Source organism: Brachyistius frenatus, unplaced genomic scaffold (genome assembly GCF_029030835.1).
Source record: "Brachyistius frenatus isolate BFR_SWC_R1_liver_20210118 unplaced genomic scaffold, ASM2903083v1 Contig_15, whole genome shotgun sequence".
Classification (NCBI taxonomy): Eukaryota; Metazoa; Chordata; class Actinopteri; family Embiotocidae; genus Brachyistius; species Brachyistius frenatus.
The window spans coordinates 1-103317 of NW_027210614.1; the positions used below are offsets into that span (position 1 = coordinate 1).

General features: G+C 40.6%; 4 protein-coding genes and 1 non-coding gene across 8 annotated transcripts; all 5 read right to left on the reverse strand.

Annotated features, from left to right (window-relative positions):
* Window positions 1–20771: 20771 nt before the first annotated feature.
* stk33 (serine/threonine kinase 33) lies at window positions 20772–33027 on the reverse strand. The gene is made up of 14 exons (XM_069693360.1): window positions 32969–33027; window positions 28283–28399; window positions 27629–27742; window positions 27398–27502; window positions 27107–27245; window positions 25267–25349; window positions 24726–24813; window positions 22820–22895; window positions 22623–22735; window positions 22419–22504; window positions 22258–22330; window positions 21722–21879; window positions 21442–21498; window positions 20772–21112 (listed from the first exon to the last, which is right to left on the reverse strand). Exons 2-14 carry the CDS (start codon window positions 28367–28369, stop codon window positions 20876–20878), a joined length of 1416 nt encoding a protein of 471 aa, XP_069549461.1. The 5' UTR covers window positions 28370–28399; window positions 32969–33027; the 3' UTR covers window positions 20772–20875.
* A 1640-nt stretch (window positions 33028–34667) lies between these two features.
* Window positions 34668–37482, reverse strand: rerglb (RERG/RAS-like b). Its single transcript, XM_069693361.1, is given in 7 exon segments — window positions 34668–34954; window positions 35594–35682; window positions 35684–35739; window positions 36174–36206; window positions 36209–36249; window positions 36765–36821; window positions 37384–37482. Coding segments are annotated over 7 exon segments (606 nt in total). The 5' UTR covers window positions 37427–37482.
* Window positions 37483–40134: 2652 nt separating this feature from the next.
* Window positions 40135–59291, reverse strand: trim66 (tripartite motif containing 66). Of its 4 annotated transcripts, none has more exons than XM_069693404.1 (19): window positions 59204–59273; window positions 56442–56594; window positions 55978–56198; window positions 54971–55184; window positions 53033–53162; window positions 52588–52704; window positions 52307–52421; window positions 51879–52025; window positions 50786–50903; window positions 49667–50499; window positions 47012–47218; window positions 45587–45716; window positions 45416–45497; window positions 45147–45321; window positions 43448–44352; window positions 43215–43338; window positions 42994–43068; window positions 41940–42092; window positions 40135–41808 (listed from the first exon to the last, which is right to left on the reverse strand). In XM_069693404.1, exons 3-19 carry the CDS (start codon window positions 55984–55986, stop codon window positions 41572–41574), a joined length of 3771 nt encoding a protein of 1256 aa, XP_069549505.1. In that variant the 5' UTR covers window positions 55987–56198; window positions 56442–56594; window positions 59204–59273; the 3' UTR covers window positions 40135–41571. The 4 variants fall into 4 exon arrangements, with proteins under 4 accessions (XP_069549505.1, XP_069549507.1, XP_069549508.1 ...); XM_069693406.1 differs by having other exon boundaries at window positions 56442–56674; window positions 59204–59244; XM_069693407.1 differs by lacking the exon at window positions 56442–56594 and having other exon boundaries at window positions 59204–59291.
* A 2161-nt stretch (window positions 59292–61452) lies between these two features.
* Window positions 61453–100922, reverse strand: dennd2b (DENN domain containing 2B). Its single transcript, XM_069693408.1, has 20 exons — window positions 100664–100922; window positions 91469–91567; window positions 85136–86419; window positions 83571–83716; window positions 79984–80105; window positions 78484–78699; window positions 77982–78078; window positions 77763–77807; window positions 77210–77394; window positions 76710–76819; window positions 76305–76374; window positions 74328–74405; window positions 73066–73206; window positions 72783–72931; window positions 65891–66068; window positions 64863–64904; window positions 64268–64379; window positions 62826–63065; window positions 62500–62586; window positions 61453–61928 (listed from the first exon to the last, which is right to left on the reverse strand). Exons 2-20 carry the CDS (start codon window positions 91540–91542, stop codon window positions 61894–61896), a joined length of 3411 nt encoding a protein of 1136 aa, XP_069549509.1. The 5' UTR covers window positions 91543–91567; window positions 100664–100922; the 3' UTR covers window positions 61453–61893.
* On the reverse strand, window positions 63868–63939 carry trnae-uuc (transfer RNA glutamic acid (anticodon UUC)). Its single transcript has one exon. It is a non-coding gene; the product is annotated as a tRNA-Glu (tRNA).
* Window positions 100923–103317: the final 2395 nt, after the last annotated feature.

The window sequence follows — 103317 nt, forward strand, 5'->3', positions numbered from 1 at the left end:
AAGCCGCCCACTGATTTAGATTGTCATTATGTGTTTCATAAACGTTCCACTTGAGGTTTTATATTCAAAAAATCTGGAGAGGTGGAGGTGGAATAGACAGTGTAAATGGTCCTTTCATTACCATTCATCCCTCTATATGCAGAGTTTAAACAGGGCAACGTAGATGTGCTCGCTCAATGGCTCTGTTCCACCTGAGATGAAAGGCTATTTACATCCAGCGATGATGATGATGGCTGTGGGAGCTGGCATCGTTTCCAGGCGACCGGGTTTCCCAGCTCACCGTCATTTGACAGGCTTTAAGGAGCAGACCGTTAGAGCTCTGCAGACATTGTGACCATCACGCCTAATTGACCACTGGGGCTGTGCCTTAAGTGAAACAGAAGTATAACAACTGAAGAAATGAATCCCTTCCTCCACAGATGGACGTGACAGCACAGACAAATTACAGGTCACCACTTTATATGTGTGAAGCCATATAATTGTCTAATTTGGGATACAGTGAGCCTGATCTTTAAATGTGAAAACTGGACCAGAAGAATGACTGTGAAGCCAGAAGGAAAGTTTTTTATTTTCTGGTCCTGCTCATTTTTATTTCATGCGGCGCTGATAAGTTGATCGCTGATAAGTGTTATTCATTACAATGAGTAAGCCAATTAAAAAGGGAGTTTTATCTAATTTGATAGTTAGACATAATTTGCCAGAGTTTAGACTGAAAACGCTCAGTTAATAGCACGGTTTAATTTAATTTTACACTTTTTTTTCTGGAGTATTGGATTAAAAGGATTGAAACTTTGTCTTCCAATTGCACAACTCTATTGGGCTATTTAATTAGCCATTTTTACTGCTCAGACATGCATAAAGCAAAATCCCATACCCCAGAAAATAAATGAATAATTAAAATAAATGTATGCTTAAAGGCAATTAAAGCAGTGACTACTTTAGCAGCTACATTAGTACCACTTGTCCTGGAAAGAGCCTGCAAGGAGAGTAAATGTGCACACTGGTGCTGACTTGTGGTCTTGTAGGTGGAAAATGGCTCCGCAGCAAGCTTGAAGTAAGAAAATGGAGCAACTGAAACAGGTTACTCTATTTTTCATGAACAAGGTCACTTATCAGTGAATGTAATGTCACCAAGTTCTCTTCATCAATTCAATAACAGTGTGAAAGTGAAAAAAAAATAGTTGGGTCATTTCTGTGTAATACACCCCTGGGCTTTTTATTATGACTTCATTTCCCGTTGTAATATTGGAACGTCTCTATAATTGTAAAAGTGTAATAGACTCTAATATAATTTCATTTTGAACCCTGAATGGTCTATGCCATCTCTGCTCAATTTGAGTAGAATAATGATTTTTAATGTCCACACATGGCTTCCCGTGACCTTATTCAATCTGTGGGCTGATCAGGAAATATATTGATTCAATTACAATGCTGATGACAAGTGAACAGAGGAGAGGAGGAGAAAAAAGGTCAGCATATATTTGAAAATGTAAATCTTAACAATGTCTTTTGGGTTTGCTGAAAAAAGCCATTATCAAATGCCATTTGGCTCCAGTGGTATGTAGCCCTCTGCCTTTTCTCCCACACCAATGGGAATAGTTAGAATATGTAGGATAGCCATAGTGGATTTTTCCGTCGTCAGCGTTTGAGTTATATTCAGAGCACGCGCCTCTATTTTGCTATTTGCTACGATTGCGTGGAATATAATGGTTCACATTATTTCTTGAGCATTACATGTCCACGACTGGCCTTTTGGAGACTTCCTAATGACCTTGAGGTAATGACTTTACAATGCTTTTGTATATACCACACAGTTCTTTTGCTGCACAAGCTTCTCTATAAGTAAATTAGCCTGTCTGTGCTCAAACACTGAACAAAGCTCTCAAATTCATTTCTTCTCAAATTACATGCACACCACACCAGGCTCCACTAATTATTTGTTTGGTCATTAAAAACTCATTAAATTTAAACTGTTCATTTGCATACCACTGTGTGTTGCATCATAAATTATTAATTGAAGATAAATAAATGAATTCAATTAGAAAAATAAGTAATGTAACATATGCGCCAACAGAGATCTCGTGTTTGTCTTTCTTTTGACATTGAGGTTTTGCTTTGGATAAACAGTGTGCCACCGCTCCTCTCCCGGTAGCCTGAATGAAGAGCTTGCACACAGAAAGGGATCTTTGTTAAAAAAGAATGACGGCACAAAATGGGAATTCCAGACAGCCGATTTGAGGTGGTGATGGTGAGTGCGGATCGCAGCTGCTTGGCAAAGATGAACATACTGCTAAATTCTTTCTACACACAGAAGTGTAAAATATTGTCCACTCTTCTGTTTTACATTTCACTGATTAACTCCCCCTCCCCTGCTGTCACTGTTTGGCTTTGATGAATTTGAATAAATTGACTTTTTTTCTCTTGCTGACAAATATTTAAGCAAACCAGCCAAAGAAATGCAATTTCCCTTAACCCAACTCATTACCTCACATCTGCATGTGTTTTGTGGTTGGATCATCTTGTCTCAGGGCTGGAATAATATTCCATCTCATCGCAAACAATTACACTGCAACCCAACTCTCGTGATTTTACTTAGTGGGTTTTTTTGGCTTGTTTTTTTGATGACTGCGGCTGTCGCTGTTCATGTGGCTCTTGTTGTTTCAGTTACTTTATATGCCCATTATTTTCCAGTTCCAGGGATTGGTAAATGTTCACCCTTTTTCAAATCACTTCATTAATTAAATGGGATTGGGAAAGGTTCTGAGCTAATGGATTAGACTGGGGCTGGCTGGTGCAGGCGTTTTACCAGAGGTCACATTTCATTTGCTGCCTATGTCAAGCGACCAGCAGCAGGGCCTCAGAGGCAATCTAATCAATGTCTGCATGCCGTAGCCCTTGAATGAATCCATTAAAGTTATGTGGATGCATCCTGCACAGAGGAAAAGAAAGTCTCCTGATACCTCTGATAGAAATTAGCCATGAATTAGGAGAGAGGCTGGGCTCATTCTGGATTCCAGCCAAAGCAGAATTAATAGGCCATCAGAGCCTCTTGTGTGTTAAATCCCATTTGTTCGCCCATGGTTTATGAAAGCGCCTCCTCCGTTGCTTCAGGCCTGGTGTGAGACCCCCGAACACCCACCACAGAACTTCACTCATTAAATAAATTTCTGGGAGGAGACAAGGCAGGGAGGGCTGCAGATCGGGGACACGGCTGCAATTTAGGCCTGTGTTGTTGAAGATGATGATTCTGAAGGGCCGGACTGAGCTGGGGTTGTGATTACATTTGGGGTTTGGACGGGCTTAGTCTGTGGCCAGGAATGGAGCTAAGAGGACTTTAGCGGGACACTGGGGGGACGATAGTCATGTGGGCCTCTTCAGCACCAACTTTATCTCAGCAGTGTCCACTAATCCCACAAATTGATCCTCAGTGTTTCTGTGTTTAAGTGGAGGGAAAGCTCTGACCAAATCTCTTTGGAAAAGAACGTCTGAAATGCCTAAACCGATCAGAGGGAGAAGGTTCACCCTGCAATTTTTCAAGCACTTTGTGGCACACAATCATTATTTTCTGTATGCCTGAAAACACGCTGCATCATATGAGCTAATTAGTGGACATATACTTTACTTAAAGAGTAACAGCTTTTGGCATGTCTGACTCACTAACTCAAGAAGTCAGAGCTTGGAGTTTGTTGCTTGGAACAAGATATGTTCTCCTGTATGATTTTCTTCATCACTGTATGTCTGATAATCGGCTCAATGTTTTCTAGTTTTCAGCTTCAGTTGGACCAATTAATCACCATGATTACAATTATAATTATTAATAAATGAACCAAACTGTTTGTCTGCTGTAACGTAACCAGGAAATAGCAGGTCTAGCTGAATGTAGCTTCCTACAGACAGTAGAAACCAAACTTCTAAGTACTTCTAAGCCCAAAGAGGACAACATGTGTTTGTTAGGATACAGATTACTTTTTTTAAAACCCTTGTTTTTAATAGCACATCCACTGTGTTGTCCTTCCCCCACTCAGTGCCATCCGGTCCTGGATGCTTTCAGAGTTTTAAATAAGTGTCGGTGGCCTCGTCTTACTCTTCAATGAAATTGAGAAACTCCGATGTTCCCCAGTTTAACCCTAAACCTTATCGGAACCGTATCTCAGAACAGCTCATGTCATATTAAGTGAATGCAGAGCAGGAATACTTATTTTTCAGGTTATAATTATGCACCATACATACCTGGGGACCATATGACTCCGATCCATGTAGAAGATGTGGGTAAGGTTAATGCTATTTTAAGAAGCAGCATTGTTCTTTTAGAGTAAAGCTGGTGGAGTCATTTTTATGCTCTGCCAGACTATTTTTCACAGCTTCAGTTTTCACTGTGATTATAGTCTGAAACCTCTGTTAGCATTGATGTCGCACAGCGACCAGTGTCAGGGGTTAAGTTCGAAGACGTTGAAGCCCAGCGTTTTTTTCTGAACTCCCAGTTTTGGACTGTTTCGGCACATACCAATTTAGTAAAGCAGCTCCAATAGTTTCAAAATTAACATCAGGTCTAAGCCCAATAAGATGCAACGACGGCAAACGATTCCCTCCGGAGCGTACCCAGACCTATATATTCACACAGTGAACTTACGTCGGGTAACGCCGGGCTCGCTCTATATAGCCCATAATGGGACTCTGCAGCCACTTCATATGACTCGGGCTGTGGTGGTTTATGGTTAGGGTAACTCTTATTTTCTACTGGGCACAGGTCCATCACGTTGTGTGTGTGTGAGAGCAATTTGTTCCGGCTTCATACCCCACCAGAAGCGTTTTGGAAGTGAAACCTTTAGGCTGCCTGTTTTTATTTTTTTTTATTTTCTGAGTTGGACATTTTTCCTCAGGTTTTGTGCTTTTAGCGGGTAAATGTTGCTAAAAGGTAAATACAGTTTGCTGTGTTTTCTTTGTTTAAAAAAAAAACCAACATTCATCCTCATAATTATTTCATAACTATTTCACATACAGTGCCTGTTAGCAGGAGGACAACGCATTTTCTTGTACTGCTTTAAAGACGTTGATGTAGTGATGTGACATAAGATCTGGAGTTTTCCTCTGTCCGACTTTCCAGCTGATGCGATCTCTGTCCGGGAAAAATACACTAGCCAAGGAAAAAAAAAAGTTTCTAGCCATAACCTCAGGGTTTTTCATCAACCTTAACCATGTTTTGTTTTTCTAAACCACGTGACGATAATACGCTTCCCTCTAGTGGACGGGCTTGTGTATTACATGCTTAGCCATGATACCAGGTTGCTACAGTAATTTAATTGTGTGTGTAGCTATTCTGTGGATCCAAGTCACACCCACCAATCGAAGACTCTTGTATCATCTGTTAGCATAGACCTCGCCCATTACATTCACTTTAACTTGCCAGCAAAACGTTTTGAGTCACAAACACCTCAGAAAGAGTCCCCAATATCTACATAGCTTGAGAGCTACCCTCATATTTTTAATGTAACCAAACACTGGCTCTAAAATGGAACTTTCGCGTTTTTAGCAGATCAGTAGATCTTCTTAATGGTTTTGAAGTGGAGCGGGGGGGGGGGCGGGGGTTACTCCTGTAACAAATAAGCACAGGACCTAACAAACACTCATAAACTTGGAGAGTTTCCAAAAGTAGAAAGGGAGGTGGAGCCTCCTGTGGAACCAGACATCCTCTCTACTTTTAAGAGTATTATTAAAACTTTCCTTTTTCATAAAGCTTTTAGTTGGCTGGCTCATGGGACATCGAACCATCCCTCAAGCTGCAGTAGGCATAGGTTGCTAAAAAAAAATTAAATTGATGTTTGATGAGGTTGTTTATTAGTTAACTTGCTTGTATATCATTGCACCTCAAGTGGGATACCATCATCCACTTTTCAATCTCGTTGTCTCTAACAGCACACTGTGGGAACATAAATAAAGGAAAATAAATAAAATAATCAATTAGTGGTATGATTTCTTTTTAGTTTCTCGGTATATTACACAATATTAAGGGCTGAAAACAGGAAAACAAACTCTTTTTTTGGGGTAAATATCGGGGGAAAAAATATTGATTCGTTTTTTATGTTTTGTTTGCCAGATTAAATGGAATATTTGAATTATCGGATGATACACCATTTTTATACTGAGAGTTTGTAGTCAGAAACAAAGCAGAAAACATCAACTTTTCTTCTAGCCTCATTTGAATCCGTGTGTATGCAACAGAAACATACTGACTCACCTTGACAAAGCAGCAATAACCTCCAAATGAACTGGTTCCATACAAATCACGCAGTCAACCAAAATAACGCAAGAGATGTGCAGCTCAGAGGGGAGGCCTCAAACTGCTGCTGCACAGAGAAGTTTGCATACTGAACCCACTGGAGAGCCATTACAGCTCAACCGCTCTTTTCACTGCGCTGATAAACAACAATTCCCAGAGTCCCCTAGTCCTCCACTGTCCAAATTTACATGAGGTTTGGGGGCTTCAGCAAATGTGAGGGATAGAGGTCAGAGCAAGTCTGTATTCACAAACACACGCAACACAAGGAGAATGACAACTTTCCCTAAAATACCTGGACAATTCAACAACCAACTTTTAGAGTGCTTGAATACACAAATACACCTGAATGTACACATACAGTATCCATGCCGATAAATACATGAATGCAATGTGCACATGGTATGTTCGTACGCACATGGACACTCATACCGGCGCGGTTATTTTCATGCTGTTATAGACACACTATATGTAAATGAGATCTAAAATGGCTCTCATGCTTGCCCTCTTCCTCCGGTGCCAGAGTCACGCATCATTGTCAGCAGCCGGCAAAACAAGATGAAATAAAATTCTAAGCCGTCCTGGCAGTCAAGGACACCATTCCCTCACCGTAATAGCCTGTATCGCCTAGCCACTCCATGTGTAGCTTTTCTTCATTGCTCTGGGCTTTTATTCCTGGCAATAAGCTCTTTATCACTCCTCAACACAATTCATTTAAAACCACCGTCAAGAAGCAATCAAACCTTAAGTAAGAGGATTCAAAGTCAGTGTGTTATTGTTAAGCAAAGTAGCATTACTTCATTTACATAATTCACCCAGACAGAGATGCCAAATAGGTAATAATAAAGAACAGGACGAGGGAAAATAAACAGTTAATATTTTTCTCATTTTTTGGATCCCCAAATTTAAATGCAGCACTTTATCCGCCTTTGTTGTTTCCTCTTCTGTCCTTTCTTGCAGTTGCCTCCTTCTCTGCCTCCAGAATGACATTATGTTTGGGTTAGTTGTCTTTCTGCCTCGGACACCTATGATTTAGCAATTCTTGACATATCCATTACACCTCACAGATTGGCTGTTCTCCGTTCCCTGTGTTTCGGAAACCTATAGAAATGACATGTACCCTTCCCATTTTTTTTCTCAGATGTCCTCGATTCACAGGTGGTGCATTTAGAAAGAAGTGGATTCTAATTTCAGGAGTGTTCCCTTACTATTAACTATACCTACAGGAGGGACATCAATCTTGACAAGGTCTTTTTGAACCACGTCTAAAAATGCAATACCGTTGTGTATTTTTCACCTGCTCTCCACAGCCTGACCGTAGATGGGCATTTTGACTGCGGGTTTTATGATTTAGTATCTGCATTATTTTCATCTCTATAACGGTGTTTGTGAAATGGTTCACATGTCATCATTGTGTGCCTTTTATATGTTGATTGCTTAGGTAGAGTGACTTGTCTCTTCTCCTCTACAGCAGAAAGCCAATCAATTGTATAACAGGTCCGATGGTAGATAGAATCAATGGCATCATCACCACAATCATCTTCATCCTCCCCAGCAATGTTTACTTTACTGAGCTGCAGCTTCCACCTCCAGCACCTCAGTCGTCTTTCAGTGATGTTTACTTAAGGATTGATCTTTATCCTCACGTATTTGCTGTTCCACTGAATCTTGATTTTTACATTCTTGACTGTCGACATTAATTGATCCAGTGAAAGAGGAAGTTCATCAGGCAGCAACTGAATCAACCCGCCAATAGATTCTGCAAAACCGCATAGCCAAAAGGTCACAATGTGCCCCTGTAACAATGATGCTAACATCCGTATTAATTATACTTTGATTTCCAATACACAGAAATGTTGTTTCTTTTGATAGGTTTGTTTGAACAGCAAATTTTACACATCAAATTTAACACACTTATTCTGTATAACATTATAAATCTTTTTTTTTTTTCATAAAATATCTCTTTAAGTATAACCTCCCAAAGTTGGACACAATCAATTTAACACCATATTTGTTTCATTAAATCAGCTATAATGAGGTCGTCCTTGGCGTACACATTTTAGAGTGGTTTTTAGTTTCAAGTAATTATTAAACGGCCCAATAAATTCTTGTGTTTGTTAACATAGTTGTACGTGTGATGGTTTAATTCCATGTCCACTGTCCCCTCCCTCCAGTGCTTTCTATTTAATACACCAACTTCATCACCAGGGAGATTAAAGCTAATGCCTAAAGGAGCACAGACCAAAATTGAAAAGAATTAACTGTAATTAGCACGCTAACCAATGGCTAATACGAAAGCAATTGTTCTATTTTTATTATATAACCTGTAATCTTACTCTTGAGAACCTCATTTTCAATCTTAGTGCTGCTAGAGAGTTATTTTAATACACATCATTTCATTTTGGAGCATTTTTTTCTTCCAGCTTTGCTCTCTTCTCGCCAGGGTCTTTACCTTTTATGTTGTGTCCTTTAGCAAATGCAGCACAACACCGAACGATAGGTAAGCCCACATCAAGCTCAGCATCGTTACACCAGCACCACAGCCACAGCAGGCAGTACCGCACATAAAAGAGCCTGCTAACTGTTCCTTCAGCCTGTAAACTCAGCTAATTAACAGTAGCTTCATGCTTTTTGTACATTGCCAGCTCTGTGTGTTTCTTCAAGGCCACAGGATATAAGCCGTGCAACAATCTACAAGCCAATTGTCAGAGACAGGAAAAAAAAAAAAAGTGAGACGGGTAGTAGTGAGCAGGGATTTATTGGCTCCGATAGTTATTGGATGGAGGGTTTTTTTTTTCCACTTTTCTCACCTTCTGCTTGGTGTTTTTGCTGCCCTCAGTAGTGTCTTTCCACACCGACATAATGAAAATAATAATAATGATAAGAATAGCATCACTTCAATCTCACTTTCAGTGATTACATTGTTCCACCCGTTTCCGTTTCTGCTTAAATTATATTTAACTTCATCTGCTGTGGTCCGCAAACAGGATTACTGGTACTTATCTGAAATGAAAGTGCATTTTTAACGCAGTTTAATAACGAGAGTGGAAAATCCAGTCCACAGCAATAAAGCTGAAACTAATTCATTTCAATGGCTGTCGGCACAGAGTGTTTCAATTCTTCCTCACATGCCTATTCCCGCTCTGAAAAACTGTAAAAGAAAGGAGGCAGAAGGCCATTTGTGTAATCTGCTGCTGCCTGACATGAGCATGGTGATTACAGAAACACTGAAGAATCTTCATCCAGCTTTTAAGAGCCTCTTAAAAGAGGCACTAAAAGGCCAACTTAAAAGCAACCAAGATTATCAAACTCTGCAACTTTTCTTAAGAGTCTTGAGCAGAGTGGAGGGTGAAGGGGTGGACTGGTTGGATGGAGGAGAGTGAAACTACCGCATATCCTCATGCATCTAAAGTGGTCAGCAGTTTGAACCCATCCGTGCCTCCTGTTCCATTATGGAATAGTAACACAGGGGCCTGTTTGTTCGCCAAACACAATTAACAAGGTTTCTGCTGCACATCAATACTGCTATTTGCATAGGATATTGATCTGAAGTCCTTATAATCACAAAATGTTAATTGCACCAATTAATTCTCAATCTGTTTGTGCCCTTGTCTGGCCGCCTTGAGCCCTGAAGGTCAGTGTGAAAATGAACTGCTCTTTGATTCTCCTCCAGGAAAAGATTTTTCCCAAGACAACACAGTTTGCTACTCTGAAATCAAAAGGCCCTACCATCCTTTATCATTATTATCATTCCATGTGAGTAGCAGCTAATGGGTTTGAAATCTTGTGATCTGATTTGTCCTTTTAAACAAGGTTTTTCTTGTCTCGTTCATTAACCAGGGCTGCCGCCACTTCTCTTCAGATCCACGGCTATTTACACCTCAAAGACACAGTATCCCCCTCTATACTGACTAATAAGTCATTTTCTGAGACAGTGCGTTGCCCATTTGATTCATAGCCCATACGTATTGCATGTGTGTTTCTCTCTGTCTCTGGTCTTGCTGTTACACCATGTTATTGCATGCTGAAGCGTGACCTCGTGGTTTATTGTCTGTTTGAGATGATCAGAATAATAAGTCAGAACTCTCCTGCCTGTGACATGTAGGTAACCCTCTTCCTTTGTTATGTACTACACTCGTTTTTTTGTTTGTCCAGCCATGACACCACATAGGATATTGCAGTAGTCATAAGAGTCATTGGAGTACATATGATTTTATATATAAACCAATATAAATAATAATCTCTATAAATACAGATATCCATATACTGTAAATGACTTCTTTAAGTGGTGGGAACAAATTACATTTTTGCACCGGCTGTATTTGCCAGTATTGATTGGAGTCTGCATTAATTGCTTTTCCCTCTATCTTGATACGGTCAACAACAAGAATGCAATTATAGGTTTTGCAACGTGTTTCACTCACTGATATCTGTACATAACAGTGCACAAGGACCTCTCTTCCAGTCCCCGTCATCCATGCCTGAACACAGCCAAATGAAAAATGAGCCACCCTGTGTGAAAGATGAATTTCAATCCACTACACCTGTGCCACCCCCTCTCCCCCCAAATGAAAGGACTGATTGCCTCCAATTGCATATTTAAAATGCTTAATTCCTCCATTAAGAAACCTATTTACATGAATTAGGGACAATTAGCATTTTCAGACCCACTTCAACTTTGTTCGCCCCCATCCATTAACATTTGAAAGTGTCGGCTGCCAGACACAAGAAAGCCCCTCCATCTGATTTGTGCTGACCCCTATGACGGCTGCCTGGATGGAGTTTTTTTTGTTTTTTTTATCTGTACCACCTCACTAAGGAGGGAGGAGGGGTGAAGAGGATAAACTGAGGGACTATAGTAAGTCACCTCATTATGGTTAATCAACAAAAGCCAGTGAATGAAAGACAACAGAGTGAAGGGCAAAAGGATATCTAATTGAGAGAAGCTAAGGTGCAGGTCTACAACCTCACACGCCTTTTATCTAATGGATAGTAGATTCATTTTATGTGGCAGAGCCCGTGCGCTGTCTGTTAAACGCTGAACAGTCAAGGGAAAATGAAAGGAAAAATCTATGGTCTCTAAACTGTCAGTAAGTAATGGAAATAATGAAGAAAGAAGTTGATAAAAGAGGGGAGGATGAATTTCAGGGTATGCACCTGTCAGGTTTCTGAAATTATTGGACCTTGTAACCAAATCCAGTCAACACAACGGAAAATGAGGTCTCAGTGAAGACTGTTTGTGCACAGCCTTGAGTATTTTCATCGGTCAGCAATTACAGCGTCTGATTCAAAGCGCTTACACATCCTTAAGATGAGCTTTTTGATGGAGAAAAGCTGTCATCTTCTAATGAAGATGACAGAGGCTATTTCACTCTCCAGAGAATTTATTAGAAAAAGGGGCCTCACATCATGTGAGTCATATGTAATGCTTTTTATTATTGTAGTCACAGGCGAGAGAGGAAGAGAGACCTTGTTTTGATGATTATATTCACTCTTGAAAATATATTAATATCTCTTGGAGTTGCATAAATCCCTATGTGTATGTTTGTACAAGTGTGTGAGTGAGTCTATTTGTAGAACTATCTTTAAGAGGACCAGCTTTCATTTTAGACTATCAGAGTGAGGACAATTTGACAAAGTAAAGACATTGTGTCTGGTCATCACTTTCTCACAGCCTATCAATGGGTTATTGAGGGATTAAGTTTTGATTTTAGGGTTAAGGTTAGATTTAGATTTAGGTCTAGGGTAGGGTAAGGGCAAGGGCCTTTTAGGGTAAGGGACTATTATGTCCTCACAAAGCTGTAAAATGTGTGTGTGTGTGTGTGTGTGTGTGTGTGTGTGTGTGTGTGTGTGTGTGTGTGTGTGTGTGTGTGTGTGTGTGTGTGTGTGTGTGTGTGTGTGTGTGTGTGTGTGTGTGTGTGTGTGTGTGTGTGTGTGTGTGAGAGAGAGAGAGAGAGAGAGAGAGAGAGAGAGTAGCATGAATACATTTGTATGTTCTTTTGGGTTAATAACACTAAAACGCATTTATATACCCCAAATTGTAAATATCATAAATACCTCGTTTAAAAAAAAAAAAAAAAAAAAAAAAGTTTGGTAATTTTGAACTTAAAACCAGCATCTTTTAAGACCCAACCTGACTTAACTTCTCTGCTGAATCAGAGACTTGAAGCTGTACAGTGTTTTTGCTGTATTTTATCCATTACTGACTGGTAACTCATACCCAGCTAATGCATCACATTGGTTATAATCTGTCTCTATCCCTCGTGCCACTGGGCATTTGTATTTTGAATTGCATCACATGACACGGATGGATGCAGACAATTGGTACAGTCAGAGAGAACAGATGAGAAATCTCTTAATAAATTACATTTGAAAATAACAAAACCCGACCGAAGTCTGAAGCTTCGTCAGGCCTTATTGTGTTTGAGTCAGATAACAGCGTTCATGTGCTATATGCAGGAAGCTGTTATTTTGGACATGCAAGGGTGAGCTAATGTCGGAAATGAACTTACTTTATGAATTCATGCTCTGACCCGGTAATGCTGAGAGAGTTTGATTCTGGTGAGAGCTTGCAACCTACGAGAAACATTCAGCAGTGACAGGAAAGTAACTACTTGATGTGAAGCTAAGTTTAAGAACAGAGTCAGGTTTAAAGTATCCAGTCAGCCAAATCATAGAAAACATTTCCCCCACTTACCCCATGTGGTATTAAACCAAGAAGACTGCTCTGAAGTCTCTTATTCACTTTGACCACCTTTAATTCAGACCTCAAACTTGATTAAACATTGGAATTGAATGTAAAGAGGAAATATGCAACAGAAGTGGGCTGAATGTGGCAGCCATTAACTCCAAGCTTTAAATTATAAAGATGAGAAGGGCTGGAAAGAGGGTTGTTTTCCGCTCAGTAACTTCCTTAGAAAAAGGCTTTCTATCTGGCCAGGAGTTTTTGCTAGCTACAGGGCTTTGCTCTTGAACTAAGTTTGAGAAGATGGCTTGAAGTGGCCTCCTCACCAGTTCAAACACCACTTTGTACAACAAGAGGTAACATTGAGATGGTTGACCTTCAAATGTGAAACACTTCTCTGTACTGCTCAACAACAGAACTGTCTTTGCAAACAGCATGAAACAAAATCACACTTCTGGTAAAGAAAGACTGGAAGTGTGTTCATGCTAAACATCACCGTGTGATACGGAAATTACAGCTGGCAGTCTTAAGCCAGCCAACGTGACTGGCGACTAGATTTTTTTTTTTTTTTTTTTTTTTTTCTTCCCTTTATATCTTCCCGAGTTTGTTGAAAGTGGTTATTCACCAAACTCTGCAGGACAGCCACTGAATTTACCGACTAGCTGCAGCTAACTCGGTGAATAATCTCCATCTTTTTGGACGCTCCTCCTCTTGAAATGATCAACATTCAACCTGTTTACCCAAGACAGAGTGAACAGTCCACAGAAAATACTACTACAATACCAGGTCTGGTCTCAGATCAGATTACATGCACTTTATATTTATATGTCCCTTTATTGCAATTCTTCTGTACATTTTTCATTTTCATTCAGTGTTGATATAAACTGTAGTGCAGTATAGTACAGAGCTACCCATGGTCACAACACCACCAATGTCTCAAAGTAGTTGAATAAATATGTTTCCTGGACTGGACGCGTACAATGTCAACGTATGAAAATGATCTTGTGGCATGAGACAAAAATAACTCAGTAACTTGTTGATGAAAATAATCAAATAAATATCAATATAAAGCGTGCCACCATTAATAACTAAATGGACGCCAGTATCAATGCATGGACATCTACACACGATCATGTTGTAATAAACACAATGCAGCCTGTTTGAATGGTCTCATTGTCTGTATTGCAAGGACAAGTCCTTCATACTATCATAATTGTGCTATTGATTATACATAACTCACTTTGTCTGATTATGATTACAATTTAATATTGGCTTTCTGTGTGCGATGAATTTGCTCTCCTGGTGTCAGTCTTGTTGACTTGTATGATCTATGATTCATCAATACCATTGATTCCCCCAAAGTTCATCCATCCATATGTGACTGGCATACCAGCATTTTACATAGAAAAGATTGAGGGGAGGCAATCTGCATGTCAGCAAAATGTCACCATAATTGAGCTTGGCTGATGTTATTGTCCCTTAACGAACTTCTGACTGTTTTATAAACAGGACTGAGACAAGAGACATCAGTCACAAGGGACACTGTTAACATTACCAAGGACAACCTCACATTAAACTGGAGCAGCAGACCCAGATCTATCTATCTATCCTATCTATCTATCCTATCTATCTATCTATCTATCTATCTATCTATCTATCTATCTATCTATCTATCTATCTATCTATCTATCTATCTATCTATCTATCTATCTATCTATCTATCTATCTATCTATCTATCTATCTATCTATCTATCTATCTATCTATCTATCTATCTATCTATCTATCTATCTATCTATCTATCTACCTATCTACCTATATATATATCTCCACAGTGATGACAATAGATGTGTTCAGTTTACAGAACAAAAGGAAACATGTAGTTCTACAATAGCAGAAGAATGACAGCAGACTGAGGCTAATTGGACAGGGCCTGTCACTGATTACAGATGCCCTGTGTGTGTGTGTGTGTGTGTGTGTGTGTGTGTGTGTGTGTGTGTGTGTGTGTGTGTGTGTGTGTGTGTGTGTGTGTGTGTGTGTGTGTGTGTGTGTGTGTGTGTGTGTGTGTGTGTGTGTGTGTGTGTGTGTGTGTGTGTGTGTGTGTGTGTGTGCGCGTGCCCCCCGTCTGTTCCTTGCGTGGGTGCATGGCTATTCAGTCCACACACACCTGTGTGTCTCTGGCAATTGCTCTGCTGGTGGACACCGCTGTGACAGTGGGCTGCCCTCAGAGGTCTCTGGATATCCAGTGTAAATCCAGCCCAGTGGAGCTGTGAAAAAAGCTAATAATATGTTATTGCAGTCTAGGTCCCCCTGTCGCCTCTCCATCAGAGGACCACTGTCACCTTACACATGGACCACGGTGTGATAATGGACAATAATGTGGAGTAGCTGAGAGTGAGAAGTCCAATCTGCCTCCTGAGTGGTAAAAGGGCTGAGAGGAAAGCACACCCCATATGCTGCCTGAGAGCTCCTGACTCTGAGGCCGTGTGTCATCCTATCATGAACCTCTGTGCACCCCGTCCAATAGGTAATCATACCACTGATTATTATCTTATTTCATCAATTGTAAAGGTGCAGTCTTGACAAGAGGGGTCCGGTGTGGCATTTCTCAATGCAAAACTCACTAATTACTTTCTTTTCCACTGATAAGTAATGCTAACTGGTGAATGCTACTCTGCAGCTTTGTTTTTGTGATTATCCTTTTTTAGACATCCAGATCTTGAAGCAGCTACACACAGGACCGTTGCCTAATTGTTTCATCATGATGTGTTTATTCATATTTAATGTGGAAGCATTTTCTCCTGCAAAAACATGGTCATTAGTGGGAGCTACACAAAGAAATAAATAACCAGATTTGTTGTGAGAGTGTTTAAATCTCTCAAAGAGAATCTAAAATCACGTTATCAGCTGTGACTCCGGGCGTGTTTGTGGTTAGTGAAGCACTACTGCACATTAGCCAATGAACTATTGTTAGGATTTCTTTGTTTAGACCCAAAGTTTGATAAAATAACCTTCAGAACAAAAGTAACAATTCCGTTTTCAAACCTAAACATATTAAATATGCTTCCTTTGATCACCCTACATTTCTGTTTTTTTCTCAGTGAAATGTTTCCCTGTTGGGAAAATGTGAGAATACTAAAACTTCCAGCTGGACTGATGCCTCTAGTGGCAGCTGAAGGCAAAACCCTCCCCACTAAAACTTCTCTTAAAACTTCAACACGGTTTGAGGATGGTTGTTGAATTTTATAATCTTCTGAACTATGTTTTATAGTTTGTACATGCGGCACATGTAGGCATGGCAACTTGGTGGGAGCAAAATACAACTGCAGTTTTTTCATGGCTCTGCATAAGACATGTAAGACACAAGACAATCCTTTCCTGTTGTCACACAAGCCTCACAGCAGCTTCTAAATTTATCAAGTTAGAGTACATTCATGACAGCAAATTACAGGCTGCCTTTCTAATTCTAATTATTGTGATGCTGAGAGGGCACAGAGGGCATTTTATTTTCTGTCTGTTGATTGAATTCTTGCCTCTTTTCCTGGGTTGTATTTTGGTGCGTGACCATGGGCTTTGTGGTTTTCTAAGCCTCATGGGACCAATTCCCATTATTTACTTGACTGTGACCCCATATCGTGACCCCTCAAGTCTCTCATTCTCCAGAAGCCTACTTTTAAATTGCTCATCTAATGGCGACCTGCATTTTTACTGAACTGTAATGAATGTTCCAATTACGCTGAAGGTGATGGAGGCGATTTTCCTATGATAGAGGAGGTGATTGGATCTCCCACACTCCATTTCACTATCTCTCTGCTCTCCAGGCATTCCCACAGACCCGTGGTCACCACTGGCTGTTGGGAGGAAGCGAAGCCTCTACTTGTGGTAATGCACCCTCTCAGTGCACTGCCAAGCCGCGCACCAATGAGGTGACTACAGAATTAAGTGCTTGAAATAAATGAATTCATTCTGGCAGAAATGTGTCAAATGACCTTTCCGCTGCTCATTACACATGGTGCACATTACACCAGAGAAATGCTCCTGTTGTCCGGGCTCTTTTGTTTCCCTCCTCTTGTCTGCCTTGTCAAAGGGGAATGGTAATTAATTGAAATCATTTCCATGTGTAAGGTTGTGTAGATCCCTCCTCAAGGTGTGTCAATGGGTCGATAGATATTTGGAGTGCATAGTGGAGTCGGGTGATAAGAACTCCAGTCGTACCGCGCTAAATGACTGCAAAAGCTTCATAAAACCAATTCAAGGGCAGAATGAGTTTGAGGGCAAGAAGTAGCACAAAGAGAGGGGGAAAGGCATTGTCCCCGGCGGACTGTATTCTGACAGCAGTGACGACGGTCACTATCCACAGAAATTGCAGTGTTTTGGATCATTCAAGGCTGGGCACATTTTTCATTTTCCATCCTTTTTTTTTTTTTTCCCTCCCTCTGATTAAAAGGTTGTTTGTGAGAACTGAAGAGTCTCCTTGGAGGTGGCATCCTCCTGCTTGACTGAATGCGGGGCATTTCACCCAGCTCTGTGCACAAGAGAGGAGAGATTATCCTAATGCAGAGGCTGCTTGTCTGCCTGCCAAAGAGAGATGTGGCTTTAAGAGGGCCATACATGGTGTTGATTAGTTTTACTGAGCGGGTATGCAGAGACCAATAAATTAAATATGAATAAATTAAAAATGTACTCTAGCAGAAAATTGCTTGGAAAACAACCACCTCCCCATTAAAATATGTATAGTAATGCCTTTTATGTGAAGTAACTTGGGATTAGATATCACTGTAAATTAACACACCATCCAACCGTAGTCAAGAACTTTTCACTTTTAACAAGGACTTATGAAAGAGGTATTTACTCCAGTGTTCAGTAATTAATTTGATATTCAAATGAGCTTACAGTATGTATTATAATTGCAAATATCCCAAATAAGAGTAGTTTTATAAAAGGGGTAGTGTCAACAAAGATTGATGAGGCTTGCTTTGAAATTGCCATCTGTTTCAAATGTTGACTTGATGCGGGCCCAGCCCCTCCCTCTTCTTCTGTGGAAATAGAGGCATCATGGTTTCCTCCCGCCATTTGGCCATATGTATCTGGTATTTTGTGGTGGGGGTATGCTGTGGTGCAACACACACACACACACACACACACACACACACACACACACACACACACACACACACACACACACACACACACACACACACACACACACACGTGTCTCTGCCGCACAACGCCAACACTGAAGGGGATCAGGAGCATCAGCATGTGTGATGAGCTCCCACAGATAACGTCTCTGCAACATTTCCATGACATTGTAGCTGTGTTACCTCATTACCACAATGTCACAGCAGCAGTGTGAGCATGTTGTGTCGGGGTGAGGGTGGAGGGTGGGCGGGGGGGGTCAGCTGCAGGTATCGGGCCTCTGCAGATGAGCTGATTAATTAAAGGGAGCTCTATTAAGGTTATTAAGATGCAACCCCCCCCCACACACACACTCTCTCTCTCTCTCTCTCTCTCTCTCTGAGCATCTCCCTCCTCCGTGGATGAAGGTGGTCGGAGCAGAGGGGGGCCAAGAGAGGGGAAGCATCCTTGCCTCTTTTGACATTAGCCAGCGTGCGCACACTTCACACGCCCCGTGACTCTCGCCACAAGTGCCTCTCTGCACCCCACCTTCGCAGGAGTGACACTCTCTTCAGGCTCCAAAATGGGGCTGCAGAGTTTTAATCCCTCCAGCCCATCAACCCACCCTTGCTTCCATCTGTCAGGAGCACTGCTGGAGGAAAAGGAGGGGAGGGTTTGGGGACGAGGGAGGGGAGGGGGTGGGGGGGGGGCAGGGGGCGCATCCCTCGTTCCATCCCGACGAATTTTCTAATTTCCTTTGCCTCCGTGCTTTGTCCCAAATTCACGCCCCTAACCTATCCACCATACAGCCTCTCATTCTGTCCCCCGCCTCCTCTAACACCTCTTCTCTCTGTTGTTTTGGCAAAAGAAGTAAAAGTCCAACCGGAGGCTGCTATTTGTTTGCAACAATAAGAACTGACTATTTTACCAACATCTAAACCTCCTGTCAATATTAATGAAGACGTTGATTCTTCCATATTTTCTGGATGTGTTTCAGTTTAAATGTGTTCCACCCAGAGGCAAATACAAGCACTGCAGTCATTTTCCGGAGGTCATAATCTGCTTGGACATCTTGTTTCCCCATTTTTAATTAAAAGTGTATATCCCCTCTTACAAAAATTGTCCAGACGGTTGTCTATTTTGGTAGTCTGAAAGGGTTTAACTAAGCACACAAATCATTGTTGTGTGTTTTGTTTTTTTGTATTTCTCAAATTATCCCCCAGCAACATTACAAGACAGCACCCAAAATCAAGCGTGTCTTGGACCATCAAGATATAAACAGACATCATATTCATTAGTGACACATTACACGGACATCACAGTTTTAATGGGCAGTGGCTCAAGCAATCAATTCTAATTACACATCTTTGTGCACAGAAGTAGGTAGCTTCAGGGACAGCACCCTCCTGTCAGACCGACTTCAGGAACTGAATCCGGCTACTTACTACGGCTCCATCTGCTGTTTATAGCAGTCTCAGTCAACCAGTCGTACACTATGTCAGTAACGTCGCAGCAGTGTCGCAGGTTTAATCAAGCTTTGCAGCTTTAATCAAAGAAAATTCACTGGTCTTTTGTTCACTCTCATGAACTGTCTGTTTTATCAAAAAATAAATATATATAAAAAAATAAAAAAGACAGTTAGGAAACATCACCGATATCATTCCAGTGATCTCTGCCTTCAAGAAAACAAATGCGGACTGCATTTGTTAATACAAGCTGAAACAGAGCCGGTGCATGAACACAAGGCCCCATTGTTGGCACTCATTCACTTCAAGATGCAAATGGGTGGATTTGAAATGCACCCTCTGTGCGTTATGCTTGGATACTTTAATGTTGTATCTATGCTGGGGATTATTCTCTCTACAGCGGGAAAAAAAACCTGTGCTTGAATGGCAGTGCCCTCAAAGTAGCTCCTACTGCTTTCAATGGCCTCCAAACGAGATTAGACCCGTGGCTGCCCTCGGTCTCAATCCTCTGCATTCAGATGGAGCGTAACCGGCCTGTGTGACAGTCTTTCTGTTTTGACACTGAGTGGCTGCAGTCACTGCATATAGGGCGTTTTGGAATTGAGAGGTCAGAACACAAGAAAAGGAAAAATCCCTAATGCTCACTTTGGTGTCTCGAAGTGATACACAGTCAAATCTCCTCTTTTCTTTTTCAGTTCTTTCTCTGCAATTAATAAACAATAAAACATATTTTGTCCGTGAATATAAAATATGCACAATTCTGTCTTCACCTCTGTCTTTTACATTTGGCACATTTAAAGTCTCTTTTACGACTAAATATCTACATCTACCTATTACATTAATAACAAAAAGATATGCTGTTTGCAGTAAGCAGATGACTAAACAGTTCATTAAGGAACGAGCTGTGCTGTGCTCAAATCTCCCAGGTGGCTGTCTTTACTCGCCTAACTAACTAGGTCGTAGCTGTAAGATAAAAGCATCAATAATATCCAACAAACTCACTCGGGCTCTGTGTTTGCTGGCGACTATAAAAAAAAAAAAGTATGTCTATATTTAGGCTTCTTGGTGTTCTCAAACAGTTTGGCTGTGTACAAGAAAGCATTTGTCCAGCAGTTTGGCCCCAACTGGGAAAACGCCTCAGACTGGGTCCTTTCCTTCGGCAGGAGGCAGCGCTAAAGCTGAACCCTCAGGTTCACTGGTTTTGGACTTCTGCATACGAGGCCCATTTCTTTGACACTGACCATCACCATACACCTTTTAACGTTCACTGTAGCTACATTCACATCACTGCTCAAATAAACAGAACTGCAAGAAATAAAACAAGAACCGCCTCTCACGTCTTCTCCTGTGATATGGCTCGCTTTTTGCTTTTATTCTGAGAGGCTATTGGTCTTGGCGCCGGTTGGGGGTTTGCGGGGTCCAGTCCTGCTTTACTGGAGGAACAAAGTCTCTGGTCATCTGCCTTACTGAGGTCAGAGGCCTGTTTCTGTCCTGTGCAGAGGTCCTTCTTGTCCTGACGTTTGCGCTGCTTTGCACTCGGCTGTGTGGGGGTTTTTACACCGGCGTGAGGCTGCAGGGATAAGATTCATATTCATCTTACGTAACAGAATTAACTATGACATTCATGTAAAAACAGCTGCATGGTTACACCTTTATCACCATTTTCTATTAGAGGTAAATCTGGCACCATCTAGTGGTGAATATGAAAGCTGACGTGAAAGCACAAAGGAGGTTGAGGAAGAAAATCGGGGTTTAAAATCCAAAACATATCACAGTACAAATATGTAGTAGAAAAATTTGGATCAAACGTGCTTTATATAAATGTAAAAATACAAATATAAATTTAAGAATGAATGGAAGTTGAACTGAAAAGGCCAAGTTGTTGGAAGGTCAACACACCTGTGCGGTGGGTGGCTGTCCTGGGTTCTCCTGCTGAGAGCTGCTAGCACCAGCATACTACGATGACCCAAAGACAAACACGAGACATCTATACCTGGACTCCATGACCATACATAGTAAATAAGGACTGACCTATAGAGTGATCGTTTACTTTAAAGGAAAACTCAGACTTGTGTTTTCTAGTCTTAAGGAGCCATACAACAATATGGACTCTTAAATTAAAAAAAATACAAATCACACGTGCAGGCGAGGTCCAATTGTTGTGGTGTTAAACACATACCGGTCTTGTGGATGTGGAGGGTGTTTGAGAGCTGCTGTCTCTCTCAGGGCTGAGCTTAGATTGGCTGTCTGCTTGTGTTGAGACTGCCGGAGGGACCGGGACGGTTTCCAAGACGTCCTGAGAGCAGGTGAGGGGCAAAGCCTCCTGAGTCGGTGTTCCTATTGCGGATGATTTTAAATAACATTTACATGAAGTAACCACACCCGGCTTTGGTTTACGTCTCTGTCCATCCTCTGCTTCTCTGTTCCTCAGTACCCTCTGCTGTATGAAAATCAAATGCCTCGCGTTTACATGTTACATATATTGTTTTTGGTAACTCCAAAGTACATTAAACAGCAATTATTCACAGCAGCAGTAATAACTTCATGCTACCGGTTACCTCGGCTCCTTAAATTAAACAGATTACAAACGGATTTTTGTTTACTCTCTCTTTGTCTGTTGTTTTCATATATGTCAACAACTTGCCATATATTATCACTTGCGCGATGTTGTTTATTAAAATGATCCAATCAAGACTTCACTATTTGAATTATTACCCGGTTCCTGTTCCAGGTGGTGACGCATCATCTCCAGTACATTGGACGGTACAGCAGGTACGTTCGTGTCACCCTGTTGGATAAAGCACCCAATCAGAGCTCTTCATGCGACTCGTGTGATAAGGTTCGTGCGTGTGCAGCTGGAAGAATCAGTGCCTTACTGTAATCCAGGGGTTTTCTAGCAGCTGATTAGCAGACATGCGGTATGCAGGATCCACCTTCAGAAGGCAAGTCAATAGATTTTTTGCTGTTGAGACAGACCCGAGGTTAGCGTGTTCGTGACAATCCGACCAGGAAAACTGCACGCGTGCAACGTGTTTGCCGCAATTTAAATTGAATTTACGAATGCGAGAATTCGATGTCACCTGCGTCACTGACGGTGGCCCAGACGGGTTGAGAAAATTTGACTTCTTTGTTCATAATCTCATGAAGCAGTTTAGTCATTGTTTTGGAAACAAATGGCGGTTCCCCACACAGCCTGCAGGGACACACGGCTCAGACATCTGTATTCACAGCATCAGTGTTTACGGATGAAAACAGTTGTGCGTGTGTGTCTACTTACAACATATACATAACGATGCCGATGCTCCACACGTCACACCACTGGGTGTAACCCCGACCGCTCATCATTTCAGGTGCTGAAAACGACACACGTGCACAAATGTTTGGCTTTCTACGTCTGAGATACGAACATCTGGGGGGCATGAACATACCAGTTAAAACTAGCGTTGACCAATAGCGGTGCTGCTGAGCCCCCATTTAATAAGCAAATAAAATAGGAGTGGGGGGGGGGGACCATAAAGGTCCGAGACTGCTCCTGCTGCTGGCAGATGGGGCGCAGCACCATGACGGGTGGAGCAGGGGGGGGGGCTGTAATATTCATTCATATTCCAAGTTAAGCCGCTTCATTAAAAACAGCGTTTGAGTTACAGACATTTTTGCGTGACTGCTGTGAGTCTTACACGTTCCTTTTGTCTACTATCAGTGGAACAGTGTGAAATTAGAGAAATATTATCTCGCACGCGCTACGTATTTTTTGGTGTGTCAGTAATGCCAGTAGAGTACAAGATAGAAACAAAACAGTTACCCATCATCATAGCTCCATAGCACCACTAACGGTCAGAAAATCAAAGGATTGACTTAAAACTTCATATATAATAAGATAAGTATATACAATACTGCGCATAAGTTTCACAACAACATTTGTGTCTGGTTATTTTAGATCTTCCAAATTTGTAAGTCACATTCATTTTGCCACATTGAAATAATCCAGTGAGATATTTATATAATGACAAACTAACAAAATAATTTGTAGGACTACAATCCAGTCCATTATGGAATCATTTTACCAAACGGGTGCTAATGAACCAAATCATTAATTTGGCAAAAACCAAAATCCTTAACAGTAACAGAAAAGGTTGGCTGGATAAAACTGGGTGAGGCATTGATGAAGAAGTCGCAGCTTCATCTAAAAGCCTTACATAATGAAGTAAATAACAGGACAGGAGGTAGCCCCTCCGCGTTAGAAGAGTTTCTAGACGTGCTGTCCAGACGCACGGGGACGGTTGAACACTGGGAACACAGTGGTCAGCCAAGGAAGCTGGACGCAGCAGACCAGAGAAAACATCAAGCTGACTTCCCTTCAAGATGGGAAGATGTCCAGCAGTGCAATCATGGAAGACTCGCAGCCAAAAAGCCATTCATCCGATGTGAAAACAAAGACAATTGGCTCACCAGTGCACGAAAACACAAGAACTGGACGGCAGAAAAAATGTGAGCAGGTGCTCTGGAATAATGAGTCAAAATTTGAAATGTTTGACTCCGACAGAAGGCAGTTTGTTTCACTGAAGGGCTGACGAGTGCTACAAGGACCTGAGAAGTCCAGGCATCAGACAATACCGTTAGAGAGGCATCCGACTGGTCACAGATTCAATCAACGCCGTGAGAACGTCCAAAATAACACAGCCAGAGTCCTGAGGAACTACAGTATCTATGGTGACAAGAAGAACAAGGAGGTATGGTCCCACAGAGCTCTGACCTCAACATCTTGGAGTCAATCTGGGATCATATGAAGAGACGGAAGACACGGAGACCGTCTAAATCCTCAGAAGAACTGGGCCAAGAACATTTGAGTATTTGTGCACGTGTACATGGGAAGGTTATCGCACCAAATATTCATTTAATTTAGGTTGGGTTTTTTTGTCTTTACAATAATTTGTATGAAGATAATTGGTAAACAAAACCAATTCTTGACATTATTTTTGAAAGAATTCTCACTTTACAGTAATTTTTTTCAAAAGCTTATGCACAGTACTGTGTTACGAATTTCAAAATGTCTTCAAAATCCTTCGGCGCCCTCGGTGGTAGAACCAAAAACCTGCGTGTTGCAGAAAGTGATGCTCATCAAACTCAGCCTGTGGTAATCTGCGTGGCCTACTGGCATGCTGCATGAGATACAGGTGTCATACCCATATAGGTAAGAGTCCCACAGGCCTTCGTCATCATGTTCTCAATCCCAACACCACCTGTCTTCACTGATAATCCAAAATCTGTCACCTAGGTGGGGGGAAAAAAAGCACTTCAGAAAAAGATGATACAAATAAACGTGATTTTCAAACAAACATGACTTCTGTCGGGACAAAGCTAGAGCTGGAGCACGAGCAATGATTGCTGACAAGTTACACGAGCAGACACAAAGCTAACCGACTTCTGTAAAATCAAAATAAAACATTGATGTTGCGCCACGACAACCCTTCCTCACTACATGCACAGTAAGAGTGTGTTTGCGTACGTGTTTAAAGACACAGTTCAGTCTCTCTTTGTAAAGGTGTAACATAAAAGAATTGACCATGGGGAGTCCGTCATAACGAGGTAGTATTTAAAGCCTTTACTAACTCTGGAGGAGACGGTGGGCGAGGAAGGAGGGTCCGTCAGAGGTGGAACTCAGTCCGGCACAGAACGGAGAACAAGCAGTGACGGAAAAAGTCTTGGTTTGTGTCACCATTTTACCTTGATGTTGATCCTGCCGTCATCCTCATTGAGAGGACTTTTCACAAGAATGTTCTCAAGCTTCAGGTCGCGGTGCACTATATCTGTAGGATGTGAGCAGGAAAAGATTTACACACATGAAGGCTTATTTTATTTTATTTTTTTATGTATGTTAAATTGCATTTCCAGGATCAGGTGTTGTAATCAATGTTCATATCAATATTCTTATATTAACAGTGGATCAAATGGGTGTAAAGGGTAATTGCTCATAGTGGCAAAACCACGGATCTTATCACTTAACTCTTGATTTCCTAAATTAAACACCAAAAAGATTCAGAGGTAAATCATCAATTATAATCATGATGAGAACAAACTAGTAGTTGTTTGTTTTCCGTGTGTTGCTTCAGCTTTTCTCCCACCCCGGAGACAACCACGTTACTACGGTTAAGACGAGTGAAGCAGGGGACAAATGTCCCCACAGGGATCAATAAAGACTAGTGTAACTAAGCAGCTTCATGCGCTGGAACCGTGGCTTGTGCCCATGTTTTGAAAAGTCATCCGACAAAAATATAGCATCCTTGATCTGCTGAAAACGAAGGTGTTTTTTTGTTTGTTTTTCAAAATGTTTTAGTTGTTTTCATGAACCATATGATAAGAGTTGGAAGAGTTAAACTGCTGAAAAACAATATGCTCCTGATCAGAGTTACGCGTCACTCGGTTTGCTCGGGTCAGTCACCAGAAAGAACTATCTGTGTACACACTAACAGAGTGATCTGTTTACCTTGTTTACAGAAGAACAGACTGAAGGGCCTTGTTAACAAAGGTTGGTGGAGTGAGGGAAAGCAGAAGAAAACAAGTTCGACCGATTGCTGTGCACAAAACAGACGTCTGAAAGGTACTGTTTTTCTTTCTCTGTTTAAAATATTTTTATTCCAGTAATTCCTGTTTTCTCAACTCCATGCCTGCAGCTGACCTCTCAATTTCATTTTCATAAATAATAATAAATATACATACAAGAAATAAGGATTATAATTTTTTTTTAAATGCACAAGTTAGTTTTGCATTTCTTTTGGTTATTTGATAAACCACTAATGAGATTGAAATCACATCATAATTACCAACCATAAAATAATTGTTGGTGCATTTAGTTGCAGTAATTATCCTGTAGGTCACCCACTGTGAAACAGAGATAGTACGATTGGATATGTAGTAATCATAGTTACATGGATAGGCCAAATGTACAGTATTTTTACAGTCATCAGCATTAAAGCTCAAAGCTCAGCTGGGCCAAAGTACAGCTAAGATTAACAGCTGCATGCGACGAAGGGCAGCAAAAACCTGATCATCTCAGAAGATGTGAACAAATTTAAAAGGAGGGTCTTTCGTGATTGGTCATTTCATAACTTATTCAAAGGCAGCGCCTATTAATTAGTATTATTAGTATCTGTAGAGGTGAGGGAAACCACCGCAGAGAGAATCCATATAAAAACACCTGTTAGTCAGTATGAACATGTAATGATGACTAACTGCCAAGCAGCGTCCAAATTACCTTAAACAACAGATTTTACCATTAAAAAAAACCAGTGCTTTCAAATTGTTACTTAGTTTGTTATTTTATCAAAGTAAGCCACATTTCTTCAATAACTCAAAGCAAAGCAAAATAAAGCAAATCCCATGTCACTGAGGGCAACACATTTTCAATATAATACTGGCAGTAAGGCATTATTGTAAATTAACGTAAGCAGGCGTTATTCAAAACATCGGTCTGAACTCTGCTTTAGCCTAAAACATAATCCAGGACTACGTGTTCCACACTACAGTATAATTAGGCAGGATAAAACATGATTGAAAATGATATTACCTCTTTTATGAAGGTAGACAACAGCGTCAGCTAAACTAGAGATTATATTCCTCGTGTCGTCCTCTGTAAAGAACTTTTTTTGCTTCAACAGCTGCTTGAGTTCACCTCCTTTGCAAAGCTCAGTAACCAAATAAATCATCTAAACAAGAAGAGAAATGCATCTTATTATACAGTTAATATGTGTGTGCTCATCAGTAATAGGAGATTATGATATTTTACATGCATTACACTCAACCGCCCACTTAATTATGCTATTTTTGAGTTTGTGGTTTATAGGACAACAATGCTTACCATGGTAGTGTGGTAGACTGCCAGAAGACGTATTATGTGAGCATGATTCACTTGTTTGAGAATGTTTATTTCGTGCCCCAGCATCTCAACTTTCGAACTTCCTGCCTGATGTGTCACAAAGTCACAGCTGCATTTGTTTCTTTCCAAACAGTACCCCCTGTTATTTAGTGCAACTTTTTTATCACATAAAAAATAAAGCAGGCTTCCCAGAGGGATGCCAAAGACACTCACCGCTGGTCTCCAAACCTGCTTAATAGCACATTTTGTCTGTGTCTCAATGTGGGTGGCTTCATAAACAACTCCAAAGCTACCTTGACCCAATTTCCTTCCAAATTCATAAATTTCCTATGGGAATAGAAACAAAAGAAAAAATTAATACATTTGTAATCTACACCTGCTCACTGTCAGTCAGATACAGCAGACGATATCCGTTGAGCTTGTGTTTAAGACGTTACGATCATCTCACTGCTGTTTTTCAAAACTGTCTTAACTCGAGACCTGAGCTCTGACATACATCCTAATTTGGAGCCCTCTGAAAAAAAGTTAAAGTTTTCTGGTCTCTGGAGCTGCAGACTATAGTATTTTTAATCAAGTTACAAATGATTAAGTTGCTGCTGCAGTTAGTTCAATCTCAGGTCTAATTAACTTGATTATTATCTGTGTGCATGCAAGGCTGAGCACTGGCTGCTTTGGATTTGGCAAACAGAGCAGTCAAATTCCCCAATGAAGGGGGGGCTATACAGCAGCAAAGTGGTGTTTGGTCCTCTTCTGCCGCACATAGTGTGCTATTATAGAGGTCACCAGTGACTTTGTGTAACTACTCTAGTGGTAATCCCGTAGCAATACCAGGACTATCTGGGAATCATGTATAAAAACTCTCCATACCCTGAGGTCCTCATCATTCTCCAGGCGTAGAACAGGCACATCCCTCTCCAACGTGTCTCTACTGGTCCGGGCGGACACCAGGTTCATGGCGGGTCCACTAACACCTGCTTGTGTCAGCTACAGATAGAAGGAGAGGGTAGTCATCGCTCTGAAACTGATCAAGCCGCTGAATAATAGGCAAAATAACTCTTAACTGACAAATAACTGAACTTCTTTGGGCAACCAATTTGTTATTCTCATAGATAAAAAATAAAAAAATCAGTGAAATCCTCTTTCAAGTATTCTTGTTATTGCAGATGAATGGAGTCATGGAGAGGGGTTTGTTAAAATCTGCTAATTAAGTGGTAAGTGGTCACCTTATCGGTCTCGATGCGCTTTTTACACTGTTTTCCATTCACCCATTCACACACACTTCAGCTGCCATGCAAGGTGCTCTCCATTAGGAGTACATTCACACACCGATGCTCAACTTAGGACTCAGTGTCTTGCCCAAAGACACTCAGGCATGTTCTCTCATTCTTTCATGACCCAGTTTACTGTCATCCCTAATCATTACAGCCCAATCAATGCTGGACAACCAAGAGTCTAAAGCCCAAAGGCATCACATTTGCATTTACACTGTACAAAACAGAAAATAAGCAGCAAACTCTGACACACACACACCAATATTCACCAATACAAGCGACTATCATCATTGTTAGTTTCAAGAAAGTGCCAAGTGATGAGCAAAATATGTTTTATTGAATCTTAATGTACTAATATTGTGAACATTATTTTTGCTTTATCTTATGAAGTTAATTCCAGACCCCTCAATAAGTGTACAGAATCACTGAAACGTTACCTTTCCTTAGTTAACTTGTCAACTTTTTCTATTCCTGGTTTATAACCAAACTGCTGTCTCTGTCTGAGCCCATATTCACTTTAAGCTAAATTTACACAGCTTGAAAAACAGTCTCTGAAGCCAAATTAAATGTAAAGCAATTATCAAGTGATGACTGGAAGCAATGAAGTGGATCCACCACACGCACAGCAATTAATTATTAACAAGGAAGCGGTGTCTTTAACCTCTTCACTCCGATGCATTATTTTAGCCCTGACAGGGCTCTCATAACAGGCCTGTCTCTCCCATTATGTCCTGTCTATTTTCCAATCAAAACGATTGTGACAGCCTCTGGAAATTCAAATCACCTCAATCACAGCTCATTTGTGGAAGACAGGCATGTGATGAGTGTATCACAGAGGATTTGAGATGACTGGAGGAGGTTTTTGTGCGCCTCAGGTGTCGCCCAGACAGAGGTGCCTGGTCCTTGGCCCCAGATCTCCGACGCAAAGGAAATGGAATCTCAAGGTCAGGTGAGGGTGAGAAGTCTGGCCTTCAAAAGGGTCACTAACAGACACACGTCTTGAATTGCTTTAAGCTTGGGGTGCCTACATCTATAGTTCAAACTGTAGGTCAAAAAACTAAATAGATTACTAATAAAGCCTAATCAAATAAAAGTTGTTACACTTCAGCTTGCATTCAAACAAAAACAAAAACTGGGGCCTTATCGGGCTTAAGATGGAGAACTGGCTCAGAAATGACCAGAATTAGTCCAAAGTGCACTGAGGAATTCCTAGATTAATATAGTATAGACAAACACAATAGCTGTTACTTTTACTATCATTTAAAACACAAATTGCAAATGCATTTTTGAAAAAAAAGTTATGTTCTTTTTTTCTTTCTTTTTTTACCAATTAGAAACTTCTCCACCGGTGGACCACGACGGCCAGGAAGATCCTGCTATTTCTTCCAAATCTCTTTGGTTGATTTGACCCAAATAACACTCAAGAACTGTTAATGGAGTGGCAAAGGTAGGATCATTTAGTGGCTTGCAAAACATGGCCACTTGTGTGTGTTGCATGACTTAATTGCTGAAAATACAATTGGGGTTTAAACCACTCAGCAGACAAGAGTTGTGCCACCTGTGCACCTAAAATGTTTTCCATTAAGGCTCCGTCCTCCTTCCAGTTACTCGTACATCAGTAACTTGAGAAATTTCAAAAACTCCCAGAAGGACCTCTTGGCTGCTCGTTCTCTCTTTCTTGACTTGATTAAGTCAGACCACTACATTTTGTATATGGACCTCTTTTTTTTTTCTTCCTCTCTTTACTCTCAACATATAGGTGGAGGACTGACACCAGAAATAATAACATAATAATTATTAACTAGGTCAAATAATGACAAAAAAAATGAACTATCAGAGCATAATGTTCTTTGTACACCCACAGACACACTGAAAGATAAGCAAACATCGGTACACACCCCGATCCTAAGACGACCAGGCTGAGTCCACCTTGTACATTGAGTCTGCCTCGTCTCCAGTTTCAGAAGGACGTAATTAGAGCCGACAGTTCATCACAGGTCAGGTCCATACTTGCCTCACCTCTCCATCATTCTGGCAGACAGCAATTTCTGCTTATTTACACTAGTATGTGAATAAATACAAATAATATCTAATGACTGGAAGTGTTGGTGGGGCATTGTACAAGAGCAAGGGACGCAATATCAATGTCACTTTGGGACAAAGACTGTGGGGACATACACGGGGTGACCCGGGTCCTTTATAACCTTTCTCCTCTTAAACCTGCTTCATTAACTCAAGGTAATTTACTCTTTCTCACACCCTCAATGTCAACAAGACTGCAGTAAGGACTCTAAACTCTGCCTCAAAACAAGATACCAGAAGACATTATCCTTGTCTTAGGGAAATGATAGACATTTATCACTAGTGTTTGACATTTTATAGACTAAACCATTGATCTATTGATGAATCATCTTCAACTCTAAAAATAAGAGACCAGATGACATAAATTAGAAAATAATCATTGATGAAATAATCGTCGTTGCCCTGCAGCACAACCGTAGTGTAGAGAAAATTAGCGGGACTTTATCCCAGGAAGAAATTAAATATACTGCTGAAAATAAAATGACAAAAAACAGTTACCAGTAGTCAATCTCAACCAGACCATCAACACATGACACATTTCAATTATTGTTCAGGGTCTTCAGAAAATTGCTTTCTTTAATTGCATAAATAGTTGAATAAATTAGGCTTTTACCTTGTAACACTGCCTCTTGCTTTAACAAGCAGCTGCTGAAATATAGTTGGAAATCAAATAAAAACAGAACCTTACTAACTGCAATTAAAACGTACACTGCTATCCGTTTTTCCTGAGCCCCAATATTACATTTTACTCATGTGAAACTTAATCATTTATTGACAGCTTGGCTTTGATGACAAATGATAAACTTCACAGGCCTAATGAAGCGTGGAATTACATTACCTGATGAGGCAGGAAATTGCATGTTTAGAATGCGAATATCCGAACTACTTCACGATGTTATGGAGAGAATCCTAATGTTATGCAGAGAGATTATCAAAGCTTCTGGTCTAACTGTAATATAGCAAGAACATGTCGATATTAAGCCATTAAAGCAGACAAAAGACTTACTGAAAAGCTGTAAAAAATATATATATATATATACCCTACCTGACGGCTGATGGACTACAGCATCGACACAAAAGGGCCCGCAACTTTAAGTTGCTGTTCCTACGCTGCAAAGAAGTGGTGCATGTAGTTTCCCTGTAAACAAATCGTTTAAAGGCCCCTCCAAGAATTCCTCCTGTTTTCACTGGTCATGTTTGATAAGTGTCTGTTGGCAAGAAAACATGCTTTGCCAAAAGGAAGCCAAAGATCAAATTCTGCCACTTGCTCGGGGCACTCCACATGTTGCTAGAAGATAAGGGGCCAACAAATTCAAATTTTTCTCATTGGTTTAATCCTGGTTGGGGCTAATCTCTGCCCTTGCTGGGCTCATCCTTGGGAAGCTGGGAGAGCAGACATCTCAAGAAAAAAAAAATGTAGGCCAGAAACAAGAACGAATCAAATGTATGGCAATGAGAAAACTCAACATGTTAATATCAAATACACAGATGTCAGTAATTACTCATTCACTGCCCTACTGACAAAACTGGTAGCAATTTAAAATATGTAGGATATCTTATCCTTTATGACTGAGACGAGACAGATGTGAGACAGATGTGAAACGACTGCAAATGATGACGGTTTTACCTGAATCAGGATAACTCCACATTCATCATGGACTCACTGGTTTGGTGAAAGGATGTGGTGGTATTTTCACGCCGTGTATGTAGTTGTTGTTGTTTTTTGTCTGTGCTCTTTACACTTAATAAAGCTCACAGCCAAGTCCTTCATGTCTCTATTTGAGCTCACGTCTGAAAACAACTTTCACCGTGTCCTGCAGCTAGGTTAACCGCACGAGCTAGTTAGCGTATTACAAACAGCTAATTAAAGCCTGAGATATTACAGAGTGGACATGACGTATAGACGGTGAACTTCCGTCGAGCTTCTCGTAACGTTACAAGAAATCGCGACTCTCATTAAAATTAAAATTAAATTTAAAAAAAATAAGCGCAGGAAACTTGAATACTGAGTGTAAATTTTAAGGTCGCAATCCCTGATGGCATACGTTGTCATGGCAACGAAACATGAAATTGCATAAACGTTTCCCCCCTTTTAAAGAAAATACCAGCAAGGTGTGTGTGGGGGGGGGGAATAATACGCGTATACCTTGTGTACTGCGTGAAGGCTGCCATTAGAAAACTCAACAAAAAAGTTCCTCACCTCTCTGAACTCCTCATTTTCATTCAGCAGGTTGGTATTTTACCGGATGAAAGTTTTTCGGCGAGAGACTATGGGAAGTGACGAGGGACAAACTTCATGTGACTGAACTGTGGCGTCTCATGCGCTTTTTGTGTTGACCGGACGTGAAACAGAACAGATTTAAGAGATGAACTTGGCCACGACGGGACGTTCATTGCATTCAAACTTGTTATCTTGTATATATTTACAGCATAGAAACTTTTTTTTTTTATTATTATTATTATTTTTTTTTTTTTGTGGCACCCTGGATTTCTCTCGGCCCTCAGTCTCCATCTAGTGGACAGCGAAATGGTTCGTGTGACTTCTGTTGGTCTTTACGTTTACAATTTATTTTAGAACAATTATACTATAGATATCTGCAGATATCAAATCATTATTACCTCGGATAGTCAGCTGTTTGCAGTGTTTTGCAGTTTATCAACTTTGACCACAGACTACCAATTAAGTCAACAGATTTGAAATCATTAGTAAATAATTGGCTATGGGAGCAAACTTTAACATATTTCTTTCCCTTACACTGTGAAATATTTTACCAAGACATGCTGTTAACTCAGCCAGACATCAGCATGCTCAGCCATTTGATATCAATGCCAGCTTTTAACGATTCAAGATCCTTTTTTCTACACTCCAGTTTAGAGTAGCATTTATTGGATTGTCACATCAGAACAACACTAAAGCCGCAATTTAAATTTCTTTGTAAATGATTTCTGCTACAAACTCAGAACAGCAGTCACATTTAATATTTAATTGCTGCTTTGATGTTGTTTGGTTTTCATTTTGTTCATTTAAATATTATTTATCGTGTGTTTGTTTTGGTTTTAACTTTTTCCATTATTATCTTGCTTCTTTTCCAAACAGTTTAAACAGGCTCTATCTTAAAACAGTGCTACTGTTTGCAATTTTAAGTAATCAGTGGAAAAGGTCCGTTGTAAATCTTTAAATCTTTTTTGGGCAGCCTGAAGTTTAAACTTGGCATGAGATTTAACTGCCCCCGAGCAAACTATATCTCAAGTGGGTCTGCGAGACTAACTTGTGCTTTTCAGTTGCTTGACTTTTTCTCTACATTAGCAGCTAGAAGCATATTGTTTATTGTAAGTGAGCTATTAACAGCAAATTGTGAAATCATTTAGTTGTAAGACTGTATCTATTACAACTTTGTCATAAAGTAAAGGGATACAACAAATAGCTGCAAACCCAAATCAACTTTGCTTGCAGCTTTGCAAACTTTTTAGCATAGATTCTGTGGATTTATGTAAATTAGCATACCAGGAAAAGGTAAATATACACATAATTGAATAATGGTGTGTGAAATCTGTTTTATAACCTTAACATCACAGCGAAAGCTGAGCTGTTAAAGCTTTGACCTTTGACCCCACCTGTAGCCATTGTTTTATACTGACATAAGAAATTGTATTTGTTCCAGATGAACTAAAACAGTTAATGTTGACATATTTTTTGAGAGCTTAAATTTGGATTCTTTTTCATGCTGCTGATGTGTACAATCAAATCAGGTCTCATTCTTTTCAAAATGTGAGATGTCATTGAATTTAAGTAAAGCTGGTCATTTGAAATGCTTAGTAAATATTGTTGCTTAATACAAAGTGCCCGAAGTACCCAGTATGTTTAGTTACATGTATTATAAAACCACTGATTTCCTCCGTCAGACAGACTTCCGCCTTTTACCCAAGACATTATTGATGAGTTTGGCCATGGACCTGGAGCCACTGTATCGTCTGTATCGTCTGCGGCCTGCACAGCCCTTAAGGTTATCCATCACAAGACGAATGAGCTTTGTAAAGAGGTTCGATATTTCCAGGTCGTCCTCAGCTGCAGACACTTCCTGGAAGTGGCAACACTCGTCTTGGGCCAAGCATTGTCCCTGCTCCTTGTATACCTGCCAAGCGTTACACAGGTCCTGCTTGTTCCCTACCAAGAAGACTGGCACGGCCACCAGTCAGCCACAGGAGAATGAACAACCAGCGAACCGGGTGCTGTAGGCAGTCCAGATTCAAAATAATTGTGATGCCCACGTGTAAACTGACCAAAACAACAATATCAGGTCTCAAAGATTCACAAAAAATTCATAATGCTCAGTTATCTCTATAGCATTGAACATCTTCAGCTGCTGTACTTATATAGCCAACATAAATGTACAATGTTCTCTTGGTTACCATATTTTGTCTGTTGACATTGTTGTTACAGTATATTTACAGTCGTACAGTCTTTATTGTGTGCAATGCGTTCAGTGGTTGCCAACTTGCAAAACCCTTTAGTGAAATGAAATATATATATCTGCTTTCATTTAAGTTAGCATAAACTGGAAAAGTGAATATAAAGCATTCAAAAGTCAAAAACTAAATGTTCTCACCCCACTGTGCTTCTGCTCACATGGGCCGTCTTTCACTACAAAGTAAAACTTCATACTGGAATACTCCAGTTCAGCATGGTGGATTTTAGACCATAACTCCCAGCTACCACATTGATCCTCACCTTGATAGGCCTTCACACGTTCATCTCAGAGAAGGGGCTCATTAGTTCAAGTAAATCCCTCAGCTCAGCTTCATTACCAACCAACTATGGTCACTCACCCCTTACGGCTTTCCTCTCGGGCCTCTTTGATCTGCCGCAGGACACTTTTGGCGTGGAGGAAGGACGTTCGGTCACTGATGTTGTACCACGAATCCATCTGCCCAGTTCACAGGCTCCTCCAGGATGCAACTGCTGCCTCAACTCTGACACAACAAAGGCGGACGTGGAGATCAAACGCAGTGCGTCGTCCATCAACTGATCCGACTACAGAAGCTATGATCATTTTTAAACGTGGGATACCTGACAACCAACCTACTACAGGAAACTGTGGAAAATGTTATGGTACAACATTTGACAAAATAAACAAGATGTGTGCTGGAAGAGAAAATTACAGCACAGCATGCAGCAGAGACACACTTTGGTAGTAAAGAAAATCATACAGGCTCTATGTAAACATATTCTGCTGTTGTAATAGTCACAGCATAAACCTTTAAAGACTGCTCATCTATACTGCAGGGTAATATCATAAATACCTTCAAGCCCAAACAGAGATCGGTAACGTCTGGTCAATTTTGTGTGGTACTAAAGACAATAACTGCAGTTCATCACCCAAAAGTATGTAACGTATTATTCCTACCTATGAACATGGATCAAATATTTAGTTGTTTGTTCATGTCTCCCATCAATGGAGATCATTTTATTGTATTAAGAATCTGCGGAGAAACAAATACAAAATATGTATGTTTGTTATAGGAAATAACATGAATTAATTGTTAACCAGTGAACATTAATACAGGTGGAGAGCGAAGTCCAGTAAATGAAAATGCACAAAGCTTTCTTAAAGGCAAAGAACGCATCACGGTGCCAGTTCAGAAGAATTATGGAACAATGATTGCTTTTTACTGTGGTGCCCGATTGCTCAGAGGAGGCAAACAAGCTAATTAATTTAGGCCAGAAGTGAAAAAGGACTGAAATGTTATACCTCCCTGCAAACTGTAATTCTATTACAGCCTGTAAGATAAACACTGAGTGATGGTAAAACGTGAACGTTACTGATTCCAAACCCGTATGAAACAGTGAGAGAGAGGTTTTGTTGAGTCACATTAAATTGATATAATGTAATTAGTATGAGGCCGACTGAAACGCTGTGGAAAACCCATGAGACTCATATACATCTATTTTTCTATGATATAACAACATTACAGCTTTAATGAGTATATATACGTACTGGCATTGGAAGCACACTCTCCAATAAAACGTTTTGTCAGGAATTGGAGCAGAACAGCTGGGAAGAATATGAAAGGAAAACATTTTAATTTTGGCATCGTTCAAAGATGTCATCAAATTAATGTATGTGTCCTTATGTTGGCCTCTACTGTGCACAGAAATATATAGCCCTTTGTCACAAAGGTATATGTTGTATTACATTAAGTATCTAAGTGTAAAGGAAAGAAAAATTTAAATCTCAATGCAGATTTAGTGTTGTGTATTTTTTCTTATATAACAATGCAGCAGTTTCATCAGTGATCACAAAAGCAGGATGCACTGAAATGTCTTCTAATTACCTCTAAGCTAAAGAATGGAAATCCTCCCATTAACTTGTGGGGACACATTCATGTCAAACTGACTTCATCAAGAGAAAATCACTTCTTGACCGGAAGCTAATTTGGTTATTTACAAGTCGCTACTATTTTCATAATGGGCAGTATGATATTTTAGATAAACACACACTTTTGTATAGTCCACATTATTCTCTGAATTATGCATGATTTACAGACAAAAACAAAGATCAACAGAGCAGTACTGAACAATAGGCCAGTGTTAAGACTGCGTCAATGTCTGCTCACCTGTTTTCCCAGCACCCAGCAGAGCCAGCTTGATATCATCCATGTTGGTACAAGTGAGAAATGAGCTGTTAAAACGGTCGTTTGTCTTTCGTCTCCCCTCTGCACTACCTACCACTGTACAACTGCACAGATGTGTTGGACGTGTTTGGAAGAGCTGCTTCACCACCACACATCTCCCCTGTGAAAAATGAAGCTGAATCTCTGCCAACAGGAGACGCTTCTAAAGCAGGGTGGCAAAAAAAAAAAGGTCAACCAACAGAATAGAGGCAATAAAACAGAAGATATGATTTACAATAGAATACCACATGTAATTATGTTGATATAAAAGAAAGTGCTGTAAGGATTTGTAAAGTGTATTGTGTGTGATGAGGATATACTTTTAAAAGATATCTTTATTAGCTTTCATTTGAATAAGGTTTCAAAAGCACAACAGTTAAATAAATACCATCACAGCCTTTCTGGACTAAATAGATGCAAGGTCACTGTGACCCGTACAGTGAATTGAACCTTACATGACTTTTATTATTACTATTTGCTTTGAATTTAAAGCTTCTCCTTGAAGAAACAAAGGAAAGCCAGGAAAGGATAGTGAGGATGTTAAGATGCCGAGACACTGGTGATACTACAGTCATGTTACCAAGACTATAAAATGCCAGCAGATGTTTTAAAATGTAACATGCCAGTTGACCTCGGGGAGGGACACGATTCAGCTTCCCCTCTTTGCCCCCTGCAGCACAAACAGACTCCAAACTTGGACCGCTTCACTGGCCAGCTCCCATTTTTCTCTCAGTACTTCTCTGTTGTTCACCAAAAGGTCACACAAGTGTCTCATTATTATCATGTAATGTTTCACTTCAGGTCTGCTGACTGAAAGGTCACAAACCTTGTTCACGAATAACATATGGCAAGATACCCTCTGACCAAAACAGTGTGTACTTAAACAATTTGTGCTGTATGTGTTTGTTAAAAATGAACAGATTTGTATCAAGAAGAAAATGAGCAGTGTAATGTCAGTAAAAATAGTATTTTAGCTTTGTTCTTAAACAATAGGGCATTTTTAAAGCAGGCTACAACAATGACCTGAAGTCAAACTGCCACTTGGACCACATCTGTACTGAGGAGGCCCTCTTAGTTTAACTACAAGACTTTAACGCATCTCCAGGGACGTGTCTTAAAAGTTCTCCGTTCTCCAGAAATCTATTTGCCAATTACAATACATCCCTCCTGCTATTGTCTAACTAAATCGAAAACAGACATCCAGATACACAGAATACAGTAAAAAGGCAATTTGTGCTGTTCTGAACTCTTGAACTATTCCCCTTAAATTAGAGACACAATCTCAGTGTTGCTCTACATGAAATGTATTGTTTTATTCACATTTTGAAAAGCTTTTTTTCCATAGTGTCTTCTGTGAGATGAGAGGCAGGAGCCAGCAGTGTCTCCTGGATGAAAACCCTCAGGGCCAAGCAGGCAAGTGACATCATGTCTGTCTGCCCAGAGAGCTACTTCTCTCTTTCTTTCAAGCTTCACAGACAATTTGATTCAATATTGCATGTTATTATTTATGTTTTAAAGGGACCATGAAAAAGCATCCTGAGAGCATCCTTGTTTTTTAAGCCTGATGTTTGATTGGATCTGCAGCTTCAACCACTACGATGTTCGTGTTTCAAGTTGTAAGCAGAGGTTTTCAAGGTCGGAGAAATCAGAGGAGACAAAACTAAACAGATTAAGATTAATTAAAGATTAAAGAGGACATGGAGTAATTGAGTCGCTGCTGTTGGCTTTTTAAACTTTGGAAAAGCAATTTAATTAAAAAATTTTCCCCTGAATGAAGTCTTTGAGGAGGTGCTGACCTTAGGGTTGAGGGCTTAAATATCTGTCAATCATGGTAGTTTGACGGATGGTTTGGGTTACAATCATGGATAGTCTGATGGGAGGGGCTTCTGTAAAAGGCCAAATTCAGAACAAAAAGAGTTTGTCAATTCTCCTCATTCAGCTCCTTCATCTCTCCTAAAAGTATGAAATCAAACTCAAAAAAGGCCAGTAAAACATTAAAAGGAGGTGTAAAACATTGAAACATGCACATACATGCAGGTTTTAGTTCAGTGTCTACAGTGCATTTTCCAGAAATTACTCTCGTGAGTAAATTCATCTAATTGTTTTCAGAAAAATTTCAGAAATGTTTTACAAGTGATGAGGTCTGAGCCGAATGCTTTGTTCAAGCTAAATGTAGTTTCGTCAATACCTCAGTATGTGCTAACAAGTCTACTTACTGACAAACACTATTAACACACCATGAAGCTGTAACATGTAGGCTGTACTGACTTATTTATGTGTATGACAGATGTTAAGATTATAATTGACATCATGTGAGCATTACTTCATTTTGAATTACTCTGTGATTTAGAAGAAATGATCTGCAGGAAAATTTTATATTTTATCATATTTGAACCGGCTCCCAATAAATAGTTAAAGATTAAATTAAAAGTTTAAAAGATTTGTAGACATTTTATTAAAAGGATTTTTATGTCTGCTCTGTAGCTTTTGGGAGGGAAAAAGAAAAAGTTACTACACCTTTCGTCTATAACTATAAGTCCACCTGTAAATTGTTACAATACATATTAAGTGCTGGTTTCATACAGTAGATAAACATTTCCATTCACTGTGGTTAAATGCTTCAATTTGCCCATCTCCTGTATCATGTAATGATTAATAATGGCAGATTAATCAGAAAAATAATAAGAACATGTATTTTCTCTTCAATGCATTTTATTGATTTGAATAAATGTGCAATTATTATTGACTGTTACAGTAAAAAAAATGAAAAAAACTTAACCTGTTCTCCTGAAACAGCAACAGTAACTATAGTTTATCAGTCTTCCCTCATACAATAGGAAACATTATCACATATACTGATACTTATACTGTACATTCATGACTTTTGTGTGCAGACATTCCCATAAAAGTCAATTAAAATGTATATTTAGCGACAAGAAGCAAGTAAAGTATATTCAAAACAGGAAATGTGCTACAGCATTATTATAAAATTACATATTTCCTTTCAACATAATGGCTCTACAAATAGCAAAGACATTTTTTTATAGTATTCAATACTGAATGATATCAATACCATAGACTTGTATTATGCCTGAGATATTTAGATAAAAGAGTAAAAGATTGTATGCACAATGTATACAGAAACTTAAATTTATGGTGAAATGTAAATTAAAATGTTTTTGTGGATTGTTTAATATTAAATCCTACAACCAAACAGATGTCCTGTTGAGCTCTAAAACTGATTATAGTGCACGCAATAATTCACATTGTGTCCCAACGACAAAGTAGAGAAGATGTGTTGCTGCTTTTCAAAGAAAGCTACTGAGACACACAATTATATCAATAATCAAACCTAATGTAATTGCCTGCAATCATTTAGTAATTAAAATAACATATAGTAAAATAAAGTTCTATACAGTTACACATGTATAAATATGTCTAACATTTATGAATATGGTAAATATTGAGTTTACCAACAGAGTATTGTGTACAGTCAGAGCTATGTTTTCCTAAAGAAAGTATAGACGACCACTTACTGTAATAAAGATGCAAAGTGAGACTGATAAACATCCAACTACAGCATCCTCTGCACAATAAAGCATATGATATAAGGCATGGTAGATATTTTAGGTCTGAATGTAAATACATGAAATAGTAAGCAGCGCAAGAAGCACATCAGGAGCAAATCGTCAGTGGCCAAAATATGATATGATTAAATAACAATTATAGCATCATCTCCCTACCATAACATGTTTTATGGATGCAGAAGCAAGACAACAAATTGTTTTACATCCAAAGAGCTCCAGTCCCACTTGTGTAGCTTACACTACGTCACCTACACCAGTTTTCTTTTTTACACTCTCTGCTCCGATCAGCTGAAGTTTGCAGGGGTAATAATTCCTCCTGTATTAGTTGGCACTTCAAATAAATAAAGTATTGTTTCAATATGTTCTGCTGCCATCAGATGGCAGCACTGTCATATCACTGCAAACCACAACATAGGGCTACTTTTAGATCACTGAATGGAAACACTGCTGCAGTCCCAGAGGCTGCCAGATAAAAAAAAAAAAGTAGTAGTTACACACAAAAACAACATGTTTGTCAGCATCGTTCCGCTGAATTCACCTCTGCTTAGAAGTTATGCCTCCTCGACTTGAGAGATTGTCTCCTCTTCCTTTTCCTGTGGCACTGCTCCCTCCTCTCTGGCCAGGGTAAACCACTCTCTGCCGTCCTGTAGGCCTCATCGTACTCATCGCTGTCAGAGTCCACCTCAGCCGCAGGGAACGCTCTGTCTGGGAAAACCTCTTTCAGCTTGGAGGTGAAGAACACCTCGAGGCTGCGGCCTGCTTGGGCCACCTCAGAGTCAGGCTAAGAGAGGAAAAGGACTATTACAGCCACATCAACGCTGGTGAAGTGCTGCCTGATATTTATCAGTCAAAACTAGGATTCATTCTGATTATGAGACATACAAACGTACAGAATTTTGATTTTTAACTTACATAATTGAACTTTGCACAGTTGCGGAACATGAGATAGACATCAGCAACAAAGTGATCCGCAGAGGTATAATGTCGAGTATTCCCCTTGTTGAGTTTGACCCTGATCACAGACAGGTCCATTGGCCTCTTGATGATCTGGTAGTAATGTCGCGCCTGCATGAGAAAGCAGTGACAATTGAGAGTTTTATATTATCCAACCAGCCATTTTAGTTCTCCGAAACTCAATCAAATCTAATTGTCTCAAAGAACTCTCACCTTAAAAATGCCTCAAATAAATGTTCCATAGATTGTAATATACAGTATATCACGGTAACAAATGTGCCTCCAGCTGTGTACAGGATACTTACTTGGATAATGGTGATCTAACTCATGCATCTTTCACCCTAGTTACCCATGATAACGTGTTCAAACAGTCAATAGGAGTTAGCCTTTGGTATCAATATTGAAGGTACCCTGTGGAGTTTTTGACCATCCAGTTTGAGGCAAAGCTACATGTTTTTCACATATTTCAAATCTTTAAATTTTTTCTACATATTTCTTCAATTTTTCTTATTTTTCCTATAATTTCTCAATGCTTATATGTATTTCCACTGTAGAATGTCAGCAACTGTAACATAACCTGATTATTTTCATTCCTAGTGATGCACCAACAAATGCTGCAGAAAAAGAGGACTGCAAGCTGATGTAAACATGAATTTAGACAATTAATGCCCCAAATTACAGGGGGAAAAAAATCTGCTTTGTAAATATTTTATGAAGGAGAAAACACAGCTCAACACAGTTGCGAGGCCTAAAGGATATACCTAGTATGGTTGGCTGAAAAAAAGACTTAATTTGAACACAACTTTGTTCCAAAAAAGATAAAAATTGATGGGAGAACTTTGAAGCCCCCAAACCTTTGAGAAATATAGCATTAATCAAAGTGTGTTTGTGTGTACCAAAATATGAGAAAAACACCTAATGGTGCAATTGTGCCCCTGTTAGTATGTTGAAAAAAAAATTGTACTTTCAAAATCAAATGGCCTTTGACTGTAAGAAAGTGGTGATCGCTCACAAGTGGACTGACGGGCTCATGGAAGGGAGCGCTCAGGATGTTACTGAGGATCAGAAGAGTCAGCCGCTCACATTTCTGCAAAGAGTAAAACAAACATGGACAAAAATGTTTAAAAAAAATGAAGTAACTTGGAACACATTCACAGAAAAAAAAAAAAAAGACAGACAAGCCTCAAACTATCTGCCATTGTTATTGTTAATGCAGTTGATGAAATGACCTACTCTCTGGTCACATGCAGACAGTCCGTGTGCTGATGCGTGTTCTCCAGATGTTTTCTCGTTCTCACAGTTGTAGTTGACCTCTGGTTGTACAACATCTCTGCACAGGCTGCACAACCAGTCACCTCTGAGCAGAACAGGATACAGCATCAGGTTAGCTTCAATCCGTTTACTGTAACAGGATGCAAAAGGGTAATATTGAATGTATAAATTTCAGGAAACTTTAAGAAGCTTACGAGGGGAAGCTCAGCAGAGGCGGGATATGGCAAGACAAGTGGAAGACTTTTGGACAGCGGTCACAGCACAGGAGGTCTCCTCCAATCAGACACACAGCACAGAAGTCCTCACTCTCCATCTCTGCACTGTCCTGCTCAGGCTCGACTTCCTCTGTGCCCCTCTGACAGACAGGGTTTGCGATCAGGATCGGCCGATGGCCAGTACCAATGTGGGACTCGTCTTCTAGGTCAGAGCGAAGCGGCTGTGGGTCGTCAGTTGTCAGTTCGGGTTCAGATTCTACGTCGAGCTCAGACTCCACAGAGCCCTGAGAGTCTGGAGGCTGATCGGATACAGCGTCAGAATCAGTCTCAGCCTGAAAAGTGGGCCCATACTCAGGCTGGATGTCAGACTCTGTTTCAGTATCACCTGATTCTGCATCAGCATCCAGCCCTTGGCCATCCTCTGATCCTCCTCCTGCATCTGATTCTGGATCTGCCTCACATTCAAGACTTGGCTCTGAATCCCCAAATAGACTAATCTCTCCTGCAGTCACAGATTTTTCTGGAGCCAGACATTCAAGTTCAGCCTCAGATGGAGATTGGCCATTTGGGTCAGAGTCTGGTGATGCATCGGAGTCTAGCTGTGGGTCTGGATCCACCTGAGAAACAACAGCATCCTCTGAGGCTGACCTGGGATCAGAGTCAGAGTCCAGATCCAGTGCAGAGTAACTCTGTGGCAAATATATAGAGTTTGTGGAGGGCGGTGTGGATGCTTTTCGACAACTGAATGCCCTTGTGTTGTTGTGGCTGTCCAAGTCATTGTTGGATGAATGTGTGCTAGTCTGATTACAAGTTTGTCGCTCTGCATATGGTGGAGCTGTGAGTGAATGGGCGGTCCTACTGGTCTCAGAGCCTCCAGCTATCCCCTATTTATGAGAGAAGAGAAGAGAAGAGATTTCTACATTTTACTCTCGTGTTAAACATGGAAAGAGAAAAAATCTGAAAATCCTCAATAACGGCACATTTCATATTTTACGTATAAATGAATGTCCGTTACGTTCAAGCCTTTATCAAACGAGTTCACACAATGCATGTTAAATCTCTCACCACCAGATAAATCTCTCTGTATTTCACAGTACACAGTTCTGGTGTGACATCCGCATGCTAGCCGGATTAATGCACACTGCAGCTGAGACTTCCACTGGCCAAGTCGGCCACCTTCCAGTTCAGCACGATACTAACTTGGAAGGGGATAAAAAAATCATGCAGTTCTTTGTGACTTTATGAATGTTAATGTGAATGGATCCAATTCTAATAGTGAGACAAGTCATTTTACGGCAGCTGTGAGGCTCCCAAGGATTTATCCACCGTTTTACAGCCACAACAGTAGGACAGTAGGCTAATGTGGAGCCTGTGATGTAAGCATGTCAACGATGTTGTTGTAGTTACTCTCATAGCCAGAAGGGGGAGACAAAAGTAAACTGCAGGTTTAAGTTGAAGTAAGAAGTTAACCATTTTTTTGCGAGTTAGATGAGGAGATCGATTCCACAAGAATGTTTACAGGTGAGTATGAAGTTATCACTAGCAGCTGGTTAGCTTTGCGCAAAGACTGAAAACACAGGAATATAAAAAAAAAATTCTCCCCCAAGGCTCAAGAATGAACTTTGTCTGTTTCTTGTTTGTTTTTTTAACTCCAACCAAAGTATAAAGACAGACATACATCGTGACAGGTTCTCTGCTGAGGGAGAGTTTCGCTCTTGTCCGTCCCGCTGGTGGGTAAAGGGTCACTCTGCCGTCGTCCATGCGGGGGGAGTTGAGACACGAGTATTTTGAGACGCTCTAAGCAAACCACCGGGACCCTGGGCCTTCCTGAGTCCTTCTGAACATCCCAGTTACTTCAGAGGGACATAGAGAAAGAATTCAGAAAGTTGCACCTCATTTTCATGATTTGTGCGTGAACAGATGTTTGACTTGTCAGATATTACACACCTGTTGTGGCCATTTCTTGACACCCTGCATTTCTCCTTGCCTTCATAATTAATCTCTTCATTTACATAAATGATAGGATGATCTAAAAAAGACAAATAAGGGCAAGCATTTACAAACTTTGTATTCTGTTGTATTCGAGGGTATAGTAGATAATCTCATGTTTTCCAGCACCTGGCTCCGTCTTATAAGACAGTAGAGGAGACAGGCGTCCTCTGGATGGGGACATCTCAGTTGAAGTTTCCTTAACAACACACAGCACCCCGTCTGAAGCTCTCCTTTGTCTGGGATCCATGATGTCATACTGAGAACAGAGTAGAAGCTGTAAAAATCTTTCCAGGTCACAAACTTCTGCGACAGGAAAAACCGCCTTGTTAGTATACTGTATGTAACTTGACCATGATGACTTTATTTATCCAACTAATGACTTTAAAGGATTTTGTAGACTTACGAAATCATGCAGTCTGGAACCTACACTACCCACAATACTACTTGACACCAACGGTTTGCCACGCCAGCAGTGGCAAATGTATCCTCAAACTGCTTTCCTGAGATGTCTGGTCAGCTCACTTCTTTCTAACTGCACACTCCCAGATTTTTTTCATTTGATCAGATTTCTAACCTTCTGGATCTCAGAAAGGATTTACAAAGCGTTTCCCCTTATACCGGAGCGCTAGCCTGTAAACAAACTTTGATCTGTCAAATCACTGTCGTTTCACTTGCACATTGGCAAACTTTGAACTCAGCAGGTGTAAATGTAATATCAAATGTACCTGAACCACCTATTGGCTTCAAAGCTGATGTTGAAATTTCAATGAACTTGAAAATATCAGTTGAGAAAACCACCTTGCCTGGCCTGAGGTATATTTTCCACCTTTCACTCCAAAGAGCCAACCAGAGTTGCACGCATGTTGATTTTGTGTTTGAAAGGGTAAATCTGCATTGTCCAACTCAGCTTCAGACAAGGATCGATTCGACATGAATGGTTCCACCCGCATTGCTGCGGTGGCCATTTCCAGCCTGTACGTTAATTGCATCTTTCCCGTGTTGTGCCCCAGGCCCTATCTGAATTGTCTGACTTGGTTTTAAATATATATAAATAATATATAAATAACCCTGGTCCGACCTTAGTCATTGGTTTGAAAGAAGTACTATTAGTTGTCCTGGAGCTTTTGACAATACCACCTGATCTTCAGCAGCATATTTAAAAGCTCAGTTGTCATAAAACTGTTGCTGATAAAAAAAAAAAAAATTCATTTTTAAATGATATTCTTTTCTTACATGGATGATAAATCCTTAAAGTAGGGAAATATCAAAATTTAAAGGTGTTTGTTTCCATGACACATGAGCATCTCCATCTGTTGGTGAGCATCACGTGATAAGATGGAAACCTCCAGAACAGCTGCTCAATGGATCTTGTGGAGACATTTTTCTCTTTGAATTACTGTATGAATCTGATGCTCTGTTCTAAAACAAATATTTTATTTTTTTATCGTGGAATTGTGTGTGACAGTTATTACTGTTACTTAACTGTGATCACTTCTAAAAACAGCCTTAGTTCCTCCCCATGTGTGATTATATTCTGATGCAGGTAACCACCTTATGTGCAGCTCCTGCCTCGAGCCTGGGAGTGCATCCTGTGGGCCTTTCAGTGTAAGGGCTGGTGGACGGGGCTGCCAGTTCTGTCGGGATGCTCTGGGAGCGTCTCTTCCTCCTCGTGCACACCAAACTAGGGCTGAGCCTGCTGCTCTGCAAGTCAGACACACACTCGTGGGCTGTCACTGACACCTCCAGGGATGTGGATCTCTGTCAGAAACATAAACATACAGACCGGAGCGGGGTTTCAAGCTGCATCACATGTACAGAGGCACCTGTTTATGTCATTAGCAACTGAAAGCAGAGGAAAAGACTGGGATGTGTGTGGTGGACACAACCTTGAGTGTCACACAGGCACACGCTAAATGAACAAAAACATCACTCAGACCCTATTCTGGGAATAATTCAAAACAATTCAATCCTCACAAACATGCTGCATACATTAATGTTATTGAACGGGCAATCAAAGGTTTGGTTACCACACCAATTATCATATGTAAATTCAACATCTGGAGCTCTGTGTGGCCCTTTGATTAAACCCAAACTCCAAACCACTTACTACCACCCACTCCCTCTCTCTCTTATATTACAATTAAACTGATGCAAATGTCCCCAAAAGCTCCTTTAGCACCTCGGCTGTGCCTTCAGCTAATGTAAGCAGGAGGGCTGACAAATCTTTCTGGCACGTCCCTCTTCCTTTTTTTTTCTTTTTCTAGTACACCGTCATACATATTCAGGCCAGGCTGACACCGAGCACATGCTCCTAAGTATCATGCGATTAAAACACTTACCTGATCTACGCCCCTTGGGATAGATATGCAGGATTCAGACTGTAGTGGAAAATAGACTATAATCCCTCTTTCTGGTATGATGGTGGGGTGCAGGAATTTATCTCAGTGCAAACCAGAGCTAAAATCAAACTGGCAGCTCCCACTATTCCCTTAGTGCCTCATTAATGACAGGTTAAGTACATAAATGACTATGCCCAAGTGGCTTTATATCATTTTCAGATGCTGTGACTTGAAAATGTAAAAATAACACATCTTTGTGCTTGTAATCATGCATCTTGAGAATTTTTAGAGAAGTGATTAGGCGGTTGCTAAAACCTCTGGCATCAACTGTGATTATGATGAAGAGTTCTCTCATGGATTTTAGGATGCATTGCTATGAACTGCTCAGTTTTAATTGTCAGAGCAGCTCTTTGTTTTCCCATCATCCTTTCTTTATGAAAGCAGGAGCAGGTTTCTGTTGCACCATCTGTTTTTAGGCTAGCTGTCAACTGTGGGAAGTGATCGTTCTGGCATTCAAATAAAGTGTTCTTTAAGTTTCAGTCATTAACGGATATTAATTAAAAATGAAATTCAACACTCCCTTACACGTCAATATTTTAGAAATATGCAATAACCTCTCATGCAAAACGTTTTCCTGGGGGCTTTACGTTTGATCTAAATGGATCTACATAATTCATTTCTAAATCATGCTTTGTTTCTTTGTTGTTTTTGTTAGTCAGAGTAAGTGTTTCACACATCTGTATTATCACAGGAAATGTAGGCTTGACCGATCAGTTGTGGTTTTTGAGAGGTGTGTGTCAACAGCTTTGTGTGGTTTACTCTTGTCAGAGGTTGGGAGTTCAGTTAGAAATTAGTTTGAGTCCATAGAAACTTTGCAAAACCACATGTGAAGCAAAACAGCGAAGCGGGAGGTGCACAAAATCCCACCGCGCTCCTCGCTTTGATCTCACTGCAAACAATGTTCACAACTCTGTTGCTTTACCTCCTGACATAATGATGTTGTTTTCAAACAGAATTTTGTAGTTATTGATTTGCTGACTACTATATCAATACTATACAATAATATTTTTTTTATATTGCTGTCAATGTTGTCTGGTGTTCAAAAACATTGAATTTGAATGTTTCTTTGTACGTCATACTGTATGAAATGCATTTGTCAGTTTTCATTGCATCAAGTGTAATGTGTAAAAACTTATGATAGATTTGTTCATAGAGTTTTTCAGAGGCGAGGCTGAACTTGTTCAAAGGCATAACTCAGTTGATGTTTAACTCCCATGTAGGATGAGTTTAAGTCTTAACTACTTTAGTTATAACAGTTTATTTGAAATAGCAAGTGTCTATGCTCATTTAAGCACGTGATCCTTATAAAGTTACTTTTTTTTCTGAATGGTCAATTGGGTACAATGTTTTTTCGTAACATGAAATGGTCCAATTGAACTTTGAAATGTAATTTGTTTTATATTCTAATTTATATTTTATATATCTATAGAATTGTTGCATTAGTATTTCCTGTGTGTAGGATTGAGGGGCATTTATTCACAGAAATGGAATATAATATTCATAAATATGTTTTCTTTATGTTTTTGTTACATTAGAATGAGCACACCACAGAGCACACTGTGTTTCTACAGTAGGCCACAGGGGACAAACCACACTGTGGCCACTAGATTCTCTTGCATGCTTGAAAGTGGAGGGTGAGGTTAGGGGTGTTCAGATAGTTACAATCAGCAACCTCACTGCTGGATGCCACTAAATCCTACACACTGCTCCTTTAATTCTTGGTCATAATAATTTAATTGGAGTTTACTTTAAAGTTAATATATTTGCTAAAACAATCAAAGGGTCTAATATTAATTGAATCTCTCACCCTGCCAGCTCGGTGGTCTCTGGGCGTCCGTGCAGGTCTGGTCCTCTGCTGCTCTTTTCTCTGCTCCGCTGCTAAAGAAGCTTGAAGCTGCTGCTGGTGCTGTTGGACGGGACTCTGGCCTCTCCTGTCCTGCTGTAGCTCCTCATCCAGCAGCTCTCTGCTTTCAACCGCTGCTGTTTGTCCACAAGTCTCCTCCACCCTCCATCTGTCCTCCCAGCTCCCTTCAGTCATCACATCTCTGTCCACAACTGTGTGGCTGAGCTCCTGCTGCTGTGCTGTGCTGGTCGATAGCTTCCCCTGACACTGGCCTGGCCTGCCACGGTCTGCACTTAGCTGAGTCTGGCTGTCTGGTATAACTTCTCTCTGGTGTTGGTGATAAGAGAGATAGGATTTAGACTGAGAGTGTGGTTGGGAGTCAGCAGCTTGTGGCTGGGATGCAGATCCTCGGTTGCAGTTGAGCTGGACGGGTCCTGTGTTGGGGGTAGGGGATGTAGGGGGAGGACATTGCAAGGAGCTCTCTACGTCCCAGCGCCTCTGGAGATGCTGGTTCTGGTGGAGGGAGGCAGAAATGAGAGCCGGCTGAGCACAGCTGGAGTTATAAAGTGTGGCCTCCAGCTGGCTTTTGTCCAGACTGGGCATATCTTGCTGAGAGGGAATGCCATGCAGGCAGCACATCTGGGGCTCACAGCAGGCCTGGTACCCACAGCCTGGCTCTCGTCCTCTGTGAAACACAGACGGCAAAGCCAAGCAGGTGATGGGCTGGGGCCTCATGATACTGGAGCAGGCCAAACCCGGAGGATAAGTGCAGTGTCCCCCCTCAACAGTCAGCTGGCCTGCAGGACAACAGGGTCAAAGTAAGAGCTGAGTTCAAAAATAACATATGTCATGCATAAAACAATACTGCTGATAATTATAAAGATGTAGCACATTTGAAAGAAAAACATTTGAAAAACCTTTTGCAAATTCACTCACTAATTTGAAAAAAAACCATTTCATTTCATTCTTATGCACTAATATTTTACTTGGAGCCATTTTCCCATGTTTTCATTTTCCTAAATGTAAATCCAACATGCATCATTGTAACATGGTGCGCTTGTTTTAATCAATTTAAAATTTTACCTAAAGAGGAAATCTGCTTCGTCCAGTAACTAGCATCCCAGTTGAATTTGATCTTGACTGGACTCCAAGAGTCTGAGTGGAGTGCCGCCTCAAGCAGTTGCTGCATCTGGATTGAAATCTGCAAGAGAAATAGATAGTTAATAAAATAATGACGACTGATGAAGATCATTTGGAATTTTCTTTAAAACCCGGTGGTTTTATATCAATATAAATAACACAACTCTGTGCTTAAGAGTGGTGAAGCATCTTCTGTCTGACACTACAAATTAAGACATTAAGATGTTTATTATGAAAATAAATCATGCAGAAGGACAATAAAAACACTAAATTGACAAAAGTATTCTGATTACAGAACATGACTTAATAACATATTGTTTTTTTTTTATCATGTTTGCCTTTATCTTACAGTCAGTTTAATAGAAACAAGAAATATGGGGAGAGAGAGCAGTATGATATGCAAAACAGTATGCTTTTTTAGCAGCAGCACTGAATGGGATTTCAGTTTAAAAGACCTTGCAAGTGATGTATTATTAACATTCATAAAGTTGTAGGTATCTCGAGAGACACGTTTTGCAAAATTATGATCAAAACTGATGCAAAGAGGTCAAGATATTTTATGGGGGATTCTCCAAAAACACTGGTTTCCCCTCTTGTCATCTTGTTTTAAACCTTACCTAAATCTTTCAAAGTCATTGTTCCCGGTACATAGCACAGGCTTTCTGTAGTTTCAGTGCCAAAACTGAAATAAAGCCCATGATGTAACCTCAGCAATTTTCTCAGGTTTACAGTAACAAAGCTCCTCCATAAACACAAAGGACTCCGCACAGTATAACGGTTTTCACAGGCTGAGTGGTAATCTCTATAATAAGCAAACTGACCTTTACAAGTGTAATCGAAGAGCCCCTTTAAATGTGTGTGTGTGTGTGTGTGTGTGTGTGTGTGTGTGTGTGTGTGTGTGTGTGTGTGTGTGTGTGTGTGTGTGTGTGTGTGTGTGTGTGTGTGTGTGTGTGTGTGTGTGTGTGTGTGTGTGTGTGTGTGTGTGTGTGTGTTACAGTAAGACAGTAGACGTCTGTTGACTGTCTTGTTTGCATACCAGAGCCCTGCTGAAGAGCACCGGGCCTCTGCAGTGATGGGTCGTAGCCCAGGTGATGAACTTCTGAATATGGTCCAGCTGGCCACAGATCTCTATTGCCCCTTGCAGCTGGTCTTCCAGACGCTGCTGGAAGCCCTCAGAAATCTTCTGCAAAAAAAAAAAAAAAATAATCCAGAAAAATGCAAGAAGTTGTGTGTAATTACTGGCACACAGAGAGCAGTGTGGCTAGACCGCAGGCTAATCAACAAAGACTTTTTTTTTCGACAGATGTAGTTCCTGAGATGTTGGTTTAAGCAACTTTGACAGATATTTATGGGCTCTCGTTTGCTTGCTTTCAGGGCTGATTACATCATGGCAGTTACTGATTCTTTGCATGTAGATTCACGGCTGGCTGAACGATAAGAAGGAAAGAAAGAGAAAGTAATTACCTCCAGTTGCTCTATTAATAGGTTGGCTCGTTTGCTAAGCTCGTTCATCATAATCATCTTTGCCATTTTAATCTGGTTCTCTGCCTTCCTGTGTGCAATCTTTACTCCGTGAAGTCTATACAGACAGAAAGGGGGGAAAGTGTCTCAGAAGAAAGCACCATTTCAAGCATTCATTTATTCATTAGCTTGCTATATTTCACGCTGTTAAATTATTGACCACTTGTGGCAGAAGTTACTCAGAGCTGGGATTTGATTATGACTGTGCGTTAGTTGAAACCTACCTTTCCTCTATCTGTTTAGCATTGTTCTCCACTGCAGCCCTTCTCTCATCCACCTGCACCATCAGGCTCTCAAACAACCATTGCTGATCCTGAAGAGCTTTCCCGATCTCCACCACCCTAAAACACACGTGAGATCACAGTGTACACCACACAGAAAATTCACAAATTTATTCGTTGGGTATGAAGAAGACCAGAATTAAATTTGTTTCCCTTGAGGACGAGACATTATGCAGGTGACCTTCGAGGCCGCTACTGTACTGTAACATCACAGAAAACCAAAATGTATGAATACTTAATGAGTGTTATGTTGGCCAAGGGTAGTCTATGCAGATACAGATTATAAAAGTGACAAGGCAGTTAAAGAGCGTTACTTCTCACGGGAAGTTTGTGACCTGCAGTTAGCCCTTCTCTGCAGTGTCCTTGTGCTGTGTATCTGAGGACTGACCTGTGGTTTTTGTGGGAGGACAGGTGACAGCTGCTGCAGCACAGAAGGTCACATGACTCACAAAAAAGCTCCAAGGGCTCCTGTCTGTGTGAGTGGCACATGAGGAGGGAACAAGGATACGACCCTGGGCCTGGAAGGCACAGAGAGAGAGAGGAGGGAGAGGAGACAGAGCATGAAGCATTAGAAACAGTCAACAGGAAATTCACACCCAGAGGCCCGGCAGCATGCAACGTTACAGCTCCTAGAAAATGCTGTAAAAGACAAACACTCGTGGTAATGCAAGATCTGCCAAACCAGAACTTTAAAGTGATCAGGTAAAGAACTCATTTGAGCTTATTTAAAGAACCAGTCTGTAAAGAAAAGTTGTATATTTTGTATATAAACCATATCAGATGGTCAAATGGCATCACACAATAGTCTCACTGTGTTGTTGATGAGGTCCTTAATAATAACAAGCCTTTAAAATACATTGTTAAATATTGAACCAGTGATTTTCAACCGGACATCTTACAAACAGAGGTGAGGGTCACATTTCAGATGTCTATGTGTTGTGAACAGTTTAATAAAAGTCCAAATGATCCAATATCTAATCAAAGATTAGAGAAAAACAAAACAAAACTGAACACAGAATTGTGTAACAGAAGTTTGTTTTATCTATCATCGAGAGCGTGTTAATTAGCCAGCTTTCAGGGGTCTGGTAGGTGACCTTGGTTATCTTTGAACAGAACAAAACTAGCTACTTCATTGCTAAGCTAAGCTATCTAGCTTTTGTCTGTAGAGCTTCATATTTACTGGACTGACATGACAGTAGTTCCAATTATCTCATCTATCCCTCATTTAGAAAGGTAATCAGCATGTTTCCAGAAATTTCAAACTAGTCATTTCAACAACAGCTCCCAAACCCAGTGTGGTTTTCTTAAATTGAAACAAATGGACAACTTTTTCCAAAATGTATAGCCTAGTTAAAATCCCAACTGAAGATGAGGAGACACCATACTGTTAAAGTTTATGCCATGCACATGGATGCTTTTTTTTTTCAACCGGATGTTCTTTTAGACAACCTCACAGTTGACCACAACACAAAAGTCAATTTATCAATGTACATATTGACACTATATCTATATATACAGTAGCTGGGGCTGCAATAGGACTGTGTTAAACAGTTTTCATTGCTAAAAATCTGTTGACAATACTTCAGTGCTGTCAATTTGGCCTTTGAAGCACCATCAACCACACATACTAGTCCATGTACTGAAAAACATTTCTCGTATATTTCTAAATAGGTCACGGAGGAAACTGTTGGCCCACAAAGCATCTGTCTAACTATAGCTGGATGAGGCTAATGAACGTAGCCCTACTGCTCTCTGCTGGCCGGCTCACCTCAGCCAGCCCCCTTCTGCCTGCAGATCATCACAGACCTCTGTGGTAGAGAGCTGAGCATCACCCCGAGTGCATCAACCTGATCTGATTGACCACATCCTGTCTGTCAGCACAGTCACACAGCTTTTCTCACCAGTACACAAACTAAGCAGAAACACTCCCACATCACAATAAAACTGTCTTGGACGTATTCGTTATGACTTGACAACTTGTGCAATGCAGATCTGCAAAAGCAGCTGGCAACAAAGCTGCCAGGCATACTTTAGGGGCTTTAAATAGCAACACACTAATATTAGCAAAAATGAAATCATCCACTTCCGAATCTGGGCCATGTGTTAAAGATAGGTGTAATAAAGCACATGGATCTCCAGGAACTAGTATCAACCATTGCCACCATCATGCATTATTCATTGCAGTGGTTCCTGCAGAAACAACCAGAGCGCAGACAGGAAAACAAAGAAGGCTTTCAAATTACAGTGTGTAGCCTCACAGATAATCTGTCATACCAACCAGGAAATTGGAGGTAGCAAAGTCTCAGTATATAAACAAATATCTTGCCTTGTCCAGTGGGAGGCAGGGAGCTGGAGCCTCTCTGGTGCAGATCAGGACACTGGGTGGCACTGGGCCTCTGCTGCTGGAGGGAGTCTGTGTACTGGGCAGTGGTCGGGCCTCTCTGATGCTGGTGCACATCTGTGCACTGGGAGCACAACCACTTGTTGCAGAATGTACACAGGCTCTGAGCAAGAGTCGGCTCTGTGCACTCTGAGCAGCTCTGAAAGAGAAACCTCTTCTTAAAATACACAATGAACACACACTCTCACGTACACACACGGTGCTAGTTGATAAAGAGACGAGGTGGCATATGTCAGAAGAATTTGTGTTGCTGCTTTACTTTGGGCAATATCACACTTCAAAGAGTTGTTATGTGTGCTGCTTGCAAATGCCTCAGAGACGTTCAGAAGAATACGTGAGCTCCTCGTGAAGATACAACTGAAGCTGTGCTCAAGGTTCAGCTGTTAAATTCCTCATTTAAACACTAATAAGATGTTCTAATCAAGAGCATTTAAACACATTTCAACAGCACAAAAACACATCTGAACATTAAAATCTTAACATAAGGATTGTTCACCTTGATCACCTTTTGTTCCAGATATGAGCTAATAAAAGAACACAAACGCCGTCAACTGAAATCTAGTATTATAATGCAAAGTGCAGCTTTTTGTCATTGAAGTAATACTTCATTAATGTATCCCTGTGGAGACATTCATCACGTGCACTTGACCCTTCTTACCAATTTTGGCACGGTGAACAGCACCTTGGGACCAAATCCACTTTTAAGACCCTGTGCCTTGTCTAAAGACAATGGCAGGAATATTCCTAATTTCTAAAAGAATTTCTGAGGTGAGAACAGAGCAACATAAACAGAGAAAGCATGCTAACTCCAAAGAAAGGCCCACAGAGCAAATTCAGAAACTACTGCACAAAAACAAACATACACCCGCTGTGTCTGAAATGAAATAAAGTTAAAATGAAGATAGGAAACAATGCTGAAAGAGACACCTTACCTTCTCCATTTCCGTGCTTTGAGAGTGGATCTGATGCCTTCTCAGCAGGAGGGAGTAGAGAGGAGAGAGAGCAGCCTGACGCCTCGGCAGCAGAAACACTGAGGCTTCTACCTGAGGCAGGAAGCAGCGCGCACCGAGAGGTGGCCCCAGAGGAGACGGCTTACATGACAGCCTCACTGTGCTCTCTCCTCCCCCAGTTCATCCAAGTGTAGGACCCCTCTCTGCAGCGGAGGAGAGGAGTGTCATGTTCAAATTCATTCTCTGCTCGCTGGTGCAGCCACCAAAGAGGAGAGAAAATCGAATCCTTTTTCTTAAATAAGCCTGTGCATAATAATTGGGAATTAGGGAGATAACATAATTATTTTTTGTAGGGCAAAATATCCCCGGAAGCATTTTCCAAAATGGAGGAAGGAAGACCAAGTGACCTACAATGAGGAAGGAGGTAGAAATTGTAATGCAAGCACCTTTAGGTTCTTTGGAGCAAGCAGTGTGAGGCGGGACGAGGTGATGTTAGGCTGAGGTTGTCGGGCTATGTTGGTCTGGGCTAGGATGGGCCAGCTGTGGCCTTCTTCCCTTTGTCAGGATGAGGAGGGGACAGGTCCCACAGGACCTACACTCTAACATAGCACACCGAAACCGGGTCAGGCTCTGATAAGCTCCAGATGGGATAGGATACACTCCTGCAATCCTTCTAGCACTGTGAAATCAATTGAGATTTTAACACAGTATGACAGATAAAATGAATAGTACACACTGTAAGAGGAGAGAAAACAAGTTAACTGAGGGGTTATTTATAATACTCTGACTATATATCTGCCAAGGAAACAGTTGCATGGTGATATGAAAGCTGTGAAAGGAGGCTGGAGAACATGGTGGGAACCAATCATAACTTAAAACAAGCAGTCGCCATCAAATATAGCCCAGAATTAAGCCACTGTGACATCTGGACCTACGAGCAAGTCTGCCTAACAACAACCCCTACAGCTTGACCTACAAATCTAACAACTTTCTCATCCTTGGATGCTTCAGTGGGGAGCTCAGAGCAATCCCATTCCCCATTGTGCGCTCAAAGACCCAATTTGAAACACAATTAGCCAGTCGTAGTGCACCCCGTGTCTCGTTCACTCAGCTCCGTAGCATTTTCAAACTGTGCGCTTCCTTTTCTGCACCTCCACAGCATTTATCTCTCACACTGAGGCCTCCCGCCTGCTCTGCTAAGCTGGCACCAGATACGCATGCCATCTCAAGAGACGTCACAATAATAGAAACCTGCGCTGTGATCTCTCCCTTGAAAGCACCCCCTATGTAACATCTATTAACACTGAGGTGATGAGGTCACAAAGAAAGCAGGATTATCTTCTACCACTTTGAAGTTATTATGCTGTTTCACTCTCCTTAAACAACTTACTCTGCTCTGCAAAGAAATCCATCGACAGCTTGACGAACTATTATTTTTCTGCAAATGAGCCTTTCAAAAATGGCAATGATGTTTCGGTAAATAACAAAGCAACACCCACAGAGGAGTTCTCAAAAAATCTGCTTCAGTCGCTCCAACTTCACATATAAACAAGACTCTGAAGAGATATTTGTTCCTTTATGGTGTTGAACTGCTACAGCTGATGGGATTTAAAATGAACTACAAATCATCCTCATTATTTACTTTAAAGGGGCATTTATATGTTTTTGGCCACTAGGAGGCAGAATACATCCAAAAAAGCAGACAGACCAACAGCTCTACCTATTATCACTTTGCAGAGTTGTTATGGCCGGCTCAATAATAAAGATGACCTTTTTCACACTCACCACATACACAATTTCTGTATCTGGACAAGTAACAAGCAATGGGTTTGTTAAAACGTTTTACTGCTGGAGAAGAGGTTCACAAGAGCAGCAAGACTCACTGAACTAACAAAAAGCTGTAGAGTTATCCAATAATTCACTGTTAGTCTTTTACTATGAGCAATTGCATTGATATCACATGTAGTTATTTCATTCTGTATTAATACAAATATTAGTAGATAGCGGTGTATTCATTAATGCCGCTTTGAAGAAGCCATTATATTTAATTTACATTAGTACACGCAACACCTCAGTTTATTCAAAATCTGCAAAACTCAAAATGTTTCTTTGCAACGGGCAACATCCAGAAAAGCCTGCACGGTGCAGCCGAGCACTGTTGCTCCTGTTTACCACTGAGGAGGCCGAGGGCTACTCTTCTACCGCTTTCTGAAAACACTCAACTTTTTGAACACGACTTACGTTTTGGGATTCAAAGGCTAATTTTAATTCTTGTAGACCAAATATCTTTTTACTAAGGAAAAAATATTATTTTAAATGAAATCAAATTTTGTAAGTAAGGAGCATACATAATTTTATGGAACATCTATAAATAAATCAGATAATTAAATAAGGGGACAAAGATTACCAGCACACTTTTGGTAAATTTGGACAAATATTTATAAAATCCTGTTTCAGCCCTGTGCAACTATAACTCAAATATGTTATCGGCTATTTGTACAGCACTGGTCATCATTGTTTAAAAAAAAAGTCTTATTAACAGGAGTGCAGTATCAAAACAAACAAAAATCCCCTACACTGTCCATCATTTCATCTCACTGTTTTACCGGGAACCTTCCCCGAGCACAATTTATATAAACGGCACCATAATACAGCATAAAGGCTGCAAACTTTTATAAATCACAAAATTGTAAAAAAAAAAAAAAAAAAAAAAAAAATATCTGACTGTCTGACAGCACTTTCTAAACGCAGTCTCGATTAATAACAACAAGCATGTCAGTCAAATTACAGAGAACTGCCTGCCCCCGCATCCACAGCCTGCCTCTGCATCAGCAGCCTCACCTCCAGCGCATCACTGAGTGCGATATTATTTTTTAGAAAGTGCGCATGAGATTACGCCCCTATCATGGCATCATGGTGCAATCCACAACACCAGAGGACAGCCCGCAAACACAAAGTCAGAACACGGATAGTTTCGTCCAGAAACTGTCTGTTTAAATGAGCCTAATTCCACCCGTGAAGCGCACCGCTCATGCAAAAACATCCGATCAGGTAAACATGTGTGCGCTTGCGAGGATGTCAGTGTGTTGTTGTCGGTCCAGAGGAAACGAGACGGTCTGCCGAGAAACTCCGCTTCTGTCTGCCTGTCAATCATGTCATGTGTGCTGAACAAAGCGACGGGGTTTCTCTCTTCTTTTTTTTTTTTTACCTTGACCCGCGCATCTCCGAGTGTCGATCCCTCCCATCGGATGTCGCTCTTTGGCCCGGACAAAATTTTGGAGATTCCAAGTCTCGCAGTTAATCGTGAGATTATACTCGTTCTCATGCAATACTTCTGACGTTTCTCAAAGCTGAAGTGACACTTTGTGAGGGGGCTGGGTAATTTATGAAAAGTTTAAGGTAATGGTATTTTGTTAACTTCCTCCAACAGAGGACAGCAGTGATGGGAGCGCTTTTTAAATCCTTCATCTTTAAGTAAAACACAATAACAAGACAATACTGTGAAAATTATCTATGCTAAGAAAAAATATATAATGCATTAGAAACTTGGACTGAGTAATCATGCACAGGTATTGTGACATGTTCATGCAGCAGATTGGTCCTTGCTATTATTATATATATATATACAGTTCACATTATTAGATATTGATTATCATTGAACCATTATGAAAGTAGTCCTTTAAATGCAATACATACCTCAGCTGAATATTTTATGTTCTTGGCATTTTAAAACCCATACTTCAGTGCAGTACCTGAGTAAACAAACACCTTCCAATAATTGAAATCTTCATTTATGAGTGATTTACATAATATATCTATCATATTTCAATACTGCCTTAAACCAAACATGAAAAAACAAAAAGATTTTTGTATTTTATTGTAATATCAATTCCCAAGATATTTAGAACTTATTTAAAAAGGCAGTCTGGGAAAACTACCATTTAAACTTCCATCCATCATCTATACCCACTTTATCCTGAACAGGGTCATGGGGGGGCTGCAGCCTATCCAGCTCACTTTGGGCAAAGGCAGGATTCACTGTGGACATATCACCAGTCCAACACAGACAAAAAGCATTCACACCTAAGGGACATTTATAGAACCACCTGAGGTGCATGTTTTTAGACAGTGGGAGGAAGGCAGAGTACCCAGAGAGAACCCACACAGGCACAAGGAGAACATGGAAACTCCACACAGAAAAGCCCCGGCCTGGATTTGAACCTGGAACCTTTTTGCTTTGAGGCAATAATGCTAACCACTGCACCGCCCCCATTTCAAATTGTTCTCACAAATACACCAGCATTAAAGCATTTTCATATGCCTGTCAAATAAGTAGCAGTGAAATTTACTAAAATTAAAGTACTCACTCTGGAGAATTATAAATTAATTTAACCTAATTAGTTGTGAGATGTTCCATTAGGTGTTTTTCTTAGCTTTACACAACTTTTCCAGTCTTTTGTTGACCCTGTCCCAACTTTTTTGAGATGGGTTGCTGGCATCAAATTCAAAATAAGCACATATTTTTCACAAAACAATACAATTTCTGTGTTTCAACATTTGATATGTTGTCCTTGGTCTATTTGCAATTAAACATGGGCTCATGAGATTTGCAAATCATTGCATTTTGTTTTTATTTACACTTTACACAGCGTCCCAACTTTTTCAGAAACGGGGTTGTAAATATGTGCAAATTATATAACACCTAGTGACTCTCCTCAACTTGTCAGTCACAGAATATGTATTCTCACAACGCAGTTCCTCTGAAGGTTGTTAGTTTATAATTGTATACCAGTCTGAACGACACCATCCCGAGTACTTTTACTGTCAATACATAAAGTACACTGATACTGATCATTTTGAATGCAGGATTGTACTTGTAGTAGACTGTAATAATGGTGTCTCAATACATCTTCCACTGCTGGTTGTGGGTGTGCAGCTTCATCCTAAACTTGCGACACGATTCCTTCACATCAGATGTCACGCTTAATTGCTATGAAGGACACCGGCAGAGGAAAAGTAACGTGGCACCTGTAATCCACAGCGAGCCGCTCAGTTAGGAGAGCTAAGAACAGCACGGCAGTGACAGCCACCAGAGTGATGTGCGCAGACGTAATTAGGTTACCAGCAGCATGTGGTAGCTGGTGCTAGACTACGGGCCTTTTGGGATCTTACTACTGCTAATGCATGGCTTTAGGGGAGGCTGTCATTGAGATGTCAGATGCAAAAAGAGGTGGTTTTATATCATCTGGCAAAATGTGAATTACATGTTTCTGTTTCCAGGTGTGATATATGTCAAAAGTAATAAAAGCTGTAGAGTAAGTCTGTATTGCTGTTATTGATAGCAACAATGAAGGGAACGTATTAGTATACAAAAATATTCTAACCACCATTTAATGACAAAAATATTGAACATGACTAATATTAGTAAATTCAACACTTAACACTCGGACATTTGAAGCGTTTTAATGACCTTTTTTTAATAAAAGATTGCAAAAGACTCTATGAAGAGTTCAAATCATTTTCTTCATTGTCTTGATGCATGTACAGTTTATAGGTTTTTACACTCCTTAAACAGAGGACAACACTGTTGTAATGTAAATAATGCAAAAATGAAAACATATGAACTGTACATCTACGCCCATGTCAAGTAGCATACACTCACACACTCTGATAACACTCTTCACAAGCACTCCTGGACATCAGTGGTTACTCTATGACTCACTCGCTGTGTACCATCCGGCTATCACTATCTCATAAAGTACTATAAACATACACTGAAGAGTATCACAGCTTACAGTGAAATAATATGTACACGTTTCATAAAAAATATTGACAAAAAGACGAACTGAGAATCATCTTGACGCAGAGACTTGAGACATCCGGTGTTCAGTTTTCTCCTCAGTTCTTTTTGTGGAGAAACTTCATTTTACTTCCTGAAAACCATTAAAACAAATAAATTAAATGATGCAAAAAGCATTGAGACTATATGAAGTTTGGTCTGATTTAAGCCCGCCTGCAGTCTGTTAAAATCTGAATATTTGCAAACATGTGTTGCTGCCTGATAAAATGTTTAATGATAGCCCCCAGACAAAAAAAAATACTCTGCTTGGAATAATAATTTTTTTCATCAAATATGTTTTTTTCCACAAAAAAAGATTTTTTTTTTTCAGGTGTGATGTCATAAAATCCTGCTCAAAGAGCAAAGTGAACAGTAGAAAACATTTTTGGACACATTATGAACCGTGAACAAATATGTTAGAGCTACTTTTGATGATTTTTATCATGTTGGATATGTTAAGTTAAAAACAAGACATAAGTGACTAGCAGCAACTGCAACTGTGGAAAAATTGGTGCGCGGCTCCATCTGGCAAAGTAATAGTAACATATATGTCATATGTGGGAATTTTGAACAAAGTTACAAGAAGAAATATTAGAAATATCTGTTTATACAGCCTGATTTTAAAACGGGTTAAAACTTTCAAACTTGTGAAATCAGGAACTCACCAAGGCCTCTCAGGAACTTGTTGACTCCACTCTGCTCTGTGTCTGGCAGCTCCTCCAGATACTGATCCACCCTCTGCTCAAACAGACCTGTTAACAGCACAATAGAGGTAGAAAAGTCAAATATGAAACACTTCAGTATTCCAGGAGGAACAGTGATGTGGTGAGAAAACGTGCTGATGAAATCTTTCAGCCACTAGAGGTCACTAGTACTTTAAGTGCAGGCGGGGAAATCCACAGAGAAAACTGCAAAGTGACTTTTCATCAAATCTTTTAAGGAAGAAAGAACATTCAGACAAAGAAGTGGAACTCAGAGGACGACAGTCTACCTTTAGCCCGTGTCTTCCTCAGCTCCCGATCTTGAATGAACCCTGCAAACATCTGAGACTCCATGAAGACGCCCAGGAAACGACGGATGCTCTTAGACGCCACAGACTTGCGAAAGGCCTCTCTTTGGAAAATGCGCTCTCCGCGCTCATTCTGAGCGATAAACAGCGAGTAATGTCCGATAGTCTCCAGGAAGAAGCGGATGAAGGCTTCTGACACCAGGCTGTTCAGGGAGTTATACTCTGTCGACGCAAGAAAGAAGGGATCACTCACAGTGCTTAGTTATTTGCATTACTAATTGGACTTCATGATGAAGTGATAAAACATTTGGTCCAACGCTCACAGACACGCACATTCAAATGTACCCTCAGCTTTTATTAACAGTGTGGAGATTCTCTCATAATGCTTCGGTCAAATACAGTGTATGAATCACAAAATGGGAAAGAACAATTACAATGTGGCTGCCTCTTGTCTGTATATGTCAGAAGTGTGGGACTACTGTAGAGCAGCTGGACCTTCACAGACCAGAGAAAATATCACAATGTTAACATCACAACTCTGAAGTTTGAAAGAGTGAAAACAAAACCTGCTGAGAACAAAATGACAATATTACAGAAATATCTGAAATCCTTAAGACGGGCACAACAAGAACTGTAACAGTGGAACCTTAAGAAGAGGTCATGGGTTTTTACTCATTTTCTACACAATCTTGCATTGTTGTTATAATTGTCCTCTAATATTAGTAAGTAACCAGTTTAAGAGTGGTAATTGTTGTATGCTGTAGCATCCTGTAAAGCCATAGTTTAATGTCTCCTTTCATCTGAACTATTACTGAGAACAGAGTGCAGCAGATGGAACATAAAAAAACACCTTGTTAGCAGCTTTATTTTTGTAGATAATGTGGAAAGCAGAGACATAGTCTGTCCCACGTAGGGTTTCAAGAAGTGTCTCTTTATTATTGAATGTCACAGTTGGTGTTTTATATTTGTGTGCTTTACAAATAAACCTTTCATTAATCTCCTGAGTACTTTCGCAATAGACCAATTCCCATACCGGGAGTTGAACCCGGGCCACCTGGGTGAAAACCAGGAATCCTAACCGCTAGACCATATGGGAGGTACCTAACTAGAGTCATCTTCACATCCAAGTCTGAATGTTACAAGTCCAATTGTTGTTGTTTATTTGCATATTTGAATGAATCCTCCATACAACACATGATAAGTAAGCAGGTAATTTCCCAACAGTCAGCTCCTCAGAAGCACCATTATGTCACCTCCAAGCTGAGCCCTTGTGACTCACTGTCATGACAAGTGTGTCCAGACGTAATTTCCCAGCGAGTTTCACAGACACATGGACTGAACATGTTCCACTGCACACGCTGTTGCTCTAATTAACAAGGAGAACATCTGTCTTGTTAGCGAGAGATGATCTGTCACTTATTCACCTTCGTCTGACTCGCTGTCAGAGTCCTGATTGATGATGTCATTCCTCTGCTCCAGCGCTTGCTCAAGAGCTGCTTGAAGTTTCCGCGGCAACAGCGAGGCCTCATCGTCCATCTATAAACAATTGAAAACACTGCAGTCACCAGTGATAAACAACAATGATTGGAGAGTAAGTTTCAAAGGCTCAGACTTACAACAGAGAGCCGCATGTTTTACATGTTTAAAACGAGACTGAGTAACATCTGTAATAAGAAACACAATCTTTTTTCTTCTGCTCAGCCAGAGACATGCAGTGCTTTGCTGTTTCAGCCTTACTCGGTCCAGTACGAGTTACTTATGATGGTTCATGTTTAGATGTAACTTTAGTTGCTGCTGTTCAACATATATCATTGAGGCAGTTTCTCCTGTGATTTCATGGTTGGCTCCATCAGGATGCCCATTCATGTTTTCAAAGCAAGGGACTCCAAAACATCCTGATCCATGAAGGGGTATTAACTCTATTTTACACCTGCCGCTTGGGGGCACAATGGTCATTGTTAAGTTACATAGTCTCACTTTAAAGTCAGATTTTCATTTGTCATAAGTGTGTAGACCAACCTGTCGGATGAAGCGGTCAGTTCCCAGGTCGACCATTAATGCCTGAGCGCAGGGAAGAGGAGCAAATCATTCTTCAGAACTGATTATAAAACATTCAGCTACATCACCTCTCTTCAAAACATAAAACGTACCTTCAATGTCAAAGAATTTACAGCACAATAACATAGGACATAAAACACAATTCTTAAAGAGGACTTTTTTACAAAATGTTTCCACAAGTCAGTCAGCGACAGAAAGTGTGATGTAAACAAACAGCTGACGTTGTTGACAAACTGCAAACAGGTCAGCATTGACTATGACTGACATGAGCTATTCACACAGATCACCTCTCAGTCTGAGCCAAAGCTTAATCATTTCCAAGATTAAGTGTACACTTAATTCTTATGTAACTAAGTAGAGGAAGTCTAAATTGTATTTGAATTTAGCCCTTTTTTTCTAGGTTAGCAACACTTGATGTGCTTGTAAAAAAAATTATGTAAAAAGTAATGGCTTAACTTTCAATATTTTTTTATCTTTTCAAGCGAACTAGTAAAATGATGAACAGGAATACAGCAGGTGTCATCACATGTAACACTAACATTTCGATTTATAGAAGGAGTGCAGCAATAACCTGTAACCCTTATTTGAATTTATTAGTTAATTTACAAGTTCATTTTTTTGTTTTGTTTTATTTGTATTTAAATCATTTGGTCTGTAAATGTTATCAAATCAAACCCATGGTGACTTCTTAAAATGCTTTGTGCTTTCTAACACAATGGTCCAAATCCCAAACATATTCTGATTATTGTCACAGAAGAGTACAAAAAAAGAAATTATTTATATCTAGGAAAGCTGGAACTAGTTAGTTTTTGCAATTCTTGTAAAAAACATTCTCTCATTTATCATCCAAGGCACTAATATCCAGTACTAGAAACAGGCTTCAATCCGAAATAGAAACAGAGAGAGAGAAACAACGTAGGAGACATCAGTCTGAAATGCAATATGTGGATAATAAACTGCAGAGGAAGACATCCAGATGCTCTACTCACCTCTTCTACAGGCAAATCTTTAAGTTTAGGCAATGAGCTGGACAGTAGCCCAACCAGGAAGGGCGTGGGACAGCAGACGATGTCCAACATGGACCCTGGCAGCACGGGGATGAAGGTGTGTTGCCAGGAGAAAGGGTAGAGCAGGGCCACCACTGCATGCATGCAGCTGGACAGGGTGCTGGTGAAGGGAGACAAAAAGGAAGACACACACATCAAGCACCTTCAATGTCACACACCAACACTGTGCACGAGTCCACACCAGATTAAACCCAACACCATCAAAACAGGCCACATGTTTTTTGACTAGATAATGAAATGTTTTTTTTTTCCCAGGGTTGAAAAATGTCTGCCTACTGCAGACATGCAAAGTTAAAAAGTAAATATTCTTCTTCAAAATGTCTGAATCATTATTATTAAGTCACTAACTGGGCCACATACCAAACTAGAGGAGCACCAACAATGTATTTCCACCACTAAGCTCCGCTTCCAAATTAAATGACTATTTGATCCTCTTTTCCCTGAAACAGTAACTTTTATATTAGGCTTACCAGCACAGCTCTACTCTGTTTGACCCTTTGTTCTTCCTGCAGCTCATCTGAGGTACAGAAGGAACTAACAAACCGTTCTTACACTTTCACAAGTACAAGAAAGAGTTTCAAAAAGACTCCACTTCTGGACAAATGAGCGCCTTGATTTACTGCACGTCCACTTCTCCCACTTAGAGTTTAACACCATCTACTGCAGACCACAATGAGGAAGGGGGAACCCAATGAAATGCATTATTGTGACATTACTCTACTTTGTGTGCAGGGGTGGCGTGACTCTGACATGTTGCTATAGTTAAGCTGGAGGCTTGTTGACGCAATATCGTAAAGCAGCAATTTGGTTTAACTTCGACAGCTGTGGTATAACATCAGGAACACAAATAGCAGCCCGTCTTTCTCACGATCCGTCACTTGTTGACAGTGGCTGACCCTCCTCCCCTCTGTCCTCTACATACTGTCCAGTCCATGTACACAAAGGGAGTGAAAATAAACCATGGGTCCAATCACACACACACACACACACACACACACACACACACACACACACACACACACACACACACACACACGCGCACACACACACCAGAAGACCACTAAATCAGTATGGATCAAGAACAAGACCAGGGATCAAACATGGTATGCAAAGGCATCCTATTTGAGATATACACTTTTAATGTGGAGTATCTGTGGTCGCTGTCATCACCAGCAAAAAGTACATTCTAGTAAACATAAGTTACTCCCTTTCATGTGTCCTGATTCAGTTTCAGACCAGAGAAACTTTATTATCCACATTTTGGAGCAGCATGCAGAGAATTGGGATCAGTACCATAATCAATGCACTGAGAAAGATTACAAACTCCCTCAGCCTTTTCCACAATATTCATTCGAGCAAAATGTTTGCCACAGGCCGTTTTATCTTAACCTCCCAAGAGTCAAATTGGCAAGATTAAAATGGGTTTTCTTGACAGGGTAAAATAGAATTACACCAGTGAAACCCAAAGGCTACAATAACCACAGCATTCATTCTTTTTTGGCCTTTTCCAGTTCACTCATACCATGAAGCACTTGCAGCTTTACTTTGGCCAGTCTGATTTCCATTTGCCTGAGGAGGGCTTGATAATTCCTAACAGATCCCGTCTCCTGGGTTTGACGAGTTCCAACAGGGAGTGATGGGGCACAGATCTCTGAAAACCTTCGCCACGGGCTACACACGGCCCTACACACCACCGATACCAAACGGATCGATTACACCCGTTCCCCAACCACATACTCCTGGGAGAAAATGAACTTGCAATGAAAACACTCTGCAATACCAGAGGTTGCCACTTAACTTTGGAAAGAGAGAGGGACATTCCCGTTAGATCCAGACCAAAACTTCACACGTACACACTTCATAAAAAAAGAAGAAAATACTTTCTGGACCCCACGCCACTACTGGTGAAGGATAATAAAAAGCTAACAAAAATTCAACATTTCAAATGTAAGATTTTTAGAAGATAAACTTAAAATGAATTTAAAGATGCTTCATAAACAGGGTTTATATGTATAGGTAATTACAGAGGCGGTAATGTGGTTCTCCGGGTTTGGATTGTGTTGTATGGTGGTTTTAAGCCGTGTGGCTCTAGAGGTGTTAATGTTGGTGTATTGGTTTGTCACTCAGTTCACCACTTTGGTCCAGACAGAAATCCATCATAAACAAATACCTAAAGCTCAATAATCGAGTCAGTCTCAGCTGTACTTTGTCTTGTGCTAGTGCTAGTTAGAAAACGGTAGCATGCACACGTCTCAAATTCAGATGATTCAGAGGTGACATTCATTTCCTTAAAGCAATGTAGTTGTGTTGCGTAAACCTAATCACATGGTTTTTTTTTCTTAACCCTAAACACGTTTTTTCCCCCTAATCCGAACCCCGCAGTTTTTCAGGCCACCACAAGGCAGAAACATGAACAGACACACTGCCATCTAGTGGACTGGTAAGTGTACTATTTACTTGTCAGTGATATCAGGGCGGCAGCATGTTGGTGTTGGCATTTAGCTCAAAGTACATTTATGCAACCAAGAAAGTTAGTGCAGAGTTGCTAGCACGACTGTACACTCACTTTTTATTTTATTTCCTCACAGATTCAAGAGGACAGCAACATGAAACTGCTGTCTACCTTGTGTGGCATTTTTACTCATCTTTCAGTTCAGTGAAACCCAAAGCAACAAGCTGTGTTTGTGATACAAAGTTTGTGAGACAGAAGCATCTGTCTTTAAGTGTTTATTCCCATTTAACCTGTACAAATGAAACCACATAAGCATAAACTTTAATTAATTATATTAATTTGAATGTGATGAGACACTTAAAGGTCATTTAAATTTATGATACCACTCTGAAGAGAAGAAAAGAGATCCTGTTCTGCAGAGGTGAGGTCTGTGCAGAGCTGTTATGTGTTGAGGTTTGGGAGCTAATCCTGACATATTAGCTCTCATAGGTCCGCCAGGCCTGGTTTAATGTGTGTGAGGCTGAACTGGCAGCTACTCCAGGAAACATGGGATCGGCAGGCTTAGTGTGTGAAGCCCAGAGGAGGAGGGTAAATTTCACTGTTTGAAAAAGAGAAAGGGAGGGGTCAAAAGTCTGTATCATCACATGCTTCGCTGCTCTGCACTGCGTCGACCAGTCCTGGCATGGCGAAGACTGATTCCACAGAAAGAGGACAAAGAGGGCCAGAGTGAGAGCAAACTGAATCACAGCTGTCAGACACCATCTGTGCTGCAAAGCTCTACAAAACCATTTTTCAAAGGTACAAGTCTTCGCAAGCTCAAAATAACACAGAGAAATCACATAAAGGGGCAGCAGAGTACACACTGACCTATAGGACTTTTATAGAAAGCTGCACTTGGTGTATTTTTATCCTTTAGCAGAACGTTCTCTGCTTTCTCCCCGAGTCCCCAAAACGTTTTCCCTCACTTCCTGCCTATAAGGATCTCCAACCACTGGCTCTTGTTCTAACACCAGAAGCCACTTTACAACGATAAATGGCCCTCTAATGGAAAAGTCTACAGATGTTCTTATTAAAACCACAATACCGTCTAAGTTTGATCACGGCTGCCCAAAGAGCAAATAAACGTGCGCAGGTGTTTGTGTATATGAGTGTCTACATGAGTATGTGAGCGTCTACATGCTGGTGTAAACATTCACCAGTGACACTGATGTAAAAATCAGCTGGTCAGACTCTGGTAACAGCCACATATTTCTTGACTGAAAAACAGAAACATTTCTAATGTTTACAGTGTGTCGATTTCACTCTACGTCGGACTTAAATACCACATGGGAAACCGGTTGAGTTGTTAAAACTGGTTTTGGCTTCGTACCAGCTCTGCAGAGTGTGTTAGAGAAAGTGAAGTGAGATAAGTATGCTACCATACTTGTTGATTAGAGAATGCCTGCAGCAGCAGCAGCAATAATTCTACCTGTCTGACGAGGTTTTGGGGCGAAACGTGTTGCTGATCGACATCCCAGCAACTGAATTTTCAGAATGTGTTATTACAAAAACAAAACACCACATACTCAACATACAGTAGACACTTTATATTTTGTACTTTTTATCACGTAGTTTCACCACAAGGGGAGACGAGAGAAACACAAGCAGCCTGTTGAACCACAGAAAAGGGAGCTTGATTAATTCACCGTGGCTTTGAGCCATTGTTTAGTTTCCCTCCGCAGTCTCCTCCCTTTTCACTCTCTCCTCTCAGACATACACTTCTCATATTTCATTAAATTCTTTCCTCCTGTTCTTTACTACCTCCGTTACTTTATGTGACACCCACTTACAGTAACAAGGCATCATGGCAATCATACACTATTTGATGGTGATGAATCTAATTAAAATAATGTGAAAATGCAGTGAAGATTCTGAAGTTGTTCTTGTGTTTATTATTAATGCAGTGGGGGAGATTTTTGTCTTGTGTGTCTAAAAATTAAGGATTACAGGTTTATTCAGTTTTCATTTGCACAGAAATGTACTTGTTGTTGCTTCATTTCAATGATATGCTTTGGACTTATGCATCACGTGAAGGAATGAGGGTTTTTTTTTCTTTTAAAGGGAGGCATCACTAAAAACACTTCTCTTAATAATGAAGCCACATCAGGAAAAGTCATTTAATACCCAGTAGCACCTTCACTGTCTGAGTATTTCACTGCATCCGGACATGCACGTACAATCTACTAACCGCTCTCATCTTTAGCCTGAGGACTGACAGAGACTGTTTACATAACCTCACAGCTCTGACAAAACTCATTCAGCATCTGCAGGTCAATCGAGTTAAGGAATTACAGCGTGATGATGAATTTATCTGATTAGGCATCCAACTTGTTATTGCAGGCATCAGATGGCGAACAATTACTTAAAAGAAATTGTCTGTGCAGACTTTCATGCAGAAGCAGCAACGTCTCTGGAAAAAGCTACAAGGGTTTCAGTGTAACGATTTCCTAAAATGGCTTTTCCTCTCAGTTCCTGCATGCGTTGGATATACATTTCAGGAAAAGAAACATACATCATGCTCTGCAGCTGAGGTATTTTGGGAATGGATTATGCACCAGAGTCCCAGTGGGAGAAGCTATTTTTTCATGGAAGTCATTAATGCTGCAGCGAGGCCCGATCACTGTTTTTCAAAGGACACCAAGACACAGAAGTGCTGCATGTATACACACATGTTTGCACTTTTAAATCCACACACATGCAACACACATAGGTTGAGGAGATCACACAGTGAGAGGCATCAGTTTGGGATACTGACTGCATGTTTAAGCCACAAAATGATGTCATATTTGTTATTTTCCTTTCATTGTAGTTATTTCAGTGTTCTGTGACTTGATTTGTGTTTTGAGATTTTACTTTATGTATCGTTCCTTTATAAGGTACAGTGTTTACTATGTCCAACAACTTGTTAGCATGCTAACAGTCCGTAATCAGCGTTGAACACAAAGTAACCAATGAGATCAATGGGAATGTAATTTGTGGGTATTTGATCTTATAGAGAAACTAAAAGTCTAACCCGATGCTGGTGGTACATATAAGGGGAAGGAGGTTATTACAAACCATCCTGATGGGCACAGGAGTGGATGTACCACATGTCTTAATAATTAATCTAATAGTTTGGAGATATTTCACTCAGTTTTGTGGTGTCGCTGGAGGACAAGTTTCTCTGGGAAACATGAACAAATGCACTTTGTTATGCAAGATTTTCCCCGACAACCCGACGCATTTCATAATACAGCAAGCAGACATTACAATGATTTCACTACTTTAAATGTATGTTTATGCTTTTCAGGTGCACAAATCCTGAGATACATCATAACTGATTGATGAACAAGATCACAAAATTACAGAATTGGCTGTTATTGGTCAAAATAGGATAATATTGTAACATGAGTTACTTCAAAATTCCCACCCAATGACTTGCTGATGTTATCACCTCTGATAATGAGCAGCTCAGACAAATTTTCTCCAGGGACGCAGAGAGTGAGGTCGCTCATACATAGGGAGTGAATGTGGCATCATAAGTCAAACGGTGACAGTTGAGCCACAGATCACAGAGGGCAGAGTCGCGCACACAGGAAGTGCATTCCTTCCCCTCACAGTCACTGCCCCCACTGATGTTTGTTTAAACTGGGCTCCGATACATAGAGAGATTACTGCTCTACTCAAATCCCCTCCCACTCCACCCTCGCCTCCGATGCTCTAAAAGTACCCCATTCTTTTCTGTAACGAGAGGACAGACTGGGACACTGAGTCCTTGGAGAATCTTCAAATCTTATCAGCCCCACCCTGTTCTCCTCTGGCAGTGACTCTCACTGGTGTGACCCACTTTAATCCTGCTATCAAAATTGGCAGCTGACTGACCTGTTGCTTGACTTTCCGATACCAATCAACATCAAATGTCATAAACTTCTCCACATGGTGTATGTGTTGAGCGCCAATTATACTATTGTGTGTCTGTGTGTTTTGAAAGGTTAGTGCAACTCTGTAATAAGCCAGGATTAGTCTAAATGGACAAGCAGAGGGACACCGGCTGACTGTCAAGTTATTTTATTATATCAAAGTATTTTTATTTCTCAGTTGAGATGACTAGGAAGCATGAAGCACAAAGTAAAAGTGCCAAACCAAATCTCTCACAATGAGAGAGGAAACCAACTGTGACAAAAAATAAAATGGGTGAACTGAGCAAAGGAAAAAACTAACTGTCTACAGTCAATTACACTAATTGTGACAGAGAATTTTTATATTGCAAAATCCATCTCATTTCCCTCTCCATTAATGGAGAGGGAAAGAGTCCTGATTCATATGGGATCGGTGGAAACTCACCTGAGTTTATCAGCCACAAAGATGACTCTACGCTCCAGCAGCAGCGAGGCAAAGACGCGAATCACCTGCCGTACACCGAGGCATCTGAACAAACTGTCAAAGTCCACGTGCTCCAGCCTGGAGTCGGTAGGCCGCCTCAGCTCGATGACCTGAATGACCACAAAAAACGACAAATGTAAGTGGGATTCACGAAGCACAATTTAACACAGTTAGTTTGGGCTTATGGGCACAATTATAGCAGTGAAAGATAGAAGTTGTGTTCTGCTTCGCCAGCAGCTCTGACCTCATTTCCTGCTCCGGGCAGGAAGGTCTTTACTTTGATAATCTTCCCTGGTGCAGGAAAAGGCGACTCCATCAGACTCCTCATGAAGGGATAGACCAGGGCTGCTGAGATGCCTCTCCGTCTCTCTACCTCATCCAGGATCTGAACACGGGAGGAAAGAGCATAGTTTTCTGAATGTACTTCAATTAGTTTTAACATCACCCGCACAAAAGCCTCACAGTCGTCAACCCTTTCAATGATGGTGACAATTAATGGAAACATGTTGTTTTGTGTTTGAGCACTGGCAATTATCTATACCTCATTTTCTGTTTTGAAAAACAGCAGATTAATCTATTTCCACTCCTCTGTGATTGGAAAATTCCACCCAGTGTGCCTGTCTGTCTGTTTTGGTCCAAACTGCCTCCTGTCTGGAAAGTTGATTGGAGAATGGCTTGTTTTCGAGGTCATATGATATCACCACTCTCATTCTCTCCATGTCTGTCTCTCTGACAAAACTCTTGCTGAAATCAAACACTGCCATCCTCCTTTATCAGGGCAATTATAGAATAGATTCCTTTCATTTTCACCTCAGGTTTGTGGCTGTACTCTTCTTAAAGTTTAAACATTTGAGGCGTTCTCTTTCTCTCTTCTATTCTGGCATGTGTTGAACGTCCTGAAACATCATGGGATGCAACACTAGACAACATTTTGCGCCCATAAATAAGTTGTTGTAAAAAGTACTTAGTTATTCTGCTTTAACTCAACTCAGATATTTCATTTGAAGTTTCATGTTTTTCATCAAACAGCTCCGCTGCAGTGTCAAGGGGCTGCACACTGTTCTCCTTATTAAACTATGATTACAGCACATATGCACACTGTCTTTGAAATAGTCTGTGTTTTATTTTCATGTCATATAGCAGCCACTTTATTTCAACAGTCTGGATTCACTCACTTTGAATTAATAAAATAATCAGATAAGGCTGAAAAAGTCAAACAGAGTGACTGCTCTGCTATGCATTAGCACCGGCGAGACAAAAGTGAAGGAAACAATTACTATGGGAAATCAGAAAGTCAGAGAGACTGAAATAAGGGTTACCAAAGAACAGGCGTTCAGCAGAAGGTCTGCTGAAAGTCATTTCCTTCAGCTGTGAGATGGGTTACCCACAGATACAACACCAGACACAGCAAGCTGGCTGTAGCTGCGTGTGTCTGTGTACATATGTACTGTATATGTGTGTGTGCACATGCGTTTAAGTGTGGCTCGAGGACAAGATCGAACTCACCGTAGAGAACAAGTCAAAACAGCCCAGCCGGCTGATGACACAGTACACCTCTGGAAGACGAGGTCCTTTCCCAGTCGGCTGAAAACAGACGTGAACAGATACATTTGTGGATATTCTGAAAAACAGCTATAAAAAACAAAAAGGGGTTGTACAGCAATATAGGCTTACACATTTATAAAGTACACTGATTTTTGAAAAAAAGCAAAATGTCATAATCAAAGCAGCAGAGGCCAAAGTATCCTGAGTTTTAGTTGAGCCAAGTAAATCACTGCAACAACCTTTTGTCAGAGAATCCCTGACCTGGTGACAGTTTGCTTTTTTTTAAAAACACAACAATTTGTAACACAGGCTTACTGATAAAGATTTTTAGTCTCCAAGCTCGAGCCGAGATAATGACATCATTGAGGTTATTCTTCAAACTCCTCCAGAGACACAGAAGACATTATACCTCCGTTCGGTTGAATAATGCTCACAGTGACGAGTAAACTGAATCTGGTGAGTACAATTTATTTTTGTCTAAACATATAAAGAGTCATTACAATACAAGCAGGACCAGTACACTATGATAATATAATACAAAGACAAGTTGTTTATGCTGCAGTCGAAGTCTAGAATATAATCTGTCATCTGAGGTGAAAGTCTTTCATGTGGTTTTCTCCTTCCTAAACACAGGTGGTTTATCTGCTCCTGCTGATCCTATCTACTGTCCTCTCTGCCATTATGTGCTGTGAAATACCGTCAGCACAGACACAGACACTCAAACACAAATGAATACAGGCACTCAACAAACACCAATCCACTTGTCCATATTAGGTATACAATTTTCTCGTCTTGTTTCTCCTCCGCTTTTCCAAATGGATGATTAAATCAACTATGTGGAGCTTGATTCAAGTCCTCAGGAATGCTCGGTTACTGCCAACTGCTGGACAGACAGCAGGGAGGAAACAAAGTTACTGGAGGAGAACAGCTCACCTCTCGCTCCACCGTCAATAAAAATCTGATTCTATCAAGATGAATCTGGAGTAACTGCAAGCGGAGTTAAAAACATTTTTGTCTGTCAAAGAAACAGCCAAAATGCCCAGCTCCTACACATACACAGCAGCAAAGACACTCCTAGCAAAGGTCTGAGAGCATACATACTGCAGCAGCATAAACATACTCAAAAATACCAAATGATGAACAAAATCACCACCACATTCACAGAATCCCACAGTCATGCTCTCTAACCGCAAGCTAAATGGGACGCTCAACAAAACACTTCAAAGCACTCCCCAACCTCATTATGGAGAGGAAATGTTCCAGAATGACAAAGTTTGGATTTTTCATGGTTTCTTTTTGTCCGGCCTTTGCTGAGAAACCCGTGGCAAATTGAATGAGTCAATCCTAACTGGGTTGTTATGTTCAATTACTATACTTTTTTTTTTTTTTTTTAAATTATGTATTTTCTAACTAGGGTTAAATGTTTGCTCCAGCAACTCTTTTTATATCAGTTCTTTGTTCCTTTTAAGATATGTATACAAGATAAATAAATAATGCCTTATTTATATTTCTGATCTAATAAACTGTCACAATATATTCATTCAACTACTTCAATGCATTTTAAAGCAACTGCAATCACTGTTTTTAAATGTGTGGATTTTTGGATGTTTGTTGTTGCAAATGTTTTTTCTACTTATTCTATTCAAAGGTATTTTCTGGGCTAACACTAATAATGATCAGCTGCTACAACAAAAAGTGTGATAATCTTTTTCTACATCTATTTTTTTCCCCAGTGATTAAAACTTTTACAAAGTGTTTCACACCCAGCTCAGCTCTGCAGTTTTGTTTGGTTATTTTTTTAATCATTTCTTTCCTGTTGCCACAGCGGAAGGTCATGTAGCACATCACCAGCCGCACAGGAAAACTGCATCACATGATCAAACAAACATGGCTCAGCGGGGTGTCAACAGGGAGCAGAGGAGCACAACGTTGGCTTACCAGCAGGCGTCTGCAGTACCCAAACCTCCTGCTGCCGTCCTCTCCCGTCAACATGAAGGAGAATGTCTCGCTGTAGCCAAAAAGAAATGCAGACACATTTCTATCAACACAGACAAACAGACAACTGCACACACATCATATTTGTGTTGCGTATGGCCCAGTTTCACATGCATGCAGTGGTGTAGCAGGTGCAGTATGCAGATAAAAGATTTTATCCAGCATGCTGCAACAAGGGTGGAGCTGTTTGACTATTGAACAGTAGTTCAAAATATGCTGTGTGGACAGTATCTATCTCCATTTTATCAACAGCTGACAGCTGTTGTCATTTTGTTTGTCTGTTGTAAAGCCTCAGCAGACAATTAAGTATAAGGAATTAGACACCATGAGGAAGAATCTTGGTAATACCTGGTGTACTCTGAGACAGGACTCCAGTCTCTGGCATCAGGGAAACAGAACTGAGGAATGGCTTTGAGCCTCTGCTCTGCCTCCCTCATCTGCTTGGTGGGTCTCTCCAGCTGTGAGAGGAGGGGAGTGGAGGGGAGTGGAGGGGAGAGGGAGGAGAGGAGAGGAGAGGAGAGGAGAGGAGAGGAGAGGAGAGGAGAGGAGAGGAGAGGAGAGGAGAGGAGAGGAGAGGAGAGGAGAGGAGAGGAGAGGAGAGGAGAGGAGAGGAGAGGAGATCTAAGCGTTGGAAACCATCACTGACATATTTGTGTTTGTGATTTGCAATTCCAGGGCGAAATCACTTAACATCCTGGGGAGGTTTGTTAAACTATTTTAAAGGCACTGACACATTTGACTTGACTTTTAGGGTTTTTGTAGCATGTGAAAATAACTCCAGTCACAGAGGTGTCTTGTTATGTCAGGTGTAAAAGGTGTCTGAGAGAACCAGCAGCATTTAGTTTTACCTTTGGGAACTGATAGGTGACCTCAGGGGAGTAGGAGTTCTTGCTGGCTTTCTTTTTCAGAGAAACAACCACAAAGTACTCAAACAGTTCTCTCTCCTGCCACTCAATGAGCTGCAGCTCCAGCGTACGGTAGCTGGGGGCTCGTCGCAGGATGGACTGCAGTTTTAATAACCTTTGGGTGTGAGCTGGGGAAGAGAAGCAAATATAATTCACACAAACTTAAAAACTTATGGTGGAGCATGAAAAACAGAGGCTCAAGGGGTGTTAACTTTCATCCAGTCATAAAATTGTATGTTGTTGTTTAATTCAGTTTTACTATCACTACTAACAAAATGAAACCATCACTAAAATCTGTATTTATTGCTCTCATTCAGACATGTGATAGATGTTGTATGATCTACTCATAATCTGTGCAATGTTTCAGTTCCAGTTCTGTCGTCTGTGTTGAATCTAAAACTGTGAACCAACCCTGAGAAAAACAGCGCTGAGGAAAAGGTCAGAGCTGGCAGGAGTTTGCACCTCCCCACTGCAAACGAAGGCTGTGGTCACTCACCTTTGAACCTGTCATCAGAGTCACTCTCACTTTCACTGTTGTCATCTGGGGGTAGATATCAGACAGACAAGAAGTTTTTCTATGGGTCAGAGGGCAGTTTCACAAACATGTGTTTATATCACAAGAGGAAAACAGAGGGAACTCTGTGTGGGTGGCTGAGATGCAAATATTTACCCACTTATCTGGCCGGTGGATAAAGGGGATAAAGACAGGCCTTACCTCTCAGAGATGCAGTCTCAACATTAGACATGGACAGTTTCTTCAGCCTCTTCTTCCCACGTTTAGTGCAGTAAATGGAGTTGATCCTCTGGACCAGCTGCAAACAGAGGAAAGAGGAAGTTCTCTGTGAGGAATCTGAAGTTTTGTTTCTTTTGATCCTCAGTATAGAGGAAGCAGGGGTGTACCTGGCCAAAAGTAACAGAGGGAAATAATATTCATGTGTGTTAAGGGTTGAAGAAAAACTTGAAAGGATTCAAGGAGAGTTCTAGAGAAAAGGCACCACAAGGGCTGAAACCCACACAGTAATTACATGCATTAAGGTACTGGGTCTTAAAAACATCTTTTCCAAACTGAGGAATTACAAATGATCCAGAGCTGCTCTGACTGACTTGGTCCCACCAGAAACCTGAGCTGGGCCGCGAAGCAGGAACGGAAAGAGAACACAGTCGGAGCTCTGCAAGGACTTAGTGAAGGTGTTTGTGTAGGATCTAGCAGTGTGTACCTTGGGGATCCTCCAGTGCCTGTGTGAGGCCAGGGTATCACTGGTGCTACAGAGGCTATCATCCAGCAGGCCACAAGGGGATGTTGATACCCCGGACTGGGGAAGAAGCAGCATTTCATCGTGGCTGTAGCGCTTGGACAGCTGTGACATCCTGTGGCTCTTTCTGTCACTTGGACCAGGGAGGCGCAGGGACTGGCTGCTGGGTTTGGAAGGCAACTAGTCACAGAGAAAAGAATACAGGAAATTTGGTGCATTTCAGTAATTTGGAAAGTTCTTATAAATAGTCACCCGAGTGCATTCATTCAAGACATTGTATATATAATCAGGTGTACATGTAGCTTAAAAGACAGTGGACTGTAGTAGTTTTCATTTTCACTGGTGGAGTCTGTTATTCCCTCACTGGATTCTTTGGCTAAAAGGCAGTGTGCCTTTTTGTGAGCAAATTTCTCCCACAGCAATCAAAAATCCATTTTGTAAGTAAAAATATATAAACTGAGAATCAAATTATTGGGATTGCAACCAAAAGTTCTTTCCAGAAGCAAAATGCTCAGGTCTGTGAACAAAAACAACAAAACTGTAAGAGAGAATTTGTTTGCAATCCAAATATTTTGTATTCTCAGTTCATATATTTTTACATACAAACTTGATTTTTGATGGAAATGTAGGAATTTCCTCTAAAAACTCACAAAAAACACCAAACTACCTTCATAAAATTGCCTAATTAAGAAATGTTGTCTGCATGTAAACCAACATTACTCAAATTATCTCCCTAATGCTTATTTTTCACGGTATCAGAGCTGTATTAATTTACTGCCAACACAAACTGAACAGAAAAGCATTCAACCAGGGGAACACAAGATGGCTTTTATTGTGAAGCTGTCACAGGAAACACAAAGTGGTAGGTCAGCACTGACAGCGACGACCGATTAAAAAACAAGACATGGACATTTTCTTCATTTGTGACAGCTGATAGGTTTAAAATATCGAAACCTTCAATTCTTTAATATACCTCTTCTGTGTCCTGCTATTGTGTAGAAAGCTACTTTCGTTGTGTGCAGCATGAAATCCGATTGCAGATGCTCATGGTGTGACGGACAACAAATCCATCTTCTTTATTAAAATAAAATGGGTTTGTTTGACTGCACTTAAACAGATCCTCTTCTGTTGTGTTCCTGACAAAGTAGCTGCTCAGTTAGTGTTTGCAGAGTATTAAGCCACAGTGACCATGCATGCTCCCTCTTTTCTATGACAAGTGCTTCAGCAATGAAGCGAGGAAGCCAAATCTGCAGATGATCCTTTCTGTGAACATCACTTGGTCTAAACATGTCAGACTGTTTCCTGTGGTGACACAAATGAGGTGTGAGATTCTTTAAAAGATCTTAACCAGGACTGTACTGACACCCAGAGACGCGATGTACGTTAGCACAGGAAAACATGTCTGCCGTGTTTACTACAGGAAAACAAATCAGTGCAGTGAATCCCAACAGGCTTATGACTCACCTGAGGTGGAGAGTTCAGCTTCCTGTCCATGGTGGTCCAAGATCTGGTGCTCTCCAACAGACAAGACTTCCGGCCCAAACTCCTCCGCTTCAGGTCAACATCCTCATATGGATTCTCCTTCTCTGTGGGGATGAGGTAAGCACTCAGTGAGGCTCAAATAAAACGTCAGCGCTGAAGCTAGTAACTCTTCATGGACATAGGCTTTTTTGACAGAAAGCAGATGAGGCTGAGGGGTCAAAGAGGGTAAACAGGGGGCAGCGCAGGGTGTCAGGGGCACAAGAGGGCCTCCCTATGGTTGGTCTGAAAAGAGATGAGTCATGAAAGGTAAGTCAAAGGTCATTCCCAGCTGGCTAAAGTGAACTCCCATTTTTCAAAACAGTTGCTGTTGGCACTGGGCCCCACAGGCCCCACAGGCCCCACAGCGCCCAGCTGAAACTTCTGGACACAACACTGCTGGTGAGTCACTGTCCAGGCATGCAATCTGTCTACTGTGAGAGACCAAGAGGAGGGTCTTCGTCTTAGAGATTCTGGTAATGAAAGTGGTCAAATATTGTTAGGAGTTATATTTTACTGAGAAAATATATGATTACAATAAGCTAAAATAAAGAAATCTTTATTGTGAAACACACTAACAAATAAATATATATTTTTGTGTGAGTTTAAAAAAAAATTCTAATTCCAAATGAGGTACAAGCAATAAAATTTAACGAATACAGTTTGTTTTCAGACCAGGGTTTCAATTGCAATAGGCGGAGACTTTGCCACTGCTCCATAGATGTACTTCAGTCAATAAATAATGGCAGAAAAAGAAAAAGAAAATGAACATTACAGAGCATTGCACAGCTCTCACTGATGTCACCTGGCAGAGGACCAACGTCAATAAAGAGAAAACTTGTGTAACACCACAGTCCATGTCTATTCAGACATGTGCTCTGAGAATAGCTTTCTGGCAGGGTCTGAAAAAGGTTGTGAGAAACAGAAGAAACCACAGCGAAGAATAAAAACAGAGCCAGATGGCGTCAAAATGCATGAAGGGAACTTTTAAAGGAAAGAAAATCTGTTATCTGTCGACAGAAACTGAAAAAACAAGAATCAATTTGGTAGCTGAGTTCCTTCCTCCTGAGGATATTAGTGGAAAACCTGATGAACGCTGGTTGTCAAACAATGAGTTGGTGTTTCTTTTAAACAGTTAAGATTAAAACACAGGCAGAGCCTTTGTTCAGTCATGCATGTTTAGGTTAATTATTGATCCCGTGCACATACCTATGCACACAAACACAGACAATGTACACTGCCTGGGATCTTTAGAGCGTTTGGTTGTGTCACAGTAAATTAACTCAGTGGAGTTATTTTCTGTGCATCATTAAAGCTGAGGAGCAGAAAGAGACGGCTTAGCATGACCCCACGTTGTGCCGCTGCTCCATTAAACTGAAGCAATACTGTAATGAGAGCCTGCTGGGAAAATGATATGTCTGCAAAGCTGCTTATGTACTGGAGGGTACTAATCTACTCCTCTGATTACAAACATCCACATCTCTCTCTTAACACACCCCCAGACACACAGTATTATGTAGGGAGTGGACACACCTCAGCCGCACACTGTGATTGTATATTTCTGTGTACACAATGGACACTCCGGGCAGGGCGAGGCACAAAACAAACTATACCAACAATGTCGGTGTCAGCTTACCCTATAAAGTAGAGAGCTACAGTATAGTGGCGCAGCTAAACAGAAAAATATAAGGGATGGAAAAAAAGGTGTATCCATCATAAAGAGAGTCTCTTTGTAAACACATTTGGAGACATTTGGTGGGAGAACGAGCAGTATTTTTGGCAATTTTATGTCTGTACTAGTCTAGGTGTAAATTTTGAATCACTTGTACCAGACAGTCTCCCTGATTTATTCACAAGAGTAAGATCAGACAGTTAAATCATGGTATCACTGGTGCGTGACTCATTAGCCTGTAAACAGATCACTCATCGTCACTCCACTTATCAAATACACTCGTTCTATTCCATTGTATTATCAAAATTAATCATGTGGTTGTTGTAACACTGCAGCACAGGTCACAAATGGATTGCACTCTTTCAGGTAAACATTTAACAACGAGGACAGGTGGCAAAAAAAAAAAAAAAATTATGGAAGTAAATGTCCTTCCAAGACAGACAAGGAAGCCAAGACATCCTAACGGAGTTCAAAAAGTATGTGGGGACTTGTGGTTCTTTGCATGAGATGCTTCTTATAATACTGACGCATTTCCATCTGCTGTGCCTGCTTCTCAAATGGACCATCTGACTTTCACCACTAATCGTGGTGGTGAAATCCAGCACTCTTCCCTATCACTCCTTCAGTTTGAAAGGTTTTGTTTGAGCAGATTCAGATTCAACGTCTTTGTCAAGAGAAAACAAAGATTGGCAACAGTGCATTTCCAAACTGCAGACCCGACACTCGCAGTGCTGGGTGAACAATGGGAGCTTTGTTGGGATTCACATGAAAATCCGTCATGCCCTGACACTCTCTCAGAGTGCTGCGCTGCACATCCTCAGCCAAAAAAAAAAAAAAAAAAAAAAGCTCATTAGCACGATACCGATACCCAATTAAATTAATGCAAATGGTTACTTGTAGGAATACCATTAAGGAAACTCCTATATAAAAAATCCAGCCCTTATTTGGTCATCACTGAGCATTTAATAGAAAAAATATTTCAGAGTGTTAAAACTTTTGACTGCATCTGAAATCTGAGCTTCATCATGAGCCTATACGCACATTTTCACCACATTAAGTATGCACCGGGGGAGTTGGGCCGAGCTGGGCAGAAGGCCTGGGGTCATTTGCTAGTGGAAAGGAATTTGGCTCTTCAACATGTCCAGCATTTCATACACACATTATCTCAGAGAACAAACTATTGAGCTTTATTTATGGTGAGACACAGCATGTGAGGATGAGACTCGACAATCAAAAGTTTGCAAACAAATAGATATTTTGTGATCTTCACTGTATGTTAGGTCAAATGTCACTGATTACAATATATTTACTGACAAAAGAGTTTTACTGTGAGAGTTTTTCACCCTCCATGAGCATGTGCTTTCAGAGAACTGGATGAGACTTTGTGAAAAATGTGGATAACCAGACAACCGTTGCAGTAAAATACATCCAGTACAGCCACATGTTATCCATTAATCTTACGCTGAGGCAACTGTTCATTGACTGCTCCCACAATGGGACTTTTTCTATACCCCACACATACAAATGAAGCAGATACAGGAGGAGGAGCCACCCTCACATTCACATTACATTAGGCCATGCACGAGGCTGTATGAATCACTGAAACATCTGACTAATGTCTTCAAAGGCCACTGTCATTCACAATGATCATACAATGTGTGTATTAGTTCTTCCTGACGGCAGTTATAAACACACAATACTTCAATGTTGGTGCTTCCTGCTCTCCCTTATACAATAATAACATAAGTTGCTGATGAGTTTTCTGTTGATCGATTAATTGTTTCATCTCTAAACTGACAGAATGACAAAGACCAAGTAAACGAAGGCTTCTTTTCAAATCGAGGTTAACCAGTGTGCTTACCTACTATGTCCTCATAGGCATTCTCCTCTAAAGTGCTTTTGGAACTGGGTCGACTCCGTGTGCCTGTGGTCAGTGCACCGTTCTCTGTGGGTGAGGACGGATATGAAGACGGCAGGCTTACAGCATCCTCCGACTCACACGACTCTCTGGAAAGAAATGAAGACAGTTAAAACAGTCCAAGATAGTTGAACAAACAAAATGACAAGGGGGAAGCGTCAGTGAGCGTCTGTGTCTAATTCAAAGGCTGCAGACAGATAACAGAAGACAGAAGGACGTTATTAGAACGAGTCCAGACAGCCGGTTTTACATCAAACATTCTCTACTTGTCACCTGGAAACAGAGAAAGGCTGAACTGCTGGCCAGGACACTTGTAGTGTTTATAAACAGAAGTCCAAATCATGGTATTTTCCCTAAAAACCTTACATCACGAGTATTAACGACAAAACAGAAACACCATGATCCACATGTGCTCCAATCACAAGGAAATGCCAGATTAGTCACAAGTAAACATGCAGATATCTTACTATTTCTGAGTGTTGTCTGTACAGTGTGAGGTACACGTCACATGTCAAGGCACTGTAGAAAATGTTAGCTGAGCTACATTAGTGCAGGCATCTACAGTACGGTCGTGTCGCGCCATCGACAGCTTGTGGCTTTTAAGCCTGGTCTGAAATTGCTACAGCCACAGGAATGTTAAACACAGAGTCCGAGGGACGAATGTTTTAAGGATTTTATGCCGATTTCACATAGGGACGATCTGGAGAGGCCCCACCCTCACACAAAAGAACTGAGGACGTCCGATCCTGAGAGCTACAAGTTGATAAAACCGGTTGTATTTTCAGGTGTCCACAGGATATCTGCTGCTGCCAGTTTAGTTTGTACACTTCTCAGAGTAAGAAAATTGATTTTCTAGGAGTTTGTACAAATTGCCAAATCTGTTTCATGGACCGGCATGAATTTCCGGAAAGTATCTGGAGTTTCAAATGTTCTGTAAGTTATAATAAATCAGCTAATTTTAGTGTGAACAGCTTTCATTCTATCCAGTATGGATTTACTGTAAGAATTAAATTAGCTTGTAAGCCAAAAAGCAGTAGACTTTATAAAAACAGCACAATCCTCTTCACAATTCAATCAAAAATACGATTTTCAGTTGGAAACTTAACATCTGATTCAACCATGAGCTTCACTGTGAATCCTAACTAAAACAACTCTGATGCTGCAACCAGAGACATTGATCAGTAGCTTACTAAACGACAGCATCAACAAATCAAGCAGATATAATCAGCAAACTAAACTCTTCAGAAGATGGTCAAACACTTTAGAAACTTTTGCAACTACCCCCCAAAAAAAGATCCACTCAATGAAGCTAAACTAATGCAGACAAGAGGTACAGATAGCGTAGTATCTCCAACACATGCTGTTTACTATAAAGTGGACTCAAGACAAACATCATTAATGTAGGAATGTAGGAAACAAACTCATACAGCTCTCTATGCTTTAGAAGTCTCGTGTATTTTCACCTGAGTATTGAGAAAGACATTAGCAGGCTGTTCGTTTTGCCTCACCTGTCCTGGATCCTGATGGGGGTGCTTCCTTCGGTCTTTACTATCCGTGTCATGCTGGGTGCAGGGGTCGAGGGCAGAGGCGGGGGAGACTCAGAGGCTCTGTCTGGAGGTAATCCATTGGCTGGCAACACGTCCTTCTGGTCCCGTTTGGCATCGTATTCAAAAGTGCGTTTGGGTTTAGGTAAGGGGTTGACTGGTGTGCAAGCAGAGGTCTGTTGGCTGGGAGGCTCTGGGCTCTCAGACCTGGTTGAGCTCACGCTGAACCTTTGTCTGAGTTTAGAGAGCTTATCAGGCACCAAAACAGCATCTGGTTCAGTGGCCACAGAGCAAATGCTGCTGCGCTTACTGGTGCATGTACTGTCCAAGTCGTCACCTATCATAAAGGACTTTTGTCTCATCTTGTCTGGAGCATAGCAGTTACTCAGATATCGTGGAGGGGGTGGGCTGGGATTCTCCTTCAGGGCTTGCTCTATCTTTTGTATCCTGTTGAGGACTGCTGACGTCTCTTTACGAGCAGACAGGGAACGTACAAATGTTCCTGAAGACTCTGTCTTGCCTATCCTTTTCTGGAAACGACCTCGACCATCTCTGTCCGACACTCCTTCCTCTTCCTCTGTCTCTGTGTAGGAGCATTCGGAGAATGCTGTGCTCATCCTGCGAACTCCCTTAAAGTCAAATGTCTTCTCGCTACAGGGAGAAGAGAGAAGGCTCGGGCAGCCTTCACTACCCCCTACTCGCCCTCCTCCTCTTTTATCCAGACACAAGCTCATCCTAGGCAGAGACACCCGTCTGCACTCCCATTCTGAGATCTTTTTGCGGATTGTGGCGGGGGGGACACCTGCTGCTGGGTGGGTGAGAGAGAGGGTGCGCTTGTGGCCCTGGTTGGAGGAAGGTCCCAGTGATTGTGTGCTCCAGCTCAGAGGCCTCCCATTAAGTCCATCTCCTGCAGAGAGATCCCCTTGTTCCTCCTTCTGCTCCTGGAGGTCCTGACTCTCCTGACAGGGCTCGGTTTGAACTGGGGGCTTATAGATGGAGAGCCTGTTATCCAGGCAGCTGATGCTCTTTGATTTAGTGAGACGGCCTTGGGAGTCAGTGTCACCTGTGAGAGACGCACCGCTGCTCAGGCTAGCTGTCTTGCTGGTCCGTCCAGCACGTAGCAGGAACCTGCCGTCGGTCCTGACGTACCTACTCTGTTTGCCGGAGCTCTCGCTGTCGCTGAGGAGAGGCTGTGGGCTCTGCCTCTGGCTGGCAGAAAGAGAGAGGCACGCTGATGTAGACTGGCACCTGAAACAAGAAAGAGAAAGGTGTGAACAAACATTGAAATGTTTCTCTACCAACACACATTCCAGCCCAACAGATATTAATAAACCAAAAGGGGGCAAGTCACAAGAGCTGCCAACAAGTCCACTCAACCCAGCAGCATGAAAAGTAACAGAAACTCAATGCGGAACAGATGCGAGAAAACTGTAAAGAATCAGCTGGAAGTTTTGAATTCATTTCCAACATCAAGGACAGAATGAAAACCTGAGCCACACATTTAGAATAACCACAGGAAAGTATTCTGTCTTTGGCAGCATAAGATTCAAATAAAAGCCAAAGGAAATACAGACAACATTAAAATGCCACTGTGGATTTTTCCACATAATCAAAACAAGTTGAGGAGAATCACAGAGGACCTCACACAGAAAACAGTTTGCCAAGCGACATTTATCACAGCGCTCTTACCTATAAGTTTCACTGTTCCTCTCAGGTCCTCAAAGTCTTTTCTGATCCCTGCAGCTCAGTGATAGGAGGTGCTGCAGTGGCCTCACGCTCACTGCTGGCTCCACCATCATCTATCACACTCACTCACACCTTTTCTCACGGTGCTCACCTGCTTTCAGGTTTCCACAGAGAGGCTAACTTTTCATGTAGATCCAGATCACCCTACTACTCATAGTCTTGCAGGAGCCTTGTCATTATTTGGACAGTGACTAACTCTTGTGAAAGGGAATCGTTGTGAGATCTGATGTCACAGCCCTGCTTAGAATAACAAGAGTTATGGGAGGAGGAAGTGCAGGGCTGCAAACTGTGATCCAACACTGCAGGTTGAGACAAATCCAGCTTCACACCTATCTGCCCTTCCCTGGTTCCATTCCTGCTGCTCCAAGGTGGAGAGACTTTTACAACAGCGAGGTGTCTGCAAGCTGTAACCATGATGGATGTAGTTGTCTTACGTCGCTTGAAGGAGTATGAGAATTCAAGACAACTCATATCTGGAATTTTTTACTAATAGTTTCTAGCACTCTGGAGTTAACTAAATAGATGTTTAATCACACAATACTTTATGTATGGAGATTAATCAGACTGATATATGAACTGATATATCAGGGCACCTTATTTCCCCTTGCTTACTGAGCAAAAAATAATCCAATATGATACTGTGGTTCTTACAAAGCAGCATCTCAGCTGTGTCTGCTGTTTGATATTTAGTTATGTTGGAATATATTTCATGTGTTTGGTTAGCGTCAACAGTTTTGTTTTCGCAGTTCATGTAAATAACAAATGCAATCAGCTTTACTTCACTGTGTAGTATGGATAAACAGTATATGGAAATTTAAATGATTTATAATACAACATACTGTGGTTGTATACAGATATGAGTATATTTTTATGTGTTTATTAATGTACAGTATTTGTCGACGACAATAACTTCTCCTATGAAGACATATTCTGACAACTGCGTTTTACAATGTTGTCAATCATTATCTGTTTTACACCAGCTTCTTCTTTTTGTTCACAGGAACAATTTATAGCTGTTTGGTAATACATTAATTCAAAATTGAATTTACTTACTAACTACATATTAATATTATGAACAATTTATTCAATGTTCATATACTGCTTATCAATGCTAAATTAAGAGACTTAAAGTCCTGCTGACATTTTACCAAAAAAATACAACCATTAAATCACCATATGATGATCAATAAAACATGAAAACGACTTCATCTTCAGTCTTATCTGAAACAAATCATCAAACCTGTGTGTCAATAGCTGCTATAGCTACTTCACATAAAGTAAAATACATTTGTAATTTAAGTTTGAGCTAAACCTCAACAGACCATATTTCCACCACTATGAATAAAGTGAGCCCTGATTATTACCTCACTCACATCATTAATGCAAATATATACAGACCTGGGAATGAAAATAGTTTAAAGGTACGCTTCAATCTAAAGTAAAAAGTCTATCAAGACTTTCATATTTGCATCAGAAAGAAATCCTCAACATTTTTACTTTAAATACTCATTTGGAAGAAAAAAGGGTTTCTAACTAAAGTAAAACTCAATAAGTTTTAATAAAAAACATTATTTCAAGAATGAAATGAGACATTGCATTTTCATGTTGAAGCTGGTTGGATTGAAGCTAATTCTAAATACTTCATACACAGTAATACAGTTTAGATCAGTAGTGTTAAAACCTAAAGGTCGAGGCTCCTAAAGGCTCACAAAATAAATAGGACAGGAAATAAAAACTGTTTTCAGTTTTGTCATAAAGAACCTCAAGCAGACACTGTTTTTTGGAGGGGTTTGTATTGTATTTTTTAAGATTATCATATGTTTTTTGGGGGGGGAGTTTCATGTAAAATCTTAAAGTCATGAGTTTCTGTCAGGTAAATAAAGTGCAGTAAAAAGTACAATTTAAAATTAATAACCTAGTGTTTTCTTGGCAAAACTCGGAAGCAAACTTGTGCCAAGGAGTATGACGACTGCAGGACGCCAGAGAGGGAACAGTGTCTCAGAAGCCAAATATCAATGGGGGTGTTTTAATAGCAACCAGACCAAACGCTCAGGAATACCACTGACACTACGGTTTATTGGGTTTATCATGACAGTGTACATTTTTTCTCAGGGTTTGACTTTTTTTTGTTGTTTTTTTTAAACATGGGGAGAACTCAGTGCTGTGTTTTCAGACTCAACAATGATTCTACCAGTGTGACACTAAACATGAAATAACAAGATGATCTGGGAGAAAATAATGACACTGGCTTCATGCTGTGCTTTGATAATGTTTTGAAGAGACTGCATCTATGTTTCATTTTAAATATATATACATCATTATATTCTGCAGTGTCTTCAGTCTGAAATGTTCGTCTGACTGAAGTGACTCTACTGATATGTAGATGGACTTTATCCTGTCACCCACCCTTACAATCTATGTTGTAGTAACAACATTCAAATATACTGAAGTATATATGTTTGTTTTGTTAGTTCATTTCGGGTATTTTGTATCTTTGGTTATAATGATTTATGATTTATTAGTTTTCTTGCTTTGGTTTATCTACACTGTACTTGAATGTGATCTGCTTCCAAACTTTATCTAACAGCAGATTTAATAGACTGCAAAATAAAAAGAAGTCATTGAAAATTATTAATATATTAGAATGTTATGGCCTCATTTTGCTAGAACTAATGTTTATGTTGTAAAATAAAATCTGAAGAAGTCTAAATTAGACACAAAAAGAAAATATGTGTGAATTTTCTTGTCGATTCAGGACTTGGGGACCTTTAGGGCTTGTGAAAACAGTTTAGTCAGGTTCAGCTGGCCTGGCCACACATACAGTACTGTACAAAAAGCTGAATGCCAGTCACAACCTGGCCTCTGGCTTTCGCTCAGGCTTCTTGGGCATGCTAACCACAAGCCACTTCCCGTTACTGACCGGACAGAGGGAGCAGCCTGCTCACAGAACCAGAACTTCTACTACTATAGTTCAACTACAAGCTGCATGTCACTTGTTAACTTATTTGCACATTTGCAACTATGATCCAGCACAAACCTATGAGCTTTGGAGGGTTTAGTAAATAAGGGAACTGTGAATTTCACACACTGTGAAATCACAGGAGCATGAGCTCCCTCTCGCCCAGGGCTCTGCCAGCATGTTGCCAAAACATCTCTCTGAATTGCTTTGCAGGGTTCATTCTAATCTTTGATGTACATAACCTTCATCAAAAGTACAACATCAAAAGAATACCCAGTATTTAGTAAATTTGCAATTATTCCCTCAGACAATCAAAAAGCAAGAGTCAGCCAGACTGCCACCATGTTGCAGCATGTTGCCATGTTGCCTCTTGAGGCTACACAGTTCAATATGGGTGTGATTTGTCCAGGAAACTGATCCCTGGTTAATTCCCTAGTTTGGGGGAATGCATTGTGCAGCAGTATTCAACACAAATAAATCCTGTCCATCTGTTAAAACACAGAGCTGCAATGTGTCTTTGCTTCACGTCCCGCAAGCTTTGAATGTGATCTTAAAGATTCAGGGGTAACATGAGCCCATGAGGACCACGAGCTGCCAATGAGGCTCAGCTACAATGACAATTCATTTTACTGTTTCATTTTATCCTGTGCAGTCTCACTGTTCCTGTGAGAGACCTTTGTGATTCTGAGATGAGTGTTTTAGTCACATTTAGAGTTGCCAAACGTACACTATGGAGAATATAATGTATATTTATAGGAAATATAGTGCATATTAGTCTGTGGTAAATATGGACATTTACATGCAAATAAGTATCCTTTATATTATTCAAAAAAGTGGCATTTTGATTAATATTTATGTGGTTTCCTCAAAGCTTAATTTACACCAAAAGACATTACAGAAACCAGCTGCCACAGATTACATTATGTTTTGTGGTCTAATAAATACTGTCTTCTGTGTATGTACTGCTACATCAGCACAGAAAATGGAGGAAGGAATGAGCAGTCAAACAGTAGCATTACCTTTATTAGAATGGCAGCACCATTGGTAACAATCATCTTGCTCAAATCAGCCATCAGACCATGACATGGTGATGTGTCAGTGTGAACACAGAGCACATCTTTTCCTAATCGCCTTCCTGTTCCTCAGAAGAATAAAGACCATTAGCGGCTTGATCAAGAATGGACAGAATGATAAACTGTAAGAATGAAGAGCCTAGATATCATGTAGCATTTTCAAAGTTCACTTTCCTCTCGCAGCAGGACACCGTCAGGTCTCAACATGCTAACACAAGCTTCAGCTCACTACTCACAATTCAGAGTTGGATGGGGCCCTTGTCCAGGAAACAGGATTGTACTTGCAAAAGCTTTGGAAGTCTTATCATGATTGACAATCACTGTTCGTTTTTCCCATGCACCAAAAAGCCAAGACGATCTACGACGGACCACCGATGGAAAGATTTGGTTGAAAATGAATGAGCTGAAGTAAAGGACTTCTTCCTCTTTCTCTTTCAAAATCAGATGGAAGCTCGGAAACCCTGTAATGTGCCTGGAAGTGCACATTAACCTTCCCACCCTGCCCCAGGTGTCACTGACCTGTCGGGGACGTCCCGGGGAGCTTTATCGCCTCCTGCACGAGGCACAGCCTTCGAACTCTTGTTGGCAGTCATGTTTGTCTGCAAACCACCCGCTCACCTGATGGACAAACACAAAGATGTGAAACATTGGAAAAGCTGCAGCTTTAGGCAAACAAAAACATGGCCTAAAACCTTGAAAGGTCTGGGATTGTTACAGGGAATAATGGACTTGATTGAAGATTTCTGTAACCCTCAGGTCAACCTCAGGTTGGCCTGACACAAGTTCTCTCAACCCTAAAGTCTACTTTTCTCCATTGAAGATAAAGATGAGAGTGCAGGGTGAACTATTGTGCTTGAGAACTTTCCATTAAACTAATTAATAAAAATGAATCCTACCATGTGCCCCCCCTCACCACATCTGCCATGTTGAATCTCCAGTGTAAACATGGCAGACGACTGTCAGCAAACCAAAAGTAAGTGGCATAACTAACCCAGCATGTCGACAATGTCGTGCCAGAGAGCCTCTGGCGGTCCTGGCAAGGCTTTATTTTTCCGCCTAGAAAATGTGCCTTCAGCATCAAAACACACAGAACTGCATCTCTGTGACAGAAACAGCTAAAGTGTTGTTCAAAAAGTTCTTTATCAACATTTGGATCACAGCCAAGGAGGAAATTGGGAAAGAAAACCACTGCTAACCTGCTGATATCAAGATCAAAGAGGCGGTTAAAATAAAGCACAAAATACATATTTGCTAATTTATTCCCGTGATATAACAGAATAATACATTTTTGAGGCCAATTGATATTTATAGAATCTGATAACATAGGAATTAAGTCGACACATATAAACTGAGTGGAGTTTTCTACAATCTGAAAATAAGCAATTGCCATCCAATAAAAACCTCATAGATCATTTGTGCAAGCAGTTTATTACAAAGTATTTATGTGGCATCACCACCCAGCGGCCCCAGTATCTACAACAAGAACAAATGAAGAGGTGACTTATAGAAGCACAAAGCCTGCGTAAGGAGGAGGTCAGGGTGGACGGATAGGTCAACAAAACACTGGACTTTAACACGGGACACTACTTTTTGCCTAACTTTAACTTCACATTTATTATTGTAACCATGACTGTGAAGGTAAATTTGAACCCGAACCCTGATCTTTACCTTAGCCTATCCGAATTGTAACCAAAGAGTCGTATTCAGACGGTAGGTCAAAGTACCTATTGTGTTGTTCAGGTTGGATCTGCTGTATGTACTTAAGCCCATATTTCACTGCCGGTACCGGCTGATCTTCACCCTATTTACGTTTGTTGGTTTTCCATAGGGCAAAAGTTGTGGACAGTACCCAGTACCTGATACTATTTTTGGTATCACTTTCATAAAGATTCCAAGGGTGATGAGCTGATATCAAAAGGTGACATAAACACACTGTAGACCACTTATTGGTCAACTCTGCATTAAGGGGGTACTGTGTTCAGCGGAAAAACAAAATCCAGAAAAGTGCATGGTAGCAAAAGCGAGTAGAGTCAAGTAGCGTAGAACCGGTATCAGCAGTGAGGTCTAATGTAACATCGTTTCTAAATTCCCACAAACACATCTGTGACTGTACTGTACTGTTACTCTCTGTTAACAATCAACTGACGTATATGATACAGACATACCGGCAATAAGATAATATTTGATAACAAATATGTCCGTTAAAATAATACTTCTTCCTGACATGTCCTGAGATTGATGCCTAACCTACAATACATAGGAATTGAACAGAATTACGTTGCTGCTAAGAGCACTTGAAATACTTCAGGGTATGATATTTGTCGATTGTGATTCAGTTATTTTCATGTAAAGCGATATTCTCTTTTAAATACTATAAAAATATTATTTTTTTTAAACTTCAAAACATCTTCCTTACAGTAAACCTTTCCTGGACTTGATCTCAAATTAGACCAGCAGTCAGTAAGGCCTCCCTTCAAACTGGAGGCTATTGCCCCTGAATGTAGCGTTGACCCTTTCAAGAGGGCTCAAAGCAATAGTTCTGGTGCATACGGAGGTTAAATGGTGATCCTAGAGACCAGAGGTGGAAGATAGGAGGGTGCTTGGCAGCATGAATTGTTTACAGGAAGTTGTTGTATGAAGAAACCAGGCAACCAGTAGTGGAGCTGATTCCTATAGAGACAGACGAGGAGAGCGAAGGAGCATTCCTGCTGTCAGCTATTTCCTGTAACTGTGAACTGCGCGAGGAGGACGAGGCATGCATCATTATTTTCATCTAAAACAAAGAATGATGTTGTCCTGCCTGCGTACAACTCTCCGCTGTGGCCATTTCTTTGAGAACCACGAAAGACATCACACTTGAATTTAAACAGAATATGTGCAGAAAATTGGACAGGAAATATAGGAAGGAGCCTGTGATGCAGCTCGTGCTGTTAGAATTAACAATGGAAAATAAAAGTCTTCCCGCGTACCAGTGTATCAAGAAATTTGTAGATGACTCAGTGCAACAGTTATTAATTAAACAACATAACATCTGTTTCAAATTTCAAAGTATTTCTCAATCGATTTATATAAATTACATTTGTGGCAAAGAATACATAGGATAAATAGGATTGTATGATGAAAACAACCTTGGATATTCAAGTGAACAAAAATGTGCTAAATAATGATTATACAACAAATCAAGCCTAAAAAGGAAACAGACAAAAAAATAAGCCAGAACTTTTTAAACCAAATTAAAAAAAAAATTGAAAATAGAAAATCCAGACAAACTGGCAGGTGTTTGAAATATTATTTCTGATTATTACCTGTTTTCAGAAGTGACATTCACTATTCTCTCTCCAATTAGAAACATTAAGCTACTGTCAGTTTAATTTGTAGCATCTCAAAGCAGACAAACAACTGGCAGGAGTGGAGAAAATTGAACTGTTAACAATTTATATTATGTCAGTTCTACACACCTTAGTTAGATTAATTTGAGAGTTGTAATGGTCACATAAGTTCACCATTTGTACAGTCACTGTGATGGGGACATGTAATTTGTTCATTTGGTTGCTATCACCACGGATTGTACATCATCTATTGTCAGTGGCCGGTGGCATCTGCACGGCCAATGGACATGTGTTTTTATGATTACTTTCCTAAATAACTGGACTACATAAAGAAGGTAAGTGACGTCACTGAGAGCGCTCAGGTGTATGGTGGAGGCGGCGTCCAGAGAACAATACCTGGCGGCGAGTCCAGGGGATCTTGCCCAAGGGAACCACGTCGTGGAGTATCTTCCTTTTGGATTATCTGAGATATGGACTTTTTCTGCCAGAAGAAGAGTTTTAACTTCTAGACGAACAGCGGTGGGGAGATCTGCGCGGACTTTGCTTGGAGGCATTAAACCGTGGCGGCTCACCACGTTTCACCGGGTATCGAACCTTTTTTGGTTTAGAGACTTTTTTTTAAGTCAACAAAGACTATTTATGGTTGTGCACTTGGGGTCAGGAGGTATTTGGGTTGTTTGGGGCTATTCGGCAGGTATTGTTTGTGTGTTGGGGGCGGCCTTTGTTTGTTACGACACCCCTCTTTGTTTGGTAATTACCGTCCAGGCGGGACGCGTCCTAATTTGTATTTTTTCCCCTTTAATATATTGCACCTCTCAACCAACTTGTGTCACTTTCGTTCATTTATATTTTTGTTCCACATTATGGGCAGGTAAAGGTAGGGATGTTATGTTTAGGTTTTGAGTTTTTTAGTTAACTCGGAGTTCAGCAGGCTGGAACCAAACAACGAAATCAGGTCCGTCCGTTCCCTGAAATAGCGTGTAGCTTTTTCCTTACTATTAGTTAGGGTGAATTGTTACATTCGTTTCTGAAGTTGTTTGACCTCATTGTTGATGGCTTACAAAGAAAATCGCTCTGACCAACCAGGTCAGGGAGGAAACACACCACTAATCCACTTTTAGATGTCAACACTCCAAATAAAAACAGCAGCTTTATAATATTTGCTCCCACAATCACACATCCCAGGTGACTGCTTCTTCTGTTACTGCTGATGACTGTTCAAGCAGAACATCCAAAGTTAGAGAGATTAAAGTTTTACTTTCTTACTTTTAAAACAAGCTACTGCTTAATTCCTTTTTTTCTAACAGTTGTTGCCAACGTGAGAAATTTGCCTGGTTTTGGTTATGAAATTTAAAAAAATCCCATCCTCTTAATCACCGAGCTTAACCAGGTCCAGGTTTTTCCTGGTTTTGTCACATTGGTGTCCAGACGTACTAAGTGATTTCATGGGAGGCATATCAATGACGCATATTTTCCTCAGCAACAAGAGCATATTGATGGACAGTGTCTCCAGTAGACTGTTTGGGCTGGAATAAAAGAGCGCTTTGTGTTCAATACATCCTTGAGAGGGAGAGATGGTTAAAAAGTAAGTCTGTTATCAGTGTGTGTGTGTGTGTGTGTGTGTGTGTGTGTGTGTGTGTGTGTGTGTGTGTGTGTGTGTGTGTGCGTGCGTGCGTGCGTGCGTGCGTGCGTGCGTGCGTGCGTGCGTGCGTGTGTGAGAGACTCTATTAGGTAAAATATCCTTTAAAGAGAGTCAACATGTCCTTGGCCCCATCACATTTAACAGATCATCTGATACACAGTTTGCTCTGCTCCAAACAGGAATTTACTAATATTTACCCGATCCATCAGACGGTGGCTGCATTCAGAATATTAAAGAATGTTTTCAGAGGGTAAAATAAAGCACAGTAGATGGGCCAAAACACCTGGAGTCAATGCCAAGAGTTTTGTTCTCATTCAGCAAAGATTACACACAAATATGCGCACTCTCAGCACCTGGCACTCGATGTTCAGATTGTAATAGCGCGGCACAACCTTATGCAAGAACTTAATATTGACGTCATGATGGATGAACTTTCATTAACTTCCTGCAACTGGGGTTTCCTTTCAGTTCTTTTTTTTATCCAAAAACATGCAGCAGGAGACACAACCGCTTCCATAAAGAGGGCCTAACACTGTAATTCCCCACTTTCCTGCTACTTGGCTTTTCTGGTCCTCTATTTGTGCTCATCAGCAACTTGACTACAAGGTTTGTAAAAGCCACCACAGGCAGCCATAAAGCAATGGGGAAAAGGAAGAGTGAAAATCTCTGCAAATTCTCAACTCTTTCCAGACGTCACAACTTAGCTGGCAGACACGAGCGCACAAGCCCACACGCTGACCCACATCATTGTTTCAATATCTGCAGAGAGGACAGTTTTGTCCCCAAAGGACAAAAAGAGACTTGAGCAGATTGAGTGGAATCGTGTTAGCAGAGCAGTGTGGGAGTTGAGCTGCATAAATATCCTTTGAGACGGGTATCCAGCTTTTGATAGTCAACCTACAAAAGGATAAATAATGTCCAAATAAAGTCATTTTAAATGCACACATGAACTGTACATGTGAGGCGTACACACATATAACCTTATGTTTTATAGGGTAAACCTCGTGGGAAAGCAAAAAGTCCAAAATGAGAAAGAAACTGTCGTAAATTGTGGCTATATAGTGTGTATTGTGTTCATAATCTGAGTCTCTGGAGAGTAGTTTAAGGTTCTGACAGCCTCTATGTGTCTATGTAAAAGAAAACCCCCAAGGTTGGTGCTACTGGCAGTGGCCCACAGCCCATACCTATATAATTACCCCACCACATGGTCTGCCATTCTGCCGCTACAGAGCTTGATTGACCAGGTGGAACCAATACTTGGAATCTTTTTTTATCTCCTTTTTTAGCAGTTTCAGCTTGTTTTTTTTGTTTTTTTTCAGGGTAATCATGGCATATTTTCTCTTTGTGTAAAAGAGGAAAAACCCTTGTGTGTAACCTAGATATGAGCAAGCACAGCTGCAGAGGCAGGCATGTGAAAAACAGGCTTATATCGGTCTGAGCTGCGGCGGGGGGGGGGATAGTTTGTGTCACAGAGCTGACCTCTGACACTCTGTCTCTGACTTTTCCAAGGACATAAAATGCGTTCCTGTTTGCTACTGTCTTGAAGTTAGAACTTAAGTAAACAAAGACAATTAGTTTCACTAACACCTGTGTTAATGCTCATTTTCCAGTGTCTGACAGCCTCACACAGGTTGATTTTTTTTTTTTGTCACTTACTTGGATATTTTAATCAAAATTAAGATAAAGAAGTCGGACAAAGACCTGCAACGTCACCACTTATTCAAAACTTAGACACTCATTAAATCTTAGAAACAGTTAACATTGGCTTCTTTTGACCATAAAGGTGAAGTTTCTCCAACATTCACCAAAAAGTTTTAGTTAGAAGCAGAGCAAACAAACAAAAAAACCTTATATGGGCTATTTGTTGAGTAGTTAATGGGTCAAATTCCTATATTGACATTCAGATTTTCAACATGCTCCACTGTGTTTGCTGATGCACAAATTCAAAATGGTGAAAGAAAAAACAAATGATTGGAAATTCACTTTAACCTCTCATATGGCTTCGAGTGCTCAGACTAGAGTTACTCTCGACTTCAGCAGCCAGAGAATGAATTAAGACAACTGAACTTTAACTAAGAGAAACTATCCTTCAGTCAGTTGTTTGTACCCAATGTGTATGTAAGTCAATGTGTGCTGATTAATGGCACTGTGAACATTCTGCTTTGAGTCAAAGCCACGAACAATTCATGACACTGAAGGCTACAGGCCGTCTACTTTATAAAGAGGCTTTTTCCTGCATCATTTATTCTGAGTATCAACAGGTTCTGATAAGTGCTTAAGAGCTGAAAACACCATTGACAGCGTTTGTATCCAGACATCAAACCTGACAGTGAATGGCTTGTATCTGAGCACGCAATTTTAGATTAACTAACATCCTGAGAAAATAAAGGCAGAACATCTTATGGCACGTTAATGTTGACATGCTGTCATGTTCAAAGGGTAATGGTATACAAAATCCAATTAAATGGTTAAAAACCCACTAAATATACAGTCATAAATTATTTGTAATGTTACACAGAGGTTAACTTACACTGTAGCTGACTGATTATCTTTACTTCACAGCAAACATGAAGAGATGCCAATAAAGAGATGATGCATCAAGAGGCAGTGAGTTTAGACAGATGTGTCACTGTCATCATACACGTGTCTGACATGACCCGCAGACAGCAGGACAACTCTGTAGACAGTTTCTCATGTCTGTTGGAAGACTGAAGGATAATCAAAACAACACTTCATTTGTCTTCTGCTGTTTCATAATTGCAATGCAGTGTTGAAAACTGACAAACAAGAAAGTCTATATTTAGATAAAGACACTTGCTTGACTCCAAGTCTGCTGCACCACTTCAACAATGAAAACAAATTTCCAGCATTTCGTTACTTCTGCGTGAGCAAGCCAATGTTTTGAGAGCCATGTCTATAATCCTGGTCAGTATACTTAGAACCACTATACTGTATTCTACTTGCTCACCACAAGTGTGTGAAATTAGGTATTTAACCTTAAGACACATGAATGTGAAACCAAAGGAGAGCTGAAACATTCAGAACAGCCAAAGACTACTTCCAGGCAGGTAGATGCATCACATCCTTTAGATAGACTGCAAAAAAACAAGATCTACATCTGTCATTTCTCAATGTTTTAAATACATGTACATCAGACCAAATGCTTCCATTACACGCAATGAAATGTGGAAGCAGCTTTTTTTGGTTTCTAAGGAAGGTTTGTCTCAGGGGTTGATAACTTTGGAAGAGCTTGAGGGTAAAGTTAAGGGAGATGGTCTTGTGATTTGCACAATAAAAAACATGTTGCAGAAATACTCCTCCGTGTCTAAAAAGCTGAGCCTAAATGTCCCTTCAGCAAGATGCTGAACAAAACCGTTCTTTCAGAGCAATCAGACGCTCACGCTCCGCAATCCTCAGTAAATCACAATAAAAATATCTGCAGGGAAAAACTTTGACTGAATAACCTTTAACATATCTGGTGATAGGCCAAGCTCACTCCTGTTAAACTACATGGACAACAGAAGAGAGCTTCCTCAATAGCTTTGTGTTGACAGTCGTGTCCAGTGAGAGGGGAAGGTCATTGTTTGATCTGCACAATAGAAAGGCTTTAAGGGGGAAAAGGGAGAGCTTAAAGAAAACCAGGTGCAGCCATGGGTTTGCATTATACTGAATAAGATAAGATCGTAAGGATTTAGGCTGTAATCTGTTAAGAAAACTCCTATTAAAGACAATCATCTTTCAAGGTAAACACAAAACTCCCCATATTTAAAATACAAAGACCTCAGTGAGAGCATACCTTACCATACCCAGTACTGCTTTAGAAATGTGAATATATTAATAACTAGATGTGTTTAGGACTTTAAAATCCATAAATGGATCTAGATCAGCAGTAGAAATCACATAGCAACAGACAATATATATATATATTAATCCAAGTAAGTGCAGGAGGTCAGGAGAAAGTAAATATGTCAGACATTTAAAAAACAAAAGTTAAAATTCCGATTTTAACCCCACAAACATATCTGATAATCTCACTTTACTGGCAGAGTAAAAAAAAATAATAATAATAAACATGTATAAATTGCACACAAAAAAGAAGCCCACTGCTATGAACGTAAATGTACGTACATCTGGTCTTATACAGCCTCCTACTCATTGCCCGTCACTACATCAAGCTTTACGTACATGGGTATGCCAGGCGAAACAAATACAACTGCACGTGTACAACTTTGTATCAAATAAACTAAGACAATACACAACACATTAAAAGTTCTGGTGTGTGTTTTTTTTCTCCCCAGACAAAATCAAATGTCCCCCTAAAGCCCGACGTACAGCAGAAAAGGCTGATCTCGGCTCGGAGTCTACGGTCCTGCGCCGTCTCTGTTTATCTGCTGCTGGTTTGACTTTTAGGATGTTCAGTGATAATAACTCGGTCTCATTATACAACCCGCAGAGTTACTGCCTGGACCCGCTGGGACATTTTTCTTCATTCAAAGGGTCAGCAGCAAAAAAAAAAAAAAAAAAAAAAGCACTCTGGTTTTGTTCCTGCACTTCATCGTTCGACATGTCGATGACCAAATATGGTCACATGGAGACACTTTAACGCACCTTGCAACTTTTCTTACGACAACTTTCCCGTTATTTTCAGCCCCGTGTTTCGGCCGCTATGACCGCTACGTTAACCAGTTAAACTTCCTGCTGCAGCTCGTCAGCACAGTGTTCAAAACGCAGGCGGCTTTTTACCTCCGAGTTTCTCCTCACATCCATGGCTGCTGACATTTTGAGATTATAATCCCTTTGCGACGCACAAATCCCGTTCGTCTACGCGTTGAAAAACTTTGGCTGGCTGTGCCGGATACCTGCCCTACTCAATAAACTCCGACTCATGTCTTTCCAACCCGAAAAAAAAAAAAAAAAAAAAGACAGAGAAAGAAAAAAAAGAGAAACCCCTCCTGCCTCCCCTCTCTCTCTCTGCCTGCTGCAGAGGGCAGAGGCAGGACTTGTAGCCATGGAAACGGGTTGTTTGCCCCCTTCACTTTTCTCGAGATTTCCCCCCCCCCCCCTTCCCCCTCCTCCCCCCTCCCTCCTCAGCCAGGCATTCAGCCTCTGTCCCTTGTTTATTGTCAGGCTGCTCTGAGGACTGTGGATGAATATTCAAAGAGCTGAGGGCTGCTGATGGGATGAAACCGTGCTGGCAGCACTGCAACACATTGTCATGCAGAAATACCCCACCGAGAACACACACACACACACACACACACACACACACACACACAAAGACGTCTTTCATTTCACTTTCATACTGACCAAGTGTTTGAATCTGTGTTATCTATTTCAAAGTCATGTATTAATTATGTTTCGCAGAGATTTCATTTAGTTATGCTATCCCGTCTTGTAATACCACCCTAGACCTCAGGAGGCGATAGTGAGTAGCGGCAGTCTGCCCTCCGTCCAACATTAGAGGAAGAAAAAGTAATTTATTCTAAAGGCCTTTACCACAGACGACTAAGAGAAGTGGATTTATCTTCCAGGTCTGACAGGGAGTCTGATGCGAAAGTGCCATAAAGTGCAATACAGCAGGTGTTGGCTCCATAGACTCACATTCAACTTCTCTCATTAAATAATAAGTCAATCTTTTTTTTTTTCCACCATTATGGTGTCACCTACTAAAGTCACTGCTTCTTATTAGTTTTCTGGTGGCCTATCTATAAATAATCCCATTATTAATTAGATACTAGGCCTCAAAAAGTGGTATGTTTGGGAGGGTGACTGTTTGATTGACAGGCCTGTGGTGAAATCATGTTTCTGCTCTAGGTGGGCGGGGCATAGTGTTGTCAGTTCCTAATTACAATAGGAAAGAACAATATGAAAATTAATGAATAGTTTTGATGTGAAATATTTCCAGGCGAGTATTTCGCAACTAAACTATTCATAAAAATGCTCTCCTGCTCTTCCTCAGTCAACAAAAGGAGATTTTTAATACGTTAGCCAAACTTGCTGTGACATGACCGCCTGCTTACTACCAACTTTATACATCCAAAAATAAACTACTTGCTATTGTGATAGCCAAGTTGATGTTCCTGTTTGAGTTAACTCCAGTCAGATTAAACCAATTTAATTCCCTTTGTGCTGTGACTATGGAGCATTCAGTGAATACCAGATCATTGTAATGTAAACCATTTCAGCATGTGAACTGTGCACACATAAACTCAACCAGACAACATGAGAGCCACATGAATTCCAAACATGTATACTATCTCTCAGTGGTCAAGTGGTCAGTGCACATTAAAACATAATGAAGACACCACATATCCACACCATCTGCACTGTAGAGGCATAAAGAGGGATCATGTCGATTCAATGGATCATCTTCAGTGAAGGAATGTTCTGTTAATATACACAAATCTGCATTTTTATGACCGTTTTGAATTTGATTTATCATTTAGTTGGACTTTTTTCACTATCTTCAAACGATAGCTCAGGGTTTTGCTGACAATTTGAAGTTGTCCACTTCATCCTGTCAAAAAAAAAAAAACAACACAGTAAATTTGAACTGTTCCAGGATAACTGAGCAAACAGTCCGCTTTGTCAGCTGAGATTTTCTTTTAACAGTTTTACAGGAGAAATCCTTTTGCCATTCTTGGTTATCTTTTAGTGTGGCTGCATGTAACATTTTTACGACAAATGTTGAAGCACTACTCATCCATAAAAACAGCGCCTTTCAGTCTCCTGGAGTGTCTTATCATCCCACTGGCCTGGGAAGAGAAAGGAAGTCACAAAACACAGACAGCCGCGATCACAGTTTGCAACATCTAGTCAGCAGGAAGCCCACAGATCTGCCACTGTGCAGCTTTTCTAGGAGACCCAGTTAAAACCTTCCAAGGTCTCGTAAAGACGATCCTTCCTGAAGACACTTCAGATCCGTGCTGTCTGAACACAAAGGACAAAGGCACATACCGCTTTTTGTGGGATGTTTTACCAGAATGTAACCTAAGCTTAAACTCGTGGAATTCATTGATCGAGGAGCCATCTGGACTCCTCATTAAAAGCCACATCCTCTCCTTGCATGACATGGGAGCATCAAAGCACAGACTCACATACATACATGACATTCTTCAAGCAATGAAAGGACTCCACATCGAGCCAGCCTCCAAAGTTTAGGTTGCTTCAAACTGAGTTTCAGGGTTGACCGCAGAGCTCTGACGCCAGAGATCTGATTCATTCCTCTTCATACTAAATTATACACCTGCTAAAGTCGAGATCACAAAGGAATACATGTTTATTATCTCACATATGAGTCAGAAAAATTCATGTTCATCAAGAATTCGCTGTGAGTCACAAATTCTCAAACATTCAGAGCAATTATTCCACCGCTGTGTGAGACTTTTGCCACCTAC

What these genes read in the sequence shown, in the direction of transcription:
- stk33 (XM_069693360.1), bottom strand. Translation starts at nt 28,369, where the DNA reads ATGAACCTGGTGTCCGCCCGGACCAGTAGAGACACGTTGGAGAGGGAT. An exon ending in TGGGACTCTTACCTATATGG is followed by an intron (nt 22,896 to 24,725) that starts GTATGACACCTG and finishes TGTCGTTTTCAG; the next exon opens with CACCTGAAATGATGAGCGGT. An exon ending in TAGAAAACCCCTGGATTACA is followed by an intron (nt 22,331 to 22,418) that starts GTAAGGCACTGA and finishes TTTATCCAACAG; the next exon opens with GGTGACACGAACGTACCTGC.
- trim66 (XM_069693407.1), bottom strand. An exon ending in TCCTCCCACAAAAACCACAG is followed by an intron (nt 52,705 to 53,032) that starts GTCAGTCCTCAG and finishes CGTGTGTTTTAG; the next exon opens with GGTGGTGGAGATCGGGAAAG. An exon ending in AGGCAGGAGCTGCACATAAG is followed by an intron (nt 45,717 to 47,011) that starts GTGGTTACCTGC and finishes CTCTGTTCTCAG; the next exon opens with TATGACATCATGGATCCCAG.
- dennd2b (XM_069693408.1), bottom strand. Translation starts at nt 91,542, where the DNA reads ATGACTGCCAACAAGAGTTCGAAGGCTGTGCCTCGTGCAGGAGGCGAT. An exon ending in CCTGTCTCAGAGTACACCAG is followed by an intron (nt 76,375 to 76,709) that starts GTATTACCAAGA and finishes TTTTGGCTACAG; the next exon opens with CGAGACATTCTCCTTCATGT. An exon ending in CAAGTTCCTGAGAGGCCTTG is followed by an intron (nt 61,929 to 62,499) that starts GTGAGTTCCTGA and finishes AATGGTTTTCAG; the next exon opens with GAAGTAAAATGAAGTTTCTC.